The sequence below is a fragment of the Lupinus angustifolius genome, chromosome LG09, assembly GCF_001865875.1.
Source record: "Lupinus angustifolius cultivar Tanjil chromosome LG09, LupAngTanjil_v1.0, whole genome shotgun sequence".
NCBI classification, from domain to species: Eukaryota; Viridiplantae; Streptophyta; class Magnoliopsida; order Fabales; family Fabaceae; genus Lupinus; species Lupinus angustifolius.
Window position 1 is genome coordinate 1261861 of NC_032017.1, and position 118282 is coordinate 1380142.

General features: G+C 30.3%; 10 protein-coding genes, 1 long non-coding RNA gene and 1 other non-coding gene across 21 annotated transcripts; 7 read left to right on the top strand and 5 right to left on the bottom strand.

Moving 5' to 3' along the window:
* On the top strand, positions 8716-11914 carry LOC109357096 (probable sodium-coupled neutral amino acid transporter 6). 3 transcript variants are annotated; one of them, XR_002108825.1, is made up of 7 exons: positions 8716-9015; positions 9154-9612; positions 9983-10135; positions 10222-10425; positions 10623-11088; positions 11437-11693; positions 11757-11914. XR_002108825.1 is itself a non-coding variant. In XM_019600818.1 (6 exons), exons 2-6 carry the CDS (start codon positions 9183-9185, stop codon positions 11573-11575), a joined length of 1392 nt encoding a protein of 463 aa, XP_019456363.1. In that variant the 5' UTR covers positions 8716-9015; positions 9154-9182; the 3' UTR covers positions 11576-11906. The 3 variants fall into 3 exon arrangements, 2 of the variants coding, with proteins under 2 accessions (XP_019456363.1, XP_019456364.1); XM_019600818.1 differs by having other exon boundaries at positions 11437-11906; XM_019600819.1 differs by having other exon boundaries at positions 8762-9019; positions 11437-11906.
* LOC109357317 (protein ABHD17B-like) lies at positions 18702-23546 on the bottom strand. The gene is made up of 6 exons (XM_019601205.1): positions 22872-23546; positions 22505-22541; positions 21264-21500; positions 21120-21167; positions 19046-19491; positions 18702-18961 (listed from the first exon to the last, which is right to left on the bottom strand). Exons 1-6 carry the CDS (start codon positions 23171-23173, stop codon positions 18889-18891), a joined length of 1143 nt encoding a protein of 380 aa, XP_019456750.1. The 5' UTR covers positions 23174-23546; the 3' UTR covers positions 18702-18888.
* Positions 32586-38468, top strand: LOC109357318 (WAT1-related protein At3g28050-like). The gene is made up of 7 exons (XM_019601206.1): positions 32586-32845; positions 32952-33017; positions 35023-35136; positions 36327-36564; positions 36651-36809; positions 37309-37460; positions 38163-38468. The coding sequence occupies exons 1-7, from the start codon at positions 32640-32642 to the stop codon at positions 38323-38325; spliced, it is 1098 nt and encodes a 365-aa protein (XP_019456751.1). The 5' UTR covers positions 32586-32639; the 3' UTR covers positions 38326-38468.
* On the top strand, positions 41371-41442 carry TRNAM-CAU. Its single transcript has one exon. It is a non-coding gene; the product is annotated as a tRNA-Met (tRNA).
* Positions 42905-47375, top strand: LOC109355764 (protein ROOT INITIATION DEFECTIVE 3). The gene is made up of 8 exons (XM_019598969.1): positions 42905-43188; positions 43295-43411; positions 44294-44427; positions 44561-44708; positions 45448-45650; positions 45947-46074; positions 46735-46973; positions 47060-47375. Exons 1-8 carry the CDS (start codon positions 42985-42987, stop codon positions 47216-47218), a joined length of 1332 nt encoding a protein of 443 aa, XP_019454514.1. The 5' UTR covers positions 42905-42984; the 3' UTR covers positions 47219-47375.
* Positions 48481-53681, bottom strand: LOC109355778 (E3 ubiquitin-protein ligase At3g02290-like). 2 transcript variants are annotated; one of them, XM_019598988.1, is made up of 5 exons: positions 53556-53681; positions 52093-52469; positions 51172-51598; positions 50578-50687; positions 48481-48812 (listed from the first exon to the last, which is right to left on the bottom strand). In XM_019598988.1, exons 2-5 carry the CDS (start codon positions 52210-52212, stop codon positions 48786-48788), a joined length of 684 nt encoding a protein of 227 aa, XP_019454533.1. In that variant the 5' UTR covers positions 52213-52469; positions 53556-53681; the 3' UTR covers positions 48481-48785. The 2 variants fall into 2 exon arrangements, with proteins under 2 accessions (XP_019454533.1, XP_019454534.1); XM_019598989.1 differs by lacking the exon at positions 53556-53681 and adding an exon at positions 52859-52870.
* Positions 57685-63691, top strand: LOC109357209 (ultraviolet-B receptor UVR8). 4 transcript variants are annotated; one of them, XM_019600997.1, is made up of 9 exons: positions 57685-57766; positions 58360-58631; positions 59468-59661; positions 59739-59786; positions 60755-60827; positions 61030-61201; positions 62193-62624; positions 62696-62887; positions 63444-63691. In XM_019600997.1, exons 2-9 carry the CDS (start codon positions 58379-58381, stop codon positions 63502-63504), a joined length of 1425 nt encoding a protein of 474 aa, XP_019456542.1. In that variant the 5' UTR covers positions 57685-57766; positions 58360-58378; the 3' UTR covers positions 63505-63691. The 4 variants fall into 4 exon arrangements, with proteins under 4 accessions (XP_019456542.1, XP_019456543.1, XP_019456545.1 ...); XM_019600998.1 differs by lacking the exon at positions 57685-57766 and adding an exon at positions 57776-57954; XM_019601000.1 differs by lacking the exon at positions 57685-57766 and having other exon boundaries at positions 58231-58631; positions 62193-62603.
* On the bottom strand, positions 65350-79105 carry LOC109357210 (truncated transcription factor CAULIFLOWER A-like). Of its 3 annotated transcripts, none has more exons than XM_019601002.1 (9): positions 79008-79105; positions 78680-78869; positions 75170-75242; positions 74179-74243; positions 68293-68392; positions 67576-67617; positions 66900-66938; positions 66671-66801; positions 65350-65611 (listed from the first exon to the last, which is right to left on the bottom strand). In XM_019601002.1, the coding sequence occupies exons 2-9, from the start codon at positions 78862-78864 to the stop codon at positions 65506-65508; spliced, it is 741 nt and encodes a 246-aa protein (XP_019456547.1). In that variant the 5' UTR covers positions 78865-78869; positions 79008-79105; the 3' UTR covers positions 65350-65505. The 3 variants fall into 3 exon arrangements, with proteins under 3 accessions (XP_019456547.1, XP_019456548.1, XP_019456546.1); XM_019601003.1 differs by having other exon boundaries at positions 65350-65593; positions 78680-78882; XM_019601001.1 differs by having other exon boundaries at positions 78680-78882.
* Positions 85828-90002, bottom strand: LOC109356116 (hyoscyamine 6-dioxygenase-like). The gene is made up of 4 exons (XM_019599452.1): positions 89801-90002; positions 88499-88749; positions 86957-87278; positions 85828-86199 (listed from the first exon to the last, which is right to left on the bottom strand). Exons 1-4 carry the CDS (start codon positions 89999-90001, stop codon positions 85951-85953), a joined length of 1023 nt encoding a protein of 340 aa, XP_019454997.1. The 5' UTR covers position 90002; the 3' UTR covers positions 85828-85950.
* On the top strand, positions 102908-105497 carry LOC109357138 (COBRA-like protein 4). 2 transcript variants are annotated; one of them, XM_019600889.1, is made up of 6 exons: positions 102908-103063; positions 103163-103242; positions 103810-104266; positions 104358-104505; positions 104733-105010; positions 105111-105497. In XM_019600889.1, the coding sequence occupies exons 1-6, from the start codon at positions 103012-103014 to the stop codon at positions 105392-105394; spliced, it is 1299 nt and encodes a 432-aa protein (XP_019456434.1). In that variant the 5' UTR covers positions 102908-103011; the 3' UTR covers positions 105395-105497. The 2 variants fall into 2 exon arrangements, with proteins under 2 accessions (XP_019456434.1, XP_019456433.1); XM_019600888.1 differs by having other exon boundaries at positions 102908-103242.
* On the bottom strand, positions 106136-110287 carry LOC109357139 (protein COBRA-like). Its single transcript, XM_019600891.1, has 6 exons — positions 110020-110287; positions 108728-108807; positions 107653-108109; positions 107294-107453; positions 106941-107212; positions 106136-106673 (listed from the first exon to the last, which is right to left on the bottom strand). Exons 1-6 carry the CDS (start codon positions 110099-110101, stop codon positions 106384-106386), a joined length of 1341 nt encoding a protein of 446 aa, XP_019456436.1. The 5' UTR covers positions 110102-110287; the 3' UTR covers positions 106136-106383.
* LOC109357140 lies at positions 108816-109625 on the top strand. The gene is made up of 2 exons (XR_002108829.1): positions 108816-109333; positions 109467-109625. It is a non-coding gene; the product is annotated as an uncharacterized LOC109357140 (long non-coding RNA).

The window sequence follows — 118282 nt, forward strand, 5'->3', positions numbered from 1 at the left end:
GATGGATAATGAATGTCGTGATAGTATAGAATACTTTTAGACCATCGGTACATACATTTTTTTATCTTATTATTTCATTATTGTAACACAAACAAAGAGTAGCTAAGGAGGTTTGACTATGTGCATCAAATCATCTATGTACAAATTAGCACTTAAATTATTTAATAGGACACTCTATTTAGTATAATTAATTGTTAAATTAGTTGGAAATTTATAAGTTAGTTGAAAGTTTTGTGAGCTAACGAAAGAAATGATAAGTTTATATATTGATTGGATTGAAAATGTTTAATAAGTTGGTCTTGAATCATAAGATAAGCTAATAATAAGTTAATTGGTGAGTGCAAAATGATAAATTTCTAGCTTACAAACTCATAAGCTACTTCAAATATTTAATCAATTATGAGTTTCTTAACATGTGTTTTTTATAGAATATTGTATTTTTTATTTGATAACTATAAATTTTGTAAATTATAATATCTTTGTATTATAAAATAAATGAATTTGTCAAACATGAACATGTTACTTTTTTATTTCTTTTTCTTAGTCTATAAGTTTTTTAAAAACTTATTGGTGTAGTTTATAATAAAAACATGAAAACAATATAAGCAAAATTAATATCAAATATCTTTGATAATAGGAGCAAGAAACATATAAGTAAACAAAATTTTAATTGTTTATGTTAAATTCAAATATGCTTATGAAAATAGAAAAATAAAATCTGGAATCATACTTCAAACGTTGTACGGGGCCTTTTTTCCTTGAAAACGACTAGCCCCAAACTATTTCTAAAAAAATCTGAAATGAAAATTAGTGTTAAAGTATTACCAAAATTATCGAAAAAATTATTGAATTTTTATGATAAAAAATAAATGATTTTGACTACCATTTAATTATAAGGGAATAAAAAGTGTCCATGCAAAATTTCAAATATCAATTTGTGAGTTGTTTTTTTTTAAAAAAAATATACTAAGCATATCTCCTCATCCTATAGAAAAAGAACTAATTCATCTTAAAGTATGTAACTATTTTTTATAATAAATATTACTCTCAGCAATTGAGCTCTTGACATTTTAATCTTTCTCCGAATCTAGCAGTGTCAAGTACGGTTAGATTTAGGGCTGGAAACGAGCCGAACCGAGTCGAATCAGAGTTCAGTTCAACTCGATAAGGATTGATTCAGCTCGAAACTCGACTCGAGTTCGATACGAGTTATTTTTTAGCTCGAATTCGGTTCGGTTAAAGTTCGCGAACTGTTCAATTCAGTTCGAATGATTCGTTTAGACAACTCAAATAACTAATTAAATTTAAAAAATACTACAAAATGTTTTATATATAATCATAATCTTGGTTATACATATAATAACAATAAATATAAAAAAAATAATGTTTAGGTCATAATAAACATAAAAAATTATTTATATATATATATATATCGAGTCAGCTAATGAACCTAACAAGTCGAACTATATTCAACTCAAGTTCGGCTCATTTATTTAACGAGCTCAATTTTTAGCTCAAGTTCAACTCGTTTGATTCATGAATCAAGTTTATCGAATTAAATAACGAATCAAGTTTTGAACGAATATCAAGTTGGTTCGATTAATTGTCAGTCCTAGTTAGACTAATATCTTGTTGGTTGCTTGTGACAAATTAATATAACTTTTATGTAGGGTTGGGTGACTAAGTAGATTGACAGCCATTGGGTATTGGTCGGTCATGGGTCCATTAGCCCATGTGAACTTGCAAAAGTCTTTTAAAGTTGGATCCAATTATGCTTCTTTCAATAGGTAATAGCCTCACATTTGTTTTTTATGTTTCGGTTTTTTTAAGAATGTTTTCCACGGCTACTATTTTTCACAATTCTTATCCTTTTGATTATATATGGTTTAGTGGTGTAATGTCCCACTAGATTCGTAATGTTAATGATTCAATTTCTATGAGTAATATTTGTTAGAAGAAGAAATCATATATTCCAAAAAGGTTAGTCATTTACTCATAGAATGAGGGGAACCATTAGTTATACAAAAAAATTGGCTCATTTAATAAATAAAAATTATACAATGTTTTTTACATTGTCAGTATATTATATATGTATTAATATTATTGATTCTTATATAAATAATAGATGATATACTGATCATATAAATTTACATGTGAAGAACATATGAGAAAAATGTATATAATAATATTGCAAAAATACTATATATTATTAGTCAATTATTTATCATTTATTTTCAGACTCTTCAATAAAGTAATATCAACGAATGATAAATGATGTTATGAATATGTAGAAATATTTACATAATTATTTGGTATTGAAACATGACTTGTGCATTCCCAACACGTATCTGTTCCTTCAGATACGTATGAGACACTAATTATAATAATTAATAAATATAGTTTATTAGAATAACTTTATCACTTTATGATAATAATGTAAACAACAACTACAAGGGATTCATGTATCCGACAACCTTAGCCGCATGACGCATAGCTCTAAGATGCCATTGCTGAATGAAAAATGTTTTCATATCATAAAAGATTTGATAAATTCAATCATTTCAATAGTTTTGTAGACTTAAAAATGTCTTTGGAATTCCTAAATTGAATATTCATGACATGGAAATATTAGAGTTGGTTGAAAACCAGATAAAATTGAAGTTATGAGAGAGATGATAGTTCTTAAGTTGTTTCGAATTTCCCTAGTCCTTAGATTTATGTGCTAGTTGGAAATATGATGTAAAAGTGAGAGAGTATGAACGATGAGGTTTTTGTATGTTCATGGAGAAGTCGACACTTCACCATGACTTATAATTTACCGAATTACTATTTTACCTTGTTAAGTATGAAAATGCTTAGCTAAGTTCCTTTATTGCTAGAATTGATTGTATTGTTCATCGACGTAACATTTGGAATTCGATTATGAATGAATTTGAAGTTTTGATTTTCATGAATTATTATTGTCATGCTTAATGCTTACTATGTGAATAATGATTTGCTTAGTAGGATTTAGGAAACGAATTAGTGAAGAAATTTCGATTCAATGGCCCAATGTATGTAATTCATCTTTTTTGTGTAATGATAGATGTAGTTTTATGCATAGTTATCACAATGTGTGTTTATATTCATATGATTGCTAGATATAGATTCGTATAAACATTGAATAAATCTCAAACTAGATTACATAAACTAATAGACATAGAGGTATGTTTGACCGTTCATATAGCTTAATTTTGTCATTGTTACTAGACATTGAGATATTTTTTTAAAGTACTAGTATAGACCAAGATATTGGTGGCTAACACAATTGAAGTGTGCACTTAACTCAACTTCACATGCATAGATTATTAGACACAGAGGTATGTTATGTAAGTCATATTTCTTGATCTCATGTGTAAGGTTACTAGATTTATTTCATGAGTTGCTGATCGGCTAAAATATTAGTTTTTAGTGGTTTTGAAGTCCAACATTGTATAAGAGTCATACTTATTTCATTTACTTGATTTTTTCCAAAGTTGCTGAAAATGAATATAAATTCCAACACCTTTAGTTAATTTGGTTTTACGTCTTATAAAAAAACACCTTTAAAAACTCATTTGAAAACTAACTTAGAATAGTCATCTAATTGTTGAAATGATAGGGTTAGAAAGTCCATGTGGATTCGATAATCCTTTTCTCTATACTTGTTTGCAACACTATTGGTAGATTTTATTCACTGAATTATTGGTTAGCAATATGCCATGATCAATTATGTCAAAGGAGAATTATGATGGCTCATACTAAAAAGGTTAGGGAGAATAGAATACCAAATTCTAAATTAGAGAATTGAAATGTAAAATGTAAAGTCCTCTCATCCTTGATGGAGAACCCTCATTTATCATAATTAGAAAATATTGGGCTAAGCCCGACAAAACAAATCTAAAAGATAGGAATATAATATAACATCTATGACTTCTTTCGACCCTTCATTTGATATTCGCTTAACCTCAACACTAAATTTCATCTTCTTGCACTCAATATCTACTTTTTTTTGGCTTCAATCCATTCAAACTGCACAACAAAGCCAAAAACACCAACTCAACTCGAACAAAGAGAAATAAAAGCTATAAACAATCTTAAAGTCCTAATTATGTCCTAAAATACAAGTTAAATACAATGCAAATATCACATAACTTCATACATATCACTAGGCCATGATATTGTTACTCTACATAAATTAAAACTCTACATAAAAATATTGTTACGTTTTAAGTATACATTGATGATTAAATAATTGAATAATCACCTTCAATATTTTAAAATAAAATAATAAACCTTGAATTATCTTGAAATGCTTAAAAAATATCTCTTTGAGATGAGATGTAGTGCGAACATCCTCACCAATTCTACCATGTAGTCTCCCAAAGTATATAAATTCTCATTGTTTTTTAAAATATATTTTTGAGATGAGATATAGTATGAATATTAGTTTTGTTTCTTCACGCTCTCAAAGTTATAAATTTTAATTATTCTAAATTGTCTCTATAAGATTAAGCTGGACATTAGTTATACTGCTCCAATCTATTCGGGTGAATAAATTTTAATTATTTTAAAATATTTATTTGAGACGAGATGTAGTGCTGACATTAATTCTATGTTTCATTATATCTAAGCATATAAGTTTTAATAAAAGCCTCTTTGGTATAATACATAGTATAGACATTAGTTTTATTGCTTTAGTCTCTAAAAGAGAATAAGGTTCTAATTAATATAAAATATCTATTTGGGATAAGCTGAAGTGCACACATTAGTTATGTTTCTTCATTCTCTTGAAGTGGATAAATTTTAATTAATATAAAAATTTCCCTTTAAGCTAAGATGAGGTGCGAACATCTGCATTGTTGCTTAATCCACTTTGGATAAACGGATAATAAATGATAATTTATTTTATAAATCAAAATAATTATATTTTAACCTAGAACTATATCATCTTAATTTTACTATTGCATCTATGGATACGTAGGAGCCATATTAACTCTTGTCAGATAAAACAATAAAAAATAAATCATTTTTAGTAATTTATTTTTAAAAATAAATTAAGGGTAATCAAATCCATGCAATTAGTGAGAGTACCATCTTAATACAGATGGATGGGATGCTAATACCTTTCGTGATCCATAATCGACTCTCAAACTCATAATTCTTGTTCCGAGACGATATTATTCAATTTTGGTTTAAAAGTGAGTTTTCTATGTTTTCACCCAAAAAAAACATAATGACAAATCTAAATTGTTTGAGAGAAGTCGAAATAAAATTCACCTCCTCCTAAATCGTATAACTGATGTTCAACAAAAAATTATATTGGGGATCCATATTGATTTTCTCACTATTATTTCTAAAAGTTATTTTCAAGTAAATTTTTTATTTGAATACATAAATTTTTTTGAACAAAATTGTGGTAGAAATTGTTCCAACCATTTTAGAGTACCCATTCTCTTCATGAGGTGGCCTTTATCATTGTAGAAATACATAAAGTTCATCTTACTAAGCTTTAAGGGTGGAAATATGTTAGGTCAGATTTTGCCTTACACAAATCGAGCTTATATAACATATATAAACCCAAATCTGACATTTTTATCTATTTAATAAAAATTAAATTTTATGTTTGACATGTGTCATGCCTTGTTCTTTTGTTGAACACCAATTATACGATTTTTTGAAATTGTCACCATATTTTGCGATCAAAATGTAGAAAACCATTTTTATGCCAAATTTCAAAATTGCATTGCTCCTTAAGTTAGAGATCTAGGTCAACTAGGAACCAAGTAAGATATTAACACCATATCTCTTCATACTAAGATGATATCATCACTAGTTGCATGGATAACTTATACCCCAAAGCTGTTTGGTTATTTATCTATTTATTTATGAAATATTTTTTATTTTTGTGTCTTATAAGATTATATCTTGCTACTATGTATCCTCATGAGCAATAGAGAATCAATATTATATAGTTTGAGTTAGAAAAATGTTTGTTGATTGAATGTGTTATTTATTTTAAAGAAAAAAACGACGTAACACAATCATTCAAATGACGAGTTGAAGAAAATAACTGAATACTAATGACCTTTTCTCCATCCCTGTTATGATTTTTATATACTTTTGTATCTTTTTTAGAAAACAATTATTTTTTAATTGGATTGAAAAATATTAATATTTACTTTATATTTACATTTAATGTTTTTTTATTAAAAATAATATCTATATAACTACTAATTATTTAAAAGTATTTTTATTTTTGAGGAGTTAAAAACTAGGTATGGTAAAGATATTAAATTTTATACAATAAAGACATTTATTATTTATTATCAATAAATATTTTTTTCTAAAAAAGCTATAGTAATAATATATTAATTAATTATTACTTGAACTAATATTATTTATTATTATATATGCTGCCATTATTATTGTCATTATTATCAATAAAATAAAATTATTACAATTATTAAAATAATAATTAAAAAAGAGATAAAATAAAAGGACATATCAAACATATCGAAAAATAAGGGAATAATCGGCAGCATAGAGAAGCATGGGTGACGCGACCCAAATTGCAAACCGAATTTGCATTAACCAAATTAATTCTACTAATTAATTATAGTATGCAATGTTATAAAACTCGGCTCGAACCAGCTGGTCTGACTGATTCAACTGTGAACCGGACATCTAATTGGTCTATGCCTCTCATCTAACTGGATTTGCATCAAACTCGGATTGACTCGGTTCATCTCAGTCACTTTAAGCCTAAAATCAGTAACTCGAATGGTTAGACTGGTTGGACCGACCGAGTCACTCAAAAAAATATTTTTTTAAAAACAACTAAACTAATGTCATTTTGAGATGAAAAATCAAATATTTTTAGTTATATTTATCATTTGTTAACTTATGTTATAGCAAAACTTATTGTTTAATTACATTTTAAACTTATGTGCATTTTTGTTGCAATTAAAGCATAATATATGATGTTTGATGATGTTTTCAACTTATTTGTGACATTTCACAATAGTGAAATATTGTTTGTTGATTATTTAATTATATATAATAATATTTTTAAATTTGGAATATAATGTTATTAAATAATGTTAACTAAAATTACGAATTTATTAGATTTGTTAACATAAATCGAGTCAACCAGTCTAACCATTGACTCACTGGTCCAGTTAATGACTTGCTGGTCCAACTTATGACTTATTCATTCAGTACCCGAACTGAATCATTGACTGATCCGAATTTAACAACACTGCTACTATGAAATCAAATATGTATTTATTTAATTAATTTAGTAATTATGATATCTAATATGGAATGATTTAAATTTTTTAATCAAAATGATCAAGTTTTTTTTTTATATTTTTTTCTCTATATTTTTGTGATTAGTTATTAATAAAAATATGCAAGAATAATATGGCTAACAAAATTAGATATTCACCATATGCTTAAAATTTTGGTTTAACCTACTAAATTATTTAAATGTTTGTTATTCTATAATATCTTTAAATAGACTATTAGGAGTACCTTTAAATAACCTAATATGTCTGTTTTTGAAATACTTATCTAACAGTGATAACTAAGTTATAATTATATATATATTTTTATATTGAAAGTGCATATATAATAATTTTAGTTATATTTTTATTTTCTTTCCTTATACTACTAAATAAGCCAGTTGTTGCATCATACTTCCTTAACCATTATATCTGTCCCTATCAAATGTATAAGCTACTTTCCAATCTTAATTTGCATTTATTATAAGCGAGTTGCCTAATCATATTTCCTTAATTGTTACATTTGTGTATATCCAAATTATTGGCACATTATATTGATGCAAATGTTAAGGACGCACTACACTATTATTGTCTCGAGCTTTATTTGAGAGATACGAGGAAAAGGGAAAGAGAGATCAAAAGATTAGGAAGGGATGAAGTTAAGAGAAAAGGAAAATTTCTCTCTCATTTGGGAGTATGAAATTTAGATGAAGGAAGATAGACTAATATTAATGTAAAAATATTTTTTATTTTTCCTTAAAAATGTAATTAATAATGAGAAATAAACAATAATATATAATTATATATTATTACTAATTATTTTGACATTTTATCTTCAAAAAACTCAAATTGAGAGAATTTTAAAAATAGACACATGGAGGGGTTTGAGAAACCCTCCAAAACCTTCCCCTCTCATTCATCCAACTCCCAAACAAGGGAAAGACTTTCCAAAGCCATCCATTCCATTGCCTTCATCTCCAAAACCTTACTCCCAAACAAGGCCTTAGGAGACCATGACCAAAATAAACAAACATACTCAATATATTATTCAATATTTATTTACATTATTTTTATTTATTTAAAGAGAAAATATGTATATATTAACAACGTAATAATTTTTACATTTTGTCACTGCATTACAAATCATTCATTTTCTATTATCAATTGACTCTTAGATAAAAGTAATATAAATAAAAGTTGTTATACAATCATCAATAATAATTAAAAAAATAGATGATGAATGATACAGCGACATTATAAATAATTCAAATATTCCCCATCTATATATATATATGTTTTTTTCAAAATAATATATACTTATCAATTTTATATATACTATCAGTTCGTCATCTATCATTTATATCACGTATTAGTGCTATTATTGCTGGTAATTTTATGTTTGTGAATCTAACTCTGTTTCTGAATCTTTCTATAAAGTAAGCTTTATTGGCCACCAACCTCTCAAAACATCTTCTTTTGGATTTCCTCTCTTTCCTAATTTCCTCTCTTTCTTTGTGTGCTTCTTTCAAAGATATCCTTAAATCTTCAGAAATTGTTGGATTCTTATCCAATTCTTGATTTTCCCAATTAGGTCCAAATTAAACCTTTATTGGGGTTGTAAACTCTTTGTTGTTGGGTTTTGAAAGTTGATTCCTTTTCACTTTCTGGATTCTGGGTTTCATTTCTCTTGTGGGTCCCTTTGATTCACCAGGTTTGCATAATTACATCATTATTGTGCTAGTGAATTGAATTGTGTTGAAGTAATTGCTTTAAAGTTTGTATCTTTGGTTCAATTTGAAAACTGGGTTAGTTTTGTTTTGATATGTTTATATTTTGTTTTGTTTTTCAGAGTTGGTTTAAGTTACTTGAAACTTGAAAATGACAATTGCAAATCTTGCACCTAAATCAGAGAAGAAAAGATCAAGGAAGAACAAAGCAATTGTTGATGAGAATGCACCCTTGTTGCCTAAAACTCATGAGAGTGATGTTGGGTTTGATGATTTCAATGGAGCTTCATTTTCTGGTGCTGTTTTTAACTTATCCACCACAATTATTGGTGCTGGGATCATGGCCTTGCCTGCTACCTTGAGAGAGTTGGGGATGGTGCCGGGTCTTATTGCAATTATCTTCATGGCTTTGTTGACCGAGAAGTCGATTGAGTTCTTGATTAGGTTCACCAGGGCAGGGAAGTCTTCTTCTTATGGAAGTTTGATGGGGGATTCCTTTGGGAAATATGGAAAAGCTCTGGTGCAATTATGTGTTATAGTTAATAACATCGGCGTTTTGATTGTTTACATGATTATAATTGGTATGACTATTCAATTAAATTTGTTTGAATCGATGAGATGGAAATTATGGTGTCTGTCGACCCATGTAGTTACCCCACCTAGTGGGATTAAGGCACTCGTTGTTGTTGTCGATGTGTTGAAATTAAACCGAGTGTAGTCTCAAATTAAGTGAATAGCATATAAGTGGGAAAGACCAATAAACTCATTATTGGGTTTTGGTGTTGGACTCACTATTGTGATTTCTTGCTTAGCTCGGTCACGAAGATCTCCCGAGTTTTTGGGCTCTCCTTACGGTCCAACAGGATGTTCATTGTTAGCTTAGGTTTGTTGAATTAAGAGATCTAGTGTTGTCTAACTCAGTTTTGAATTGTTCGCTTGTTCCTCATGTAGGTGATGTGCTATCTGGAACCTCTGCAAGTGGAGAACATCATTCTGGTATCTTCGAAGGATGGTTTGGTGTGCACTGGTGGACGGGGCGGACATTTATTGTCCTTTTCACAACACTTGCTATATTTGCTCCTCTGTCAAGCTTTAAGCGAATCGGTTAGTGATATTCCTTTATGAGTTCGACGCCTAGATATGACTCAGTAGAAATGAATCGGTTTGACATGCCTGCTTTGTTGTTGCAGATTCGTTGAGGTTCACATCTGCCCTTTCAGTTGCACTAGCAGTTGTTTTTCTTGTCATTGCTGTTGGAATCTCAATTATCAAGATTATAAGTGGAGGCATTGGGATGCCGAAACTATTTCCGGATGTTACTGATGTGGCATCAGTCTTAAAACTCTTTACCGTAGTCCCTGTGTTTGTGACTGCCTATATCTGCCACTACAATGGTATGTATATTATTCTAACCGTTGTGTCAAGTTTGTTTCTCTTGCTAAACTTGTTTTGATGTTTTTATGTGGAATAGAGTAATAGAATTATGTAACTATACGTAATTGTTTCTTGACGCAACGGTAAGTTTATTTCTCTGATGGTTGCTTTTACTGAATTTAGAAGAACTAATATTTGTTCGCTCTGTGCTCTACAGTTCACACCATAGATAATGAACTTGAGGACTCCTCACAGATACAAGGGGTTGTACGAACTTCCCTTGGCCTATGCTCTTCAGTGTATATAATGATTAGCTTCTTTGGGTTCCTCCTATTTGGTGACGGAACTCTTGATGATGTACTTGCTAATTTTGATACCGATCTTGGAATCCCATTTGGTTCTGTGCTCAATGACGCTGTTCGTCTAAGTTATGCTGCGCATCTCATGCTTGTATTTCCAGTGGTATTCTATCCTTTGCGGCTGAACATAGATGGTCTTATCTTCTCTAAATCAAAGCCTTTGGTTCTGGATAACTTCAGATTTGGATCACTCACTGTTGCCCTCATTGGTGTTATCTTTCTCGGAGCAAATTTCATCCCTAGCATTTGGGATGCGTTCCAGTTCACCGGTGCAACTGCTGCAGTTTGTCTAGGATTCATATTTCCAGCTGCCATCGTTCTTAGGTGAGTTTGGTCATTAAATTCTTTAGTTCAGTAATGGATTTGGTTTTCCAAAATGGCTCTTCTTTTTGTGTGGAAGAAAAAAAAGTAAGTACCTCGACGGCATAAATATAAAGGGCAGCCCAGTGCAGAAGGCTCCCACTTACCCTTACAAGCGGAGAGGCTGTTTCCAGGATTTGAACCCGTGACCTCATCGTTGCGTCAAACTCATCCTCTAACTGGCGGAAACATGATATAGGAATTTTGAGATGGTTATTGTCCTGTCATGTAGCTTTTGCTGTGCAACATTTTTTCTGTTTATTTTTAGTTGCTAATTGATTAACTCATCTTCCACCTATTTCGATCATGCAGGGACCGATACAACATAACAACTAAAGGAGACAAGATTCTGTCTGTGTTTATGATAGTCCTTGCAATCTTCGCAAACGCCGTTGCTATATACAGCGATGCATATGCCTTGTTGAAGCAGAATAAAACCTCCCGCGAATGATCGCTCTTGCAATTTCTGAAGAAGCCCAGAAAACAGTTTTAGTTATTCACAATCATCCTTTCAGATGTAACTGAACTGTGAAGGTTATTAGTTGATTAGAAAATCAGGATTTTATGTGGTAAAACAGAAAATCAGGGTTTTATGAGAGTTAGAAGGGTTGGTTTGAATAAAAAAAACAGAGAAGCTACCCTGTGTAAAATTCAGCCTCTTTTTGTGCAAATTGTTGTTGTAATGTTTGAAGTTCTTGTTGAATATTCCTATATATTTCCCTGATTTGTTTTTAGTCATAAATGTAATGGAAGCTTGTTTGACATTTTGCTTGTGTTATTATTGGGTGAAGGAAGACCTTTCATTATTATAATTTGTACTAAGGTCGCGGGATTAAGGTTGCGTATATTTACACTTCCCAGATTTCAGTAAGTGAAAGTTTCGTGCAGTACACGCCTAAGTAATCAAGAGATAGCTCAATTGGTGGAGTTGTAAGACATAAAAGTGTGAGTACGCATTCGAGTTTAAATTAGAACACGATTTGTAACTTGATGACAACCAACATTGGTGATACAATTAGTATCTTAAGGATGATGGACATGTATGACTTTAAAGTTAGGAAATTTCAAATTAAACAATATATATATATACACACACTAAATTAAGGTTATATTTTTCAAAGAATAAGTAAATTATTATTATTCACTAATTTCCTAACTTTGATTCTCATTCTACCATTACAATGCTATAAGCAACTAAGCTTCTTAAGAACACTTCAATATTTATGTCTAAACCAATTGATGGAAGGTATAATATCACTCTCCTTACATCAAATGATTCAAATCTAATGGTTGATATGTCTCTAAAGTGTCGGCAAAAAGATTTCTTAGAATCAATAAAGCCATCTTTGATAACAACAAATGCAACATCTTTCATAGGATAAAGGGTCAAGTTGTAGCTTCTATTAAAATGGCCCCAAACTATGTTTCCTTTGGATATGCCAATTGGACAAAATAATGCATTAAAATGAGAATATGGATGAGTCAATATTGTGGCACTTGAGGTATTAATGGCTTCAAATTATTGAAATTAAGAATATGGTGTTGGGGCTTACTTTTATTTCATTTAACCATGAAATTTTTTAAGATTGTATTTATGGCAAAATCATATTGGAGAGCTAAAGTTTCATTTTAATTGGTGCATGCTAATATATGGGGTCCATCAAGTACCCCAACTTTGGCAAAAGATATTTTTTTCTCTTTCTACACTTGAATGATGTGAGTGTACAAGTTCTAGCAAAAAGCAAATTGAAAGTCATCTCAAAATCTTGAGAAAAGATTGTGGGGGACAATTTAATGACCACAAATTCATCAATCCTACAAAGAACATGACATCAAGAAGGAGGTGTTTTTTATACGAAAACCACGAGAGAATGGTGTGGCTGAAAGGGAAAAAAACATTGTGGTGAGAGAAAAACTTACTTAGAGATAATCCTAACATCTCATATTTACATACAGCTAGGGTTGACAATGAACCGAACCAACTCGGTATTCGTTCGAAATTCGATTTGTTATTTAGCTCGATAAATTTGGTTCATGAACCATATGAGCTGAACTTGAGCTAAAAATTGAGATCATTAAATAAACGAGCCGGAATTGAGTTGGATATAGTTCAATTTGTTTGGTTCATGAGCTGGCTCGATATATATAAACTAAAATTTAAGTTTATTATGACCCACACATTATTTTGCATATTTATCGTTATTATGTATAAACAATATTATATTTATATATATAAAACTTTTTTGCACTATTTTTTTTTCAAAATTTAATTAATTATTTGAGTTGTCCAAATGAACCATTTGAACTGAATCGAACAGTTCATGAACTTTAACCGAGCCGAACTCGAGCTAAAAAAACTAGTATGGAACTCGAGTGGAATTTCGAGCCGAACCAATCCTTATCGAGTTGAACCAGGCTGAGCTATAATTTGACTCGGTTCGACTCATTTTCAGCCCTACATACAGTCAATCATAGTTTGACAAGTCATTAAATTGTGGTTCTCACTCCACCATATCATTAAATATGAGATTAGGATAGAGGAAAGTGAAAGACAATAGGGAGAGAGTAAGAGGGAAAAACCTGAATGACTTATCAAACTATGATTGACTGTATGTAAATATAAGGTGTTGGGGTTATCTCCAAACTAGTTTTTATCGTAGAGAGAAATAGTGTAAGAACATGTCCCTATGCAGAAGCAGTTATTATAGTATTGTACATCCTTAATTCGATATCAAATATTATATCGCATCAACGAAAACATGTCATCTCAATTAAAAAAATTAAACATTTATTATCTTTTTCAATTTTTGTTTCATTGACACTTATTCTAGACAAAATTTAGGATATAGTTTTTTTTTGTTTCCCACAGGTATCCTCGCACTGAAGACAATCTTGTTCGAGCCAGGAACATCCACATGTATGTGGGGCTAACTCTCCAAGTAAGTATTTTATTTTTCCATTCACAAAACTCGAAACCAAAACCTAAACTCATCTTTAATATAGTCCATATCTTATTAGGATATAATTTGGAACAAGTTATTATCATATCACTTTGCATATTAAACAACAAAAATAAACCCACATCCATGCCATTATTATTTCATAATCTAACTGGAGTTACTAAGTTTTGGTTCCCATGGTAAAAGTATTTCACTAACCTAATGACCTCATGCAGATTATTTTCCCAATCAAAGAGAGTGTGCAATCTTTGATTTGGACAACCTAGTCAAGAAGGAAGACATAGTTCATTTGTTTACATAATTCATCACATTTTACATTAATCTTATGAGATTGGAGAACCTAGTGAATTTGATATATAGTACATATGGTAAATGAAAGAATTATGATAATTTTGAGTTTCCAACACATTTTTTATATTACCAAGAGTATCCTTTACCCTTTTTTTTATAAGAACTAATATATTTTGGGTGCGTGATGGCCCCTCCGACAAGTATCGCTCATATCAGTTGAATCCTTTTATCATGAATATCTAATAGAGTTTTACATTACCTGACCAACAACTTCTACCTATATTAGTGCCGGTCACCGTTATTCTTTTTCAAGCAATATGAGAAAGAGAAGTTGTATCATGATAATCACATAATTCAACATTTCTTATGTTGGTTTATTTTTTCCATTATTCTTTTAGTTTATTTTCATGTAATATAAGATTCTACTTTTAGAAATTCATAATTAGGGGTGGTAAAAAAAACTCGTACCCGCAGGTAAAACCCATATGAGAATAGGTATGGGTCACAAACGGGTACCCAAGAGTATTATAAACAGGTTTTTAAAAATATCCGTAGTACATTAGGGCGGGTACGAGTATTATGGTACTCGTGTCTGCGAGTACACGTTATTTATATGATTAATATATTATATTTAATTAAAATAAAAATAAAAAGTACATTATTCTAACATTCATTACATAATGTACATTTTTTTTTACTTTGTTTACATATTTTATTGAGTTTGGTGGTAAAACACCCTACAAATATTATTACATGTTTTACAAAGAAAGTATATACTTTTTGTTAAGGAAATGAGAACAAAAAATCATACGAATAAAAAACACCAACAAATTTAGTATTTTTTCCAAATATTCAAGTGAGAGATTGTTACAAATTTATAATTTCTAATTAAGATGAGCATCATATATTTAATACAATTATATCGGCTATTTATTTCTGGGGTTACATCATAAGTGATCTAATTACTGGCAACCTATAGACTTCTAAGAGTTGATAACAAATATAGGCTTAATGAGTGAATACTCAACAGAATAGCACATATGAGATAATGAGACCCTATAAGTTAGCACATAAAGAATGGTTATGGTACACAACACACCAAATTACAAACAGTTTTCATCTCTCACAAAACCAAGATCCCAAAAAGATTAGGAATTTGGTTGAGTAAAATCATCATACCGAAACTCTCTCAGAAAGGTATATGAACTATTCCTTAAATAATTTGAATACCCCTAACACCCTTAATTGTACGTGTACTACGTATCATTGATTCAAGTGTTTAGATTTTCAAATCATACGACAAATTTTTCTTTATTTAAAACTTATTCTCCTTATTATGGAAATGAAAGAATAGGATTGCATATGGTAATTTTTCCACGATTGTGGGAAGGAGAAGATTAGCTTATCTAAAAATATTGACTTAAAAATTGTTCTACACGTATCCAAAGTTTCCTATAACATTTCAGTTAGCAAAATTTGTAACGATTTCAATTGCAATATGAAATTCTTTGACACTAATTGTGTTTTCCGAAATCGGACTTCGGAGAAGATGATTGGCATTGCTAAGATGATTGATGGATTTTACTACTTTGAGGATACTATCGAAAATAAAGAAACTCAGAATCTTAATAGTATGAGGTCTATTATTGTTATGGACCAAATAATGCTCGGATATAGACTAGGGCATCCAAATTATGCTTTTGTTGACAAATTTATTCAAATATGATGATTGTGTTCTTGCTAAAAATCATATAACTCCTTATTAATCTCAATCTTAGCATGCATCTAAATCTTTTTAATTAATTCATAGTCATGCTTGGGGTTCATCAAAAGTTACAACACAATTTAGAAAAATGTGATATGTAACATTTGTTAATGATCACACATGTCTATAATGGATCTATCTTTGGATGAAAAATCTTTATATTTTTGTTAGGTACCATCAAGGGTATTCTCTCATACTTTTAAGTAAAGATCCAATCTCTTTTGGGATGCGTGATTATCCTTCCCAACAAGTGTTGCTTATAGGAATCGAATATTTAACATTTTAGTCATCCTAAAAATCTAATAAGACCTTATATCATTAGACTAACACCTTATTAATATCTTCGTACTTCAATTTCACTAATATCAACTTTTAGGGTGGTATATGAAGAATTTTGGGTAGTGTAGACCCTGTCTCCATATCTACCCCCAATTTGTGATTGAACTAAAGTCCCTTTCTCTAGAAAAAGTATCCCAAATGATCTATTTAAAATATAACAACAAATACAATAATATATATTATCCTTTAATAAATTATAGTGGAAATGAACCCCTCAAATGAGTGATATAACTCCTAATTTTTAATTAATTCTCTATTAATTATTTGACTGAAGTATAGTTAACGTAACCAATGTCAAGTTAATGAGGAATATAAATCAATAAGTGCGTTACAATGTTTTCTTATGAATTGAGTGAAATTTATTACTTTCCCAAACCTTAACCCAAAGTGAAAGAAATTTGAAGCAATTTCAAATGGCCTCCATTATCAAGCTTCTCTTCCTCACTCACTTCTTTGTAATGGTTTTCAAAGGTAAATTATTATAATTTCAAGAATAATGTTAATATTGATTCGACATGAATGATGTAATGGTTTTGTATTTATTGTTTAAAATTTATATTTCATACTAATATAAGTAATTTTGATTTTTGTCTCCTGATTTAATTTAGTCCCTAATTTAATTGATCATTTTAATTTTAATCTATTTTGATGATGTCAACATCACAATCGGTAATGTTATCAATTTGTATGACACGTTTTAGTTTGAGACAAAAAGTAAAATTTTGAAAAGATTAAATAATAATGAAACTAAAATTTGATAAATTTCCTTTGGGGCAAAAATATATTTAAATCATTGTTTTTTCAGCAATTGATGTAATATAATGTTTTTTCATCAACAATAACCTATATTAACCAAAATAACCATAAGGTGGTGGGTTCGATTCCTGGAAGTGACAATTGTTAGTACTATAAAAATAACTTATATTTTTATTATACAAACAATTTTTTGTGTTTAGGTAAAAATGTTACTTTAATTCATTGCTCATATTGCAGCTAAGGGAGAATGCAATTTCAAAGACATTAGCATTACCCAAATTGAAACAGGAAATTGGGCACATGGAATGCCAGAACTAAGTGTAAACATCACCAACAATTGTGAATGTATTCAGAAAAATGTGAAATTAAATTGCACTGATTTTAAATCTTATAAAGGGGTGGACCCATTAATTTTGAGTGTTCCTATTGATGAAATATGTATTATTAAAAATGGAAATGATTTTTTTGCTTTTGAAACAGTCAATTTTTTGTATGCATGGGAACCCCAATTTCCATTTACACCCATTTCTTCCCAAGTTGTATGTCCTTAAAATATTAATAATGTTTGTTATTTCATAAGCTCCATAATGCTTGAAGTAATAATAGTAAGTGTTGGAACATTTTTCTTCTTATTTTGGCTCAACATTAACCTTTTTCCATTTTTGGGTCTTGTTTTGTGAAGTATTATTCCTCCTATATTCCTTTGTAAAATTATCTTAAAGGTTGAGCTAAACTTTCCCATGATACCAAAATTTGTGTAAAAGTAAATGTGGAATAATTGCACACTCAAAATTGTTAACAAAGTTCACCCAATAATGCTTATGTCTTAGGAATTCCTAGAATTGTGCTTCTCAAATCAATTGATGATTTTGTGGTGGTTCAAAAATAGGGAAAACTTGCCAACAATTAGCTACTTCTATCTAGACTTTTTCAACCTAATCAATCTTATTTATCACACTTTTTTGTATTATACCATAATATTGAATCATTGAATTAAGCTATAATAAATAGGAGTATAAAAGTTCAGCGGTTTTGATACATTTTAGTGATCGAACCGAACACAAACACATGGTTCGATTCTGCTCAATTAACTGCAAATTTAATTATAGGAATCGAACCGATCTTGAACGGTTCGGTTCAGTTCCACGGTTTAACCTGTTATTTTTAGTTGCAGCACATGATATGGTAAAATAGTGTGCTTCAGTGTACCCAATGTTACAAGTTCCTTGTAGACTTTCGGTTCCCTGTCGGGTTCGGGTTACCTGAATTTCGATAAGTTCAGGGATGATATTGTTAATTTCAATCTCCTCCACGTTTGGGTCCGGGTTTTGGATTTCGGTTTCGGGGTTGGGTAAGCATAAACCCGACCCCGATCCACACCGTTGTCATTCCTAGTTGTTTATGCCTTTATGGTGCATTAGAAAATTAGAGATCACTTGGTCTATGCTTGTATGCAAAAATCAGATGTTAGATTATGAACATAGAAGAACATTTAGTGGTACATGCTCTACTTGGTTAAGTAACTTCTTTTATCTATTTCTCTAATATAAAGTAAATTGAACACAATGGAACATTTTACTATAACTCATACAACCCATCAACCAATCAAATAATTAATAAGAATAGAACCTCAATGTATAAGCTCTGTCATCTTTAGTCGTGAATCGCCGTGGGTCTGAAACAATTGATTTTGCCCAAACCAACTGATCTCACTATCTCGCCAAAGCTGCAGCCACAAAATAGAGAGAATGGAGTCAGAAACAACATTAGGGTAAATGAAATTACAACATCGGACAAGTTTATAACTAACCGGTCAATGCTATTTCTAGCTTTGTCTGGAACCTCTGCTCCATTATATGCCTTCTCTGGGAAATCTACACTCTTTCTTGATTTATCTTTCTTATCCGTGCCAGCTCTCGACTTTTCTTTATGGTCTGTGCTTGCCCTTGGGTTTTCTTTGAAGTCAATACTCTGTCTTGAATTGTCTCTCAGATCCATACTGGTTTTAGATTTCACTCTAAAATCTGTGCTGTTCCGAGGTTTGTCCAATTGATCAGGAATAGGTCCAGATCGAGTTTTTAGATGCGAAGACTTCTCAATAGCCACAATAAATTTCTTAAGGTGTTTTATATATCGGGGGTAAAGCTCCAGGTCACAATGATTTCCTCCTTTGACCCATAAGGGTTCATACTTTTGTTTACAATGTTCCCAAAGTTGCTTCCCATGGGAGCAATCCACTACATCGTCAGCCGTTCCCTGAACGATACATGACAACACAAAGAACCAGTTTCAATATAAAAATGCTTGAAAGTTGAAAAATAACGTATTCATTGGATTATGCTATTAGTACAAGCATTTAACAAAATAGTTGAACAATTAGAGCAGTATTCTAACCCATTTGATTTCAATAAGGTGCATCTTCATTTGAATGTAAAATTGAACATAAAGTATGTCTGTGACCATGTTCTAATGCCCCTCTTCTTGTAGGGCACACAAAATAGCAAAACATGTCCTAACATAATTCAATTATTGTGTTTTGCAATAAATGAAAATTATGCATCGGATGTAAAAACTTCAATGCACGGAATACCTTTGTAACAATGTCGCAATCATTTAAGCATGACAATCCAAATAGATAGTTTATTATCTTCCAGGGGAATGACAATGGACCCCTTCAAATAGTTCCCACATGAAATATCTAAAATTGTTTAAAGTTATCCAAATAACAAAAGCGAATCAATATTGATAGACCAGTGTCCAATTTTAAGTTGTATATCGTAAGGCTAGACATCCGTATACTAAATATAAAAAAGGAACTCCATTTTCTATAACAGAATCTAAAATATTCATCAAAAGAACTTAGAAGCACATGCAGTTCCTCATTCCACAAGGTAAGTGGAAAAGTTCAGTAAAAGGATGTATAAGAGAATGATAGAAGCATAATGGAGCAATGAGAGATATGTAGCCAGTCACCTATGACTAAGGGTGTGTTTTGCAAGTTGGTTTTTAAAGGGAAAATAATGAAAAGGAAAGGCTTAGGAACTATGAAATGCACTTGTGAGAGAGCTCTTAAGTCCTCTATTTCCCTTCCAAAAACCAACTCGCAAACAGACCCTAAGTAGTATTTTACAAAGAATGGCCAGGACAGAATGGAATTAAGGGCATATAGGGCAGTGACGGAAATATGAGTGGTGACTGATGATCAGTTTAGGGGTCGTATTGTAACAACTTGCACAAATCACAGTCAGGGCATGAACAATGGAAAGAGGAAACATATGACAAGGAAAGTTCGAGGAAGATTGAGAAGGGAGTGAGCAGACCCCTCGGAGTAAGCAGTGTCATTTTTCTTTTCTATTTGAGTCTTTATCTTTAATATTTTGGGAAAACCCTTCATCTAATACTGATATGATACCAATATCAGCAGCATAAGAAGAAACTGAGTGAGATTTCTTCAATAGAACAATGTTCTAGTTCCACTTTCCTGTCAAAGTAATTTGGCGTACTTGACACAAGGACATCAATAATGTTTGAAAAATAACAGAAAGCCCAAATACTCACAACAACAATGTCCAATAATTTCTCAGCAATTGAAGAACAAAATTTGTCACCAGAGTGGCTCCAAATAATATTCATACAGATGAACAAGGTTTAGTCAATTTACTATGGAGAATGTTGAGTATAGGTAGAAAGAAAAAACATAATTTGTTAGTTTCAATAGGAGAGGTCCTTCAACTAAAAGTACAAAAGGAAAGTATCTAATGAATTATGTGTGATCCAAATAAGGATTTAACAGGAAACTGTGAAAGTGCCATTAGATAATTACTCCATATTAGAACTGTTAAGTACAATGGCATTAAGTATCTTTTACTAAAGAGTATACTCACATGAATTATCAGAACTGGGCAATTGACCAAAGGAATCTTGTCAATGTTCTGCACCAAAAGCAGTTAAACATCATTAATATCAAGTTATGGAAAAAATACTAAACCAAATTGAACACAATAATCTAGCATTGTTTGAGATAAAACCTTATAAATGTCAAACCAGTATGTCCGCTTCACAGGATACATGACTCGAAGGCCCGATAAGATCGGACTGTGGAGAACTGCAGCTCTAAGGTTTGGTAACCGAGTCGCCAAATCTGTAGTAGGTCCACTACCAACAGATTGGCCATACAGAATTATATCTTCCTCTTTCGCCCCATACTGCTCAATCAAGCATTTATATGCAGCTTCTATATCTGCATAAGTGTTCTGCTCACTAGGCTGTCCAAATAATAGCACATTGTTGAGCTAACACTCCATTCACATAAATATTAAGCAATCTCATAAAAATCTATCAGCACTCTTCTTTTCTTTCTATTTCGGTCATCAACTTTACTTGAGAAATTTAGAAAAAGAGTAACATTTGAGCACTAGCCATGTTTGGAATGACGATTTTGGAAGGGGAGGGAGAAGCAGGGTAGTTTTCATTTCTTAAATTGAGAAAATTACAAGATAAACCTATGAGAATAATGTATTTCCTCATACCAGGAGATTACTTATCTCCTTCAACCAGTAAAATTATGACAATATAATCATAATTAAATTTAATATAATCATAATGACCATTCTATATTTATTTGACTAATTCTTCACACAATTTCGAGTGGAGCCCCCAAAGTGGTCATCCAATATTCTAACTTGTTAATATTGAGAGGTAAAATTTGACTATGGTAGGAATCCATAATCACCCCAACCAACCATTTTTGGCAAATAGTTACTATTTAAAGTACAAATCTCCCATCATTTCAGAGCATATAACTTCAAAACATCCAATCTAACAAGTAAAAAAAAGCAAATCAGCTAAAGCTATAACAGTAATGTTATTTGCACACCCCATTTTCAACCACACTTCTGTTACAACAAATCAAACTATCTTTATCCCTCAATTACTTTTCATCTTTTATTTCTACACCCATATCACAAAACTCATTCGAAAACCAAATGACAACTAAAATTTGTAACAAATTTTTTTGGTATAACCAACGGTATCCCCTCACCCTATGACTAAGGAACTAATCTTTTTTAGGATGTGTGACTGTCCCTCCCAACAAGTGTCGCTCTCAGGAATCGAACGTTTAACCTTTTCGTCTAGCTGGAGATCCAGTGGGGCCTTAACCACTAGACCAACACTTTTTTTTTGTAAATTTGTAACAATCTGGTTGTTAAAATAACATTTTTAAGCTATATAATACTATAATAGTCTGAAAATAACAAAGAAAGCATACCTTCCCAGAAGACTGGCCATACCCAGAATAATCATAACTACAAAAATACAAAATACAAAATACATAATTTCAGATATTTCAAAAATAATAATAATAACAATAATTCTAAGGAAAGAGATCATCTGTCCCTAAAGTGTGTCATTTTTATCCTGGCCAATCACACATTGTCACATAAATAATAAATAAATAAATAAACAGTAACATTCTGATTGGTCGGGATACGGAAGGGATAGTCGGGACAGGTGATCTCTGTCTGTCTGTCCTAATTGGAAAGTCTAAAATAGTAAAATCTTTCACACTAATCTACCATCGACAATTCTGAAAATGCATAATCATGTAATCATGCATAAGTCATGTGCACACTAACCCTAATAGATTAACTCTGAGATGAACACTGAGTTCGGTGAACAACTCGTACATCTGACCCAGATCGGCGGCGTTACCGTGTGAATAGAGCACCGTCGCCGTCGCCGACGGATTCTTGACGTAAATAGCAACGATGTTGTTCCCTCTCTTCGTGCAAAGTTTCAATACATCCACGTTTTCTCTCATCTCCACACCTGTCATCTTCGCCTTCCCCGTTGCCTCGTCCACCGCCACCGTATACGACGGTGGATTCGGCGGGAAGAAGGCGAGCTTGGCCGCCATTGATGACGTCATCGCCCCCATTAAGTAGTTACTCACTCAGTTTCCTTTTTCTTAGTTCTAGAAAATACGAAAATGTTTTGAGGTTGAAATTCAGATGAAAATAGTTAGTGGTGGAAAGGTAGTATATAATTTCAGAGCTAACAACTAAAGAAGAAAAAAAGCTAAATAAATAAAAGGCAGTTTAGTACACGAGGCTGTATCAGACTACTAGATATGTTTGGTTTTACGAGACTGTTTCCGAGATTTGAATCATATCTTTGGATCACAAAGGAATCTGATGTGGAGTTTGGAATTTGAATTTAAAGATTGTGAAGTGAACATAAAAGAGAGATGAGCGGCGTAGAAAAGGAAAAGAGCACGTGGAAGAGGGAAAAAAATGAAGGGCCAGGGAAGATAGTGCTGTTAGATGTACCACCCAAGCATGTGTTGGAACAAAAATGTGTACTGTGGGTATTGTATAATTTCAAGTTTATTAAATTACACCCTTCAATTTTATATATATATATATATAGAAAATCATATAATTTTTATACATACATTATATTCAGTATCTCTATATAAGATGTAAGTGTAAATTTGTAAATAAAAGTGAATGATAAATGTAATTAAGTTTTAAAAATATGACATATTGCTTACAAGTCACTACTTTAAGATTATTATGTCAAATTAATTTAGTAAAAAATATTTAATCAATATAACACTAGATTACACATATGAACCAACAATGTAATATCATATCATATTAATCCTTAATACTATAGTATCATTGTTGAACAACATAATAATCATATTTATGAATTAATATGATATTATAATTATGGATTAACAATATAACATTACAATTATATTACTAATATATATATACATGAAAATAAAGTATATTCTAGTACGAAGATATAAGTTATCTCTTTAACTCATTTAATTTTTGAGACATGTCCTTTTTAATTTTTATTCTTGAAATTCTAAAATGTATAATGACTGGAATTTTTTGATCAGGGCAAATACCCCCCTCATTCTAATTCTTCATCCAATCCAACTCATCCACCAACAAGGTGTTGGTTAGTGGTTTAAGACTATATTGGATCTTCAGATCGACCAAAAAGTGAATGATTCAATTTTGGGGAGGGACACCCATAAACCCCGAAATGGATTAGTTTTTTACTCAAAAGTTGATGGGATATCTTTAGCAGTACCAAAAAAATCAACCACTCCTCTTTAGGTCTAGCGCTTCTATGTTCAACAACTTCGGCCACCCTGAGCCCCTTATATTTTGACTCTCTCCCTTTCTACTCATTTTCCATTTCTCCCTACAAAAAATCAATGACGGTGGAACTTATGGGGTTCTCTTCTTTTTATATCTATCTAATTTTGCCCATCCTTCCCTCTTTGTTATGAAACACTAATTTAGGTCTAATGGAATATTAATTCTCTAGGCTCTCTCCATTTAAAATATGATTGTAATTAATAATCAAAGGAGAATAAGGATGGGTGGGTGAGAGGGTGACTGAAGTCATTGAACAAGAGCACGATGAAATCGAATCCTCGACCTTGGGGATCCGGTGGAGTTTTACATTACTAGATCAACATCTTGTTTATTGTTTATGGAGGGTTTGGATTTAATGAAGGATAAGGATGTCATTTTACATTTTGGAATTTTAAGAATAAAAACAATAAAATAAATAGGACATGTGTCAAAAATTGAGTAGGTTAAAGAGATAAATTATATACAAGTACCAGAATATACTTTATTCTCTATATATATTTATGAACGAATAACACATCTAGGTACTCACAGGTCCAAAAATACTGATATATACTCAATCCATTATGGACATTATTTGTAGATACATGAGTCTGAATATTAATTGTCATCTTTAGTTAGAGCACTTGTGTGGTCTTAAAATGTCTTAAAATAGGTATGAGTCGTAATATTTTATTACTCTAATTAATGTAATAATATATATGGTAATACATATCTTTAAATATATCACTTTATTCTATTTTTTTGACTGATTGTACAATATCTTTTTTCATAATTTTATTATTAGTCATTAAAATTAATGAAAAATAAAACAGAGTTGGCTATAAATGTGGTACATACATAATATATTAGATATCGACAAGGTCTGAATGGAAATTCGAACTCACAAATATCTCTGGGTAATACTTGTAATGAATCGAGGCTTGATCCGTATTTTTAGATTTAAAGGTAGTTACAACTAAAAAATTTGAAACTCATTATTAAACAAGTCTGAGTCTGGATAATGATAATGAGGTACTCAGAATCGCAGGTACCCAAACCCGCAATTCAAAAAACTATATATATATATATATATATATATATAACAACATGACAACAATTTGGTCATAATTTTGACATTATATTTTTAAGTTGAGATGATATATTTGTTAATTTATAATATAATATCATTTTATTGGATAAATCTTAGACATTTGATATGCTTTATTTTCTTATTTTAAATTATATTTTTAATAAAGATATTTATATTTAATTGACAATTTATAGTTTTTACTTTTTACTTTTACTTTAGTTATGTTTTTAATTATTATTATTTTTCTTGTTTTAATTGTTTAAACCGACACATAATTAAAGGAAATACGTCCACAAATGTATTAGTTTTTTACAATTTTTTAAATATTTTTAAATATATGAGTACTCATAGATATGTTGTGTACCCAAAGATGTCTGAATAATAGATACAGGATAGATTTAGATCCCAAAATTACAAAATCAAACGAGTCCAGATAATACACTATTCAGAGCCTTCATATCCCGATTCACGAGTTGAATGGTTACTCTTTGTAATGAGTAACATGTATATATTTGGGAGCAAATCCTCTATTTTAAAAAGCATATCACATAAAGTGTTAACACTCTAAGTTCCACTTTTCGAGACAGTGTCATGGACCGTTCACACCAGTGTGTGTTGGTTATGGTAACTTGGTAAAGTTGTGGTTGTTGGCTTGTTGCTTTCTCAAAATTTATTACCTTTTTGTTTAGCATTCCATTTTAATTAGTGAAAATATTTCCCTTTTCAATATCTTGTTCATTATTTATCTATAATTATAGTTTATTACTTTATTTTTTATAAAAATAATATATATTAATAGAATAATAAGTATGAATAATAATGGGTCAGGACAGGTTCAAGTAGTATCCTATCTGGACCCGCCTTATTGCTTTATTTTTTTGAACTAGATCTATCCCGGACCCGTACGATATCTGTTAGGTTTGGTACTCAGTGGTCCTTCAGTATGGACTGATTCATAGATACCAAAACATTCAAAAATATTAAAAATAATTGTGAATCATTTATGTAAATATGCAATTGCATATTTGTTTCCTACAATCATATATGTTATTCACACAATCAATAAGAGAGAAAAATTATAAAGCAAAATTTAAGCAAAGTTTAAATTGATTATTAAGTAAAACTCATTTTACACAATCAAACATAAAAAACAATTTCAACATTGGGATTGAAAATTTATTTAGTAAGACATATTCGATCAACAAAACATATCATCAAGTATATAAATTAATAACATAACATCATTACTTAACAACATAATGTTAGATATTTTCTGTTGATTGGTGAAATACTAATCATAGTATCTTGAATATCATGATTCTCACACATAATATAAAACGAGGTTACAAAATCATACGTGAATCTATGTTCTCTGATCTACTCATTTGATTTAAATTTGAGAGAGTTTATGTATGATGACTTTCCTCAACCAAATCTTTAATTCATTTTGGGACCTTCGTTTTCTCTTTGATGGGAAATGTGAAAACTATTTGTGATTTGGTGTCTTGGGAACCATAACCTTCCTCATGCGTTAACTTATAGGGTTTCTATTATCCCTTATAGGTAAACCGTAAACCGTTTGAATATCCACTCATTATGCTCATATTCTCATCAGTTTCAGAAGTCTTATGATTTGTCAATAATTAGATCACTTATTTTGTAACCACAAAATAAATAGCCGATATAATTGTATTAAATATATGATTTTCACATTAATTAGAAATTATGATTTCTAACAATCTCCCACTTGGGCTTCATATTTTTTCTGAAACAATTATATCAATTATTCTTTAGGCGCACATCTGTATGTTATTTATATTTAGACTTCTCATTAATACAATCTTGTTCATCTCATATATCACTCATGGAACCACCACGACCTTCATCTCATTCAAACGTGACTCAACCACGATGATCACTATACCAATATACTAAATGACATTGATCAAATATGGATGAGTGACATGTAAATTTCATGCAAGTGATCTTAAACATGTCTATTTCTAATTTGTCCTTCTTTATTCTTTAGTGACAACAATCCAAAGTTCTTAATTGCAATACAATAGTTACAATACACAAGTTCAAAATAGAACAATAAACCGTCAACTTTATTATGCATAAAACTATATATGACGTCCAAAGTAAGTCATAAAACATATAGACTCTCATTGAACTACATATCCTAAGGAGCAATACTCATATGAGCAATATGTTCATCAAAGACTTTAGGTACCAAACCTTTAGTCAGTGGGCCAGCTAGCATAAAACTTGTTCCTATATGTTCTATGAAAATTGTCTATTTTGAACACTATCTTTACCAACCAAAAATTTGATACCAATAAAATTTGACTTTGTAGAACTCCTATTATTGTTGGAGTAAAGAATTGTGGACTTAGTGTCACAATAAATTCTCGGTGGTCTTTTAGTACTATCAACCACACGTAAGCCAATGACAAAATTTTCGCAACCATATGCCATGATTTGATGTTTCAAAACAAACCATGAACTCCACAACCATGGTTGAAGGATCTATGAGCGTCTATTTAACAAACTTCCAAGAGATAACACTTTCAGCCAAGATAAACACATATCCAGAGGTGGAGTGTCTATTATCAATAGAACTTGAGCCATTCCAATATTCATACATCTTTATAGATATCTTGGAAACAGTGAAATGATTTTGAAATTGAAAAACTGCTACATTGACTTAAGTGAGTAAACATTTTCCTCCTACACCAACCCTTATATTGAAATTTTCCGAAATGAATGGTTTTAGTTTTCCTTAGCTTTTCAACAATAAAGTTCAATTTCCAAATTTCATTAAGATTTGCTTGTTGAATTTATATGAGGATAAGTACTTGTCCCACAAGTTTAATCTACTCAAATCCTTATTGAAATTGTGGACTAGATTAATGCATAGCAATTATCCTAAGTCTAGTTATAATCAAAGTATTTTTGAAATATTTTTTTAAGGGTTTAGATCTTCTCCATTACTAGTACAAGAACTCAATAGTCTAGTACAATTCAATCCTAGAATTTGAGGTAGAAATGGGTTGGATAAGTTATAAATATTTTTAGTAAAAAATAATTTAAAATATATTTCGTTAAATATTCTAAAAAATCATTCGTCACCATCTTCATCGAGTATTGACTCCTCTAATATCGGAGAGGATCTGAATTTATTTTTTAAGGTGTATTTTGCTAAAGAATTTAAATAGAGTTTGGAATTAATTAATGTAAAAAAGACTAAACCCGACCAATATTTTGTTTGAATTATATTATATATCACCTAAACCTATTTTATATGAGTGTTTTAAAAGAAATAAATGATTTGATGATTGTGTAACTTCATGAGAAATCTTGTGAATAATCAACTTCACCAACCCAATTAACAGGATCCTCATAACTAGGAAAAACTTATCCCTTACAAAAATGTTGCCTTAATCATAAAATTCTTTTGGGATGATTTGAAATTTGTTGAGATCATCACTAGGTTTATCATTGAGAAAATCATGGTGATGAAAGTAATAATAGATTCTACCTATTGTTTATCCATGGAAGCTGAATTCAATGACACAACAATTAATCAAAAAAACAAAATCTTAAAGTTATCTATTAAACATTTAGTTGTTGGAATGTACATTTTGACAAGTAGTTGTAACATTTGCTAAATCTATTCTTTCAAATAAAATACTATCCTAAGCTATTTTTCAAAAGTTTTAGTTTGGTTTATTATCAATAAATTGCGAAATCAATATAATATAAAAGTGATCGAATTTAGATGTGAGATTGATTTTCTATTCATTATCCATATACTTTTGAGTTGATCATACAATTAATTTAGGAATGATTCTTACACAACAATGAACCTCAAAATCACTAAAAACTAATGTCTTAGTCAATTTAGCAAGTTATACAATAAAAATCTATGTTTAGTAACTTTACACACACGATTAAAAATTACGACCTACATAACATACATCTATGTCTAGTATTTTGTGCATGTGCAATTGAATTAAGTGCAAAAAATCTCAATTCTACTAATCACCGATGTCTTTGTCATACTAGTAGCTTATTAGACTAGCTCTATGTCTAACAACTAGATTAATAAGATTAAACTATATGAATAGTTAAACATATATCTTCGTCTAGTAGTCTATGTTAACAAGTTTGAGAGTTATTCGATGCTCATGTGAATCTATGTCTAACAATTATATCAACATAGATACAAATGTGACAATTAAGCATAAAACTACATTTAGTATTGCACTAAAAAGATGAGTTACATGTTTTAGGCTATGGAACCGGAATTAGTCCACTTCCAGAATCAAATTAAGAAAACCATCATTCACCAAATAAACATTAAGCACAATATGAATAATTCATAAAAATCAATACCTCAAAATTAACCTAAATCATTAATATATTAATTGTTGAGTTATGCAAGTTCAGAATTAAACAAGTATGATAAAAACATTTTATTCAAAATTCATATAATAGAATGATTAAACTTAAAGCAAACATTACATATGAAAAAACTCAAAGATAATCACAACTTCATAAATTTTATATAGATAAATTAATGTGTATACATCAACTTTGTGTTACATTTAATTCTGGAAATACTTAACTACTCATGTTCATGGCCCAATTAATTAAAATAAGACAAAAATACTTAACATACTAAAAAGTTATTAAATCTATTTCTTCAAGATGTAATCTTTTAACTTCATGGTGTATGTGTAATCCTTTTGGGCCTAGACGGCCCAAAACAAACCACCTAAACAAAAAATAATTAATTAACTAAATTTCAAATGACCTTAAAAAGAAGAATGAAAAACTATCAAAAATTAATGTTTTCTTTTTACGTATAGTAAGGCCTTAAGAAAGGTTGTGCACCTTCTTCTCAAGTACTTAATCACTCATTAAAAATGATTTTGGGCAAATTTAAGGGTACCCCATGAGAAAAGGAGAATGATTTTGAAAGGCCAACTAATATCATAGCTTCCAAAATAATTAAGAGAAAAAAATTATGCATTAATAGCGTTTTTTATATAGTATCATTTATCATTCATATTTAATAATCATTTACTTTTCAATTAAAGTAATATAAATGAGTTAAAGATGATGTAGTAATTATATACAAATGTTTACATAAACAATGTATAGATATTACACTCAATAATTAAATATTATGAGTAGATTAATTAGAAAGGAGGTCATAATCCCAATTACATCATGAGTGACGAATCAAATATTCATATTATAAAAGATCCTATGATCATGGAAAAACTATTATAAATATGAATTTGAAAATGTTTAGACTCATAAATTTTGACTTTCAGGATATTTTGTTTTCTGTGCAATAAATTTTGTGAAACTTTATTGTATTAATTACAAATAGATAAATTGATAATTGATGTACCCACGACTTCAATTTTTCCACATGTCCCTTTCTTTGTCGTCATTGACTCACATATTCTAAAATGAAGTGTACATGTTACATCATCTTTTTTATATTGTTTTAACTAATGGGGACTCTTATAATAAATAAACGTAACTACTAAGGTAGTGTGAGTGTGAAAACTCCTCTACATTCCTCTCCAAGCCACCCATTTTGTGCAATTTATAAATCAAACTAAGTAGAAGAATATAGTTCGATTTGATTTGGTTAATATTGAGATTTTGCATTCGAACCGAATCAATTATGAATAGTTTGACTTTTTTTATACTATCAAGGGTATTTTTTACCTTTTTGGTAAGAAACTAATCTCTTTCAGGGTGTGTGATTACCCTTTCCAACAAGTGTCACTCGCAGAAATTCAACCATTAACATGTTGATCATCATATGGATCTCGTGTGGCCTCATACCACTAGATCAATGCCTTGTTGGTGAGTGGTTTAGTTTGGTTCCAAGGATTGTTAGTTTCTTTTATAAAAACAAAATCTAAACTACTTCAAATTATATTCCATAAACCATCAGTTTAGTTCAAATCGACCAATCTTAAACGATTTCTTCAAAAAAGCATCCAATAGAACCATAAATTTTTTGACTTAGTTTAGTTCAGTCTCATCAGTTTTACAATTAAATTGAAACCACTCAACCCCGAAAATCACCCCTCCATGTGAACTTGTGAAAGAAGGATAGATTACTTCGGACTTTAACATTTTGATTTGTGACTATAATTTTCAAAACTTGGAAATATCAAAGATTATGATATTTTTAGGTAACATTTTTCTGACTTTACCTCCGCTATTAATTTACCTTCACCAAATATATATCAGATTGATTGTTGTTCTCAAGTAGAATATCAAAATGACAACAATAAGATTTTAGATTCATATCATTCAAGAAAAACAACTCCTTAAAAGTAAACAAGAAACCAAGAAATATGTGGGTCCTAAAAATTAGGACTTATGTTCTATCGCTCAGAAAGAGATTACTTGTCTTCAACAATAGTGTCTTATTTCATATTTTGGGTCAATCACATATTGACATATAAATAAAACAAAATTTTAAAATGAAAAATAACAAGAAGAAATTTTTTAATTGACTTAGAATAGATAATGAAATATTATTTGGGACCAATAATTTTTGTCCCTATCGCTCACCTAAGAACAAAAATACTTTATTATTCCTCATTGGTGTGATTAGTGCTACCCAATAGAAGTTGCATACTTTTTTCCTTTGATTGGGTCGTACTTACCAAAACAATATCATATAAGTATTAGGCAAGTGGGGATATATTAAATGTATCAATTCAATAAACTACCATTGATAAATAATCAACAAAAATGTTAGTCTAGTATCGTAAGATCCTGCTAGATATCCAGAAAGATTAAAATGTCAATAGTTTAATTCCTTAGAGAAACAATACGTACTCCAAAATGGATTAGTTCCTACCTATTATGTGAGAAAATTTCCTTAGTAGTACAAAAAAATTACTGATGAATGAACATTAGAATAATTAATAATAGAGAAGATGGGCCATGATTATGACTTGGGGAATGGATTTAGCATATCTTATGTTATGTTTTCTGACTCATACCATTTTTGGTCCCTAGCCAAGTAACCATAACTACTTTAACCTCATTCATTACAAGACATTTTAGTTCACTTTTCTTCCTTGTTTGTGTTCATAGAGAGTGAATTCATGTCAGAAATAGGTGTAGCAAAAAGATACTGCTACAATGAGTTACTTCCATTTGGGGTCATGGTAACTATGGAATCCATTAATGTGGCCTTAAACACTTTGTTCAAAGCTGCTACTTTGAAAGGAATGAGTTACCATGTTTTTATTGTTTATGCTTATTCTGTTGCTACTATTGTGCTTCTTCCTGCACCATTTTTCTCTAGAAGGTTATGTGTCTTTTCATTTTGCATAAGAAACATAGACAAAACAAGAAAATATTATTAGGCAAACACAATTTAATGATCATTTTTTTTTGGTTTGTATTTTTTGCAGATCAAGAGTGCTTCCTCCTCTCAGTTACCCAATAATGTATAGAATTGGTCTTCTTGGGCTCATAGGGTACATGCTTTCTTTACTTTCATGATTGTTATTAATTTTGATTTTGATTCAATGGAACCAAAAGTCAAGCACTTTATTTTGCAATTCTTGTGTATGAAGTGTGATAATTCTTTTTACCCTTACTTGAAAAAGGTGTATTTTGACCAACAATGCATTAATCTAATAGTGTAAGGTCCTGCTAGATCCTCAGAAAGATCAAAATGTTAATGGTTCAATTCTTGCCAAAAAAGATTAATTCCTTACCAAAAAATATGAGGGATACCCTTGATAGTACAAAAAATGTGTATTTTTATGTCATATGTTTACATGTATAAGAGAGACAAGTAGATAACTTATCTCCTTCGGTCAATAAAAGTATGACATAAGTACTGGTTTGTTTAGTTTTAGAAATGTTTTTATAAAAAAATAATTAAATATTGCACATTTCATGATTTTAGTGGCGAGAGGAGATAATTTATCTCCTTATAGCCGGAGATACTTTATTCTCTTGAGGAAATATGTACAATGATTGTTATGAGATATCCTCTTACTAAGGAACTCTTTCAGTATGGATGACTGTCCCTCCCAACAAATATCGCTTCCAACATTTTGGTCTATGTGGAGATCCAGTATAGTCTTACACTACTAGACCAACATCTTGTTCGTATCGAGAGAGATTATGTTCATACAATCAGCACTCGCCTCAAGTTGGCTTAAAAATATGTTCCATGGACATGTTGTTGACAATACTGTCAAAGTTTTTCATAGCCAATCATTTGATTAGATTAGATGCAATTTGATCCTTAATTGGGATATAAGAAATAAAAATATTCTCACTCTCTATCCTTTCCTATGTTTATCAACTTCCAAATATATGGTTCTCTAATGTAGAACTAGATTGTTAGCAATAGAATTACAGATTTAATTTTAGACCTTTAATTCTTTAAACATCATGTTAATTTCCTAAAATTTCAGCAACATCATCTATTATAGATTTGTATTCTGCTTCTGTGCTGCTCCTAGAAACCACATTCTGTTTTTGAGTAATATCGATTTCCTCCGATAAAGGTGTATAACCTGATATGGACTTTCTGTCAACAATGTAACCAATCCAATCTATATCATTATAGACTTCAACTTATAATGATCTATGTTTTCTAATCCTTTTCTTGGGGACCCCTTTAAATACCTTAGAATAATTTTCACAACTCGAATGTGTCCGATTTCGAGTAAATGCATATACTGACTTACCATACTAACCGCAAAAGTTATGTATGGATGAGTACCCAAACAAGTCTTTGATACATTTCTTTGTCCATGACATCTTCTGCCAAAGAAAATACTTCAATGGATTTCTTCTTCTACCAGCTCTTTCTTCAAAACACTAAGTTTACCATCATCGTTTCCAGTTAAAATTATATCATCAACATATACAATTAGTATTAATATTGCGATGTTACTATTCATGTTATGTTTATAAAACAATGTGTGATCTTCCTGGCTTTGGCTGTAGTCAAAAACTTTTAATAGAAATCTCAAAACATTCTCTTGAGGATTATTTCTTTCTATGTTTCTGTTAGGTAACTTCTAGTTTGTTAGAAGTTTGTTATTGAGTTAGTTATCTATTTTATATGTTAATAGTTTATATGATTTAGTTAGTTATCTATTCATACCAAGATCTTGAGCATAACAAATGAAAACACATATTTTAGCTTAGGGATCAAGTTTGACCTTGAGTTACTATATAGATAAACAAATGCAGTACAATCAAATATTAATGACAATCATATTTTGTGTGTCTGGTGAAAAGATTGACAAGAAAGTGAGAATCACTTATTTTTCTCTTGTCGCTTTTCTTATTGAACTTGACATCTCATATACCGGTGGTTGATGACTCAGCCAGTAAGTATTATTTTGTCACATTTAGAATTATCGTAAACTACGACAAATTCTTCTAAAATATTCTCTACATTGATCAAGAGAGGTTTCTTTTTATTGATTTTGATTGGTGTGATGTTAATTTCAGATGTTTATCTAATACAGTGGGCTACACAGGCATCAGCCTCAGTTCTCCCACTCTTTCCTCAGCTATCAGCAACTTGGTGCCAGCTATTACCTTCTTGCTTGCCATCATTTTCAGGTTTCTTCCCCTTTTTTATTTGATACTTTAAATAACTAAATTGTCGGCATTCGCAACGATATATGATTGGTTGTGGAGAGGCCGATCATAAAGGTTATATACTTGTTCTGGCGATTGATATAAGGATATCGAAAGAAGCAAAGAGACTTGTACATAATCTTCATTGATTTGAAGAAGGCGTAAGATAAGGTGCTTAGAGAGGTTTTGTGGAATGCCTAACAAGAAAAGTTGTTCGCATTGCGGGCATTGCTTGAGTGCCTATATTCGAGCAATCAAAATTAGTCTCCTCCAATAAAGCAATGTGAATGTGTTAGAGGAAAGAAGAGAAACAACAAGAATCAATTTAACTTTAACACTCAAGTTTCAATTTTCATCTATAAGTATTAGTGGTTTTTGATTATGTTATTACTTCTACTTATAGAAATATCCAATTTAATTTACCACTTAAAAGTAGTGTATATAACATTGTGTTTACTCAAATGTGAAGTCTCACATTGCATATAAGGGGAGGAGTAAAAGAGTTTATAAGTGGAAAATACTCATGAAAGTAATGTCTTAAGATTTTGATTCAAGATATAGTATCTTACTTGTGAATCTCCATTCTGTTGGGAAATTCGTTCTGGAACCAATTTCCCTCCTCTTAGTAATGCAAAAATGGTGCGGAAACAGCAAGTGAATAAAGAAAATAGAGAAGAGTAGAATAATTCTCACTTGCTTGTTCTTCTCTTCCTCACAAGTCTCCTTTATAGAGTGAAGGGGAGGAATGGTACATCGTAAACACATAATGAATGATTAATTGTTGTCATACATTTCAAGAAACCTTGAAAAGTGATACTCAAACTTTTTAAGTTAAACTTCAAAGTTCTCAAGAGTCAAAGAATAATTCCAATACCTTGGAATAACCATCTTTGAATGTACTCAATGCTTCATCTACCAAGATTCATTGGTCTTGCTTCCACATCAATTAAGAAAGATTCCCAACACATTCTTCCTATACCCAGATAACAATGAAACTCCCTGGTCATGGTCGGGTCCAACACATATCTCTGTGACCAAATTTGTCACATGTGGCCTTAACCAAACAGTTAATGTTTTTTCACTGAAAATAGGTTTAGACTTCTGTTTATGATTCATTGTGTTGTGTTATTCTTTTGTGTGATCTTATATTATTTTTCTCTTAATATTTGAAGGATGGAAAAGGTAACTAAAAGTGCAAGTAGTAAAGCCAAAATCATAGGCACCATAGTATCAATATCTGGAGCATTTGCAGTGACCCTTTACAAAGGACCAACTATTATTGCTCATACACCTTCCATTTCACTTCATAAACCAATTAACACTCTCAAATCAGAGGAACAAAATTGGATCATTGGTGGTCTTTTATTAACAACTGAATATACACTTATTCCATTATGGTACATTGTTCAGGTACAATTTTTCTGGTTTATTTGGTTTTTAACATGCAAAAAATGTTGTCATAAAGTTTATTAACTCAAAAGTTATTCATTCTACAGGTGCAAATTATGAAGGTGTACCCTAATGAACTAACTGTGATATTTTTTTACAACTTATGTGTGAGCATTTTGGCAGCAATTGTAGCTATATTTGCAGAGAAAAATTCAAGTGCATGGAAAATAGGACTAGATACAGCGTTGGCTTCAGTTATTTGCTCAGTAAGATAAGATGCATCTTATTACTGAAATTAAATATAGAACTATTTGTTTTCTCATATCATATCTCAAATACTAACAGGTGTTGGTCTAGTAGCTTAAGTCTCTACTAGATCATCATAAGGTCAATGGTTCGATCTTATGAGCTATACTCGTTAAGAGGGGCAATTACGCACCCCGAAGGAGATTATTAGTTCCTTACCTGGAAGGAAGGATACTCATGGTAGTACCAAAAAAGTCATGTCTCCCATAATGACAATGAAACAAAAATTGAAAAAATAATGAATAATTTGATTTTTTTAATTAACACAACATGTCAAATCCTATCTTGCACCGATGAAAACATATCATGTCAATTACAGAAAAAGTAAATATCCATTATTTTTTTCTATTTTTGGTGTGGGACATGATTTGGGATAAAATATCCTTATTCCTCACATATATATACACCATGTTTTAATAATTCTAAAGCAATTGTGATGATGAATTCCATTTTTTATAGGGAATTTTTGGGTCCTTCTTGAACAATGTAGTTCACACATGGGTACTACGCATTAAAGGGCCTGTTTATGTAGCAATGTTCAAGCCACTCTCAATTGTTATAGCTGTTACCTTAGGAGTCATATTCCTTGGTGATACTCTGCATCTTGGAAGGTATGATTTTAACAAATTAACGTTGAAATAGTCAATTTAAAATGTGTTTAAAACTTTAAATATGTTTATAATTTTTTCTCTTTTTGATTACCTAAATATCATATAAGATTATAGAAAACAAACACACAATTATATAAATCACTCACCGTTATGATGGGAGAGCAACGGGGCGGGTCTGGATAATGTACTACCCAGACTCATCAAGACTCGTTGCCATCCTTACATAAAATTTTATATTCATCTAAAATAGTCAAATGTGATGGGAGAACAGAAACTCACAAGTAAAAGATTACATCTTCAACGAGAATTTTAAGGCAGTGGTTTCATGAGTCTCTTCCACTCATAAACATTTCACCAGTGTTTTAAATTGTGGTTGCGGCCGTTGCAATATGAATTATTTTGTGATTAAAAATATTTTAAATTCAATGCGGTCCGTTGCAGCCCGATGTTGTTTCGTTGTGGCCGATGTGATTCAGTGTCACACCATAATTGTTGTATGATATGGTTGCAATGGTCACCACAACTGCAATATTATGGCTGCATCATCTGACACAATTTAAATCAATGCTCTCCATATATGTAGAACTTCACACTTAAATTTACCCAACAAATCCTTAAACATAGAATGTTAAAGCTTCACACTTTAATGATTTTGTTTGTTACATTTTTCCTTTAACTATAATCTTTCTTCATTTTTTTCAGTGTGGTTGGAGCCATAATAATATCAATAGGGTTTTACACTGTGATGTGGGGTAAAGCAAAAGAAGAGGTGAAAGAAGATATTCCAAGTCAGGAATTACCAACTACTGAGAATGTTCCACTCTTACAAACCTATAAAACTGAAAAGAACATGCATGTAACATGAGTAAAAGTGTTTTCAACTCTTTGTAGAAAATCATGTAACATGAGTAAGAAAAGGGAATGAGTTGAAGCAACATGAAGCATGGAACCTAAACCAAAGTTTCTACAAAGGAGGGAACAATTTATCTGAAACTTCTTTGTCTCTTGAGAAGGTTCTAGGAAGATTGTAATAAGAAAAATATGGCTAATGCAACAATGAACAATCTAAGCTTATAAAAACAGTCACACATAAATTATGCCAACTTAATGAACCTTAAATTTTCTTATTTTTATGATTGCATATTTTAAATTGTAGTTAGGATTATAATTGCTTTTATTGCAGTCAATATTTTAAATTTGTAGTTACTGATGAGATTATAGTTATTGTGGCCGTAGTAATTCGTATTATGATTGTTGTGGTGTGATTTTTTATGATTAATAAAATATTTTTGAATTTAATATGGTTCAAACAAAGTCTGTTGTGGTTGTATCATTCTAGTTTGGTGTCACACTGCAATTATGGTGTGAAGCTATAGTTATGCAATATTCCAAACACATTAGGTGATGTGATTTGTAATTTAAGATAATTATCGCAATTAGAAAATATTGAGGAAAATGTGATGAATGTCATAATTACAAATGTAAGATACTCCCAAAATCATAATATTATAATATTTGTACCTGCCAAATTTAATTTAAAAACTAGAAAGAAATGTCTTAGTTTTTATTTTTAGTATTGGAATTACTTAAAAATGTTATTTTGAATTTAATATTATTATTTTGGATAAGAAACATTTTATATTCCTTCTCCATGTGAATGAAACTTAAATATTAGAAAACAAATAGTTAAATGGTAGTTTTTAGAAAACTAATTGAAGTGAAGTTTAGAAAATTAAAGAATCTTTCAATAATTAGTATACTAATTTTACATTTTAAGATGTCATTAATTACTTTTAACTAAAAAATCATATTAATATTTTTTTAAACCTTTTTTTAATTTCAATTAGTTCCTAAACTAATTTTATCGAATAGTTATAGTTTAATAAGTTACATAAATAACTATAAACTTTCACCTACATACCTTCACAACTACAAACTAATTAAGTCTATATGATATTTTGATGTATTTAAAGATTTTGATTTAGTTAGAGCTATTTAAGGAAATTGAAGAGGACATGAGTGGTGGAGAGTTTTTTTTATCAACTTAATAAGGATTATCAACTAGTGACTACTAAATGTAATTTTAATTTAGCTAATAAAGATACATATACTATTTTATTTTATGTTTTCTTTATTTTTTCATACAATATTTTATTCTCCATTACTGTAGAGGAGTCTTACTCTTATCAAAGGTGATGATAGATGTAGGTTAGATATTTTGTTCTTCCATTGTTGAGTAGCTTTTGTCTGCCACCTCATAAAAGAGGAGATAAGGCAAAATAATATTTGCAATTGCTTAATCACTACCAATTTTATGCATCAAAAGGTCGAGGATTTAATTATTAGGAACAATACTTATTTCTTATTCAAAAAGATGAAAGATACTCTTAGTAATACCAAAAAATACTATTATAATCCTAGCAGGATTACTAGAAATGAATCATGATATATGTGGTGATGGTAACAATGCATTTAAAGGGAATAGTGGGTCTGAACAACTAGGGGACGGCGAAGTGGAAGGACGGTAGCTTGGAATGGGAAACCGACCTTGAACTGGAGGCGGTGGTGGGAAAAGAGATGTGAAGGAAGATCTAAATCATTAGATTTATCTAGAATTGATCACTATGATGTGAAGAAATTTATTCTTGTAGTAAGTGGATCCCTTCTATGATAACATATAAATTGTTAGAATTAAAAGTTAGTTATTTGCTACATAATCAATGATATATATTAGTTGTTTTCATTTCTCACATTAATAATTATTCTCACCCGAATCATTTTCAGTAGAAACACATATATGCATTGACAATCTTTACTACATGAACATCGATTGATAGCTATGTTTATTGTTAAACTTCAGAATTTTTTTTTATATGTGTGTATAATCTACTAAGACATATATTAATAATTGAACTAAATTTGAGTTCATTAACCTCCTCAAAAGTTTACTAACTTTAATTAAACCAAATTTGAGTTGAAGAAATAGTTTGACATTAAACTTGGTTTAAAATTTGACTCGAGTTAATCCTTAATAAGTCAATCCTTAATAAATTAATTTGAGTCATATTTGATTAAACTTATGACAATATAAAAAAACTTTTATCTGAGAATAATAATAGAAAAAAGAAAAGAAAAAAAGAGTACTAGTTAGGTTGGTCCTCATGAACATTAGTGTGTCATTAACATTACTATATATTCACACAAAGATCTTTACTTTCCCTTTGTTCAATGGGAGTTATAGTTCATGGTTCAAAATCTTGACTTTTGGTTTCACTAAATGGCAAAGATATTAATTTCAGTGTAATCTTCATAAGAGTCTTAGTCAAATGTTATCTTTGTTTTTTCTCTTTGTTCATGGAAATTAGTAAAATGTTGTCTTTGTTCTTTGGCTTGGATCTTTACTTAGCTAAATTACATTTATCTTAATTTTGATTACAATGTGTCTCTTAATCCTAAGTATTTGTAGTAGTAAGCTAATTAGCTTTCATGCATTATTTATGCCTGTATTTATTTTCTTTCTTTTCGTTCTTTAGTATTATGAACTATAAAGTCATTCGATGTAGCCAACCCATATAGTAAAATAAAGGTTTAGTCGACTCCACTTAGTGGAATAAATGTTTAATTGTTGTTGTATTTTAGAATTGACTTGAATTAATTAGAGTCCAAAGTGATTCCTTAATACCTATAAACTCATATTATTGTTTACCTTCTATTTGTGTTGTAGAGTCCCTTATATCCCTTTACCGTTTTGATATGGCTAAGTTATTTCAATAAGGTGTAACATAAGCCTTTTGTTCAATACTATAGTCTTTTTTTGAATCCTTAAAATATGTATAATAGGGATATAGATTTCACTTAAATACACAGATATTATTAATATAAGATCGAAAGTCAAATGATACATCATTAAATCAGAGTGGCGCAGCGGAAGCGTGGTGGGCCCATAACCCACAGGTCCCAGGATCGAAACCTGGCTCTGATATTTCAGAGTGGCTTCCACTTTTATATTATTTTAACTTTCCTAATATTATATGTTATATGTTTTTATATTATATATATGCTCTATTTGTAATGTTATAGAGTTTTATATTTTTTCTGGGTTCATCACAGTGTCCAGGGATAAGTGTTGTTAATGATGTTTTTCAAATATGAAATCAATATAATGGCGTACTTAAATTATGTGGAAAATTTCAAAAAAATGTGGCCATAACTTTAGTCGGGATGCTATTGCGGAGACTCCAGAAATTGCAATATTATGACCGCAGTTTATAGTTGTTGTCAATTTAAAACAATGGTTGAAATAAACATATCACTTTATAGGCACAAGATAATCCACATAAGCCATTTGGGAGGATTGATTTTGGAAATACATCAAATTTGAAGGTTCCAACAAATTTCCTTACTTGCATGTTTCAATTAGAGAAAATGCATGTTACAAGATTAGGAAAATGTAGGTAGCAAGCATGCAAAAATAAAATATGTTAGGTAAAAGATTTAATTTTATTCATTAACAAAATACATAATTTATACAATATGAATAAGAAAACTAATGCAAAAAAATAATTTCCCACATAAACAATATAATTAGTCACATAAGTGCTCCAGTGTAGAAGATGATTACTATAGATATCTAACATAATTTTACACCATAGATATTTAACATAATCTTATACCACAAGAATAATATCTTGTTAATTTTACACGATTGAAGAAAAAACATCACACAAAATAAGAGCCCATATAAAACCCTTAATCCATCTAAAATAACCAACCTTTTTTTAATATAAAAAAAATATCACATAATAAAAAACCCACTATAAACGGCATGGTGTTAATAATATAGTGATATAACAGTTTAATTGGTTGTTTATTAATTAATCTGGATATGGATGAAGTTAAATATATAATATAATAATATTAATGTTGAAAAATCAATAAAAACTAACATTTTTTTATTTTCATTAAAAAATTAATTTTAAATAAAATCAAACAATATGATCGACACAGTTCAATTGAAGACCGACCGATATAATTGGTGTCAGCCAATTTTGACACGTATGATTACATGACCAATATAATTATTGTACCATACTAGTATTGGAATCGGTTTACTAATTAAATTGGATGACACGAATTGGTTTTTACAACCAATCTCCATCTCCTAGGTTTAACAACAATTTTTCTTTTCCCTGTTGTCTTGTTTCTATTCTTCATTCTTTATTATAAAACAATAGTGAAGATCGTTTTTACAATCAATTCTATATACATATAATAATTCAGCTCACTAATTGAAATTATTGAATTTCGTTAAATTGATGGGTACGAGTCATTCGTCTTAAAACAACTTAGTAAAGAAACCTAACACACAAATAAACCGTTTTTGGCTACTTCAACAAAAAAACAACAACAACACATAAAACCCTCACGTTTAATAAAACCCTCCTAGGTTTAACAACAGCGTTTCTCTTTTCTTCTCTTCTCCCTCTTTCTCCATTCTTCTTCATTCTTTCACTATAATAAATCAATGGAAGTTATTTTAGCTTCTTCATCCGTTGATTCTGGTATAGGTTGTTGGGACCTTCACACTGGTTCTGAACTTCTTCGTTATAAATCTTGTTCTTCACCTTCTCATGGTCTTGTTTCCATTGGTTCTCGCTTCATCGCTTCTTCTCAGATTCGTGACCCTTCAGCTTCTTCTGGTTCTCTTCTCTATTGGTCCTGGAACAAGGTATCATTCATTTTTCAACTCTCTCTCTCTCTCTCTCTATGTATATATATATGTATATGTTGAATAATATTGAATGATAATGATAACAACATTGTTATTATTATAGCCTCAAGTTGAAGTTAAGAACTTTCCAGCAGAACCCATTAAGCCAATTGCTGCTAATCAATCTGGAACTTATATTGCTGCTGGAGGAGCTTATTCTGGTGATATCTACTTTTGGGAGGTTAGTTTTCATCTTTTCATATTTACCCATCAAAAGGGTGATTTCAATTTCTGTTTATGTTTTTAGTTATGGGCTTTCACTGTGTTTGGAATAAAAAGTGTACCATAATTGATTATATTATCAGTAATTGGAATTTGAAATAATGCATGATTGACAAAGGCAAAAGGGGTTTATGTGTGTTGTTGGGTTTCCTCCCTTTTGGATTTTTGGTGTCTTTTATGGCTCACCAATTTCAAATTCAAATTTAGTGATTTTACAAAAAAATATATATTTTTGGGTCAATTATTTATAGTTAATTGAGTCCAAAAATGATCAATAGTGTTTGAGATGAGTTGGAGTTAGGGAATCAAACTCGGTGTTTGGTTTCAAAATAATCTGTTCTTTTTTAATAAACTTAAAACTTATGCTTATCTGAGAAGATAAAGCTTTCTATATGCACCATCTTTTTTGCAATAATGGTTTCTAGTAGTATTTGATTATGGTTGTGACTTTCCATACTCTGATTTCCATGGCTTTTGATTTTGAAGGTTCGCTATTTGTTACACACATTCACTCAAGCTCTTGTATGTTCTCTCTTTTCGGTTTTGTGGGTTTCACTATAGTTGTCTGTATTGATAGCTTGTTATGTTGAATGGATCTGAATAATTCATGGGTAAGTTTTGCATGAATAAGCTTATAAAGTAATGACTAAGTTGTTACGGGAATGCCAAACTTACTCTAAAAGAATAGAACTTTATGTCGTTGTTTGATTCTTGTAGCCAATCTCACCCCGTGGGAAAAAAAGAACTTAGTTGTTATTGTTATTAGGTTGTGCAGAATGACTTAGTTTTTTCTCTATTGTTGTTTACTGTACTGTACCGAGTTTCATGTGTTACTTGGTAGGTTGATACTGGCAGATTGCTTAAGAAGTGGCGTGCTCACTATAGACCTGTTACTTGTCTGATATTTAATGAAGACGAGTCGCTGCTGATAACTGGCTCTGAGGATGGTTGCGTAAGAGTGTGGGATCTCTTCATGTAATTGATTCTCATATTGTCTCATTATTTTATTATCGAGTTTTTATCTTTTCGGATAACATACCGCTGGACTGCTAGTGGTGGTAACTATTAAGGCATATGCTACTCTGAATTTCATGAACCGATATTTCAGGATATTTGATGAGTTGAGAAGTCAGGAAGCAGGTAATCTTTATATGCATAGTTTTTCAGAGCACACCCTGCGTGTAACTGATGTTGCAATTGGCAATGGAGGGGCTAGTGCAATTATTGTGTCGGCTTCAGAGGATTGGACCTGCAAGGTTTGGTCTACTGTTTGTAGTATCAAAATAAATATGGCAATGAATAATCAATTTATACTTTTTGTACCAATCATTTATGGTTATAATCATGATAGTTAGAATCCTGTGATTAGTATGATACATATCATGAATCAATATGGATTTGCTCCCCACCGATGCAAATCGGAGGTTGAAGCGTCTTTGTTCCAGAATTCGATGATGTATCGTTTTAATCACCTCATATTATCTTAATTGCATATGGGTCATGATTTTTGCAAGTCTGGAACAACTGGGTTGCGCACAAAATCAGGTTAGGTTGCACCCAACCTGGTTGCTAAAAATCCTAAAAAAATGGCCTTTTTTGAAAAAAATTAACCTTCTTCAGAATGCCACATTTCTTCTTGTATTGTTTGTTTTTTGTTTTCCCTTTTGTGCTTTTAGTTGGTGCTGGTCAAAATGGTTCTTACAAAAAAAGTTTCATATCACTTGGAGTTGCTGTGAAAGTGACAGCCCACATAGAATTTTTGTTAAACGGGTTGAATAATATATAGATTATGCCATTTTCATTTATGAATTATGTTATGACTTATTTTAGTATTTTTAATTATTGATTCATGATTATGAAAATAGGCTTATGATCCGTGGTCTGAATCCTGATTTGACTGCCATGGTTATAATCATTGCATACCAAAGCAATAAATACCAAAGCAATAAATGCTGTGGTTTGGATTCTAAATTTCTAATATATATTATTTCTTAGGTATGGAGCTTAGCTACGGGAGCACTGCTAAGAAATATAGTATTCCCCGAGGTCGTAATTGATAACATTGTATTGGATCCTGCTGAACATGTCTTCTACGCTGGCGGCAGAAACGGAAAAATATATATTGCTGCACTTAACACTGAAAGCATTCCGACTAATAATTATGGGAAGCATATTCTTGGTTCATTTTCTAACCAAAGGTTATCTTTTCACCACTTATCCATATCTTGAAAGTATAAAATTGCTGATATCCTATCTTTCATTCATGATCACAGTTTTCAAATTTGCATAAAAAGTTATGGCAAGTTTTCTCTGTTCACATCGCTTTTTTGCTTATGTATATTTTAGAAAACCCATGGAGATTTTCTATCCCTTGAGTCCTTTCCAGCCACAAAACCCATAAATGCATCGCCAGAAGATTAAAGTTGCTTATTCTTACGAATTGGTTGAAGCTGTACAATGTTATTTAACTTGAAAGTCTTCCTTGTTTTAACAGCAAAGCAGTTACTTGCTTAGCGTATGGAACCACTGGGGATTTGCTAATATCTGGAGCAGAGGATGGAATAGTTCGTGTTTGGGATTTGAGAACTCGTAACATTGTCCGTGTGTTTAAACATGCTAAAGGTATTGTTAAAAGTGATTAAATATGTCCTGCTTGTGGTTTAATATTGTTTTTGCAGAACATGTTTTCTGATTCCATAGACTATCTTTAATAGTGCTTGTATGATGTGATATTTATTAGAAGCCTCTTTTTCCATGATATAAACTTCTGCTTTATCGATGCTCAAGTTGTTTTTGTGCCAAGTTAGAACCTATTTCCGGCCACTGTCAACTTATGTTTTGTACGGTAAAGCAACTAATATTACAAACCATATGTGCACAAGTGCTTCCCTGCTTTAAAGAAATATTGGCACCTAATTATTCTACTAATCTGAATAGGACATTATCTTATACAATAAATTCTGTTCCTGTTTATATGTCAGTTTTCTTTGATTGGTACTGCACTGTTATTTCCCTTTTACGAGAATATCCGATATTTTTATCTCTATATATTGACAGTGGATGATTATGAAAATGCAGGCAATTGTGTTGTTCATGCTTAGCTTAACCTTCATGCCCATAAATGTATTGTTCTAGGTTAATCTCATATTGCATGTTTCATGACATAATAATACTCACAAGTCACAAGGTGGTATCGGCCACTTGTTTATTTTCGATATTGATATTGATTCTGCTTAAGCATTCATTCTTAATATTAATGTTAACCTATTCTGAATGCTTCAGGACCTATCAATAATATTATTGTTGTTAGGCGAGAATTGGACTCAAGCAATCAAATGTCTTTTAATGCACAAACTAACTCAAGAAAGCATGGGTCTTCGTTACCCCCTCCGTTAGAAAAATATCCAACAGGCTCCGAACCCTCAGATACAGTTCTTGTCAGCCTCGGAGGCGGCGGGAGACACGAGGACGTTAAATACGTCAGTCACGATGTGTTAATGAATAGCCTTAAGGAACTTCAGGTTTGTGTGTGTTGATATTGAAAGGATATATGCATTTGTCCAATGATGATTGTTATTTAACCTTCTCTCTTTAACCTTTTTCTCAGAATCAAGGTTCTACTGCTGCTTCTGAAATGGAGATGGAGAAACTAAAACATGATTCACAAAGGTCAATTCAAATGGTTAACCAATGGAAGAAAATGTATGAAAACTTGCATGAATTTTGTGTAAAGGAGCTCTTTGATGGTAGCAAGCAACAAACTTAGAATAAAATGACAAATAAGACATTGTTTTGCATGAATTTGGAATATTGATATTGATTCTACTTAAGCATAATAGTACACAAGACCTCTCTAGGTATAAATTAAATGTTTTCTTGATCAAGTCTCTACAAATTTGTTACTCCGAGTATTTATCGTATCGTAACGTATACGTTGTCGAGTACACTTTGTTAACCAAGTCTCTCCAAGCTCGATGTTGAAGCATCTTTGCCAACTAAGGCTCTACGAATTCGTTGTTCGAGTATTTTTTGTTAAGTGAATCTCTTCATACTTGTTGTCTGATAACTCTTTTACATTAATCTCATTCCAAGCTTTTTCACAAGTTTATGCAAGATTTGTAATTTTTACAAGTTTACAACCAAATGCAAATCTTGCATCCACACTTTGCAGAGTGTGATATAAAGTAAAGCCTAGGAAAGTGTCAGATAAATAACTTGAAATGATTGAAGGATATACAATAAAGCTAATAAAAAAGAGTGTTTGTTCAGCACTAATTAAATCTTTTCAAACATTGCAGCTAATTTGGGTTGTGCTACTCTCACTCTTTGAAAGACTTTCAGTATTAGTATTTATAGTCTTCAGCTATTTTATATCATGAAACAAACCATTCTCTATGTGAATATATAAGCATCTAGGTAGATTTAATATAAAAAAACCATTCTCTTTCCATATTTTACTGTTACAAAACCCACCTTTTTTTTATCTTTTTTAATGTTTAACTTTATACATAAAGTCAAACCACCAAACCAGTGTAGACATCTTTTGTCCAAAAAATTGAACCACTCCATATGTCACTGTTTGTGATTAGTCCGAAAAATACTTAACTATAAATTTTTTAACTTGAATATTTTTTTCCAACCAATCACAAGTAGTAGCACATGAAATGACACTTTTGTGGGACAACAAATGTATTTCCCCGAACCACCAGCCGAAGCACATCTACATTATCACAAAGTGTGTCACTTCATGCGTCACTGTTTATAATTGGTTGAAAAAACATTTAAATTAAAAAATTAATGATTAAATATTTCTTTGACCAATCATAAATAGCAGGACCAGTGAGTGAACTCTATTGTGGGATTTTTTGTTCTATGAAAATCTTTTCCTAACTTTGGCACATGATTTTCAATAGAGAAATAGTCTTCATGGGATACATGCATTGTTCCTTAGACTCAATTAGTTGGTGAAAAGGGTTATAGCCAAAATGCCAAAAACTAAATCTAATGATTAAACATTTGCATGTAACAAACAAAAGCAAAGGAAACCCATCATATTATCCTGTGAAACTGTTAAAACCATGACAAAGTTTCCATCTCAAAAAATTGCATCTTCTGTCATCAAAGTTTTGGAGAAAGAGAAAGTTTAAATATGGAAACAACTTGAAATGAGAGAATGAACTTAGAATAATGGTTAAGCAAACTTGTGTATTTACAATTCATGAAAAGTGCTTTGATCTGATGTAGAAGTATTCACAATTTGTCTATGCTCTCAATTCTTTCATTTCCTTTCCTTTGTTGCTCGCTTCATCCGCGACACAAAGCTTTAATCAAGATTAAGTCGTTTCATCGAATTCCATCTCCTACACGAAAACAAAGAGACAAATAACTATCATGATTTATTAAATTCCAGCTTCCTAGTACATCATTTAGCTTATCAATCTAAATCGCAGAAGAATATTATGATTAAGCTTACACGCGAAAATTGACAATTGCGTAATATTTCACATATAAACAATCCAAATGCAAGTTAGGTGGAGGTCAATGATCATAATTAAGCTTAAGCTGCTCCAATTCATGCATGTTTGAGCTTTTTCTTCATCAACGAGGGTAAAGGGTGGCCCAACGCCCAAGGCTTCGGCCTAGTGGATCTGAGGAGGGTAGAGATACGTAACACCCTCGTAGGTGAAGATGTTATTTCCAATATTTGAATCCATGATCTCCAAGTTACATGACAAGCAACCTTGCCATTGTGTAAAAGCACATATACCTTTCTTTTCTTCATTTCATCACGTAATAGCAAAATAGCACGTTCCGTTAAGTTTACATCACTCACAGGCAACAACGCCATGTGTGTGACAAACTGAACATTACTGTCAGCACAGACGATAAACAAAGATCAACTGTCCCAAATCCTGTCCCGTGCTAATGATAATGAAACAAAAACAACATAATGCAAACTTTAATTTTTTAATTGACATGTCATGTTTTCATTGGCATGAGACATCGTATGTATGAGACATAATTACAAAAAAATGCATATGCGACATGATCTACGACAACAGATCTCTGTTCATGATACGACACAACACTTCACCAATGAAAAGTCCAAACTTTATACCATGCAGTTTTGCTTATAAACCTTGTAGGTTATAGATAAATCTTGGTCAACAAGAAGGAAATGTCACTTAACTCAATATTGAACTAGATTTACGGTAACATCATTTGATCCATGTAACAAGCTTCACTACTATGCTTGGATGCATGGTATAGAGTGGAATGAAATATGTGTGAGTTTTAGCAAAGATACGGAAAGGAGGGAATCGATTGTAATGGAGGGAAGAAGCGGTCCAGTACATGAGGCTCCCACTTAATGGGGTATGAGAAGGGTAGATATACGCAACCTTACCCCTGTAAGCGGTGAAGCTATTTCTAAGATTTGAACCTGACCTCATAGTCACTAAGCAATAACCTTACAATCGTGCCAAGCTCGTCCTCTTATTTTGCTAGAAACATCCAAACAATGGGAAGTTGAATCCATCCCCCTCTATCCCTTGATTTCGATTCCATTTCAGTCCATCACCCATCGAACTCGCAAACATTGACTTTATTTTGTTTTGAAAATAACATTTTTTTCATACGAAGTTTTATTCACTCTACAATAATACTTATAAATTGGAGAGTCACTTTATTTTTACAATAATACTTATAAATCTTTTACTTAGTATTTATATACTTCTAGATATTATATCATATTTTACATAATCACATCCATTCCACAGGTACTAACTATTTTATACAAGAAGGCTTTCTATGCTACCATGCTGATTGAATTGTTCACTCAAAGCAATGATATTGCACCATACAAATGTGTCGGGACTCGGGAAAATTGGAACAACTTGCCCGTTTGTACAGGAACAGGTTGTTTCAAGCTCACATTTGCATTTAGGACCCATAAAACGGTTACATGCAATAACTGAACCAGAGACATGGCCAGTTTCTGGTTTCAGGTTGAGTTTACTGGTTCATACCAGTTCTCACGCTATGGATTTTGATGTGTTCTATGTCGTAAGTGTAACCGCTGATGGACTAAAACCCATTTCAATGAGGAAAGAGTAGAAATATTACCTTCCCGCAAACTGGACAGGTCTCACTTCTCTCCATCCACTCATAAATGCAACCAAGATGAAAATGGTGAGAGCATTTTGTTACTATCATCGGATTCTCTTCGGTGTATTCTGAAAAAAGAACAATACAATTGCAGAAATATAAGAATTTATCAAAGGTCTTGTTCTCTTAGCATGTTTCCGGATATAACTTTTTGTTTGCAACAAGGATCATATTTTACAAGCATTAACAATAACTGGAGTTAAAAAAATGTCATTCTAGATTCCGATGCTAAGGTTACATTCAGATTCTGGACCAATGCTGCATCAGTACATTATTGTTTTCTACCTTCAAGACTATTAAAGGAAGAGCATCAAGAATCCATGAAGCGTGTTTTATTTTCTCAGATTATGCAAAATTTCCAACTTTCATTTCGCCTCTTCACAATTAAGGGACAGAAGCCATACACAATAACATCTAGAATAAGTAAACCAAGTAAAAATAAAACATCCAAATTTATCGGTTTAAGTCAAGACATATACGTCAAAAAGCATCATAGAATCACGGGGTCTAATGTTATTTCTATTTTCTAGTGTTAAAGGTAAATATTTCTACCTTCAAGACAAGTTGGGCACACATCCTCCTCTTCCGATGAAGAATAGACGAAACCAGCTCCGGTTGTAAGTTTTGCAGATGAAAGTCTTAGTAAGGACTTAGAACGGTATTCCTTTGATCCATCGTCACCGGCACCATCGTTCCATTTCCCACCCGTATTTAAAGACTCCGGATCCACATCTACATCAATTCTAAGAGGCTCTGACTCTTCATTTGTATGACTTGAACCTTTCTCGCGTCTTGAAACTAGTCCATCACGCTGTGAGCGGAAAAACCTGGGGTCTGCATCATAAGGCAAGGGCCTTGGAGGAGAACGGTAAATGTCAGACAGTGGATTGTCGAGTGATGCTGTAGAAGTCATAGATGCTGCTCCCTGTATAGACGAAGGAATTGCACGCACTTCCCCTCTACGGAATATTAATGCATACTGAAATTCGAGGTAAGATTATAAAGGGTTATATTATATTATGAAGTACAACTCTCGTCAATGTCATGATACACACTAATAAAATTTTATTTACGAAAATATTCTTCAAATTGCTGTCTACCGAGTACCAATGTAAATGCCTAAATGGCAATCAATACTGAATACAATGAATTTACACCGAGAAACTTTTACTAAACCAAATTATCCCTCCCACATTTGACTTATAGGTAACTTAAATTTAAGACTGACTTCTAATACCGATATTACTTATAAAACTTATTTTAGACTAGAATGCATTCATAAATGCATCACTTGTACAGTTATGCATCACAAGTATGCAAGAAATGCATCATTATATGTCATGATCATGAAGGCAGGTATCAAATTCAAATTATGGACAAAATCACATAATAACAGTTCGAAAAAAAGTTAAACAGAAAGAAAACAAGGTAAGTGCAAAGGGTGGGGCAGAGAATTTGGATTTATAGACATACAACATTCAAAAGGTTCTGCATGAAGCAACCGAGACACGGGCACGCCCTATATACAGGACTGTTTCGATTCATATAATCTTCAAAATCATCAACTCTGATACAACAATAAACAGAACCCATTGTTCGACTCTCAATATCTTCCTCACTTTTCACTTGAATTTTCCCCGATCCTGAACTCAACAGATCACCAAAATGTAGATGGTGCTATATGCAGACTTTGAGTAAAGAATCGTCGAACATCATAAACTACGCTTTCATAAGTAAATGAGAGGATTCTAAGCTTGCAGAAGTCCCACTGCCTCCGCAAACCAGTACCCTCCCTCTTCGGTTCAGATGATCTGCGATACGAATAAACAAACTCTGATTCTCTTCCTCACCTGTCCAATAACCAAATTTGAATATAAAAAAACATAAACAAAAAATGAGAAGACGATAATAAAAGCCGCATTCATGCCATCAGACCTGGCAAAACTAAGATTCAGGTATTATTTGGCATGAAAAACAAAATACAACGGAATGGAACCGGAGAATCCGAATAGTTCCCTTCTAGTCTTTTTTGTTCCAAATTATAAATTTTTAAACCTCACATAATAAAATCTACCAACATGAAATACATCAAAAAATATTATGTTTTGTACCATTCTACCACACCTACCAAACACAACTTCGTTGTAAAACACTAAGTACTCGTATTAGTAAAAGGGCGACCCAATGCACGAGACTCTCGCCTAGTAGAACCGGGAAAGGATAGATTGCGTAGTCTTACCCTTACAAATGACCTCCACGCCACAAGGCAAACATCTTACCGTTGCGCTAAAGATCGACCTCTCTAAATACTTGCATAAGCAATGCAACTAATGCTTCTCAATCATTCTTGAAATCCAAAGCAACATATATAAAGTGCATCATTGGCAAATAAGGAGTTATATGATAAAATTGAATCATAATAAAAAAAATCAAATTGTACAAAGAAAAAAGCTATATTAAAATCTGAGTCTTTCAGGTGAAAGGAAAAGTATAAAAAATTTGTATATTTTTCCTTAAAATGACGGAAAAATTGATTCTTTACTTCACAAGTAAGCTATGACTATGATATATGTCAACCAATAAAATGATCATTGTTTTTCATTTGACTTAGAAAATCAAAATCACTTTTTTCTTAGACAAGAACCTTAAAAAACATAAAAACAAAACATGCATGGCCATATTGATGAAAACAAAAACATTAAAAAAACATGACAATGGGTTAAATTAAATGCAAAATAGGTAGAAACTAATTTTCCATTGGAAAAAACACCCAAATTGATGGGAAAAAAATAATACACAATAAGAAGACAATCAGAACAATCAAAACAACAAATGGGTAATTGAGGAAAAGGACAAAGATGGAATATTTGGAAGAAAAAAATGGCTTTGAATGTTATTGAAGAAAAAAAATAAGGAGAGAGAAATAAAGAGGAAACCTGGTAAATAAATTGCTTTTGGGAAATCAGAATGAACACTAAAAAGGGTGATGGATTTTTTTTTATGGTTTTTTCAGCGAATTCAAATGAGGCAATGGGTGGAGGATTCTATATCCTTCTCAAGCTTTATATTGGAAAATATTCTGGTGATTAATTCAATATTCAAAATTATCACATAATACATACAAAATCTGGCATAACCTATGTATATTTTCGGAGAGTATAATATTTATAATATTATACATATTTACTGTATTATTCTTTATCCATTTATATTATATTTTTTCTTGAAAAAACCAATAATAATTAAATATGAATAATGGATAATACAATAACAGTATATAAAACTTATAGGATATTTAGTATAAAATTCTTATTTTTATTAGAAAAATATCTAATTAAAAAATCTGGCAACATCTTTAAGATATCTTTTATTGACGGTAAGATTTATTCAATTATAGAAAAGAAAATATGCACTGTATTTATACATTTTTATTACATTATTTACTATTATCAACATAATCAATTACTCTATAAAAATGGAATATAAATAGTTGATGAATATGAATTTTCAATAACAAAAACTCAAATAGAATTTAGTTTATTGTTGTACATAATTACATTTCATGATATCAAATATCAATATCTATACGTCATGAATAGCTGAGTTTATCCTCTTTATCTTTTTATTTCCTTTTCTCTCAACATGGACATTAGGGATGGGAATAGGTAGGGTTAGTGAGGATAGCGCTTTCCCATTCTCAAATCTGCACAATTTACGAATAGACTATGTGGGTAGTGAGTTTTTTATTTTAATTATATATTTATATACTTTATAATAGTTGATATATAAAAATAATTATTACATGAATAATAAGGTATTAATATATAATTTTATGATTATAGTCAATGGAATTTATTATGAGATAATAATAAAGTATATAATATATAATCTTAAAATAATAATAAATAAATTATAATATATATATATATATAAATTAATTAAAAGTAAATTTATAAATATTTGAGACCCACAAGGCGAGGATCATGACATTTATTCTTACCTATAAGTTATTATTATAAGTATCCGTTGCACGTATTTTTAGAATAGTCGGTAATAGGGAATGAAGATTTTGAAACTCGTCTCTAAGTTCGAATAATGCGATATTGAGACTTGTGTGTACCAAGACTCCTAATTTCTAAATCCATATATATTGACTAACATAACTATAACTAATAATATCATCTTAATTAAAAAATGTAATATTATAACATAATAATAATCTATAAATGTGATGTTGCACCGTTAAACATTAATGTAATATTGTTAATCAATAACTATGATATAATTTTATATTGAATAAACAATTCTTAATAAATACATTTTTCATTGTAATGTTGAAGTAATAACTCTTACGCGAGGCCACGACTACCAATCTAGTCAGTGAACCCAAGTCAAGTCAAATAAGAAAGAAGGGGTATAAGAGTATAAGAATCCCAAACATCCACCAAGGCCGCCCATAGGGCGACCAAATATCAATATGGTCATTGTCGTTCTTCTAAGGATCGAGCACAATAGCACATGAAAGATCAGAAGAGTCATTGTCACCCTTCTAAGGATCAAGCACAACAACCAATAAAAGATCACATGGTTCATTGTCATCATTCTAAGGACTGAGCACATCACCGATAAAAGATCATAAGGGTCATTGTCATCCTTCTAAAGAGTGAGCATAAAACCCCCCAAAAATAACAAGGTCAATGTTGACCATTAAAGGTCTCATCTAACCCCCCTCGGGCAAGGAGCAAAGGTCAAGGGCCTTTAACTGTTGACCATCTATAGTCTGAGCATGGTCCCCACCTAGGAAAAATTGTATGCTTAAGTAACAAATTAAAAAAGGATGCACATGCGATCCATTTTTATGTTTTATTTAATTATAACATATGAGATCCGATATTTATGACTATCGAATCATGCCTGGGCAAAAATGATCCAATCTTTATGATTGTCGATCATGCATGGGCGAAAATGATCCAACCTTTATGACTATCGATCATGTCCACATGAACGACCTAGCTAAGGGAAAGGATGACAACAACAAGACACAACATATCAACTCCTACCATGTTGAAGACCTTCTTAGAGGCTAATGGCAAGGTCGCACCAGCTGGCTGATGGTAGGTTCACGTTACTCATACGATAAAGGTAGTCCAAGTTCACAATACTATGAGACCTAGGCTATTGAAAATGAGAAGACAATGATGACACCTCCTATTAGAGTGCAAACCACTTCACCTCAATATAAATATATGAAGCCACTCATAATGGAAGGACATTGTATTCTATCTACTTTCTAAGTGTTACACTTACTCTCACTCTATTTTTTCTGTAGAAAAGCATACACTACAATGACTTGAGTGTCAAAGTCATTTTTTAAGTACACGCTCAAGGCGGGCCAAGGCCAGCTCTTACTCAGATTCAACAAGGGATCATAGTTTTTGTCCAATTTCTTCCACACCAAAAAGCATGTGGGAAAAAATTTCATTCTCACTCATCCTTCCTCTTCAACCAAAGCAAACAACCAAAAATGTTCTCCTTCCATTTGTATATTTTACCATCCATTTGTTGCTATTCTCACTATTCTCTCCCATCTGTTGACCCAAGCACATCACTCTATATCAAAATCTAATACAATAATAACATAATAAGTGATAAACAAATATGTAAATGATCGTTTATGTAAAATGAAAAAAATGGGAGCTAAGAAATGTGCATTATTAATTGAGTAATTACCCATTTCGGCTCCTTATGTTTTTCTACCTTACTAAGTTAGTCCATAATAAATTTAAATTACCAATTTAGTTCCCCACAATTTGAATATGGAACCATGTCAGTCTTTCCGTCTATATCTGATAGTTACTATTAACGGTTTGGTCTACATGGACCGATAACTACTAATTTGACTAGACATCTTCCATCCACATAGGTGTGTCTGACATGGACCACATGTAATCTTTTCTTCGAATTCTTTAATGAAAATGATGCCGTTTTGTTTATTTTTTCGATTTTTTAACAAAATTCCTTTTACGAAACGACATCATTTAGGGATTAAACCAACCCTTCCCCAACCCCATGTATCCATTCTCCTCCATGCCCACCACCACCCAAAGGAACGTGAAAATACTAGATAGTTCAATCAAAGAAATGTTGGGATTAAAGTCAAGTGTCCTACACTCCTACCCTTTGATTCACTTGTTTACCCTTTTGCTCAATTGTCCCATTAGCATATGAATCTTCCCTTCGGTTCTTCTATTAGTAAATTTGATGCAAAATAGCTTAGTGACAACATGCTAATGTAATGGAATTAATGAACCACAATAGGAATTAGGCATCGACTTTTAAGTCACTAGGAATGGATTTGGATACTTCCATGGCATGGAGGAGAATGGATACTTGGGGTTGGACGGAGGAAAGGTGTCGCATGGGAGGAAAGGTTGGTCGAGGTAGCTTAATAGTAACGACTAATGGAAAAATGACTATTTGTCTATGTAGTTATGGGTTCGAGTTGTGGGAGACTCCCCTTTATAGGAATAAAACATAGTATGAGTATTTAAGCTTGTGAGTGATACACTAGATGTATTCATGGGCCTAGATGATCGCATGTCAGGACTGATGTGTTACATTAATTTTTATTTTAAAAAATTAATCCCAAAACAACGACGTTTTGTAAAGGATCTTGTTAAATTTGAAAAAATAAATAAAATGACATCATTTACATTAAAAAATTGAAAAACTTTTACACATTGTACACTTACGTATCAAACATGTCTACGTGAATGGAAGATGTCTGACCGTCAGCAGTTAACGGTTCACATAGACAAAACCATTAATGTGAAAGTGACAAATATGAACAAAATAACCGAATAAATAATTTAAATTTATTAGATATTAACTTGATAAGTCGAAAATCATAAGAAACCGAAATAAATAATTACTCTTAATTTCACGCCACTTTATTAGTTCCACATGTAAGAACCGGGAAACCAGGGAATTCCTCCTTTGTCCTTGCCTTAGTCAAAGGATGTCGCTACTCAACTGCGAAACCTGTCATTTCACATTTCACTTTTATTTATTTATTTTAATTCAAATTTCTTCTTTCTCTTTTCAATTCAACTCTCTTCATTTTCAATTCTTTCTCTCTTCTCTTTCGGTATGTCATGTTTCTCTCAAAACGACTTCGTTTCATTCCATCATTCTCACATTACAATCCAAACCCTAGCTTTATATTCCATTCCATTGCTTCATTATAACTAAATCAAAGCAATTTTTCCTTCAATTGAAAGCAGAATCATAATTGGGTTTCATTTTTTTGTATTGGTTTAATTAAATTATTTAAAAGTATGTTTTTTTTATTTGCATAATTTTGGGGATTTTTTTCCATCTTATAATCCATATAATGTGTTATAGATCCTTTGTTTCTGTATAATATAACTGTTTTTATTCTCATCTGTTTCATATCACTATATTTGAAGTAATGGAATGTTTTTTATGAGTGTGATTATATTGGGGATTTGTTTTGCTATTTTATCATTCATACCACAAATTTTCCATTGTGAAGGTTGTGTTAGGCAATAAACAACTAAAGTAAAATTTGCCGAATCTCTATGATATGGATTACTCATACCATGTGTTATATATGTTTTGTTTCTGTATAATATAATTGCTATTGTTCTCATTGGTTGTGAATTACAAATTTTACTTGTTGTATATTGAATTGAATGGTTTACTTGCTTCCTTATTTAGATTCTAAGGTGAATAATCTATGGATATTGATAAAATTTTGGGCACTACCAAACCTGAAAGTTTTCCGCGGAAGAGTGCTATTTATGTGTGGGGATACAATCAATCTGGCCAGACAGGGAGAAAGGGGAAAGAGGATCAGCTGAGGATTCCGAAACAGCTGCATCCTGAGCTGTTTGGATGTCCAGCTGGTTTCAATGCAAGGTGGTTGGATGTTGCTTGTGGTCGTGAGCATACCGCAGCAATAGCCTCCGATGGATCACTTTTTACATGGGGTTTGGACCTTTTTTTTTTACTCATGTTTTTCGTATTATTGTATCATTGTTTTGAATACTCTGTATTTTGTAGTGTTAGGACTGTTTTTTTGGATGATTCTTATGCTGTACTCGTGTTGTTTAGGTGGTAAAACAAATATCTAATAAATAAATCTAGAGTGAAATTGAATTACTCATTGTCTCCCCAAATTTAAATATAAAATTTTAGTCCTATTTTTAGAAGTCTTAAGCACTTCCTTTTTTGTTGGATATTTTTAAAAACTTGTCAACAATTGACATGTATTTGTTAATTAGAATAGAAACAGTTATGTTATTCCAAGTCGTAGCTACCACAAGGATAATTGTGGTTTTATGTGTCCACTTTCTAGTGCGAACTATTAACATGTGGGGCCATTTTTTATGTGTAAAGTAAAACCAGGTGTGTTTGGGAAGCTTGAAAGTAGAAGGATTAGAAACACTGGTTTAGTTTTTTGGAGGCTGTACTATTCTCACTGAGGAGTTCTAGCAGGAAGTGATTTTTTATTTTCTAGCCTCTAGGACAAACATATCCCGTAAGAGTTTCCATATCCATTTCAAATATGGGATTTTTGTTGTGTTATATAGAGACAATCTCCATTACAGTTCTTTCCTTGTTGTACTTAGATTTCATTTTGTTTTGTAACCTATTACTAATAGGGAACAATATGAATAAGAACCAATTAGCTTTAGATGAATTTTCCCCATTCCAATTTACATATTTAGTTGTGAGTTTGTTTGTCATTAGTAGTACATATTTGTCTGATTAGGAAACAAAAGTTCTAACCGTCTAACACTCACGTATATATTCCTTATCCCAGGGGCTAATGACTATGGTCAATTGGGTGATGGAACTGAGGAGCGAAGGAAACATCCAAAGAAAGTAAAACAACTAGGGTCAGAGTTTGTAAAATCTGTGTCCTGTGGAGCACATTGTTCTGCTTGCATTGCAGAACCTCGTGACAATGATGGTACTGTATCTACTGGGAGGCTCTGGGTTTGGGGGCAAAATCAGGTAATAACTTTTTCAATGTTCAATACAACTTTGTTAATATGTCAAATATTCTATATCATTCTTTTTTTATATTCCAGGGATCAAATTTTCCTAGATTGTTCTGGGGGGCCTTCGAACCTAACACGGTAAGTATATATGTTAGTGCAGACTGCAGAGACTCATGTATATTTGATTACTTGTATGTATGTGAGCATTCATTATGACATAAATAAACTATGTAAATGTGATATATAAATGATCCCATTCTGATAGATAAGAATTTGGATTTCTTTATTAAATTATGGAGACTAATTCCTTCAAGCAGAGACTCTCTAAAAGACGGAATGAACAAAGAGACAAAAAGGGCGGCCTAGTACAAGAGGCTCCCTCATCTATTGGGGTATGGGGAGGGTAGACATCACAGTAACATAACCTTACCTCACCAATGGAGAGATTGTTTTTAGGATTTGAACCCATGACTTCCAAGTCATAAGGAAACAACCTTACCCATTGCGCTGAGGTTAACCTTTAAAAAAGAGAGAACAAACGTAGAAGAAAAAGATACCTAGACACTGCAGAGGGTTTGCTTCCCCCTGCCCAAAGACCGCAATTCTCCATTCAATGATTGGATCCTTCTCCCATACCTTTACCTCCCTTATATATTTGCTCCTAACCTTTTATTCCCCTTCCCATCCACTTTATTTTTTTTGTCCACTAACTACTACAAAATCGCTGCAGCTCATTAACACATTAAATACCTCATGACCTCTCTTCTTCCACTGTCTGCCACATAAATGATGCAGTTCCTCTTCCACTTCCTAACCCATTTATATCCACATTCTGGTGGTGATATCACAACCATTTATTTCTATTTAGTTTTTACTGTTAATCTTTTCATTGTCTTTACTTATTCTAGAATCTATTCTGTATCGGTCTATCACATTCATCTTTGGTTTAGTTTAATTACTAAATGCAAAGTAGATATGTAATTTGTCTTTCTTTTCTTTATGGGATACAGTTTTATTATGGAGTAGGATACTCTTACATTTTTATGTTTGTTTCCTAATCTTGATTAGTTTCTGTTTTCTCATCGTTCATGTCAACATACTTTCAGGTTGTTCATCAAGTGTCATGTGGAGCTGCCCATGTGGTTGCTTTGTCTGAGGCAGGCCTTCTACAAGCTTGGGGTGAGTCACTAATTGCTTCTCTTTATTTTCTTTCTAATGTTTTGTAACATCAACGATTCATGATTGCCTTTTATGGAGTTGACATGGTTAAAGACCTTTAAATTTACAGAGCATTGAATGCAGAGAAGTAAACTTGAGCATTCACAAAGTAGGTTTCTTGCCACCTACTAATTGGAGTTTTCTCACTGTTTCCATAAACCAGGATACAATGAGTGTGGCCAACTTGGCCGAGGTGTTACTTGTGAAGGACTTCAGGGGGCTCGTATTTTAAGTTCTTATGCTAAGTTCCTTGATGAAGCCCCCGAGCTTGTGAAGATTACCAAAGTGTCATGTGGGGAATACCACACAGCAGCTATTTCTGATAAGGGCGAGGTGTAAGTAATTTGAAGGACTTTCTAGTTGGAGATTATCAGATAATTATAATTTTAAGCATGAGAATTGTGGTTTTCCGCATGACATTAGGGAATCTGACACCAGGAGACAAGATGCAATGGAAATGCTGCATCTATTATGCAAGTTTCTATTCCCTTGGCTTGGTTATACGATAGAAAACTATAGTTGACTGTAGTTTTATATTCCTAGAGCCAATAGAGTTATATTCTAAGTTAAGTGTCCTTAATATTATCTGGATTTTGTTTGAAAAAGTTTGTGACAAGATCTTTTATTCTATTACATGCACACATGATTTATTGCTAAGTATTTATTTATTATTTTTCATTATAGAGTGATGCTTATACGAATGTACGTTATGGTGTTAGATAGTAGTTGCTGAAAACTTGGAGCTTAAAATATGTATGGTATTGCATCAGAATTAGGCATTCTTTGTTTACTGTGGTTTCCACTCACTAAAGTTGCTGTTTTGTGTTTGTCATATTTCATGAAAAAGAATATGCATATATCATAGAGTGGAGTCCATCTTTTATTCTTATTGTTGAGACATATAGACCTCAAGTTACTTATTTTCATTTCAGTTCCTGCAATTCGTTTACCAAAAGGAAATCACTTTTATGATCACATTTTGAAACTACTTTAGCAGAGGTCTTCGGATCTTCACATGCTTGGAAATTTTTTCTGGGTATGAGAGGGAAGGGATAAAAGTAGATGTGTTCTTTTTTGTTGTTGTTGCAATCTATGTAAATTTTCTTTTGCGGTTCAATTGTATATCAGTAAAAAAATATTTTAACTAAGAAGTTCTAATCTTTTAATGTTTCCTCCTTCCCCCTCTCTACTCTTGTGTTTGTGTGAGGAATTACTTACTCTAGTTGTATGTTAGGGATCCAAAAGAATTAATAAATAATGACTACTTATGGTATTTAGCTTGTTGTGATAACATTTCCTCACTTATTATATTTTCCCTTGGACCAGTTACACATGGGGGCTCGGAAATATGGGTCAACTCGGGCATTCTTCACTCCAGTATGGGGATAAGGAGCTTCTCCCGAGGAGGGTGGTTTCCCTTGATGGTATTGTCATAAAAGATGTGGCATGTGGTGGTGTACATACTTGTGCTCTGAGTAAAGAAGGAGCACTTTATGCTTGGGGCGGTGGTCAATCTGGTCAGTTAGGCCTTGGCCCCCAAACTGGATTGTTCTCGTGTGTAGCTAATGATTCTCAGACATTTTTCCGAAACATTCCCATTTTAATTGTTCCAAAAGATGTGCAACTTGTTGCATGTGGACATTCTCATACTCTTATTTCTACGAAGGAAGGTCGAATTCATGGGTGGGGTTACAATAATTATGGTCAAGCAGCCAATGAGAAATGTACATATGCCTGGTATCCATCACCTGTTGACTGGTATGTATTTGTAGCTTTAGTAACATCGTCACGATTGCATTGGCTTTTATGCTAAAATTTCTATATCATAGGTGTGTTGGGGAGATCCGAAAACTTGCTGCTGGTGGGGGCCATTCGGCTGTGTTGACTGATGCTTGTTCATTAAAGGAGCTGTGTGAGTTTGTTCTTGCAGATTGTATGACTTTATCAAATGCTGCCAAGGTCGAGGATGTTGCTTCTAGAACCGGATCAGATGCTTTAGCACGCCTTTGTGGAAGACTCAGGTATTTTGTATGATGTTGTGTGATATTTACATAAACTGCATCTCAATTAGATAATCAATGATTTTTATTTGGTAATTCATTATTGTCTCCCTCGAAAGTAACTCCTGATGCAAAAGGAAAATTTGCATAATTTATAAATTCCATTATCTGGCTTTGTGATGCTCTTATACATGCAATTGATTCTTAAGTGGATTTTTCTAAAATATAGATTGAACACTTTTCAGTGGTGGATCATGTTCATGTAGAATTAATAAGGCTCTGCATGAATTAATGAATATGAACAAAGATAAGGTTCTGCATAATTCGATCATTTTCGTAGTGATTGCCAAAGATTGATTAATATGCTTACCCTTTTTTCTTAGCTTGCTCTCCTTGTTTATGAAACTTGACTTCAAACTTATTAATGATTTGTGAGAAACAAAAGCCCCAAATAAAACTTTAGTTTATGTTTCCTTCATAATTTTTGCTTTGATGCATATAATAAAAAATAAAACTTTTGCTTTGATGTTTTCACAACGAATCGAATGACGATCTTATGACCATTTCTGCGTCGCAGAGAGTATTTGCTTATTAATGGTGGTGATGATGAAGAGAATGAGATGGACAGTAAAATCTGACAAAACATATGAAGTTAATATTAATCATAATCTATTGTTGTAATGTAAATCTGTGTATTCAGAAGTGTAACTGTGTTATTATTCTGTAAGTAGTATCAATTGAATAAGGATTTGTACTTGACTATGTATAGAATATATACCATGAATATGTCAATATTGAATTTCAAACTTCTTTCTTTCTCTTTTTGATATTCACATTTTCTGTGTAGTTTGGTTTTCATGTCATGTATTGGCTTGGAAACAAGGCTAATATAATAAAATAAAAGTAATATAATTAGGTAAATAGTAGTGATAAATACTTTGTTAACAAAAAATAATAATTAAGTGGGGTGTCTTATCAATGCTTTCTCATACAAGTTCTGCATATTTTTGTGTTGATGAGAATAACTTATTTTTATGTATTTTTTTATGAAGACAACTGAAAATATTTGAGGATATCATTTTTAAATATATTTGTTTTAGAATATCCTAATGAGAAATCTATAAGGGCTGAAATGCATATTTTTGTCTGTTTTAGACTGAATGAAAGACCTTTCTTAGATCAACAATGTATCTGAAGGATCTAGTATGTAGTAAACCATTTTAAAAAGAAGGGAAAAATACATAACACTCTTCTAAACTTTATATCTTTTGCAAGTAATTATTATGAGTTATTTTTTCTTAATTTACCCTTAAATTGTATGAGTTGGTAAAATTAGTCCTTATATAAAAATATTGTTAAATTAATCAATTAGACTCACACTAATAGTAATGCATTAATGGAGGTTAACGAGCATTGATATCTAGATGAAATCATCATCAAAATATAAAATTGACTAAAAATAAATAAGTAAATTTCAGAGTTAAAAATAGTTAATGCAAAAAGATTGGTATATGTATAAAATAAAATAATATTAATCTAAAGTCGATGTTAAACTTCAAACAAAATGCATGAAATTAAAATTTTCAATGCTATTAATTTAATCTTATTTTTATACAGTTAATATCAATTTTACCAACAATTCAAATTTAAGGAATATTAGAAAGGAAAAATAGTTGATGATAACTACTTGTAAAAGACATAAAATTTATGATGTTTTTGTAAACTTTTGTGAAAAATAAAAGTGGGATCATGTGTCTTGTAAACATGTCTTCAGAAGCTTCTGGCTTAGCTTTGTTGGTATGGAATTTTGGGTGTCTATTCAAGTTTAATTTTATAAAATAAAAAATAAAACATATGATTAATTAACAAACAGAAAAAGTAATGACATGAGAGGATAACTTGGGTTTCTTTTAGCCAATGCCAAATGGAAGAGTGATGATGATCAAAAGCATTTAAGGTTGATTTAGCTTATAACAACTGTATCATTGATTTAAGGTGTAACATAAAATCTACTCTAACAGTTTACCAAAATTAAGCTTTGCTTTGATGCTGATTTGAGTGAGTAATACAGTATTATTACGTCGTTCGATCCATGTAATCGACCCTACCTAATAAGATAAGATTGTTGTTTGTATGAAAGGGCAGATGTTAACTGCTTGTTTCAAGTATAGTACCAAGAAACTTGTTCTTTGCTCTGGTTATGGTGTGATTCGGCTGTAATATTACGGTTGTGATGACTGCCGCGTCACACTACAATTGCTGCGGTGTGATACCAAATAACAATGATGCGACCTCATCAGGTCGCAATGCAATTGCATTTTGGCCGCAACGAAATCACATAAGACCACATCGATTTCAAAAATATTTTCTTATACATAGAATAATTCACACTGCAATAACCACAACCATGACTACGATTGCAATTTACACCCAGTTTTTTTTTGCAACAATCAGCATTTTAGGTAAATGTTCTTCCTAAGTAGTAGAGATTGGATTCCCATTACTTTCAAAGTATGAAGGGTGCAGCAAATACAAGAAGTTCAAGCAGTCATAAAACACTAGCATGTAGCTATTCTAACATAGTTGATGCCTTAAACATTCATCTTAAGTATACTTCAGAGTTATGTCAGACTAACTAATCAACCATGCAGCATCCATGGTGGGATCAGTGTGTTGCCGCCACCCGCGGCGGCGGTTTGAGCTCCAACTGCTTCCTCCGGGGATGCTCTTGCTTGTAATGTCCCACTGCACCATTGCCATTTCTTTAGTATCTCAAACAATATATATACATATGGTTAAAATTATTTTCAGTAAGGGTGAAAATGTTTATAAGGTTTGCACAGTGCACGAAACTCCAAGGAGTCGGGTAGATATACGTAGCCTTCATTGTAAGTAAGGGTGGAAACAAGTCAGATCGCCTACCACGGGCCTATTATCTAGCCTATAACAAGCTAGGATATGCCATATTTTTTTGTGAACATGTCAAACTCAGACTTTTTAAAAAGCATATTTAGCTTAAGAGGCTAGGCTTAGACAATCTAAAAGATCTATTAAACCTAACAGACCAACCTATTTAGTTATATTATTTAACATTGTTCACATTATATTATTTTAATATAAGTAATATTATTATATATGTAACTTTAATATAAAAATGTATACAAAAATATAATTTAATTATTAGAGTTAGATGATTCTAGTTAAAAGTAGGTTTGTTAACTCATTTAAATGTAGACGTAGTAACCTATTTCATGACCAAATAGTATAGTAAGTCTTTAAACAGACTAACAGGCCAGACCAAATTTTTAAATAGGACAGAACTAGGCTTTGAAATTTTTTAAACATATTAACAGACTCAAACTTCCATATGCTATATAAGCTTAGTCTGTTTAAGGCAAAGCTTATTGACTTGTTGCCACCCTTAATCACAAGTGAAGAGGTTTGTTTCTAGATCACAAGGCAATCAACCTTGCTGTTATATCCGGATTGATAAGGGGTCTTCAGAGTTTTTTTTTACAAGCAAGGAAGACTCTGATCAATTAAGGGTATCTTCATCACACTTTTCTAATTCATGTTGATAGGTTCCTATAATTAATATTTGGGCTTAGATCATCATACTGATTTATCTCCTTCAGCTACCGACATCAGGACATATGTCATATTTAATCATTTTCTACGAAAACATTTTTAAAATCTACAAAAATAGTACACTTGTCATAATTACAATAGCCGGAAAAGATAACTTATTTCCTGATATAGGAACATACTTTATTCTCTTTTGTAATACTAAAGCAATATAAGTACCTTAGAGTTAGACAAGGAACTTGTCTTTGGCGCAGAAGTTGCTTTTGAGAAGACAAGTTGAAGGGTGATGAACTTTGGCCTAGTGTTTCTGGTTGTGAATTTTCAGTTAGTGTCTTCTCTTTCTCCTTCATCTAGTCATAAAAATCACTTTTTTATAAATAAAAAACAAGACCTTCCTTACATAGAAGATTTAGAATGAAATGTTAATAATGGTATATGTTGCTTCTACCTTTGCAAGCATACTGTTTTGTTCCTGCAATGTCCTTGTCTGTCATATTCACATCAAAATGTTTCTTATGAGCAAAAGTTGCAGTGGTAAGAAAACTACTTTCAATTCACATGCAAAAATTTAATAATTTAACAAAATCTTGTAGCTAAAATGTTAAAAAAAAACAGTGTTTTTTATACTATCGATAGTATCTCCTCACTTTCTAGGTAAGGAACTAATCCCTTTTGGGGTGTGTGGTTGCCCCTTCCAACAAATGTCAATCCCAGGAATCGAATTCTTGACATTTTAGTCATCCTGGGGATCTAGCAAAGCCTTACACAACTAAATCAACACCTTATAAAGAAAAAACAAAGTTGAAACAATGACATTTAAGCATTAAATCCAGTTATGTCATGATTTACTCCCTTACATGAACCATAAAAGCAAGGAGAGACAGTCACGCACCCGAAATAAATTAGTTCTTTATTCATAGGGTGAGGGGGCATATCTTTAGTAGTACAAAACTAATACGACCTTATTATCAGCAAAATGTACTTATCACTGAACATGAATTTAGTTCTAAACTTGTATATCAAAAATATTGTAACTAGAGAATTTTCAGGTACTTAAGAATCCTGTTTAAACATCTCATTTTACAAGTCATGCATTCTTCTCAACTCAACAACATAACTCTTACCCTTTTTTGCATCTCTGAGATGGATTGGTTCAAAACTTGGTTCTGCACAAATCACAGTGTTCAATCATCATGTACAAAGTAATATATATTTAATACAACATTATTTGAATCGGTATTTTAGTGGGTTTAAAGACATGAGTATGCATACATAGTTGAACTCTCTTCAATATCACATGTTTATAGAATTTTCTAGAAAATTATGTCACTATTCCACATCTTGCCTTAAGATAGTTGCAATAATTTGTATTATCGTATGAAAACTTTACTAGAGACTGCAATTTTAAACCCTATTTGTACAATTTTAAACCCTTTAAGACAACTAATAAAAATGTTAATTATGAATGCAAAATAAATTATCATGCATCTATCCATGTATTATATATTTATTTCTTAAAATTATGATGCTATACAATTAGCACTATATTGCAACCAGCCATTAACTAATGATAGTTTAATGTTAAGTGCATCATCACCATTTATTTGTATTACTTTACTTAAAAGTTAATGATAATTGATGGTGAATGATACAATGAAAAAATCTCTTACTTTTAAAATGCACCAAAAATGGAAATTATCTCCCACAACATATTTCCTCTTTCACATACATAAGATCAGCTTCAAACATGTTAAATATACTATCATAATTTTTAATTAAGATTATTATTATTTTTCCACTTGTTTTTAACTTATTCTTGTAAATGAATAAACATTCTTCACCTTTCTTGTTCTAATGCGCTTAAGAGCAGTGTCAAGCTGATGCTCCAAATTCTGTAGCTCTTTCAAATTCAAAGGATCCAAATCATATCCAGCAAAGTTCCTATAAAGAAAGATTATATAAAATATATATCATTCTTTCCATAATTGGCTGTTGAATATGAAGCATTTTAGTGTTGAAATCTAAACTAAATCTATTTACTTTATTAATTAGAATAAATACTTATTTCAGTCTTTCGTAGTTTTCGATCTTACCCGTCTGTTACTTCAAAAAATGAAAAAACTTAAAATGAACTAATTTAACCCTAAAAATAACTAATTTAACCTACATTTAAAAAAATTTCAAACCATTTTAAGTTTTTTCATTCTTTAAAAAAAAAAAACAAACTGCTAAACTCAAAACACTATGAGCGAGTGAAATTAATATTTACTCTAACAACTATTGTTCCTGTATTTTTAGGTTTATGATAATTTTGTATGCATGACTCTACATTAAAAAAGGTTAAATTTTTAGGAGTGGTATTTTTTATGCATGTACTTAAGTTCATCGTGTCACATGTATCACGAAGTATCTAAAACACCAGTAAATAAATACTCATGTACAATATGTTTGTAACAAAGCCATATAAGTTCGAAAAAAATTAATTTCTTACCTAAATGATAAGGATATTATTTGTTATACAAAAAAGAATAGCCATGCAAGCCAAGAGAAAAACAAATGGAAAATATCTAAAAGCAAAACGTATAAAGTCAAAGAAATCTAATTAAATAAAAGTATGAGAGTTTAAGTGTTTTCTTTTAAATATTGTTATTGTTTCCTAACTCTAATAACATAACTAACCTTATCGATTGTTTGACACATAGTAAATGAATACTCTGATTCTTATTATAGGATATTTTCAACTAAATTAATAAGATCAATAGTGTAGTTAATTTATTTAAATTTCTTGATATTTAAAAAAAATTATAACATTACGATTTTAAATTATTTAATATTGTAATACTTATTCTTAGTTAATACTCTTGGAGACAAACAAATTTTTTTTACATTAATCCAACTATATATGGACTGTTGATTTACCTATAAAAAAGAGAGTAGATAACAAAAAAAAAAGGAGAATATTTGATAATAATAAGGGCAAATAATAATAAATGATTCATAGAAATAATGAAGTATTTTATAAAAAGATTCAACAAATTCTTATTCGCTACTACATAGTGATAACAATTCAACACTCTTTACATGTAGCACAATTTAATCGATCCTTATTAACAACATCACACCAAATGAGAAATGATTTAGCACATATTGGACATGTCATTTTTGTTGTGTATTTCGAAAATAATAAAGAATGTGTAATTGTTGACATGAGAGAAATTAGAATTGTGATGAATGATGTTTTTGTGAAGTCATTATGTGAGGTTAGACACATATCAGGCTTGAAGAATAATTTGATTTCTTCGGGGATATTGCATGACAAATAATTCATATATTAAGCTAATAGAGACAATGACACTCTCCCTCCGAGTTCCGAGTATGCAAATATGTTCTCACTATGATGAAAGGCAAGAGGATTACATGGAACACAGTTGTCATGGAGTATAATTGTAGGTAGAGTGTCTAAAGAGATTTGAGTAGATTTAGACCATGATGCAACCAGGTTATGGCTCATGCATTTGGGTCATATGACTATATCAATATGCTTGACATGAAAGAACTACACAAGAAAAGATTGTTGAATGGAGTCAGTAGATGCAAACTATATCTATGCAAGTATTGTATGCTTAGGAAACATACACAAGTTAGTTTCAAAGTTGTCCAACATAGAACTCGGGGAATTCTAGACAATGTCCATACTAATGTATAGCCATCCACTCAGGAACCTTCTCTAGGAGGTTCTCGATAAGTCAAAAGTCTTTTCCAAGTTCAAAGATTGAAGGGCAGAGTTAGAGAACCATACTAGTTGAAAAATCAAGTACCTAAGGCCAGAGAATGGTAGAGAGTAGAAAGACTCACAATTTCAAAATTTTGTGATGAACATGACATTCGGAGAAATTTTTCGATGAAGACTCCTAAAAATAATAGTGTTGCAGAGAGGATGAGCATGACTCTTATAGAGAAACTCAAACGTATAAGACTGAATATTGGACATTCCAAATATTTTTGGACAAAGACACTTAGTATAACATGCTATGTCATTAACTAATCACCATGTGCAGAGGAAGTATAGACAGATAACTCACTCAATTATGATATTTTGCACATATTTTCATATCATACTTATGGACATATACCTAGTGATGAACGATCTAAACATGATCCCAAGTTAAAGAGGTGCATCTGCATATGATATACTAAAGGTGTGAAGGGGTTCAAGTCATAGGATCCGATTTCCATAAAAGTGATATTGAGCAAAAATACATTGTTTGATGAACATTGCATGCTAAAACAATTAGTTTTGACAAAGGTGCTCATGCCATACGGAGAAATTTTGGGATCCAATATAATTTTAACGAGCAATGAATAATTCAAGTGAAGAAAGAGAAAAAACTATACAATAGTTCAACTCAAGAACATTATGATTGTGAAATGAAGAGTTCATGTGTTCAACAATATCTACTTGCCAGAGATAAGGATGAACATATTATCAAATTTCCAAAGAGATATGAATTTAAAGATATTACTTCAGTTGCTCTTCATATAAGTCTAGGAGATTCATTTTGCTTTCAAGAGATCATAAACAATCAAGAGAAAGAACAATGGATGGATGCAATGATGGTGGAGATGAACTCTTCACACAAGAACCAAACTTAGGAGCTTGACCTATTGCCCCAGAGCTAGTATTTCGGTGCAAGTAGTTGTACATGAGGAAACTAACATTATCAGAAAAAGAAGGGGAATAGTTCAAGGTTCGTCTTGTAGAAAAATTGTCTTCAATGAGAAAGGGATCGACTACAATGAGATTTTCTTATTTATGGTGGGACACACTTCTATAAAGACAGTGCTTACCTTGGTAGTTAGCTGGGATATGCATTAAGAACACATGGGTGTGGAGTCTACCTTTACCCATGTTGAATTAAAGGATAAAGTTTATATATCACCACTAGAAGGATTTAATGTAGTTGGACATTAGTACTTGGTCTACAAGTTGAAGAAGTCTCTATATGCGTTGAAGCTCCCGAACAGGAAAGTACAAGTTGTTTGACAGTTATATGTTTAAGCTTTTTTACAAATATTGTGAGTATGATTGTTGTATTTATGTGAGAAACTTTCACAATGACTTTTTTATTTTATTTTGATACTACTATTTGTGGATGATATATTGATTGTTGATAACTATTTCATATTTCAGTGTTGTCAATGACCTGAAATATTTAAGGACTATTAAAAAGATTATTGGGATGGAAATTCAAAAGGACAATGGAGCTTGAAGGCTATGACTCTCCCAACAAAGCTATATTGAGAAGATCCAAAAGAGATTTGATATGATCAATGCTAAAGTAGTGAGTACCCAGTTAGCAAATTACTTCAAGTTTTTTCTGGATCAAAGTCCAAAGACGAATGAAGAGAAGAAATACATGGCCAATGTTCCATATGCCAGTGTAATTAGTTGCATGATGTATGCTATGAGATTGCACTAGACTAAACATGGCACAACTAGTAAGTCAAGTGTGCATTATATGTCTAAACTAGGGAAGTAACATTGGGAAGCAGTCAAGTGGATTTTCAAATATTTAAAAGGGACTATATATCTAGTATCATGTGTAGAAGCCAACAGAATAAGTCTTTGGTTGTTGCTTATGTTGATTTAGATTATGCATGAGACTTGGATGATAGAAGGCCCACAAAAAGGTTTGTCTTCACCCTTGCATGTAGACGAATTATGTGAAGATTATCATTTCAATCTATTGTTGCTATGTTCACAACTGAAGTAGAGTACATGATAGTTGGTGAAGATTTTAAGGAAACACTATGATTTATGTGGCTGGTAAGTGAATTAGACATTGAGCAAAATGAAATTCTGTTGCATTATGAAAGTTAGCATGTTATCCTCTTGGTAAAGAATCAGGTGTAACATGTTAGGTCCAAACATATTAATGTGAGATTTTAGAAGATCATAGAGTTGATGACTTGTAGATAGATATTATTGCATTAGGTTCGCACTTTAGAAAATGAAGCTGACATATTAAGCAAACTAGTTACCATAGTTAAATTAAAACATTGTTTTAGCTTGTTGAACATTCCTGATGCTAATTATGGAGTGTCCCAACCCAACGTAAAAGATGTAGATTGATAATATTTGTCAAGGTAAAAATTGTTGTACAAATGACTTATATTCCAATGGAGCAAGTTTTTTCTCGAGAAAAAAACAAGACAAGTTATAGGCTGGTTTAAAGGAATTGGGGTAGAATACTATATATTGATGTGTGATATAGACCTAATAATGAACAACACTCCCCATTCTCTAATATATTGTGATAGACCATCAAGACTGGACACTAATTAGTCAAACCTTGTCAAAAAACTTCTTATATTATTATTTCTTCCCCATATTCTCTTTAATATTAGGTTGATCACTTCTTCCTAATTATCAATAAGAAAATGAAGAATATAATGTTTTAGTACATTTATATCACTCTCATGCTTATATTTTTTTTGGCTTTAGAACTCAAATCTATCACTAGAAAAGTAAAAGTTGATAATAGATAAGGTATTAAGGTCTTATTACTAATGTGTAATCGGTTCTTGTCTTTCTTTGTTTTGTTTCCCTTTTTTTCTTTCTCTTGTATTAACTTTTCTTAATATAATTCTCTTTTTGCCGATAAAAAAACTAAGGTTGCATTAGAACTTAATGTTATTAATGCACGTAATTTTTATAAATGCATTAACACAAATTACAAGCTTACAGTGTTAAATAAGAGTAATCTTATTTATATTCATTATTTGATGTCAACACCTTGACATCATCCCAAATGTTATGAATGAAATAGGAAGAGATAGAAAAGTGGGACAGAAGGTTAATGTTAAATAAATGAGTAAGAATAACAATATTGAAAAAATACAAAAAAATGAAATGGGTGGGTAGACTAATTGTCTTTTTTTGGTACGACAAATGTATTCCTTCACCTTATGGGTAGAAATGGCAACAAAACGGGTTAGAGACGGATTTGTACTTATCCAACCTGAATCTGAAATCTAAAAACCCGAGCTCGCCCTATGTGAAATTTATATATGTATTTATATGTAATATTGTAATTATATATATTAATCGGGTTCGGGGTGGACTCGGGGTAGGGTATCAACTATACTGAACCTAAACCTGAGTTAAACTCGGGTAAAACCAAAACCAAACCCAATCATATCAGGTTTTCGTTTGAGCGCACATTGCCAATCCAATTGGTACTTTCTTTCCATTTATTGATTCTTAGCTCTTGCTTTCAATTACTGATTCTTTAGCGATGTCAAGCCATCAGGCAGTAGACCGGCAAGGGAACGGCTGTCTCGGTATTCGTTCTTGAATCAGTGACTGAGAGTAAGTAAGGGCTAGTGATCAATAAAATTAAGTTCGGGTTGGAGTCGGGTGAGTACCCACAAATTCAGTTTTAATTGTCATCTCTACTTATGAGTAATGAAATAATCTTTTTCGAGGTGTGTGACTACCATTCTCAACATGTGTTGCTCACATGAATCAAATCTTTGATATTTTAATTTTTTTTATGATCTAATAAGGTCTTACGTAACTCTATCAACACATTGATGGTATACTCATTGGTTAATAATTGCTTAATAATGTAAGAGTGTCATGACATGAAGTAATTTTAAATTAATTAAAACACTTCATAGCTGAAAGAAACTATACTTATTGCCTTGAAACCTGAATAACATACCTTATATTCCTCTCTAAAACTTCAGCTTTAGCCGTGAGCTTGAAGTAATCGAAAGACCAGTTTTCCTACAATCAATTTCATTTTCAATTACTTGTGACTTACAAGGAATTAATAATCATATGTACCATGACAATCAGTATTATGAGAACTGGACCGGACAGTCTGATCGATCTGACCGCTGATCGGATTTGAAAACAACTATGTATTGCAGTTTTAACCGAATGAGAGTTAAACCACTTTGAACGGGAGAAATTCCGGTCCGACCGTGTTAAACCCGGTTAAACCAAATTAACTCGAGAAGTTAACCAGACGGTTCACTTAAAAATTAAAAAAATGAAACACTGCTCTAATATTTTATTTTACTACCATCTAAGAAAAGATGAAGATGTTATTACTTCAATATAATTATACATAATTATTAATTATATAAAATTTTAAATTTATATATAACTATATATTTACAGATAAAAATTATTAATTATATATGGATCACTCGGTCAGACTAGACGGTTTAACCATTTAAACCAAATACAAAACCTCTGCCAATTTGACGTCTGGCTTGAGTTTCACAACATTGATAACACATAGCTAATATAACCAATGAGATTATTTATGTACTTAATTTATTTTCAAGTAATATTAATGATATAAACTTTTCAACACCTCCTTTTATTGAATACTGCTTACCCATACTCAAACACGTTTGTGAGTATGTACCCATATGGTTATATATATAAATAATTTTTACATGAGTTGAGATTATGTATATTTGTTATTATATTTTGATCATTATGAAATCATAATAAAATAAATTGTGGATAATTTTAAAGTAATAAATAATTATAATATATATACATATATGATTAATATATGAATATGTGAGTATTGTGAGATGGATATAATGATATCATTATGTGAATTATTTGAAGATATTACTCTCTATTTAATAGGTTTTCAGTAATGTATTTGAAATTATGTTTGTGAGAATTACCTGTGATTCATTATTAGCTCCAGCATGTATTGTATGTGCATGTCTCTCATATCGTTCCAGCACGTTTTCCACGCTATTACACAAGTCAAAATGAGAAATTAAACAATTAGAAAAATAAAACTTGAATACTCAAAATTCTTATTTAATTTTTTTCATATGAACTGGGGAATTAGAAGATAAAATCACATTCATTCAGAAAAAAATCATCACACAAGCATGGAAATCACGAAGTTAGTTTGTGAAAAGAATATCAATCATACACTTAATTTACTAACGAACTCTAAAAATATAAGAATAAGAAGTTAGATTAAGGTAAATATACATTGCAAAATCACCATTATTATTTCACAAAATAATAAATTTATCATCCAATACAAATTTGGTCCTTTTAACTTCTTATCCTCAGTGTATGTATATGAATTACCCATGGATTACATGTAAACTATATACTAAAACCCTTCGATAACAATATTATATCCCAATAGTGCAATTCTAAACATTAAATTTTTTTCTTGCATTTTTATTACTATATAAAAATATCTCTCATTATAAGTATATAAATACTTATTCAATTATTCTTTTCCTATATGATTTTGCATCCAATTTTTCATGATATTCATAAGGGGAAATTCTTTCAACTATTACACTTGTCACTAGTAATACCAAAGGTAAATCTGAAAACAAATACATCAATATGCACGAATATAAAATATTTTGATTGACAAATACATCAACTATTCAGCTTATTTAGTTTTTCAAAGTTTTTCTTTATTAATACTCCACTTCATATTTTGATTGACGAATCTGATTAATAATCATATTGCAAATTGATAGTGTTATATACTCCTATAAATTACAAATTAGTTTAAAAAATCTCCTAAAAATGCCTCCTTCTACATAATTCCACAAAATGTGCCACTCTTCATTATTCTAATATCCACCTCAACTCACTCAAACTTCAAATTGATTTGTTTAATAATGATTGCTTCCTAAAGGAGTCAAAATCCTCTATACTGTAGAGAAAAGTGATAAAAGAAAAACAAAGTGTAATATTTATATTGTGATAACATTTTTACCTTTAAAATTATACACAATAATATACTATATTACAACATTATATTACATTGTTTTATATGAAAACAATGATTAGGTCTCTAACTCACTACCATGTATCTTACACATGTCTCACCCTCTTAACCACTTACTTGGAATTCACCAATCATCATTCAGACTGCTGTTAAATGATCATTATTAATTACGATATCTGATGTAGTGTATGAATCACCATTATTCTCACCCTCGTTACTCATCCTATAAATCACCCTCACAGTTACCTTATGATTGTGCTTCATTACCACTCTACCCTCATCTCACGATTATATTTCATGGCTACTCTTATTCTAATGTCATGAGAGGGCTAAACCCTCGCTTTCGCCCTCTTCCTAATCCTACTATGTATTCAAAGTTATCTTGAATCTTCTTCTTATAAATATCTACAAGACCTATGTTTAAAATGGAACTCTAATTAATGATTTATGAAATTGATAGACTAAAGTTTTGTCAAGGAACACAAGAGTATGTCTTAGGGGTTTATTATTCCAAGCTTTCATATGATATATTTTTTTGGTTTCCCACATGTATCTTTGCACTGGAGGCAATCCTGTCCGAGTCGGGAACATCCACAGGTATGTGGGGCTAACTCTTCCGGCGGACATTTCATCCACAAGACTCGAACTGAGACATTGATTAAGGGGAATCAAACATGTACCAGTTGAACCAACGCCAGTTGGTTTTCCCGCATTTTGTAACAAAAACAATGATTTTCTTTTATCCCATCTTTACTTATTTTTGTGCAATTTTAAACATTGGACCTGATAGACTAATTCATCCCAACTCAATCAATACTGTAATAGTTTGATTTAGGTTTCATAGATCAAAATGACATTCACATCAACCAACTCAACCCAACCAAATTTGTTTGGTTCAAGTCTATTTTCCAATGAATATCTACTCAACCCAACTTACTTAAAAAATGTCACTTAAACAAAACCTTATATTTAAATTGAGTTAAATAGTTTAGATTAATTACATTTATGTATTTATTAATGTAATGGTTTTTATATTTTTCTACCGAAACGACAAAACGACTTAGTCGTGAGATGAGGGTAGAAGTTGAAGAAGTGACTACTTCTGTAAATTTCTTAAACAAGGTAGGGGAATATTCATTTGCCCATTCTTGTGTCAGATCACATCATTTCACCATAATTTAATACTATTATAGATCATGTTGAAGAAATTTTAGTGAAATCAATTATAACAAAATATTATATAGACCTCTTTCAATTATAACATAAATTTTAGTATGTGTTCTAACTGTGTATTACATGTTTAAAAAGTCAATGATAATTAAACATAAATGATATAATTATATTATATAAAACTTATATATTATCGGTACATACATTTTTCTCTCTTCAATAACATGTATTTATTTAATTACATACACAGTCTTAGCTAAATCTATAAATAGTTAAATTCTATTTCGTTTGGCAGATTTTAGTGTGTACTTGTAGAAAATTAATAAGGTGAATGCTTTGCTACAAAAAAAAAAATTAAAAAAAATAGTCGCTCATGTTAGATGACATGCTTAAAATCTCACATTTCTCAAGCGAGTAGTAAGTACATGCCAAAATTATGTATATGCATAGAAAATTTGTATACCTATATTAGATGATAATATTTTTTATAATGGGAATTAATGTCTGTAAAATATATAATATTGTTCTCTTTTTATATATAATATGTTGCAGCTCAGCAAGACACCATATATATGAGACGTGTTAATTTTTATGGTGCCCTAGAATGAAGTATTTTTTGTTTGGGATTATTTTTGCTTATTTTTATTTAATAAGTTTTCCCCCATAAACTAGTAAGGTTGTTTGAGTAATAAGCTTGGTTTATGAAAAAAACTTCTAAACCAAGAAAATGAAGCAAAAAGAAACATGTTTTAAGTTTAGTGGGTTGAATTATTTTTTTCATTTTATAATATGACATACTATAAGTTTAGCACCCCTTGTGCTATTTTAATACAATTTTCTTTGCCTATAAAAAAACATACTATAATCTCATGATTTCTAATGAAATTCTAAAAATAGAATCTATATCAAACATGAAAACATATATTGAATGTAAACAATTAAGTTCACAAAAAAATTAAGATGCTAAATCAATTTCCTTAACCATATAAATATTTCTACTTTGTTGATAAAATAAATCAAGAAAATTTCCTCAATCATATGAGTGATAGCAATAAAAACAATTGGACCCCAAACAATCAAACAATCAAGGAATTTATCTAACTACCTTCAGCATGTATTATGATATATGAGTTATAATTTACTAATGAGTTAGAAAACCCATCAAACTCAATATTAATAAAATCTTTAGCTTATGTAATATAAAATTAAGATATATATATATATATATATATATATATAATTATATACTAACCTAGGTTCAGAAGAATACTCAAAAAGTTTGCCTTTGGTAGAGAACATAATCAAAGCTACTTGAGTATCACATAACACAGAGATCTCATGTGCTTTTTTGAGAAGTCCTGTTCTTCGTTTTGAAAATGTAACTTGTTGACTTGTTTTGTTCTCAATCCTCTTCAACTGAACCCTACCTCTTCCCATCTTTTCTGTTTTCTTTCCCTTCTAAGAAAGAATAATCAATGTTAACCAAAAATAGAAACAGTGAAACACAAATATGAATACCTATAAAGAAATATGTATAAAGAAGGAAACCCTAGCTAGAGAGTGTAGAGTGTTATTTTCACCTGAATGAAGAAAGAGAGAAAAAAAGGTGTTAATGGTGAAGAAATGGTTGGTGTCTATTCTATGAATAGAATAATGGGTTGTAGGTTTAAGCTTTTAAAAGAAAGTGATGCTTATTTCCAATCAAAGGTGCATAGGTGGGTCTAAATATTACATGCACATATGAATGGTTGATATGAGTTCAGTGTAACCTTAATTAGTTTCTTATTTTGGTGGTAAGCAAGAGTAATATATATTTTTTATACTTATTATTTTGTATAACATTTTATTGCTAAGGAGAAATAATCATTTCATTAAAAAATTAAATTAAATTTCATTAAAAAAACTAATTATCAGAATTTTTTAATGAGATTGACTTTATTGTTATTAACAAAGGAAATAATATAGAGTAGTGAGTATGAAGGATTTCTATTGATTATTATTTTAATATTTCCTTAAAAATATTTTTCTAAAATATTAGAAAATTGTATTATTAATAAAACAAAATAGAAGTAAAATGACTTAAAAGAAAATATTATATTAACAAGTGTCCTAACAATAATATTTAAAGAAAACAAAGAAGGCAAATAATCTTAGAAATTAAAGTCATTAATTTTTATATGTGAAAGTCTCATTTTCTTTAAGACAAAAATTAGTTTTTGTCGTTTTAAACAATATAGCACCTCTAATATTTTCAGGAAATAAAATGTTAAAAAATAATAAAATAGTTTTTTTATAGAATATTTACTATTCTCCACAGAAATAAGCAACTAAGGTTACACTCCTCATATCTAAAACCACCTAATACCTATGCACCTTTGCATTGACAATATATATGCTCATCACTTTCACTGAGAAGCTTAAACTAGCCCTAGCAATTGGTGAATGGAAGAGAAACAATAAAGAGAGAGATGATGTGACTATAATTCCATAATAAATATGAAATGATAGAAAATGGTTTGATAGGTACAATGTGTTGTCGATTTTTGATTGGATGAAAAAGTGAAGGTACAATGCCTTGTCGAGTTTGGGTTGGATAAAGGGTAAGGGATGGTTAATGTCAGACACTACAACTTGAATAGTCTTGTGTTATTGATTGATATCATTTAGCTAGCACGTACTTCAGAGTATAGAGTTGCAACTACACATAATCATTATAGTTATAATACATTACATATGAATAAAAAGTTGTGGTACTTTTAGTTAAAGGAATTGGTTCAAGTTTGAGATTCAATCTGGGGTTTTGAAACTGAGTTTTGATGATCCAGTTTTGAATTTTGTTGACATGGTATTTTCATATTTTTGATCAATTATAATTGACATTGTACTCCAATATTAAACCATTTAAATTGTATTATTGCTTGTTTCTTTAGGCTTGTGCTGAATGGAGCACTATTTGTTTTCCAATTTCCATGCCTTTGTAACCCTTTTAATAAAATAATGTTTTGTTTTGCTGATAAAAAACATAATTAATTATAATTGAGTTTGCACTTTCTAAATAATATGTTAATGTGTCATTTGGATATGGTATATGTTTTTATGTACTAATAAGAGTACATCAAATTAACCCTTATACAAATAGTTTATGTATCAGTTGTATATAACTTTTTATATTATCTGTATATCATTCAATTCATTCATCTTTAATAGTCTACAAAAAGAGAAAAAGATGTATACATTGATAGTGTAAGAGTTTTTTACACTGTCACTCCATTATCTACCATTCATTTTTTAATTATGTTTGACTTTTCACAAAAAGTAATCCAAATGAAGGGTGAGTGATGCACTGATTGTACATAATTCTTTACACTGTCAGTGCATCAATATTACACTCCTACCAAAAATTTATACTAAGAGAATGTATAGATATTAATCTAAAAATTGTATTGCTAAAATTGGTTAAAAACTTTTATATCTAGAATGTATTATATTAATGGATAAACTGTATTGCTAAAATTGGTTGACCTTTTTGTATAATGAATCAGTACCCATAACACTTGTCTGGAAAAAAATTCTCTCAATCAAAGTATATATATTTCTAACTATAAATATAAGTTTTAAAAAGTACCATGATGTCATAAACTCACTTTTAGGCATTGTTATAAAACTAGACTCAAATCCGTGGGTCTGACTGGTTCAACTTGTAGTCGGACATCTGATTGATCCGAGCCTCTTATCTAACTAGTTTTACATCAAAATTAGATTGACTTGGTTCAACTCGATCAGTTGGATAGTCAGATCAGTTGGATTGCCCGAGTCAATAAAAAAAATATTTTTTAAAAACAACCAAAACAATGTCATTTTGAGATGAAAAAACTTTTAACTTATTTGTAATTATATTTATCATTTGTTAATTTATAATATAATAAAACTTTCATTGTTTAATTAAATTTTAACTTATGTAATTTAATGGTATTTTCAATTTGTTTGTGGCTTTTATAGTAATAAAATTATTTGTTGGTTATTTAATTAAGTATGATAATGTTTTTAAATTTCAAATACATAATTATTAAATAACGTTAATTAGTATTATAATTTTTTTTTATAAATTTAGTTAAACTGAGTTAACCAGTTCAATCATTAACACACTAGTCCAACCAGTAACTAATTAATTCAATATCCTAACCAAATCATCTATCAGTCTGAGTTTAATAATACTCCTTTTAAGCGACTGAATTGATAAAATATAATTCATCTATATACATTATTGTGAACGAGATCCAAAGTTTAGTATTCCTCCACTTAAAAAATCATAATAATCTTCTCTATCACCATTTCCATGTTCAAGATTAGCAGCTTAGGAGTAAATATATACAAATGGGTTAACGTGTATTTGTATGATTCTCACTACTTTCGAGGAATGTATAATTGTTGTTATAATGTTTTCAAAACAGAGCTAGATATATCACATCGCAAAAGTTACATACAGAATAATTTATATATAATTAGTAATTATTTATATATAAAATTATATATAAATGTAAAATTTTATATAATTAATAATTATACATAATTATAGAAGTAATATATATATATATATATATATCTTTTTTGAACTAGAGTAAAACAAAATATAAAAGCATTGTTTTAATTTTTTTAAGTGAATCATCTTATTCAGTTTCCATATTATTCCAGTTTAATAAGGTTTAACACGATCAGATAGAATTTCTCAATTCAAAGTGGTTTAACCCCTCATTTGATTAAAACTACAAACTAGAACTATTTTCAAGTCCAGTTAACTATTGGATCACCCAATCCGATTTTCACAACATTGATTATAATAATATTAAAGAGGAAATTACATTCATATATTTGAAGTTTAAGTTTATTATATTTACCTTACCTCATGTTTCAAATATTTACACCATCCTTAAAGATCCACGCAATTACACCCATTTGTTTGCTCAAAATAGAAGGAAAAATATATATGCATTGTAAGATTTTTCTCCAGCTTGTATCATCTACCATTAATATTTAATCATCAAATATAAGAATTAAGTAGTAAAAATGAATGATAGATAATATATTGATTGTATATAAATTTTTACATTGAAAATGCATAAAAATTACACTCTACATTATAATTATCACAGAAATTATAATATAATATACACTCAATACAAAAAATGTGACCAAAATAAAATATATAAAAATAAAAATTTTAATACTAAAAAATAAGAATAAAGGTCGGTAGGTATAAAGTGCATATCCATATACTAGTAATTATAAAAACAAAAACAAAAGAGAGGTATTTTAGAATACCTCATTTTCATTTATGATCAAAGCTGAAGTTGAAACACCACCACAATCTCTCTCTATGCAGGCTTTGAACTAAGGACCTAAAGGTTGAATGCAAAGTAACAAACCAATAGGCCACTTAGAAGCCTGCATTGAAAAATCTTAACTTTTATATTACTTATAAATTTGTTATGTGTTCAACACTTAGGTTCCTATAGATTATGGCCCTTATGACATGGTGTAACAAGTTTTAGATGCTTATATGCTAAGTATGAGGCCCAATGTAATAAATGAGTTACTAGCATTACATTTTATTAATACACGGATATCCCCTGAGTTTTAGCGAAATTACACAAACTATCCCTTACTTTTCTACACCTACATAGACCCCCCTAATTTTTATACTTTCATTACATTGACCACCTCTGCATAAGAAATAAATGTAATTTTTTAAACAAAAAATGTGATAAAACAATTAAGTTAAACAAAACATGGTATATTGTGGAGACAAGTCAAAATAATATATGAGTTGATTCCTCTTTATTATTTTTGGTTCATTACGATATAATATAAGAACAATTTAAACAATATATCTTTAGAATTGTTGATGCATTTTATAATCAAAAATAATAAAGATACATTGATTTGTATATTATTTGGATTTTTCTCACAATATACCATGTTTTGTTTAACATAGTTGCATTTATCACATTTTTTTGTTTAAAATATTACACTTATTTATCATGTGGGGGTGATTAGTGTAATGAAAGTATAAAAACTAGGGGCGTTTTGTGTAGGTGCAGAAAAGTAAGGGGTGGTTTGTGTAATTTACTAAAACTCATGAGGTTTCAGTGTAATTAACTCTATGATCTTTCATGTTTTTACACTGAACACCATTTCTAGCCTTGGGTGATTAAAGACATGTGAAGTTTTAAGGTTAGCTATGTATTTAGTTCATTAGTTTTCTTTATATGATTTGGCTAGTAAAGACATTTATGAACTACTGAAGTTTTTGCCACTTAATAATGTAGACTATTAATTGCATGCATTACATGCAGGAATTAGCTCTAGACCCATATATCATTTTTGTTTGATCATGTAGGTTTCATGTCCTATTATTTAACTAGTTTTGATGTTTATATTCTTCTTTTTCAATTTTATTAATTTGTTTCTAATTTTAAAAGTCTAACTTTGCCTCTCTCAACTATCATGAATTTTTTATTTTATCAATAGTCTTAAGAAAATTTATTTTTATATGATAAGTTATTGAAGCATTTACCTCAACATCCAGAAAATGTCGCCACTTCAGGTGTTTCATCAAATTTGGTAGTAAGCTATCTACTTTCATCCGATATGTTTCATTTTCTTAGTTATGGTTGCTTAAATATTATGAGCAAACAATAATTTATTATTTTGTAATTTGATTTATCATTAGGAGTTATAAATGTTAAACATTTGATAAATATATAAGAATTATTTTTTCTAATGATATAATAATTATATTACTATTATTAATATCTAGAAAATATTTAATTTCATTTAAAAATTTACCATTATATTGTTGAATATAAAGATGGTTCAACAATTAATGCATCACGAGCCGGAATATAAATGAAAATAATTGAAATATATTAGCCAATGATAAATTGTGGCAAATCAATTATGTTTAATAAATTAGGGACGGTTGAATTGTGGCAAATTAATTATTTATAATACATTAGCCATGGGTAATTTGTGGCAAATTAATAATGTAAATAATTTAGCAATAACTAAAATTTGGAAAATCATTTATGTATAATAATTTAGCTACGAGACAAGTGTGGCAGAATAAAATAAGTTGTGTTTAAAGTAATGTTACCACATTTTAAAACTGAGTAGCTATAGTATAAACTAACTGTTGCTAATATTTTGCAATTTCATTGATAACTATTGTTGCCTAAACCGTAACTAATATATATTGCCATGGTATTTTTAGTGCATTAGCCACGATTTTAATCATGGTTAACACGATATTTTTTTTGTAGTGAGTATATAACATGTAATTAAACTCAACTATGAGGTCAAAATGGTATTTATAAAAAATATAGGGTTAAAGTATCATTTCAAAAGGGTGTGGGATTATAGTGACATTTAATAGAGTTGAGGGGTTCAAATATTATTTCTATAAGCTTCTCGGAATAAGTGTAAATACCAAAAGTTTGGTTGGCACTTGGCAGTAACTGCAAAGAAGAAAAGGGAGAAAGCATTCTCTGTTGTGGAAATTCAAATTCTTAAATGGTCCAAATTGAGTAGTACTATAGGCTATTTATATGTTTCAAAGGAGAATTCTAGAGTATAGAAAATTATATAGTAAAGATTGTTGGAGATCTTTATCGGTGAACTAAAGTATTATTCCATGAGTTAAGTAAAAAATACATATAAATGAGTTTGACATCACATTTTGATTAAAAACTTTAAGATATTAGGTATATGAGTTCACCAACTTATATGTTATTCAACTTAATCATTCATGCACAATGTGAGACTTCTTCATATTTGGAATACTCAACATCTCCCCTTAAATGTGAGTTACTCTCCTTCCAAAATTGCATACATGCTATCACCGTGCAAATAGGTGTATAAAATTTTACCTCAGTTGTCGCAAACAAGTAAAAGGGTAAGGTGTTGTCGTATCCACAGAGACTTGTTAACTCAACCTTTCAATATCAAATTACTAATTCAAGTTGGTTTTCAAAAGGTTTTTCAAAGTTGTTGGTTTGGTTGAGAGACTTTTGAATAATAAAAAATGTGGAAATTCAGATGTGGGATTAAATGAAGTTATTCTTAACACATTTCTTTAATCCACCTTAAACTGTACTTTTCAATAGTCTGAAACAATATTTTTTACATGTTAAATAATCTAGAATGAAGCTATTCTCAACCATATTTACAATAATAATGATCTTCTTTTGGATAGCAATTCATTGTTAATGTAAATAGTTGGAAGTTTAGAATTAATTAATTAAAACTATTTGGCCATGAACCACACAAAGCAAAATATCAAGTTCATCTTAAAGAAAACAACATATTAAGAGAAAGATTGTACATAAAGTTTGGCCATATACCCTTAATCTTTCACAAAGTAAAAGTTACAAGATAATAGTTGATAGGATTGCATAGCCCATGAATTTATTGATGCCCACTTATTACATAAACTCAAAGAAAAGGTGGCACATATAATCCACTTATTCAAGAACTTTTTATATCATCACCCAATTCTGCTGCAAAGGAAGGTCCCTTGTTCATGAAATTCCATTTCAATTCTCCAAATGTCATAGGTCGATATTTTGGTGGGGAAGTTGAACTTATCACAGACTTTGCAGGTTCAACAATGGATTCTTCTGTTGGGTTGATGAAATAAGCAATAGTGTGTCTTGATGTGGTTGAATTTGTTACAACCCGGTGTAAAGCACCAATGAGCCTTCCATTTGTAATGATCTATATCAGTTATATAATGTTAGATTTTGTAAGAAAAACTTATAGATTAAGTGGAACCGATATTTGATGTCTCAGATCCTTTCTTATATGTTGTTCGTGCCAATGCAAACATGTGACAATTAAATTTTCATTAAATTATTATTATTGTTTTTGTTTCATTATCATTGGTGTGAGACAATGTATGAGACATGATTTGAGATAATGGACATTTGTTCGTTAACTAAACTATCATGATTAGTTCTAATATGATACAAAATAATTTGAATTTTAATAACTTGTCTATGATCTATAAATCTATAAATGATGCTCATTAATAATTGCAAAATAATATCCAAAAATTATTGGAGGGTTGATGCTAGATATGATCTTTTTGTAGGTAAGAAAAAAGATTCAACTAATTGATCAGTACCAAATTATTCTGGAAATTAAATAAGTTTTTGATATATTACTGAAAAAAAATACCATTTCTTTCTACATATAATACAATTAAGCTAAATAAGCAAGGGAAGTGATTTGTTTTCTATGTTATGACTTATTTAATATTCAAAGATTATTGTAGTCTCTCATTTAACTCATACATTGGTTATCAAATTCAACATAGCACATACCAAGTTCCACATAAAATTACTATATATAATTATAATGTAAAAAGTGAGAATATAACTATACTTAACACTAAAATCGGTATTAAATTGGTCAAAAATACTAACATATTAACAACTAACAACTGCCGATAAAAAAAAGGGTAAGAAATTACCTGTAACATAAATCCCATGTTAACCACAAAGGCACCAGGAATTGGCTGAACAGGAATCCATGCACCATCTTTGAAGACTTGAAGTCCAATGATACCTTCTTGTTGAAGCAAAATGGTGAGAATGTTAGGGTCTTTGTGGCTTGATGCTCCCAATGTTAGACCTGGTTCTGGACAAGGAGGGTAGTGATGAGATATCACCACTGGTTTTGCAGTGAAATCACCATTAAAGTATTCTGGATCAAGTCCCAACCCTTCAGAAATAAGCTCCAAGATTTTGAGCCCTAGTGTACTTAATTCTTGGGTATATTTCCCCACAATTTCACTGAAAAATGGCAAAAGAATAATCTCAATATAGTACTCTAAAAATTTTCTTTTCAATACTTTTAAATAAATAAAAATTTTGCACCTAAAAGGAAATTTTTCACCAAAAATAAATAAAATGAAAATAATGGAAAAAACTTTGTCCAATCCTTTGATGATTTTCCTCCTATAAGTAATATTTATGTTAACTAATAGTATCGAGCAAGGAATTAATATCTTTAACGTGTGTTATTATACATATATATATATATGATGAGAGATTCATTTATATTTAAGTTACATTAGTTAAATTCAATTTCAGTAATCTATTTTCTTAGATCTAACGAACTAAATGAGTTAGAGTTAAAAATTATTTAAGAGTTCTCTTTTTCTCTTTCATCATTTATTTCAATTCACTCATCATTATGGTTCGTTGGATTTAAGAAAATGAATGATTGAGATTGAATGTAACTAGTGTAACTTAACTTGGGTGTAAACGGATCTCTCTTATTTATTTATATATATATTATATGATGAACCCTCAATATTTAATAGTTAATAATAATAAAATATCAATAGTAGATGATATATTCACACATTCTTCAACTATATAATTGTATGCATCTTTTTCTTTAATAACTACACAATTTAGAGCTAATCATATCACCCATCCGAAAACATCTCAAGCTGGGATGGATCTATGAACTAGAACGAAATACATAAAATAATAGTGAAATTTTCATTAAGTATCAACTACAAGAAAAATCATTTTTGTCAACCAATTGAATCCATGTTAAATGAATTGAACTTCTAAATTTTTTTATCTACTTCGTCCTTTTTACCAAAAATACATGAAAAAAGGCAATAGATAAAAGGAAAGTTTTTAAGAAGGCTTACTCAACTTTTAATTTTTAATTATATCATGATGACATCATATGCAAGTTTTTATAATTTTTTACATTATTTACACTATCAACCAATCATATATAACGTTTGAGGTAGTTATTAAAAGTATAAAAATAAATGTAATAATGAAATAAAAACACATGATTAATTTACCTTATAATTTTTTTTTACGTAATTAGGTTATATAGATGTTTTAAATTGCACTCTATAACTACAATTATAATTATATAAATATTATGGTTTGGAAATTTCCGCCTCAATTCGTTTCCTGCAATTATATAAACACAATATAATTACGACCACAACTACAATTTAAAACATTAGTCAACGTTTTACCGATATCCGAGTGGTTTCTCGGGCCAATACTGCATGAATTCTCCAGAAGGTGGACAAGGATGTTGCAGTGAATCCTTCCAATATCTAGCCACATCACTGCAGTATCTTCCACTTCCTGTATACAATTTGCAACTTCCATTTGGATCTTTAGAAGTTTCACTTACCCTTTCATCCACAGGCATGGCATGGAATTCCTTGAAAATATTCAATGTATTGTCTATTAACTCCTTAGAAACTCCATGGTTGATAACCTGCATCATATTAATTACTTTAGATTAATTAACTTAACATGGAACCACATCAAAACTAAAAATGCATTTTCAGTAATTAAGAATGGATCTTTCATGTTTTTTAATTATACGTTTTAAATTGTGGTTGCATTTATTTTCATACATTTTTTTGACACTCATCATAGTTATATTGAAGTAAAGTTGTGTTTGTTTATCTTTATCAAACTACACTAAATGTCAATAAGTGAGTCTTGCCACCTTTTTATACTTCAAATTATGCATAAAAATTAAGTACAAGGTTGAGACTAAATTTTTTGAAGAAAAAAAGTTGAAATTTTATCTTAATCTCTCTCATCACCTTACAACTAGATGAAAAAACAACTGGCATAGCATTCATTCAAATTATTAACAAGTTCTTGAGACACACATGCAAACATATATGACTCGGAGTGAGTATGACTCGCCCCTACCCACTCACTTGATATGATTCAATTATGATTGGCCCGAATGGGGTTGAGACTCATCGAATTTAGGAATGAATTCAGGTTCAAAAAATAGACTTAGTCAATATTTAGGGCCAAATATGAACCAAACATGACTCGTCCTAACCCATCTCATGATCACTCACTCATCATGTTTGTATATGTTTCTATTCAGATGTGTATAAAGTAATGACACGTGTTTGGTCAAAAGTATTATTAATTTTATAATTTTTTAATCATATGTACATGATTAATAATGTATATACATATATAATTTTATATGTCAAATTAGATATTCATAATAATAAATAATACTGAGAATACTTTATCTAAAATGAGCATGCATTATATTTAATTAGGTCTAGGGTCGGGTTCGAGTTTAAAGATTAATCCAACCCATATTTATGGCCAGATTAGCTTCGAGTATAAGTTCAGATTAAAAAATAACTCGGGCAACATTTAGAGCGGAGTAAGAAACAAGCCTTAACTCGTCCCAACCCGCCTATGTTGATCCCTATATATAATGATAAAATGAAGAAACAAAAAGGTGGAAATAGTAGAGAAATAAGACAACAATAAAAAATGTGTACCTGAAAAAATCCATAATTTTCAGCTGAACTTATAATGTTTCTTATGATATGAGCACGATCATGTCCACCAAAATCAATCACTGGAATTTTCTCTTCAGTATTGATAATAGAATTGGCAGGCCTTTTATCCTCTGGGTGCACATAAGATGATGGCACTGAAGAATTAAGGTTGCACCAAGTAGATACAAGCTCGTTATTCATCTTGTTGGAGAACAAATAGTTATTCAGAAATATTAGACTTGGGGAGTATATATATAATAATAATATTAGGAATATAAATATAATAGTAATATAATGTTTCTAAGTAATTAAATATTACATTAATGTATTTTAATTTATACTTATCTCAACCTACTTTTCCATTAAAAAAGCTGTATTCCTGTAATTTCTATAAAAGCTTTAATAATATTAACATATTTTGTTTAATCATAAAGATTAGCTTACGTAACAAAGATGAGGATCATATATTCTTATTCATGTCCTAATTTGTGTCCCAAATAATTGGAAAGTTTCATTCATTTAAAATGAAAAATTATAAAAATAGAAATTAATATTTAATATTATTTTGTGAAGTTTAATTGGTTAAAAACACAGGGACAAAAATATTTTGGGACAGAAAATCATTTTACATGTAACTCCATGTTTTTTGCAACTACTAACTCAAAGTTTTATTATTATAAATATGATAAAATAAAATATAAGTAAACTTGAGAAGGTAGGAAGTGAGAGTAAATCTTTTGAAAGACGGGTTCAATACTCATAAACTGTAAAAAAATACTTCATTCCAAAACAAATGTTACATTAATTTAAACTCCAAATTCAAAACCATTGCAAATACAAAATTTCCTTTCAATTATTTAACATTGTAAAATTATTATTAAACTTATAAATAAAATTATTAGTAAAGTTTTAAGTTGTACTTTTGTGGTCAAAATGTAGAATACTTCATATCAAATTTTGAAAGGTGTTAATCTAAAAGTAAAATTTATGAAGTTCGAGAGTTATTATGGATCAGAAAATGTATTAGCACCATATTCATTCGTGCTAAGATGGTGTCCTTCTTAATTGCATGGACCAAAATATATATCAAAGTTGTTTGTTTATTTCATATAATTTTTTATTTATTTACATAATACAATAAATATGATTTTTACTTTTATGTTTGACAAATGTTTATCCTACTCCTACCATATATAACTCCAAAACCAATAAGGAAATCAAGACTACATAATTTTTGGTGGAAAATTGTTTAATTTGTTAGGTATCTTTTAATTTAAAGAATGAAATTGAAGTAGCTTGTTGACTATTCAAATCACCAGTGGAAGGAAAGAAGAGAATTATTACAATTCTTCATCAATTCTTAATGTAAGTATTATTTTTATATCTTTTATAGAAAAGAATACTAGAGAAAAAAGTAAGGTATCACAAAAGAATAAATTATGAAAAAGAAGTGGATGATCAGACCTTTCCTCCAATATTAATATAATTTGATATTAAATGATTTTTAGTTTCATATTAATTAAAAAGGATTTGTATTTATTTCATTTTCTATTTATTAATTAAAGAATTTCTTTTATTTTATCATTATTTATTTTGTTTATTAATAATTATTTATCATCATAAGGGATTTTCACTTACTACTTCACGTTTTATTTTTATAAGGAATTGAATTTTAAGAACTAAAGTAACATATTATTATTGTTCAAAAGATGATATGAACAAAAAATGAAACATCACAAACATTTCTTCATCTTTAAATATTCTAATATAGAATTTAAATTAAAACTTTAAAGAACATAAATAATATATGACGACCATTTAAAAGAAGATCCCAAGAAAAAAAGTCAGTCAACATGATCTTTCCTCCACCTTTATTATAATTTCATTAAAATAATTGCTATTTATTTGAATAGAAACTTGTTACTCAATATTTAATTAAAAGATAATTTTTCTTATAATTTTCACAAAGATTTGAGTTTATATTTTTTATTATCCCTAATTAATTTTTTATTTTTTTTATAATTATCATAAAGATTTAGTATTTATCATTTTGATTATCCTGATTATAATTATTATTAACCCTAAGGTTTATTATTTATCCTTTCGATAATTAGTAATTATGACAAAGATTTTTATATTTTTAAGATAGTTGTTTTGGTGAACAAAAACAATGTATCACAGGCTTTCAAAAAGGATAATAATATGAAGAAACGAACTGAATAATATTTTATACGTCCTATATTCATAATAATATTTTATACGTCCTATATTCATAAAAATATTTTCTCTTAGAAACGAACAAAAAGATTCTATAATTACTGATGAGTTTCAACAAATCAATAATTAAAAATGTATATTAGTTTTTTATTCTTTATCTAATAGCCACCAAATATGATAAAATAATCAATTTCATTCGTTCTAATTCATCTTTATTATTTACCAAAGAAAAAGTTACCTAAAAATTCAGAATAATGCATAAAACTACATTTTTCCAATTAATTATTTAATAATCATTAATTACTATTATTTAATATTATTATTATTATTATAATTGCCATTATAATATTAAGGGAAAATTCACAAAACTCCTTTAAACTTTGTGTTTTGCAAGTATATACCTTAAACTATTTTTTCTTCCTAATTACTCCTTAAAATTTAATTATTAGTAAAATTGGTCCCTACGTACATGAAATTTTAAATTAATAACAATAAAATCAAAATTAAACACATTAAATTACTTTACAAAATCAGTTTTAATCTACTTAATTTTACTTTTACATCCTCTTCATTTTTAACTATAGAGTAAGAATAAGAATTTGCGTTCAACCATTCTTTGTCTTTTATTAATGTGGCCATAATCAGTATACGGAAACTTAATTCATGGACACTATAAAATGAATTAGGGAAATACCTATTAGTTCTTAAAAAGAAAATATTTCACCTTATAATAATTGATACCTTAGAAACTTCTTGTTTGCTTCATTACCCCTCATGCACCACATTGTAAATGGGTGAACACAAATTCTTACTCTTATTCAACAATTATAAAGGAAGAGAGTGTAAAAGTGAAATATGTAGATTAAAAGTGGCTTTTTAATGTATTAATTCCAATTTGATTGTTACTAATTTAAAACTCTTTTTTGAGACTCTTTTTATGATCCCACTTCAAGACTCTTTTTTTAGACAGGAAATGGAAGATTTCTTGAGGAAGTTGATTTTGGGAAGGAAGAGAACAAAATGAATATTTTCTTTGAGGAAGAACCTGTCACTAGTAGTGATCAAGTTTTTGTGTCTATTACCATTGAAGGAATAAATTCGGTAATAGAAGATAATGTTCACAATATTGTCCCTGACAATATTTCAGAACAAGACAACAATGAGGTTCTCCCTCAAGTACCTATGGAACAAATTCAACAACCTCAAGAAGTAGAAATGTCATTAAGGAGATCCACTATAGAGAGGAGAAGTGCAATTTCTGATGATTATATTGTATTTCTTCAAGAACATGAGGATGACATTGGGTTAACAGAAAATGATCCATTGAACTTATGTCAAGCCATGAAAAGTTCTAACTCTTAAAAGTGGATTGATGCCATGAAGAATGAGATGAAGTCTATCCATGATAATGACGTTTGGGATCTTGTCAAATTACCTGAAGGTGCAGAACCTATTGGTTGCAAATGAATATTTAAAACCAAGAGGATTCAAAGGGTAATATTGACAGATATAAAACTCGTCTAGTTGTTAAAGGCTCCACTCAGAAAGAAGACATTGATTATAAAGAAATCATCTCTCCAGTATCTTTGAAGGATTCTTTTAGAATAATATTGGCACTAGTAGCTCATTTTGATTTAGAGCTACATCAGATGGATGTTAAGACTGTCTTTCTTAATGATGACATTAAGGAAACAATCTATATGGTGCAACCAGAAAACTTTGTGTCAGTTGGCTCAAAGTCTATGTATGCAAATTAAAGAAATCCATCTATGTGCTGAAACAAGATTTCGTCAATGGAATGACAAATTTCATTAAGTTAGAGGCAAATAAAGTTGAAGATTGTGTATACCATAAATTCAGTAGGAGTAAATTTATCTTCCTTGTATTATATGTCGATAATATAATGCTTGCTAGCAGTGATATGAGACTATTGCATGAGACCAAGAGATTTCTAACGAAGAATTTCGAAATGAAAGATCTTGGGGAAGCTTCTTTTGTATTAGATATTCGGATACTGAGAGATCGCTCTCAAGGTATCCTAAGCTTATCACAAGAAAGCTATATAGATAAAGTCTTGGATAGATTTGGCATGAAAGATAGTAAACTAGAGGATACCCCTATAGCTAAGGGAGACAAATTTAGTCTTGAACAGTGCCCCAATAATGACCTTGAAAGATACGAGATGCAAAAGATTCCTCATGCATCTGCAGTAGGAAGTCTAATGTATGCTCGAGTTTGCACACGTCCCGACATAACATTTGTTGTGAGAGTTTTGGGCAGATATTTGAGTCATCCTGAAATGCATCCTTGGAAGACAATCAAACGTGTTATGCGTTACTTGAAGAGAGAAAATGAGTACATGCTCACTTATCGGAGGTTTGAGAATTTAGATATCATTGGGTACTCTGACTCCGATTTTGCTGGATGTCTAGATAGTAGACAATCCACCTCTGGATATGTGTTTGTATTGGCTGGAGATGTTATCTCTTGGAAGTCTGCAAAACAAACACTCGTAGCCCCTTCAACCATGGTTGCGTAGTTCATAGCTTGTTTTGAATCATCAGATCATGGCATATGGTTGTGGAATTTTGTCATTAGTTTACATGTGGTCGATGGTATTGAAAGACCATTGAGGATTTATTGTGACAAAAAGTCTGCAGTTCTTTACTCCAACAACAATAGGAATTCTACAAAGTCAAAATTCATTGACACAAAAGTTTCTGGTTGTGAAAGAAAGTGTTCAAAATGGACAAATTTCCATAGAACATATAAGGACAAATTTTATGCTAGCTGATTCACTAAGGTTTTGGTACCTAAAGTCTTTCATGAGCATGTTGCTTATATGGGTGATGTTCCTTATGATACCTTAGTTTAGTGGGTGTCTATATGTTTTATGATTTACTTTGGATGTTATATACAGTTTTTTATGGATAATAAAGAAGATGGTTTATTGCTCCATTTTGACATTGTGCACTGTAACTATTGTATTACAACTAAAGACTTTGAATTGATCTCACTAAAGAACAAAGAAGAACCAGTTGGAAATAGACATGTTTGAACTCACATTGCATGAAATTTCCATTCACTCATCCATATTTGATATTTGTCATTGAGTATATTAATATGGTGATCATCGTGGTCGAGTCACGCTTGCATGTGATGAAAGTCGCGGTGGTTTCATAGTTGATATATGAGATGGACCAGATTGTATTAAGGAGAAGTTGTAAATAACATACATATACGCGCCTAAAGAACCTGTGATATAATTGTATCAGGAAGATATGAAGCCCAAATGGGAGATTGTTAGAAATTTATAATTTCTAATTAAGGTGAGCATCATATATTTGATACAATGATATCGACTATTTATTTTAGGGGTTACATTATAAGTGATCTAATTACTAGTATCTCATAGATTTGTAAAAGCTGATAACAGATATAGGCTTAATGAGTGGATACCCAACACACCAAATCACAAATAGTTTTCACCTCTCCCTACTAGAGAGAAAACGAAGGTCCCAAAAAGAATTCAGGATTTGGTTGAGGAAGATCATCATACCAAAACTCTCTCAAAAGGTATATCAAAGGAGTAGATCAGAGACCATGAATTCAGAGATTCAGATATGACTTTATATCCTTGTTTTATATTATGTGTGAGAATCATGATATTCAAAATCCTAGAATTGATATTTCACCAATCATCAGGAAATATCTAAATATATATTATATGAAATACTATTTTCTTATGTACGTATAAAAAATAATGTGTTATAGTATGATATATTATATAAACACAATACAAATATATATATAACTTTCAAGTTCAGTATCTATACATTATTGTCATGATGATTTTATATGATCAGTATATCATCAACTATTTAATTATTTATGTTTTTTTCTTTCTATTTAAAATTAAATAATGGGTAATGAATGAATGATAAATATCAACATATTACCATTTTTTAGTAATTTATTACTATATCTTACTAGATATTGTGATATGTTTCAATATTTTTGACCTAATTGTGTAAGATAGGATTGCGAGATATGGAAATAGTGCTTAGGTTTTCACAAAAAAATTAGTAACCTTTGATGATGAAACTTAAGTTCTGAAAATAGAGATTATATCCAAATCATTTCTTAAGATGCTAAAACATGACTTTGGAATTCAGTTTCAGTGTTAGATCTGAAAAAGTTTTTGTTTCTTAGACCAGCAAGCAACAATGTTTGGACCAAAAAAATAACAAAGAATCTTAAATAAACTTCACATCATTAAAATCAGAAGCCATTCATTTTTATGAATATGGAAAAAGTTCAAATTTTGTCTTTGTATTTTGTACTAGTAATGGTATTCCCAAACACTTTTCGGCAAGGAACTAATCCCTTTTAGGATGTGTGGATGCCTCTTTCAACAAGTATCGCTCCTAGGAATCGAACTTTGACATTTTGATTATCCTAAGGATCTAGCAGGGCCTTACACAACTATGTCAACTACTTATTTGCCTTTTGTAATTCAAATTCACATATTTATTTCCTTTTTATTATAGTGTCTTGAAATAGACTAGAGTTCTTAACAACCAAGCATTTTTTTTATTTTTAACATAAGATAAATTTGAAAATAAAAATAAAGTAAAACTCAATTTTTGGAAGAGAAAAATTCCGCTAATAATTTTGAGTTTTATACATTGTCATTATATTATTCATCATTCATATTTTATTATCATTGACTCATTGACGGTTCAAAAAAGTAATTCAAATAAATAATAAATTATGTATTGACTATCTATAATTTTTTCACAAATATTATATAGATATTACATTCTTTTTCGAATGCTTACGCTTCAACCTATTATTGCATGCCATCAATGTACATTTGCTTCCTCAACAATGTCATACACATTATAATTGAAAAAGCAAAAATAATATTTTGATGTTTAAATATTAATTTTACATAAAATTTTGAAAAATAAAAAAATAAAACTTATATTTTTTAATTAATTGATTAAAATAGTAAGATATATAAATGTCCGTGAGGTTGTTGATTTTTTTTTAATAAAGTAGGAGATAATAACTGCAAAAAATAATATCCCTTCCTTTTTGGACATTGATGTGGACGTGATTGAAAATTCAGTGGATAGTAAATGGTTTTATCCAATGTAGTAAATTTTATGTAATTAATAATAAGTAGTGAAAATCAAAGAAAATGATGAGCTCTTGACAAGGTTAGATTAATAATCCAAGAACAAACAAGAGAAGGAAGAAAGAAACAAGATGAATAATACCTCTTAATCTTTTATTGAATGTATATTGAAAAAATATAATTGAATTATCTTGTAAGTGAAGAAGAGAACTACCTATATATAGCAATTAATCCTAACTAAACTAACAACTTCCTAACTAACCTATACACTAATTTGACACATGTTAAATATGTTAATTATACAAAAACAAGTTTGTTAAATACATAGCTTTGGTCAAGGACAACTGATTCGGTCATATTGTTAGTGCCATGGTCTGTTATGTCCCTATGGTCATCGGTCAGGATGCTCTTGATTGGCACGGTCAGGATGCTCTGTGCCTCGGTCAGGATGCTCTGTGCCTCGGTCATTTTGGTGCATATAATATCATGTGCCTCGGTCGCCTCGGTCAGACTGGTGTGAATTCCCTCGGCCCGATTGTTGTGCGCCTCGGTCAAGCTGGTGCGAATTCCCTCAATCATATCCATGTTGGTTTCCTCAGTCAGGTGCATGCTGGTGCAATATTTCTCGGCACGAAATTGGCTTGACTGATGCATAAGTTGATGTACACCAAAGGAGTTGAAGTATTGGCTTTATATAATGGTGCATAAGATATGCAAGACTTGTTAATAATTAGCATGTTCATATTCTCTGATGGACCTCACAACATGCATTTTTTCTTCACAAATTTAATTTGTAAAAAAAGTAACAATTATTTGAATTTTCCTTTTTTTTTATTGTGGACACTTTTATATTAAAAGTTACCTAAATTTTGAATTTGTTAAACTTTATAACAATATTGTCAAGGTTATTCTTTTTAAACTGTTCAATAAAATTTTGAGATAAAAATCACCAAAAGTTGATAATCACATAAGAAAACATTTAGATTCCAAAATATGTATTTACATTATATTATAATTTATATTCTAAAATAAAGAAAGGCGATTCCACATGATAATTTAAATTTTTTATAAATGTTAACCTCTCTTGAGAATTGATCTTCAAGTAGATGTTGTTTTGTGCTCTTAAGCTCTTCTAATGAGTTTATGTGTGAGTCATTGAGGTTCACCAAGTGGTTGGGATTTTTCAACTTTTGTTTTACTCCATCTATCTTGATTTATTTTCGATGTTGTTTCTTGAAGAATTATATCTTTTTGATTTATCATCTTATGTGTTGTATTAAAGTATTAAGTGATTTATAATAATTTGGCTAATCCTCCTCATATGTATTAACTTTTTGGTTGGAGTTACACCAAATTATTCTAACATTCATGACGTGAGAGACAACTTTAATATTAGGGTTAACAAATGTTCATTCCTAAGAATTTCTGAAATCTAGATGATTCATTTATAAAATATGAATCATTCCAAATATGGGTTTACAATATGATTCATTTATGAGCAGAAGCTATGGTGAATTATTCCAAAATATATTGAAATTTTAGATTTCTCCTATTACTCATAGATTGCCATTATCTAATCATAGTATTGGCAGATCTTGTGTTAGTGAATTTAGAAAAATAATTAAGTGAATATTTTGATATGAATGCTCTTAAGTTATCATAATTGGTCCATTAAATAAAATTTATTTTTAATGTTTATAAAAAAATAATTATTGAGTTGAACAATAATTAAAAAAGAAAACTGCATGGGAAAAATCTTTTTCTCTTAGATTAGATTTTTTGATGGGAAAAGACAGTTTTATTAATAAGTACTTAGGTACAAGATATTACAAAAGTACAATGATGAGAGAATTACAAAAAAAACAAGCAGTTAGTTTGAGAAAGGAATTGATTTCAGTCACGTTAGTTTCAATATACTTTTGTTTAGAGGAAAAGGATCTACTGTCCTAAAGCATGTCCTAAATTTTGTCACAGACCAATCATTTTATGTCACGGTTAAAAAAAGTAAATATTTATAATTTTATTAATTTTTCTTTATTGTGATTAGTTAAGAACGTGGTTGGGAACAGCAGATCTTCATCTGTTTAGGAGGTTCTTACTTAAAATTTCAACTGCAAGGGAAAAAGAATCATAGAATGCGTCAAAGCGTGATATACAACGGCAATTGTGGAATATATATTTTGATTGCCAAAAGGAGAATTCTATCAATTTTAAATGATCTTTATAATATATTCAAAAGAAAAATACATGTGACAAAAATAATCAAGATAATTAAAAAACACAATGGCGAGAGTGAGAAACCTAAGTAGGGTAAGGTAAGGTAATAAAGATATGATACTCCTTCAGTTAATCCAAAGTTAAGATTTCACCTTTATAGAATTGACAATAAGCTGCATAATCGGCTAGCTTGAGTATACAAGAGGAATGAAATTCATGGGCACATGTTACTCCATTAAGTTGAATAGTATTTCATTCCTTGTATTCTTCAATGCAAATAACACATTCACTTATTTCTAAGATTGAAACTTTAATTTGTAAGGTTATTGTGTGGGGTTGTCTCTCACTCCTTATACCTTCAAAGTGTACTCTAATTGGAGGGTAGCCCTTCATCTAGAGGTACAATACCTACACTTTCTAAATGATTTATGAAATGCCAATACATCCATAAAGCAATATATAGGACTATTAATCCCTTTAAACCATATGGGGCTATATAAGAGATGATAAAGGCAACTTTCATAAATTCTAGAAATAATAGAATGATGATTAAGGCAACATCATTACAAAGGCCAAAGCTATTACAACACTCCATAGTCATGAAGTATGTTGAAATTATTACTTAGGCTTAAGAAGAGAAGGTGGAAAAAAATACTCTTGCAAATAATGTGATGGAAAAGATATAACACTCTACCCTATTTATACTAATGTTAGACCCTCTAATTATATGAAACAAAAATAATATATAGAGAAATTGATCTTTGAGTAAATTACACTGACACTCCCTGAGTTTTAGTGAAATTACACAAACCACTCCTCACTTTTTTACACCTACACAAACCTCCCTTAGTTTTTATACTTTCATTACACTGATCACCCTTGCATAAAAAATAAGTGTAATCTTTTAAACAAAAAATGTGATAAATGCAATTAAGTTAAACAAAACATGATATATCGTAGACAAATCTAAATAATATACAAATCAATATATCTTTATTATTTTTGGTTACAAAATGCATCAATAATTTTAAAGAAATATTGTTTAAATCGCTCTTATAATATAGTGTAACGAACCAAAAAATAATAAAGAAATATTGACTCATATATTATTTGGACTTGTCTCTACAATATATCATGTTTTATTTAACTTAATTGCGTTTATCACATTTTTTGTTTAAAATATTACACTTATTTCTTATGTAGGGTGGTCAGTGTAATGAGTATAAAAAATAGGGGAGGTTTGTGTAGGTGTAAAAAAATGAGGGATAGTTTGTGTAATTTCACTAAAACTCAGGGGATATCAGTATAATTTACTCTTGATCTTTTGATATGTTTTGAGATATCTAAACTAGTTTAGAATATAATTATGATACAATATTAGATTTACTCTTCCTCTTCAAATATACTTTTTATTGTTTAACAATAAGATATCATTAGATATTTTATATATTATAAACTCCTCTCAACTTAAAACTTATTAAACCTTAATTATATATATAGGGAGGGATGTTTATACCCAAGTTAAGTTATATTAGTTACACTCAATTTTAGTGATTCATTTTCTTAAATTCAACGGATCAAAATGGTAAAACTTAAAAATTATTCAAGATTTCTCGTTTTCTCTCTCACCACTTATTTCACTCACCCTTTTAATCTGTTGGATTAAAGAATGTAATTGAGTATAACTAATATAATTTAAATTAGGTGTAAACGGATCTATCCTCTATGTTAAGTTAATGTCTGTAACACTAAGTTTTTTAGGTGTAACATTGTTAATAGTCAATTTACAAATTCAAATCTAAAGGTTTTTAGTTTGGTTAATTCAAAGGTAATAACCTTATGATAAGTATAACACTTAAGTTCTGATATGACCTTTCAAACAAGCATGCTACTAGTAACATTATAGTCTTGACATGCGACCTCTCTAACCCATAAAACACTAAGTGTATCACTCATCAACTTAAATACTTTCTACAGTATTTTATTCTCCACAAAGAGGAATCTCTCGCAACTCGAACTCATGACTTCAATGACAAATAATTATTATTATCATGAGTCGCTATATATAGCTAACTACTTTAACTATTGACCGCTAAAGTTACTAAAAACGAAAATGTATAGTTATAAAATAGGAATACTTCCTATTGACACCCATCAAAATTTTATGAACAAGAATGGCAATAAACAAATGGGCAAAGACTAAATATTAGTAAGTACTACCATACTTTTATAACACCTTTTTCACGTTTTAGTTTGTCTTTTTGTAAGATAATTTTAAAAAAAAATTATGCACAATAATTCTTTTTGTTAATTTATTGGGTACCCTTAGATTAATTTATTGGGAAGATAAAATTATTAATAAAATAAAAGTAGAATATAAGTAATTCATTTATAAGTAATTCATTAAAAAAAAAACTACATACAACTATTAACAAATCTAATTATATAAGAAATAGTACTACTCATTTTCCTTAATAAACAACCAAAAGAACCTTAAGAATGAAGGTAATATTTGAGAAATGTTATGTTGAAGCATTGAAAGATTTATGCATCAGGTGGGTTGTCCTTTTTTATAAGTAAGGAACTCACTATCACTCACCTTGCTTGCTTCAAACTCATGTTCTAGAAAAGTGACTCATGTTACCTAATATTATTAAGCTATGTACACATGAAACCATAATACTATAATCAAAGAAATTAAAATTGAAAAACAAGGAGAAATTATTACATGCACATTAATGATTTAGAAATAAACTTAGTTATTCTAAATTAATGTTATCACTTTCAAGAATATTCATTTCTTGACTACTCAATCATACTTTTTATATTTATGCACTTATATAATGATTTTTAAACTTTCCAATATATAGAGAAATAGAAAGATATAATCTAGAATGTAAAAAGAGTAATGTTTTATCACCATATTACTTACCATAAAGCTTAACATAATTGGTAGATAATTAACTTCTTTACACATGAAATTAGTAGTTTGATTCCTATAATTTATTCGCCTTAAAAGGGATTAATTTTTCACTATCATCTTAAGGACACTTTATCACACAAAAAAGTGGACATTATTTTCTACAACAAGAAATATACTCACACCATATAATATCCATTTTAATATATAAATATATATTCATTTTACTTTAAATCTTTATCATTTAAATAAGATATTATGATTCATATTATTTTTTTCTTATTTCTCATGAGGTTAATTGTTCTCCCTTGAGTATAACATGTTTTTTTTTACAAACGTTTGATATTTCATTTCACATTGGGTTATGCATACCCTTTATCAATCAATGAAATCTGAAACAATTTTTCTTCTCTATGGATCACTGATAAAATCATATTATGGTGAGACTAACCCATCATAGAACAGAATCACTGACCCTATAACATTATGTTCATTCTTGTATCTCCTGAATATTCTGGTCAGTGCCTGTTGCTTTAAGTTATGGGAACTTAAACAGTGATTTCAAATGTGAGATAGTGATATAACAACTATTAGGTGAGATATTACACCCAATGCCATTGCATTAAGCTTAAGATACTCCAAATCTTACTGAAAGAAAGTACTTAGTTTTGAATCCAATTTTCACAGTTGATAACACATCAAAGGATTAAGGAAATGAAGCTTTTCATATTAGCTTTGTGTGTTATTGTCATATTCTCTTATGCATGTGAGATAAAAGTTACACTCTTTTGCTCATTTAGTTTCACTTTAACTTGCATTGTTTTTTTTTATATTTTTAATATTGTTTTGTTCTTTCTGGTTGTAGCTGCTTATGATCCTTTGGATCCAAATGGTAACATAACTATCAAATGGGATGTTGTGTCTTGGACAGCAGATGGATATGTGGTATAGTACAAACTGCATTGCTGCTTGTTTTATATTTTCTAGGTCATACAAAGTTCCGAAAAATATCGATCGGTAGATTCATGTATATGTATAAAACACAATTGGGAGGGGTCTCGGCTTAGGCGCTTGACTATACCTTCGGAGATTAGTCTCTTCCCCAATCGGGCGAGAGGATACTCTAGGAAACCAACTTCTGTCATACATTTGGTAGATTTGTAAACAAAATAGGACAAACAACTAAAGTATACTATTTTGGTTCATCCGAAAGGAGTGGAACCAATGTTTTAAATTGTCATCGCGGCTGATGCGATGTGGATTACATTCGTGACAACGTAAAAAATTTTGTAATTAGAGAAATGTTTTTGACTTTGATCTGACTTATTGCGATCTGATGCGATTGTGTCCCGATGCGGCCACATCTAAGATAGAACATGTAATGAATGCTACCTAAGATTAGATAGAATGTCACAACTATGCACTAGCATTGCAATTTATTGCAAATCAAGTAAAATAGATGTAACCATTCATCTAATGAAATAGCATGTTTTTGTCTATCATTTTGACTAGGCAGTGGTAACAATAAACAACTTCCAAATATTTAGACACATCATGAATCCTGGTTGGACATTGGGTTGGTCATGGGCTAAGAAAGAAGTTATATGGTCTATGGTTGGAGCACAAACCACAGAACAAGGAGATTGCTCTAAGTTCAAAGGGAATGTGCCTCATTGCTGCAAGAAAACTCCAATAGTTGTGGACTTACTCCCTGGGGTACCCTACAACCAACAATTCTCAAATTGTTGTAAGGGTGGAGTTGTTGCAGCATGGGGCCAAGACCCTTCAGCAGCAATATCATCATTCCAAGTTAGTATTGGACAAGCTGGTACCTCAAACAAGACAGTTAAACTTCCAATGAACTTCAGTCTCTTGGCTCCAGGACCAGGCTATACTTGTGGCCCTGCTAAGATTGTTCCGTCGACTGTTTTCCTTACGGCTGATAAACGCCGCAAGACTCAAGCGCTAAGTAAGGTCGCTAACTTGGCAATATCAGTTTGGTCCCCTATTTCATCATATATATCAAGTGTCAAGGTTTCATTTGTTTTTGTTTTATGCAGTGACATGGAATGTTACCTGCACATACTCGCAATTTCTGGCTCGGAAAAACCCAAGTTGCTGTGTATCGATGTCGTCCTTCTATAATGAAACGATTACCCCTTGTCCTTCATGTGCCTGTGGCTGCCATAACAAGAAGAGTTGTATCATGTAAGTCTGATATTTTAAACAACTAATGACCCCTTCAAATCTAACAGCTAGAAGAATAACAACCAAGTCTTTATCCTACTAAGTGGGGTCGGCTACATGGTTCGAACGACGCCATAATGCTCTATCATAAATCACACTCATTTACAAAACAACGATCTTCATATCTAACAACTAGACAGCCTAATAGAATTTCCGGTTGTTTTCTCACATGTTGGCATGGCATGCAGGAGTGACTCTAAATTTCTCAGCATGAAGGGTATCCATACTCCAAAGAAAGACAATGAACCATTGCTGCAGTGCACTCATCATATGTGCCCAATCAGGGTACACTGGCATGTGAAGCAAAACTACAATGACTATTGGCGAGTGAAGATCGCCGTAACGAATTTCAATTACAAGATGAATTACTCCCTCTGGACACTTGCTGTTCAGCATCCAAATCTTAACAATGTCACTCAAGTTTTCAGCTTTGATTACAAGCCTATCCTTCCCTATGAATCCATAAGTAAGTGTCATCAAATACATAATATTTCGATTTCAATTATGTTCTACAAATCAATAACTTCAAGAATAAGTAATCTACTCTATTATGATTCTGTATGCAGATGATACAGGTATGTTCTATGGCATGAAATATTTCAATGATCTATTAATGGAAGCTGGACCATCTGGTAATGTTCAATCAGAACTACTTCTTCGAAAAGATAAGGATACATTCACATTCAAGCAAGGATGGGCGTATCCTCGAAAAGTCTACTTTAACGGCGAAGAATGCATGCTACCACCACCAGATACATACCCTTTCCTCCCGAACTCTGCCCCGAAAAACCTACTTAACTTTACCCCGGCATTCATTTTCTCATTGCTTGCCTTGCTAGCAGTTATGTGAATTGGTACATAAGCAGGTAAGAATTTTCATGTGAAATTCTGAAGCCAAGTTTTCCTACAATACACATATAGTAACAACAGATATGAAGAATCTAAGGCTTTTTTTTAATAAAAAAACACCCAACCAGACACATGAATGTGTTTTGTGATTCATGAGCAACAAAAGGATGCTAAATGTAGCTATTAGCTTCACCAAACAATGGTTTTGTCTGAATCTTGTAAATGCTTGTATTGGAATGGCATATATTGAATATATCATCTCTATCTTATTCTGTTTCTGGTGGAAACAAGCGAGCAATCAAATAATTAAAGAGAATAGGGAGAACAGAAAATAACACAAGAAATTTGGTAACAAGTTCAGCCAATTATGCATACATCCCGGCAGCGTTGAGAGACTAACACTATGCATTAGAAAATAAGGATTTGTTTTTATAGTTATTGTTCTCATTTTCACATTAGGTTTACATAACACATACATAACACATAAATATATAGTCTCTACCCCAACTCATTTACATCAGCTCAAACACATAACTTGTATTTCTATTATCTCGAAAAAGGTCTGACCCACTGGAATATGAGTCATTGCACAAGAGTTTCTTAGACAATATTGAGCATGACAAAAATTATATCATGACACAAAGTAAGAAGCTGCAAGTAAAAGGGCCAATAGCATTTCAAAACCACGTATGGTTCATGAAGTCTATCTTTTCATGTGACATGTTTGTTGTATATATATATATATATTTATTATAGTTGCATTTACAAATAAAATAAGGATAAATACAGCACTGCATTACAATAGATACAAATAACAATACAGTATCAAATTCTACAACCAATATCCTTAGTCTTTTGTATATATAATAGAACACCTAAGCTACTCTTGAATTCTACAGCCAAATTCCAAATTGACATCACAAATGAGCCAAAACTGGTCTTAGAGAAAACTTTCTAATACAAATTTCAGTGCTAACACAGACAGGAACCTTAAACATATGCATAAAATACTAAGGCTACCAAAGAAGACATCACTAAAGCAAGCAGAGAAGCCTGTTGCTGAGAACCGGCGTTAGGTAGCCATGGATAAGCATCAGGTGGTGGCATCACACAATTGTCACCATTAAAATAGATTCTTCTAGGAAAAGCCCAACCCTTGTCAAAAGTAAAAGTTGATTTATCCTTTCTGAAAAGTATCTCGGATTGTACATTACCATCAGGACCGGCTTGATTAAGAAAATCGTTGTAGAACTTAAATCCCCAAAGCATTGCTGTATCATCTGTTAAAAGCAACTTATTACGGTCATTTCCTTACAACAACAACGACAACAACCAAGTCTTTATCCCACTATGTGTAGTCAGCTACATGGATCGAACGACGCCATAGTGTTGTATCATAAATTATATTTATTGACAAAGGTTTTCGGATATACTACGAAAAAGTGACAACACGAAAACTGCATTCTATATTCGATTTAAGGAACTATCAGTAGTTTATGTAGGAAAGATTGCATGTCCATGAAATGAAAAAGTTAGAATACACTTACTTATTGTTCCATAAGGAGTTAATGACTTGTAGTTGAAACTGAATAGTTGAGTCACATTGTCTAAGTTTGGGTGTTGAACAACCATGTTCCAGTCCGAAAAATTCATCCGATAGTTAAAATTAGTAATAGTGACCTTCACGCGCCAGTACTCCTTGTAATTAAGCTTAACATGCCAGTGGATTCTGACAGGGCACATATGACTAGTACATTGGACCAAAGGTGCAAAATTATGCTGTCCAGAAACAACCGATGCCAAATGCGGCGTATTTCCACTGTAAGTACAGAGAAAGGAAATATAAGAACATGTGATATTAGTTTCTAGAAGGAAATCACAGTGAGTGATAAAAGCCTACTTCACACATGCCCCTGTCTGAGATGAGTTTCCCTGGCAGCCGCATGCGCATGTCGGGCATGGTACGATAGTATCGTTATAGAATGACGAGAGGGAAACACAGCAAGTTGGAGTTTTCTGAGCTAGAAATTGTGAATATGTGCATGTCACATTCCAAGTCACTGCAATAAATCAGATTAATGTTTGTTAAGGTGAATGTATACTGCTGGTTATTGCTAATAGTAACTCAAAAACCGTAAACTCGGATCACTTCAGCACTAGATTTTGTTACCAACGAAAACAACTTTGTTGATAGGAGGCCGAGGACTAAAATTGTATTTAGAAAACAGTGAACATGAACATAAAAGTTATATAGCTTACTGAGTGCTTGAGTTACTCTCCTTTTGTCTGCTTGAATGAATAGAGTCGGTTTCACAATTTTCGCAGGACTACAAGTATAACCTGGTCCTGGTGCTTTCAAGGTGAAGTTTTTCGGTACTTTGACAGTTTTGTTTGTAGTTCCAGCTCTACCAACACTAACTTGAAATGATGAAACTGAATTCGCTGGATCCTGTGCAAACGAACTGAGTACCCCGCCTTTGCAGCAATTGGCGATTTGCATATTGTAAGGTGTTCCCGGAAGTAAATCCACAACTGTTGGATCCTTTTTACAACAATGTGGAGGGGTTCCCTTAAACTTTGAACAATCCCCTTGTTCAGTGGTCTGCCCTCCCATCATACTCCAAATTACCTCCTTCTTTGCCCATGTCCATCCTAATGACCAGCCGGGCGACGCTATATGACGATATTGTTGGAAGTTGTTCATCGTAACAACAGCCTGCACATTGAATTCATTTTAAAAATCTAAACAGCTAAAAAAAGGCGGTCCAGTGCACGAGGCTGTTTCCAAGATTTGAACTCGTAACCTCATGGTCACTAAGCAACAACTTTATCGTTGTATCTAAACAGCTAATGGAACAAAATTAAACTCAATCCATCATAAAAGGCTATAGAAACTAATATAACAAGGTAAGTCCATTTACATATTTGACTTTATTCAATAATCTTACAACTTAAATAGTTAAAGCACAGTTGAAATTCTTTGAAAACAGTTCAGAAGCATGTTAACTAATTCAAATTCTGTAACATTTTAATTAGAACCAAAAAAATTTTAACTATCAAAATTTTCAGCTAGTTATGTAGTCCAAAATGTGCCAACCAGTAGAAAGAAAATGAGACAAGCATTTCAACACCATGCCTAAAAAAAGGGCGGCCCAGTGCAAGAGGCTCCCACTTAGTGGGATATATGCAGCCTTACCTCGACAAGCGGAGAAGCTGTTTCCAGGATGTGAACTCGTGACCTCGTGGTCACTAAGCAACAACCTTACCGCCGCGCCGAACTCACCCTCTTATTTCAACACCATGCCTAATTGTGAAAGGAAAAAAATATACTTACAACATAACCATCAGGTGTCCAGCTTATAATATCCCATTTGATTGTGATATTTCCATTTGGGTCAAGTGGATCATAAGCATCTAAAAGAGAAAAAGCCAACAACAAGTGAAAAGTGATTAAAAGGAAAGGAGAGAAGAAAAAACAAAAGTACATGTTGGAACATAATGTAAATCTTCATATAACATACTCTACATTAAAAAACCAATGACAATGATAAGACATGAAAACTGCAAAAAAATATGAGAACAAACACATTTCATGGATTTGCTTAATTAGCAATGATCCAAAAAAGGAAAAAAGCTAGCATATTGGTTATGTATAACTAAGGACTATCATGAGTAAGGAACTAATCTCTTTCGGTGTGTATGGTTGTCCCTCCCACAAGTATCATCTCAAGTAATCAAAACTGAACCTTTTGGTCTATGTAGAGATCTAGTAAGATCATACACGACTAGACTAACGTCTTCTTACCATTTATGTCAATTTCTAATATTACCTTATTTTTACATATTTTAATACCCATGTGATTATTGACTCCATGCTTTACACCCCAGACATTATATAACCTTCCATTTCAATATAATTGCATACTACCAATAAAAAAGAGTGTAATATATATTATATTATCCATCATTTATTTGTATTAATATTTTTTATAAGTCAATAATGATAAAAAATAAATGGTGAATGATGAAACTTTTTTACATTTTCAGTGCATACACTTATTCTCATAAAAAAGTGAAAGTACTCAAGAATTTGAACACTGATGACATTGAAATATGAATTATTCCATTTACAGACAAAACTGATAACAATTTGAACAAATTGAACTAATTTTTAAGTACACACTCATTTGAGCAATCATAACTTTACCTTAAAACATTACAAACTCCAAAAGGAAAAAGAGAAAACTTAATTTTCACTTGATTCAACTAAATTTCAAATGCTAAACCAATTCAAATAAACTGATCCAAGCACTTTATTAAAAGATAATCAGATCAATACAAAAGCTAAATAACATATTTTCATCTTCTTTGTTCCATAACTAAAGACTAAATTTTTCAGCAAAAAGGCCTCAAGAAGCTAATAAATGATCAAAAGTTCCAATATTTGAACCAAAAAAATCAACTTTTTTTACCAAATTTAAAGACCAAAAGTTGCATATTTCACAAACATTCATTTCAAAAAATTCTATTAAGCTAAAGAAAACTTAACAACCCATTAAAGAAAAAGACATAAAAAATTAAAATATAAAAACTTTAGTGAGAAATAATAACAATAATGGGTTGAACCTGTTGAAATGAAGCAAGTACAAGATAGAAGAAACAAGAACAAAATGCAAGAATTTGCTTTGGGTATAAAAAAGATGCCCATTTGTTTTTTGTTGGTGCAAAATGAATATGTGGATTATGGTGCTCTCAACTCTAATATGTAAACAACTCAAGTCAAGATCTGTGACAGAGAAGAATGTAGATAAAGAAAACAAGAAAATGGAGAAAATAAGAAAGAGAGAAAGTGCGTGTGGAAAATAATGTTAGGACAATGACTACTATGTTTGTTCTAGAAAATGGTTCAAAATATATATATATAGTACATATATAAATAGTAGCTGATATCATTTATTTATATTATTTTTTGTTTTATTAAAAATATTAATAATAATTCAATATAAATGATTAATGATATAATGATAGTTTTTTTATATTGTTTTTTTTTGTTTTATTAAAAATGTTAATAATAATTTAATATAAATGATTAAGGAGATAGTGTACACAACTTTTTTAATTAATATTTTTTTTCTTTGCATGAGAAAAAGGATGTTTGTGAAGTTGGCTCTTCAGATTAAGAAAGGTATATATGCAACTGTTATCCTACTTGATTTTCACTTTGCAGCTGTCAGAAAATAGTTAATTTTCTTTTAGTATTTTATATATTTCTATGTGTCATAGATGAGACATTGAATTTTCTTTTAGTATTTTATATATTTCTATGTGTCATAGAGTTAATTTTCTTTTGCTTTCAAAGTTCTAAAATGTGAGAATAGTTGTTTTTGTAAGATTAAAAATATATGCATATCATTTTTTTAAATAATCATTTGACTAATAACTTATTTTTAATCTTAATCGTGATGTATGTTTGTAAGACTCAAATTTAATATTATTTTCATTTTTTATGTGAGAAATGTTGTAGTTAATTTATATATATATATATGGGAGCTACTCAAGTAAGTGAGAACATTTCTCATATAAAAATTATGAGAACAATAAATATAAATCTTACAATCAATGATGAATTGTTAGGATTAAAAGTTAGTTATTGGTCACATGATAGTCATGTGCATGTATCTTTTAGTCTTGACCATTCAAATAAAATCCAATAATTCATATTAACTATTCTCATTTCTAATAATATCACATTGTTATATATATATATATATATATATATATTTGAAGTAGTTGTTTCTTATTTTTGTAATGTGTATAATTTCTTTTTGCCATATTGCCAATATTTAACATTTGATATTCTCCTAATAGATTTTATTTGTGCTCATATATTTGTTCAATACACTTAACTATTTTTCTATACAATAATTAGTGTTCTGTTTGACCTTTTCATCATTTTCGTTTCTTGGTTCTTTTCTTTTAATTTAACTACTAAACTAATAACTTACCTTCAAGCAATGTGGGGAATATGTTGAAGAATAATAAATGTTACAAATAGCTAAATAAAAAATAAATTTTAATGATTAGATAATAATAAAGTTCACTTTTATAAGCACTTATCATTTATTTAGTGCATAGATATTATTTAATTTCAAACTTTTTAACATGATCTTAAAAGATGTAAAGATCCTCATGAATGAGGAGAAGGGACCATCATGGGAACTTTCCATAATATTAAGAAAGAATAATGTTTGAATTTAAAGTAAATAAATATTAAGAATGTTAATCTAGAATTATTTATTACAAATATTTATGTAAAAGTAATATACATTAAACAATGCAAATAACCACTATCATATTGGAGACGTAATTAAAAGTTATAGTTACATGTTCTTTACAATAATTAACATTAATATAATGCTTAATTAAAATTTTAATATTTTGAAATATAATAAATTTGGAAAAGAATATTATTCATATTTGAAAAAACAATATTGAGAAAAAAATTATAAAGCTTTCAAATGCTTTTTATTAACTCAATGACATTTATTATGGATGTTAAATCAAATGTTTAGATTGTAACACAAATAACAAAAGGTAAACACTGATGATATTTATTGTAGAACTAAATATCAAATATGTTTCATTAGAGAGTATATGTGATTAAACAAAATCATGTTATATCATGACAAAAAGTCAATAATATATTAGACAAAAAAAACCACTAATAATTTCTTATTCAAGTGTCCTAGAGAAGTTTCAAAGTTTAATTTTCTTGTCCCTTTCTAATAAAATACCTAAGTTTTTTTAGTCAAAGAACTTAGCCTAAAAAATATGATATGGAGTAGTATATGATTAGTTGTATGATGAAAACGATTCGTATATGATATATCTATATATCTATCTATATATTTAATAAAAATAAAGGTCACACCTATAATAACTTCATTATCAATTTCTTATGGGATAGAGGTATTGGGCGTATCTTGATCTAAACTTTAAGTGATAATAATATTTAATTATAATTTATAACTAAAATTAATTGAGTAACAAAAATATAAAGAAACATATATAATTGGATCATAAATAAAATTTCAGCTATTTTTTTCAAATCACTATGTTGTTTATAAGAAATTCATCTTCTATCTTACTATATAATTTTATTTATTTATCTTCATTGTTGAAATGATATTTATGTAGTACCTGAACCATAATAGCTAAGATAAGACGAATAACTTAATAAAACAATATATGACTAACGACATATGGTTGAGAATTTTTCAAACTTAAATGATTAACGAGATCAAGAACAAAATGTTTGAAATTGACATTTCAAAATAATATTTTGTTGCTCATTGAAATTCAGATGATAAATTTTTTGGACAAAATATATGGATATTATCAATATTAAATGTTTTTTAAGCATTCTTATGGTAGTATATCTGTATATATTATCAACACATACATAATTTATTCCATCAAATTTGTATAACCAGTTATACCTGTAGTATTTTTTTTAAGACAGATGATCTACTTAATCTATGATTAAGTTAAAAAAAACATATTTCATATCTTAGTCATTCATTCTATGGAAATCTAATAGTTCAGATCTATTGACTAATTCAAATCACGTGAATCATTATATTTTCATAGAATGAATGATTAAGATGTGAAGTATCTTTTTTAACTTACTCATCCCCTCTCATTTTTTAAATAAAAAATGTGTTACAAATATTTCATATATAGTTTCCTATATAATTGGCTCCATTTTGCTTATATTTTGTGCAACTAGTTATGTACTTGCAATATTTATTTTCGTTAAATATCTTTAATTGTTTTTCTTCACACATATATATTCTTATATATCTATTCCGCCTTTCCCTTCAATAATTTAGATCCATTCTTGTACTGAGGATATTTTAATTTGGAGCAATTGAGTAAATATATATTGAAAATTAATACATTTATGAAACTCATGTAGGAACAAATATAATTTTACTAACTTCTAATGCATATTTATTTTTTATGCAAGTCAAAATGTTGTATGTTAAAAAATTTTAAGAACTAAACAGGTGAGGCCGCTTATTTAGACTAGGCTTTTTTATAAATAGGTTTGGTTTACGCTTTTAAATATATTATTTAGTTTAACATTATATAAAATCTCTATTAAATCTAGATTAAATTATATTAACGCCTTTGAGTTTTAGTGAAATTATACAAATTAATATTCTACTTTTTACACTTACAAAAGACCCCTAACTTTTATATATACATTATATTTACTATCACTGTATGAGAAATGAAAAAAACATTTTTATTAAGTTAAACAAAATATAATATATTGTGGAGACAAATCCAAATAGAAAACGAATCAAAACATTTTTATTATTTTTGGTTTATTACAAAATGCATCAATAATTCTAAGAAGGTATTGTTTAAATAATTTTATACTATATTGTAACGATAAAAAAATAATGAAAATATATTGAATTATATAATATTTGTATTTGTTTTCATTATATACCACATTTTGTTCAATTTTATTACACTTATCAACTTTTTTAAAATTACATTTATTTCTCTTACATGGATAGTCAGTGCAATATATGTATAAAAATTAGGATTTTTGTAAGTGTAAAAAATGAAGAGGTAATTTATGTATTATCACTAAAACTTGAAAGTGTCAATGTAATTTACTCTTAAATACAACACGTGAGATTGCTTAAATATATTATATGACAATATCATATTATATTGCAATATTTATGTCAAAATTTATACATATTTATTATATTATCGAGTATTCATTTATATTAACTTTTTGAATAATCAATAGTTAAACATGAATAATATAAAATTGGTACATTATCAATCCAAATATGTTTTTGGCATTAATTATATACTATTTTCTCATGAAAGAAGCTCTTCCTTCCAAACAGCTCTGAAGTACGATTAATGTTAGTTTTTGTGGTAATTAGTTTGCTGATTTTTTTCTTCATTCTTTTAGGTTCATTTTTCTAAATAAAATAATAATAGTTAGTTGCACCTACCATGTCAAATAGTTTTTGTTTTTTTGGTTCTTTTCACATAAATAGTAAATAGAATAAAATAATAATTAGGTGAATTCAAATTAATTACATGATTAATTCTTTTTAAGCAATGTCTCGGGTTCAAGTCTTGTGAATGAAAAAAATGTCTGTTGAGAGAGTTAGCCTCACGTACCTATGAATATTCCCAACTCGACAAGATTGCATATAATACGAAGATAGTTATAGGAAACCAAAAAAATTAATTATTAATAATACAAAAAGCTATAGTTGACTAATTCCTATTCACAATCAAAGCCAGCTAAAGTCTGAAGATTCTAGAAAGCAACTTGTGGCTTGTGCTACGTCACTTCTCCCATCATTTTTTTTGTTTTTTGTTTATTAATATTTTGTAAATAAATTTGTTTTGTTTTCCTTTAATTATTTCATTTTTAATTAATATTTTTCTCTAATCATTAATGTTGTGTTTGTGGACACTGCAAAAGAATAAATTAAATAAACAATTTTTAATCTGATTCTGTTTTGATACCTCTTAAAAAATATGAATTTTATTATTTATTTTTGCACTACAAAATCTAAGAACCAAAAGGGATCACAGAAAGAAAAGAGTAGAATTTAACTATTTCAAGATAATAGAAAATTTAGAGAGAGAAAATAAAATATAAAAAGGAAAGATTACTTGTAAAAGAGAGAAAAAATAGAAGGTGAAGAAAATAACTAGTATTTGATATAATGTAACACACTGTGACTTCAATTATAAATTTGTATTATTTTTATTATTTTCTAATGTTTAATTTAAAATATATATTATATACACATTAGTTTTTGTATAAGATAAAATATAATTAAATAATATTCTATCATAATTTAAATTGTGAATTTCTATGTAATGAACCTAAACATTTTAAAATTTCTGGATTTCATTTTATCTAATATCATCTTTAATGTTTTTTTAATTCCACATATATAAGTTATTTACTTCTATTCGACATATTTTATTTTTCTTTCATCCCTATTTTCACATTGTTCGATTCAGCATATAAGGCATTCAACCTTTTTGAACATATAATTAATAATATAAAAATAAAAAGAGTATAAAGGACAACAAAATAAAAGAACTTCTATCAATTACGAGATTTCCAAAAGTGTTAATAACATTTTATTAAAGTTCTTAACTATATATATATAACCAGTGAAGTTAGGTAGGGAGTTCGATCTTTGCCATATATAAAAAAATGTCAAAAGAGATAATTTCTAATTATCCACATGAGATTTTCTAAGGATATATTGTTTAATTCACTATTTTACTATTTTTTAATGAATTAAGAATAATGAAGATGCATTAATTCTTATACTATTTGGACTTGTTTATACAATATATTATATTTTGTTTAACTTAATTACATTCATCATCATTTTTTGTTTTTAAAAGATTATACGTACACATCTCTCCTATAGGTAAGGTATAGGTAGAGTAATGCAATAAAACCAAAAACAGATAGAGCAACTAAACTATAAGATAAGTAAACTTCTCCAAACCATACAAGTGCACGCCAAACCCATACAAAAGGTTTGGGCGGATGAAATCCTTCGTGAAGTGTTAAAATGGAAGTTCTCGCTCATTGGGAGGTACCAAATAAATGACTACTCTAATCGGGGTTTTGAGCATAAAGATTCCTCTGACCCGTAAAAAGTGGACCTAATCCTTTGGAGGTGTGGCAATACACTTAAGAAATTATTCCATTGAACATATTCTCCCCTGGATCCCAGAATAGCGACATGGACTAAATGTCTTGTCCAAGCCAAGGAACTGACTTCGAATAGTCCTGATAAATGATGATTGAGTATATATATAAATTATAGATGATCTATGTAAGTGAAAAAATGGATGAATAATTTACGTAATTTCACTAAGACTTATCGGTACTAAGGTAACTTACTCGTAATTTTTCAATCAATCAGTGGCATGGAGTCAAAAAAATGATAAAAAATGTGTACTCCTATTTTAAAATGTATAAAAAAACCTTAAACATAATTTAGGTTGCAAATGGTGATTAGTGGCTGGTGGTTCTCAACATGTAATGGTGCTTTGGGCACTCTATTTAGGAGTGAGTATGAACTGAGTTGAGTTGAATAACAATTTATCCTTTATTTGGATCTGACTTTTCACCTAAAGGTAACTCAATCTTAAATGATGACTAGTCAGCCTTTGAACCCGACTCTAGACTCGATTAAATATAATAGTGCATATATATTTTAGATAAAGTGTTCTCATTATTACTTATCATTATGAATATGTAATTTGACATATAAAATGATTATGTATATTTGGTGTTAATCATGTATATATCTGAAAAACCAGAGAATCAATAATATTTTCGCCTAAATATGTGTCATTATTTTGTACACACTTTAATAGAGATACACACAAACATTACGAGTGATTGACCATGAGACGAGTCGGGTCAGATCATGCTTGTTCCCTACCCAATCCTAAATATTAACTGTATCTAATTTTTAAAACCAAACCCGACCTTAGACTCAATGAGATCCGACACTATTCAGACTCAATCATGATGAAGCCATACCATATGAGCGGGTAGAGTTAGGGATGAGTATGGGCCGGGTTGGGACAGGTTAAGGCATGTCCCTTACCCAGCCCTAGATGTTGGTCAGGTCATTTTTTGAACCCAAACCTAGAGCCGAAGCTAACCTGGCCCTAAATATTGCTCGGACCAGCTTTTAAACCCGACCCAACCCTAGACCCAATTATATATAATGTATGCTCATTTTAGATAAAGTCTTTTAAACCCGACCCAACCCTAGACCCAGCTTTGAAAATATAATAATGTATACCCAATTATATATAATGTATAATGAATATATAATTTGATATATAGAATGATATATGTATATATATTGTTAATCATGTATATATGATGAAAAAATTAGGGAATCACTTATATTTTCAACCAAAACAGTGTTATTACTCGGTACGCAATTGAATAGAAACACATACAAATAAAATAAGTGAATGACCATGAAACGGGTCGGACCGGGTCATGTTTGGTCCCTACCTGATCTTAAATATTGGTTGGATCTAATTTTTGAACTTGAACCTAGACTCGATGAGACCTAATACTATTCGAATTCGATTATAATCAGATCATACCGGATGAGCGGTAAGGCCGAATCCTACTCACCCTTAGTTAGAGACTAATCCTGCTAACCCCTAATTTTAGTTATCATCTTCATCAACAATTATCAAGCCCATCAAATTGCTCCTTCTTTAGTGGATGATAAAAATAATGGAATAATATATGTAAACTAAAGAGAAGCAAATTTACATTTAATTTGAGATAAGTATTTTACTACCATCAAAAGCACAATAATGAAATTATCTTATAAAATCTAATAGGGAACCCAATTTGAGAGAAAGTATATGTTGTAGTAAGTTAAAAAAATTTATTTCATATTAGTCATTCATTCTATGAAAATCTAATAATTCAGATATATTGAACAATTTAAATGACATGAATCATTACATTCTCATAAAATAGATAATTAAGATTTGAAATAATTTTTTTAACTAAAGTAAGTGGATACTCTCTCAAATATATTATTACATAGTTTTAGACAATAATAAAAATTTCCTAGCAAGACATGACTACCACTGATGATGAGAGTATGTCAAGTGTTCCAAAGAGGAGTTTTACTTCAATTTTACTGAAGTTGAAATACTTAAGCACTATGATATCACATATATCTATATGACACATGGGTTGACAAAAAAATCGTACCTACATATATAATTCGTACAAGCACCGGGTCACAAATAAGTACTC

What these genes read in the sequence shown, in the direction of transcription:
- LOC109357317 (XM_019601205.1), bottom strand. Translation starts at nt 23,173, where the DNA reads ATGGGGGCGATGACGTCATCAATGGCGGCCAAGCTCGCCTTCTTCCCG. An exon ending in ATGGCCAGTCTTCTGGGAAG is followed by an intron (nt 21,501 to 22,504) that starts GTATGCTTTCTT and finishes TTATTTGGACAG; the next exon opens with CCTAGTGAGCAGAACACTTA. An exon ending in GCCCAGTTCTGATAATTCAT is followed by an intron (nt 19,492 to 21,119) that starts GTGAGTATACTC and finishes TGTATCGTTCAG; the next exon opens with GGAACGGCTGACGATGTAGT.
- LOC109355764 (XM_019598969.1), top strand. Translation starts at nt 42,985, where the DNA reads ATGGAAGTTATTTTAGCTTCTTCATCCGTTGATTCTGGTATAGGTTGT. An exon ending in CAGAGGATTGGACCTGCAAG is followed by an intron (nt 44,709 to 45,447) that starts GTTTGGTCTACT and finishes ATTATTTCTTAG; the next exon opens with GTATGGAGCTTAGCTACGGG. An exon ending in GGTTCATTTTCTAACCAAAG is followed by an intron (nt 45,651 to 45,946) that starts GTTATCTTTTCA and finishes TTGTTTTAACAG; the next exon opens with CAAAGCAGTTACTTGCTTAG.
- LOC109357210 (XM_019601002.1), bottom strand. Translation starts at nt 78,864, where the DNA reads ATGGGAAGAGGTAGGGTTCAGTTGAAGAGGATTGAGAACAAAACAAGT. An exon ending in GTTTTAGAGAGGAATATAAG is followed by an intron (nt 68,393 to 74,178) that starts GTATGTTATTCA and finishes CTTTCTTTATAG; the next exon opens with GAACTTTGCTGGATATGATT. An exon ending in TCTCAGAGATGCAAAAAAGG is followed by an intron (nt 66,939 to 67,575) that starts GTAAGAGTTATG and finishes TGAATATGACAG; the next exon opens with ACAAGGACATTGCAGGAACA.
- LOC109357139 (XM_019600891.1), bottom strand. Translation starts at nt 110,101, where the DNA reads ATGGGCATCTTTTTTATACCCAAAGCAAATTCTTGCATTTTGTTCTTG. An exon ending in GGACACCTGATGGTTATGTT is followed by an intron (nt 108,110 to 108,727) that starts GTAAGTATATTT and finishes TTCAATGTGCAG; the next exon opens with GCTGTTGTTACGATGAACAA. An exon ending in AACTCCTTATGGAACAATAA is followed by an intron (nt 106,674 to 106,940) that starts GTAAGTGTATTC and finishes TGCTTTTAACAG; the next exon opens with ATGATACAGCAATGCTTTGG.
- LOC109357096 (XM_019600818.1), top strand. Translation starts at nt 9,183, where the DNA reads ATGACAATTGCAAATCTTGCACCTAAATCAGAGAAGAAAAGATCAAGG. An exon ending in TGTTTACATGATTATAATTG is followed by an intron (nt 9,613 to 9,982) that starts GTATGACTATTC and finishes TTCCTCATGTAG; the next exon opens with GTGATGTGCTATCTGGAACC. An exon ending in CTATATCTGCCACTACAATG is followed by an intron (nt 10,426 to 10,622) that starts GTATGTATATTA and finishes TGTGCTCTACAG; the next exon opens with TTCACACCATAGATAATGAA.
- LOC109356116 (XM_019599452.1), bottom strand. Translation starts at nt 90,001, where the DNA reads ATGAATAACGAGCTTGTATCTACTTGGTGCAACCTTAATTCTTCAGTG. An exon ending in AAAATTATGGATTTTTTCAG is followed by an intron (nt 88,750 to 89,800) that starts GTACACATTTTT and finishes AATATGATGCAG; the next exon opens with GTTATCAACCATGGAGTTTC. An exon ending in GAGAAACCACTCGGATATCG is followed by an intron (nt 87,279 to 88,498) that starts GTAAAACGTTGA and finishes GCCATTTTTCAG; the next exon opens with TGAAATTGTGGGGAAATATA.
- LOC109355778 (XM_019598988.1), bottom strand. Translation starts at nt 52,212, where the DNA reads ATGGGTTCTGTTTATTGTTGTATCAGAGTTGATGATTTTGAAGATTAT. An exon ending in TGCAGAACCTTTTGAATGTT is followed by an intron (nt 51,599 to 52,092) that starts GTATGTCTATAA and finishes CTCGAATTTCAG; the next exon opens with TATGCATTAATATTCCGTAG. An exon ending in GTGCCCAACTTGTCTTGAAG is followed by an intron (nt 50,688 to 51,171) that starts GTAGAAATATTT and finishes TTCTTTTTTCAG; the next exon opens with AATACACCGAAGAGAATCCG.
- LOC109357318 (XM_019601206.1), top strand. Translation starts at nt 32,640, where the DNA reads ATGTCAGAAATAGGTGTAGCAAAAAGATACTGCTACAATGAGTTACTT. An exon ending in GGTCTTCTTGGGCTCATAGG is followed by an intron (nt 33,018 to 35,022) that starts GTACATGCTTTC and finishes TGTTAATTTCAG; the next exon opens with ATGTTTATCTAATACAGTGG. An exon ending in CATTATGGTACATTGTTCAG is followed by an intron (nt 36,565 to 36,650) that starts GTACAATTTTTC and finishes TTCATTCTACAG; the next exon opens with GTGCAAATTATGAAGGTGTA.
- LOC109357138 (XM_019600888.1), top strand. Translation starts at nt 103,012, where the DNA reads ATGAAGCTTTTCATATTAGCTTTGTGTGTTATTGTCATATTCTCTTAT. An exon ending in CCGCAAGACTCAAGCGCTAA is followed by an intron (nt 104,267 to 104,357) that starts GTAAGGTCGCTA and finishes TGTTTTATGCAG; the next exon opens with TGACATGGAATGTTACCTGC. An exon ending in AACAAGAAGAGTTGTATCAT is followed by an intron (nt 104,506 to 104,732) that starts GTAAGTCTGATA and finishes CATGGCATGCAG; the next exon opens with GAGTGACTCTAAATTTCTCA.
- LOC109357209 (XM_019600997.1), top strand. Translation starts at nt 58,379, where the DNA reads ATGGATATTGATAAAATTTTGGGCACTACCAAACCTGAAAGTTTTCCG. An exon ending in TATCCATCACCTGTTGACTG is followed by an intron (nt 62,625 to 62,695) that starts GTATGTATTTGT and finishes TCTATATCATAG; the next exon opens with GTGTGTTGGGGAGATCCGAA. An exon ending in CGCCTTTGTGGAAGACTCAG is followed by an intron (nt 62,888 to 63,443) that starts GTATTTTGTATG and finishes TCTGCGTCGCAG; the next exon opens with AGAGTATTTGCTTATTAATG.